Source organism: Centroberyx affinis, unplaced genomic scaffold (genome assembly GCF_046629955.1).
Source record: "Centroberyx affinis isolate AG114_WGS23_722 - 3 ecotype Tasmania unplaced genomic scaffold, CSIRO-AGI_Caff_v1 ptg003396l_1, whole genome shotgun sequence".
NCBI classification, from domain to species: Eukaryota; Metazoa; Chordata; class Actinopteri; order Beryciformes; family Berycidae; genus Centroberyx; species Centroberyx affinis.
The window spans coordinates 36,305-180,483 of NW_027281379.1; the positions used below are offsets into that span (position 1 = coordinate 36,305).

At 40.2% G+C, this 144,179-nt stretch overlaps 4 protein-coding genes across 8 annotated transcripts; 2 read left to right on the top strand and 2 right to left on the bottom strand.

Annotated features, from left to right (window-relative positions):
* Positions 1-15,900: 15,900 nt before the first annotated feature.
* On the top strand, positions 15,901-34,543 carry LOC139660851 (major histocompatibility complex class I-related gene protein-like). 4 transcript variants are annotated; one of them, XM_071539106.1, is made up of 9 exons: positions 15,901-16,345; positions 16,858-17,024; positions 17,555-17,818; positions 26,368-26,646; positions 26,822-27,127; positions 27,727-27,831; positions 27,996-28,013; positions 28,208-28,253; positions 28,669-29,535. In XM_071539106.1, the coding sequence occupies exons 2-8, from the start codon at positions 16,976-16,978 to the stop codon at positions 28,246-28,248; spliced, it is 1,062 nt and encodes a 353-aa protein (XP_071395207.1). In that variant the 5' UTR covers positions 15,901-16,345; positions 16,858-16,975; the 3' UTR covers positions 28,249-28,253; positions 28,669-29,535. The 4 variants fall into 4 exon arrangements, with proteins under 4 accessions (XP_071395207.1, XP_071395208.1, XP_071395206.1 ...); XM_071539107.1 differs by lacking the exons at positions 15,901-16,345; positions 28,669-29,535 and adding an exon at positions 34,120-34,543 and having other exon boundaries at positions 16,788-17,024; XM_071539105.1 differs by lacking the exon at positions 15,901-16,345 and having other exon boundaries at positions 16,788-17,024.
* An 8,746-nt stretch (positions 34,544-43,289) lies between these two features.
* taf4b (TAF4B RNA polymerase II, TATA box binding protein (TBP)-associated factor) lies at positions 43,290-68,710 on the top strand. The gene is made up of 15 exons (XM_071539103.1): positions 43,290-43,707; positions 44,397-44,518; positions 45,072-45,179; positions 45,705-45,839; positions 47,159-47,281; positions 47,679-47,768; positions 48,287-48,436; positions 51,872-52,004; positions 52,803-52,887; positions 53,033-53,193; positions 54,115-54,245; positions 54,566-54,691; positions 55,133-55,189; positions 61,794-61,923; positions 68,592-68,710. The coding sequence occupies exons 1-15, from the start codon at positions 43,290-43,292 to the stop codon at positions 68,708-68,710; spliced, it is 2,088 nt and encodes a 695-aa protein (XP_071395204.1).
* A 10,694-nt stretch (positions 68,711-79,404) lies between these two features.
* On the bottom strand, positions 79,405-93,730 carry LOC139660850 (uncharacterized). The gene is made up of 5 exons (XM_071539104.1): positions 92,120-93,730; positions 88,795-88,985; positions 86,896-87,040; positions 82,735-83,040; positions 79,405-79,563 (listed from the first exon to the last, which is right to left on the bottom strand). The coding sequence occupies exons 1-5, from the start codon at positions 93,728-93,730 to the stop codon at positions 79,405-79,407; spliced, it is 2,412 nt and encodes an 803-aa protein (XP_071395205.1).
* Positions 93,731-122,691: 28,961 nt separating this feature from the next.
* On the bottom strand, positions 122,692-127,054 carry LOC139660847 (aquaporin-4-like). 2 transcript variants are annotated; one of them, XM_071539100.1, is made up of 5 exons: positions 126,671-127,054; positions 125,237-125,401; positions 123,667-123,747; positions 122,767-122,958; positions 122,692-122,733 (listed from the first exon to the last, which is right to left on the bottom strand). In XM_071539100.1, the coding sequence occupies exons 1-5, from the start codon at positions 127,052-127,054 to the stop codon at positions 122,692-122,694; spliced, it is 864 nt and encodes a 287-aa protein (XP_071395201.1). The 2 variants fall into 2 exon arrangements, with proteins under 2 accessions (XP_071395201.1, XP_071395200.1); XM_071539099.1 differs by having other exon boundaries at positions 122,692-122,958.
* Between the last annotated feature and the right edge of the window lie 17,125 nt (positions 127,055-144,179).

A 144,179-nucleotide genomic window follows, 5' to 3' on the forward strand; every position in this document is an offset into this window, starting at 1 on the left:
TTGTGTTGGGGTGCTTTGGAGTTCGTACCAGTTGTCTTTGTCCTCTTCAGCCTCATTTGTTGGTGCACAGCACTGCAGGATGGTTAGGTTGCAGTACTTTGAACTGAGATGTACTCTGATCAGCCTCTCTCTCACTGGTTCCCATTCCAGCAAGGTTTAGTCTTTCTCCTTTGACAGAATGATGGCAGAGATAGCAGAGGTGTGGCCAGGTCAACTTTGCTTGAGTTTCAAGTCAAGTCTCAAGTCTAAATGTAGATTACCAAGTCAAGTAAGAACAAATCAAGAGTCCAGTTCTTAAAGGATAAGGCCGGTGTTTTTTAATGCATTGCTTACCGTCAACAAATCCTATGAAAATAACAAAATCAACAATGTGTTTGCTCCATGGCCGTAGCCAGCTATGAGGTCACCGAGGTCCGGACCTCGGTAATTATTTCCTAAAACAAGACTAGGTCAAAACCTAGTATATGGCTTGAAAGTGTATGAAACGCTAGAGGGCTTTTAATTTGAAACGATGGATACAGGAAGTGCATCGACCAGGCAGCCTACTGTGTGCGGTAAGCAGGGCTGCCAACTCTCACTCATTGACCGTGAGACTCACGCAACTGACACTTTTCACACGCTCTCACGCCACAAGTCCATTTTCTCATGCAGTGAAAAACTATTTGATAACGTCGCGACGCGAAAAGACACTGACAGCAGGACAGACAAGACAGAGCAGCACTGTGCAGCAGAGAGTTATTCAGACCATAAAAATACACAAATCTATTATCTATGTCTATTATATTGTAATTTATTCCCAAGCATGGTGCTCAGAGTAATCTCTGGGTCTCTCTCTTTCCTCTCGCGCTGTGCGCACCAGGCAGGAGTGAGAGTGAGTTGCTATGGTTACGGGGACGCTCTGTGTCTGTCGCTCTGAAACTTTATCGCGGTTCCCAATAATAGGTTTTTTTAGCTTAGTATGCCTATGCAAAATCATAAATGTAAGTACCTCAGTGCTGAAATCTAGTAATATAACATAATTTTACATTTTTGGTTAACATTATACAGGGTTGCTGTTTCTTGACTTAATCCAAGAAGTTAGGTGGTGTAGAAATGCAGGAAATTTGTTTTAAATGACTATCTTTTTTTCTGGGGGGGGACCACCAGACCACCCGCTAATTATGTATCTTACTTTTGCCAATAGGTCCCTCTGTATCTACTTAATTATAGAAAATGGGTTTGTGTGTATAGCTTGGGTTGTGTTTGTAGGTGTCATTTTGGTCTAAATTTTGCTCGTCCAGAAATGCAGTAAATAAGCTCCATTAAAAGAAAAAATTCTGGACCTCACTAATTTCTAAACCCTGGCTACGGCCCTGGTTTGCTCTACTCCTGTTACTTTCTGACTTCCCACGTTCCGTTTTTAGCCGTCAACCCGGAAGTCATTGGCTCCAATTGTAAGCTAAAAACCTTAACCATAGTTATCAATGGTGAATGAAATTTACTGTATTTGTATATTAAGTAGTGAAATTCTTTCATGTGATTCTCAAGAGAGATTAATGCAATAGACGTCTGCACTCATATTCCCATTGGGAACATGATGTAGATTTTATGAATATAAAATCTTTTCACAGCCTCAATGTGATGATACAATATTGTATAAGTGAGAAGAATAAACGGTGTGTTTTAATGAAGGGGCAGAGATAAGCCTGATTACAATTATTCAGTCTGTTGATTTTATTTTTGGATTATTTTCTACTATTTTTATACTCAAGTTGTGTGCTTATACTCTACTCCCTTTTCCCCACTGAATCATGTTACTTTTCCTTTCATCTTATCTCATAAAATACGCTGCTCTTAATCTGTCCATGTTGCATGTGATTGGTTATTCGTCACAAATCCCGCCTCTTTCATGTGAGCTCATAGATGGATTGGTAAATCCTGGGTTGACAGAGCCAGTTGACGACCTTCTTCTTGAGACCGGTTAGATAGAATTGCTGTTTGGTTTTGTGAAGCCGGCTATCACAGAGATACTCTGACTATGTTGAACTGAGAATATATTCATCATGAGGGGCTGACAGAGGAGCATCATGGGTATAGAGGCCATCAAGAAGGAAGGTGGACAGGCTATGATGCTGGGAGTAATCTACGCTCTGAACTTAACATACCCAAAGAGCTCAGATATTATTATGAATTTATTCAGAAGGTCCTTATGCAAATGGTATGTGAGAGTTCTTGGACTGAAGAACAAAATCAGTGTTGGTCTTTAAGTTTAGCCGGATCACATTTAGCGGACTAAACCACTCAATAAGGCTCAGTATTAACATCGACTGACATTTGTGTATAATTTAGACATTTGCAACCCTATTAACACGTCTTGAACAAAGCACAGTGTCTTTGTCTGGTATAAAAAATGATATGTGACACATTGAACAAACCTAAGTTGACCAGAGAATCACTGAAGAACTTGTATCTGCATTGTGCATCTCTAATCCTGTGTACAAGGACATTGGGAAGGCTGTCATCATGTCACTGCTTTTAAGGGTAAAAACTACTACAAAGAACATTTCAAAGTTGTGGAGCCAACAGAATTGATCTTGGATGCTGAAGAAAGAAGGAAGCTGCAGTATGTTCCACTGTTAAAGTTTTGCAGCAGCTTTTAAGTCAAACACATTCTTGACAAGGCTTTAGATACTCAGCTCATATCAGAGATGGGAGAAGAACAGCTGATATACAAATGCTTTCAGGTCGGTGTGTATTTCAAGGACAACAGTTTTGTGCTGAACCCAGACTGAGAACCAAAGTCTTAGTGGAATATTTAAGTTGAACTTAAAATTTTGCAGTCAAGTTGCACATTAAGTTTTCAATATCATTCTTGGTGAAGTGAAAAACTCTAATGGCAGTATCAGTTTGTCTGGCAGTATCTTCTAGGAGTGTAAGAAAATATTGATAAGCTTGTACTGATTTTGTTTTACAATACAACCTTTGACTTTTTATTCCTTTGAGTTCTATAGTTCAATAGTATAGAGTAGCAATTAGGAGAGTAACATTGACTTGTTTCAGTCTTGTCTATCAAAACAACAATATGATGTACTGTCAAATTTTGTAATTGATAAACAGAATCAAAGTAAACTAGACAAATGGGAAAATAATTGTGCAAACACAGCAAATAAAAGGCTAGGACAAAAAAGCTTTTTTAGTTAAGGAAAACTAATTTATTGCTTAAGTGCCTAGGTTAAAGGTGCACGTGAAAAAAGAACTATGTACAAAAGAAAGTACGGTGGCCTGTTAAGAGTTCGAGTCGGACCCAAGCGCAGGACACAGACAAGAGGATGAGGGTAAAGAAGCGGTTTATTAAACAATGGATGAAATGTAGCGTGAGCGTGGAGCGAGGCAGGCTGGATGTCTGGGGAGGCCGGAGGCAGACGGTGGAACAGGCACAAAGTCAGGCTGGAGGGGGATGATTCTGGACACAGGAGATTCAGGTTAAATGCAAGAAACACACACGGAGAAAATCACCAGGTAAGCTAGAACGGCCTTGAGCTATCTACCACGGTAGTGTAGAAAACAATCTGGCGAAGAGCGGATGAGGGACCGGGGTAGATATACCGAGGCTGATGAGATGATCGATAGCAGGTGCGCTGACCGGAGATGAGCCGCTGAGCCGGGAGCCAGGAGGACAGGGAGACCACGCCCACGCCAGGACACATACAAAACACAGAGAGAGACAGACAGAGGGAAACACTGGAAACACAAGGGAAGGGAGACACAAGGAAACACTAGGAACAACAAGGAGTACGACCACAGCCGTAACAGTTCCACTGTTAAAGTTTTGCAGCAGCTTTTAAGTCAAACACATTCTTGACAAGGCTTTAGATACTCAGCTCATATCAGAGATGGGAGAAGAACAGCTGATATACAAATGCTTTCAGGTTGGTGTGTATTTCAAGGACAACAGTTTTGTGCTGAACCCAGACTGAGAACCAAAGTCTTAGTGGAATATTTAAGTTGAACTTAAAATTTTGCAATCAAGTTGCACATTAAGTTTTCACTTTCATTCTTGGTGAAGTGAAAAACTCTAATGGCAGTATCAGTTTGTCTGGCAGTATCTTCTAGGAGTGTAAGAAAATATTGATAAGCTTGTACTGATTCTGTTTTACAATACAAATTTTGACTTTTTATTCCTTTAGAGTTCTATAGTTAAATCCATGCACTATATTGTAGAGTTTATATAGTAGCAATTAGGAGAGTAACATTGACTTGTTTCAGTCTTGTCTATCAAAACAACAATATGATGTACTGTCAAATTTTGTAATTGATAAACAGAATCGAAGTAAACTAGACAAATGGGAAAATAATTGTGCAAACACAGCAAATATAAGGCTAGGACAAAAAAGCTTTTTTAGTTAAGGAAAACTAATTTATTGCTTAAGTGCCTATCTTAAAGGTGCACGTGAAAAAAGAACTATGTACAAAAGAAAGTACGGTGGCCATTTTAGGACATCCTCAGCTGCCTTTGTCATTCGTAGATCTACTTTGTCAAATTTAGGTGGACTTGTGTCGGGTTTAGCTCAAGTCTCAGCTAAACCTGACACAAGTCCACCTAAATCTGAGAAGACAGCTAAACCTGACACAAGTCCACCTAAATCTGAGAAGACAGCTAAACCTGACACAAGTCCACCTAAATCTGACAAAACCTGACACAAATCCACCTAAATATGAGAAAAGACACCTAAACCTGACACAAATCCACCTAAATCTGACAAAAGATAGCTAAACCTGACACAAGTCCACCTAAATCTGAGAAAAGACACCTAAACCTGACACAAATCCACCTAAATCTGACAAAACACAGCAAAACCTGACACAAGTCCACCTAAATCTGACAAAGTAGATCTACGAATGACAAAGGCGGCTGAGGATGTCCTAAAATGGCCACCGTACTACGGAGCAAAAAGCTGGTGGTGGTGCAAACAGCTCCTGACTCCTGTTCCTGCTACAGAGGTGCAGGGTCCCCCTCACCTGCACCACTAGAGGAAAAGAGGACAAAGAAGACGGGGCATTAACTCAATAGTCTCTCACTTACAAGTTTGCTTGAAGACTTAAACAGGAACAGTTCATTGATTCCTCCTAAGCAGTGAGGGCAAAGTCTTACCTGAGGACATAGAACAGGAGGTACGCGGTGTCCTCTCTGTCCTTCAGGACCACGGCCTCGTCCGTCCTCGTCACCCGGGAGTCATCTAGGGTCAGCCATTCCCCGCCGGGTCCCTCTGTGACGTCACTGATGTAGTGGCCTGAGTGGGGCACAGGAAACACAATGCAGATTAAACTTTATTTGGTGTGTTTGTTTATATGTGTGTCTGTGTGTGTCCCAGATCCATATTGATGTCTGATGTGTGTGACATTAATTACCGCAGTTGATGCTCCTCCCGAGGTGAGAGACGACTGCAGAGAGGCGGTAGCTGCTCTGGACACCGTGATCCTGCTGTAAAGAAACATGGTGAGTGATGAGGGGTTCATTTCCTTTTTAATAAGGCTCTTAAACTACTCTATCCATGAGTAACTATTCAGTACATTTTCTCTCAACAGTTCATTGAAAAATGACTGTTTTCTCTCTCTTATACATGTATTTTCTTTCTCCATCTCTGCTGTCTCTCCCTATGTCTCTCTCACCACAGGAGCTCCGTGCTGAGATCTGTCTCTGTCTCCAGAGCTCTCCAGCTGATCGACTGATGCTGAGAGACACACCACAGAATCTTGTTTTACTTGGAAACTTACAAACTCTAGTTGGGTGTTTCTAGTTAGATTAGCACTGAACAGGTTTAAAATTGCACATTTTCTCTTACCTGTGCTTGGGAGGGGTTTTGCCTGGGCTGACACCTTCCTGCCTCCTGGGGAGCTTTGAATGAAAGAGCATCCATTTTGATCAATGTGATATTCAAGACAAATATACTGTGTATAGGAAACTGTTTTCAAACATGACATACGTGTACAGTAATAGGCAGGTGCTCATTCATGCTAGACTATAGTTTCTTAAATCTATAAGTCATGTATAAGCCAGTTTGACAGACAGTCAAGCTGGCTCATTCAAATGAGATTCAACCAGAGAAGTGAGAATAATCAAAATAACTCCATTACATTGTTTAGAGTTGTTTTGGATGGTATAACATGCATTTAATGTACATTAAATCATTTCATGGTGGTATTTCTGGTAGGTGAAATTACTCAGTAAATATATGTATATAGTATGTTTGAGGTCATTATGCAGTTGTTCCAATATGGAGTGTAATGAGTGTAAGTTTACCTCAGTACATCCTGCTGCTCCTCCAACAGGGAGGCCAGAGACAGGACTGGAGGGATGCAGACAGCATCATTCACTCTCCTCAGCTGTTTCCCATCGTAGCAGAAACGCTTCATGTGAAGCACTAGCACTCTATTAAAAGAGAGAGTACCATTAACACATACTATAGAAAGACAGTGTAGTTTACAACATCATGGGCAGGTTCATGTCTGGGACTTACCTGGGTAGAGTGAGGAAAGCTCTGGACACTGTCGCCTGGTGGCCGAGGCACTGCCGGCAGGTACACTCTAGTTCTGATGCCTAAGGAACAAGACACAGAGTCACTAACATAGGTGTGTGTGTGTGTGTGTGTGTGTATGGAGAACTGAACTGATCCGCTGTATACTGACTTTGAAGTAGAGTGCCAGGCTGTCGGCCAGGCAGGAGGAGAGGTCCAGAGAGAGGTTGTTGAGCCCCTCCTCCTGGAAGACTTTGTCACCACAGCTTTAAAAACAAACATGGAGGAGAAAAATACTTGAACTCAGATCACCAGACAGTTATGTGAACCTCAGTGATAAGTGATGTGCTTTGTTGTTTCATGTTTTATTCTGTGATTGTTCAGATAAAACATCATGAATATAGTAAATGCAGTTTGCTGTTGAGTTACCTGGAGCAGGTGCGGACACTCTGCAGCTTGAACTCAAAGTTCAGAGTGGGACAGGTGTAGTCCGGTGTTGTGGACGTCCCCTGCTGTGTCTCGCCCTGCATTTTCATGCCCATGAGGAAAAGCATGAGGAACTCATGGGCATCCTGTAAGAGATCAGGAAGCCATTCAAATATGTTTATGACACAAATACTGCAGTAAAAAAGAAATCATGAATGCCAGACTCATTTTTGTACCTGCTGAAAGTCACCCTCGTACTCCTCATTGAACATGGCCAAGCTGCTCTTGACCGACCTCAGGAGGGTGCTCTTGCTGTGGAAGGAGCTGTGACCCTGCCTCGCCTTGTACAGCTCTCCAAAGTAGCTGGAGAACAGGAGATTGACAGCATAAGTATTTATGATTTACTTTTAATATCAAGGTAACAATCAGTAAAGCAATGAATCGGTGAAGATCTCTTGCTCTACTGTACCTCTGCAGCTTCAGGCTGGTTTTCTTGGGGCTCCACAGCGCCTCCTGCCCCATGATGTCAGCACAGAAGCTTGGGATGCTGTACAGGGCCTGGAGAGTGGCGTTCAGGAAGCAGGTGTTCCCAATGTTTGGAAACCTGGTAGGAAAAGCACATCAATAAAAACAGAATAACTTTCTAATGTGTTCTGTTGCCCAAGGTGCTTTTAATGAACCTTGAAACCATGAAAATTCATGGTTTGTAATGGCAGTGATATGACTGACTTATCTGAACCTCAGATATCCAAACTGTCCAGTCTACCAAATGGGCATAATGAACTAAATAGGCAGTGATGAGAAAATGAACTCTGCCAAGTCTTAGAGATGACCTCAGTCTAAAACATTTTGCTTTTCCAATATGCTAATACTGTCAACTGCAATTAGAATAATTACAATTTTCCTGCTTGGATTTCGCTTGCCTTGTACTAATTAAACAGGAATTGAATGAAGAGTCAAGGTAGATCAATTTATTTTTTGTTTCATACCCCAGCTTCTGCCTCTGGCCTCTCTGGGTCTCCCTGGACCTGAAGGAGGATTTGCTGCCCTCTGCCTGCACTGGCCTGAAAGATGGAGAGACAGAGAGAGAGAGAGAGAGAGAGAGAAAGAGAGAGAAGGAGAAAGAGAGGGGCTGGGTAAGAGAGAGGCAGACTAGCAGGGATGTGATCTGAGCAACACAAAAAAGAATGGAGCCAAAGGCAGGAAAACAGGAATATTCAGTGGAAATGTATCTCTAAGCAACATATGTGATCTCTAAACTGTCCTAGGTTTCCACTGCTGTATGAGAAACCTGTTTCATAGAGAAAAACAGTAATACCTCTCCAGAGATCCAGAGCAAGGCAGCTCCAAGGAGACTTATGAGGAGAAAAACATGAACTAATGAGAGAGCAGTTTTGGAGTGGCACATGGACAATACATCTATATATATATCATACATACATACATATCATAACATATCTGTCATTTAATGTACCTGCTGTGGCAGCGATGCCAGGAGACTCAGTCCGTGCTTCCTGGCCAAGCACCTCAGGAACTGCTGGAATCCTACAAAACAGTTTACCTTCATTTAGGACAAAACAGCTACACAGGCACACTGACCATGATACTGAGGCATACAGGATGTTTACAGTTTCATCTCAAAATGTTAATATCACCCCACAACATTTCTCAGCATTGCAGGAATCACTTTCATTCACTTAGAACAAGCCACTTAAAGGGAAACCTTGACTTTTTGACTTGAAGGGTTATTTTTCTTCTTCAGCCAATGGACACAAAACAGGGAATCAACTAAACGCGTCAGTCAACTAAACAATGGCATGCTAGTATTGGCAGCATCATTCATGGAAAGTCATGGATACTGATGTGTCAACAGCTACCTCATTGGCTACCCATGGCAACCTATTCCATAATGAATGAATGAAAGCAATGCCAACAAGCAGTATTTAGTGGGAATTCAAACCATCACAGTGTCCCTTTAAGTTGGTTTGACCAGACAAATTGAATAATGGAAGGGAATGGAGCTCTCAGTGATGGTCGGATTCCTGCTGGACAGCCACAGTAAAAATATATCATTAGCCTTAATTAGCCTGTGTCATATTCTACCTGTCGATGGAGCTGTTCTCCACACTCAGAGTGGTGGAGGGAGAGGTGGAGGGGGGAGAGGAGGAGAGAGAAACAGTGGGGGAGGGGGGAGAGGAGGAGGGAGAAACAGTGGGGGAGGGGGAAGAGGAGGAGGAAGAAACAGTGGTGGAGGAGAGAGGAGAAAGGCGGCGTCTCTTCCTCGGGGGAGAGGAGGAGGGAGAAAAAGTGGAGGAGGGGGAAGAGGAAGGAGAGGAGAGGGGAGAAAGGCGGCGTCTCTTCCTAGGGGGAGAGGAGGAGGGAGAAAAAGTGGAGTAGGGGGAAGAGGAAGGAGAGGAGAGGGGAGAAAGGCGGCGTCTCTTCCTAGGGGGAGAGGAGGAGGGAGAAAAAGTGGAGGAGGGGGAAGAGGAAGGAGAGGAGAGGGGAGAAAGGCGGCGTCTCTTTCCCACGGTGGATGAGGCACGGCTAGGAGTCGGCCACGTGCCATCATCAACAGCCTGTTAGAAACAACAAGGTGAATTTCAACATACTGTAAATTACCTGGGTATGATTATATGTAAAGATGTCAGAAGTCATTTGAATTTTAATCCTATTTTTGTTCAATTGAATGGCTAATTGGCCCTTTTCACAAACATCTGCGCAAGTAACTGTGATGGAGGCTGACAAAATGCTAACTGCCTAACGCTAATTTCTGTGCTGTTAGCATTTTGTGACCCTCAGTTTTTTGTAGTTGCCAGTCGTCTGACAACAGAAACAGAAACATGTCAGTGACAACACCTGTATTGTATTATACATTGTGTTGAAACACAAAATAAGTCATCATAGACAGAGTTACAGGCGGCAGAAAGTTTGCTTTTTAACATTGCTGCCAAAGGTGAGATCCAAGTTATACCTTGCGGAAGTATGGAGGCCATGTTTGTGAAAAGGGCCTCGTAGGCTAATGAGAGACTTATTTGTTTGGTCTGGTATCGTTGTCTAAAGCAGACTGAATATGTAAATCTGTTTATGTCTCATTGGCCCAATGAATATTATCAAGGATTTAAACAAAGTTCTTTCTAATGTTATTTGGAAGATTTTAGCTCTCTTAAACGAACAGATCACCCATTTTTTTTTATTTTGCTATTATCTAATGACCCTGAAACACTGAAGTTTGTATTTATAACACACGTCAAGCTAGCTAGGGCAGCTCCATATAGCAACTTTTTCCAAAACAACTGGAGTGAATAGAGATAGTTTATTTAGTTCCAAAAAGGTAAAAAAAATACCATAAATTAATCCAAACAGCATAATAGAAATGTTTTGAAGCCAAACCATTGCACTGTGGTCCAAAAGTCCAATATTCAGGCCTAGTTTACCTTCTCTCCCAGATTTTCCGCACTTCTTCTGCACCGCGCCAACCGTCACAACAGTAGCGAGCAGATGTTGCCTTCAAATACGGTCAGAAAATGTTTAATAACGGGAAGAGCGCGCTTGAACGACCCAATAAAATGGTAAATACCAATGGGAAAGTCAAATTTTACATGATAACCAAGAAGCCAAGATGTGACTTTCTCACTTTTTGTTTAACTTCTGGCACCATGCATAACAACTATAGCTAATACACGTATTAAAAAATCAATTACAAAACTGTTGTGAATATTCTCCTCTTCATTCTGCTGTTGTAGCACAAAGTAGCTCTGTACCGTTTGGTTTCTAAAACAGTCACCAAAAAAGCTACTTTTGTTGCAGTGCCAATTTAGTTATTTCTGACTGAAAAAGCACCTGAAGGCAGCAAGACTCTTCCACCAGATTGCTGAGAGTGAGAGTGGTAGCACACTTATAATGGGATCAACATCTAATAATTTACTGAGCCAAAGTTTACACCATGGTTTCGACACTATATGTCTTCATCAGGGCATAATGTATGAATACAAATAAATGTGATACAGTTTCCCTGTTTCCCAGTTTTCCTGCAGGTACACTAATTGGACGACTGAACAGAGGAAATGAATCCTGAAGCATTAAATTGTTATTCATTTTTAATTTAATTATTTAATTGGTAATAAAGTAACCTTTGCAACACAAAGTATTTACTAATTTGGAGTATGAGTACTTCAGGACAAAATTAATAACAACAACAACAACAACAACAATAATAATAATAATAAAAATAATAACAATTTCTCCACAGGAAAGATATTTTTTTGTTTAGGAATAGCCCCTGTTCAATAATAATGTCCAATTTTATGTCCTGTTTTATCCCTGTTGTATTTTTTTCTATTTGTTTTTGTTTCCTTTTTATCCAGTTTTACTGTGGGCTATTTATTTAATATCTTATTAGCTTTGTAAAGAACTTTGAAACGATTGTTTGGAAAAGCGCTGTCTAAATAAATTTCTTATTTATTTATTATCTAACCAGATAATATCGCTAGTCGTGGCTCATGCTGCAGAAACCATTTTTTCCTCTAAACATTGAAACATCACGTGTGTGTGTGTGTGTGTGTGTGTGTGTGTGTGTGTGTGTGTGTGTGTGTGTGTGTGTTCGCTGAGGTCAAAAGCATTCTGAAGTCAGAACAGCGGCTCGAGCTAAAGCGCGTGCTTCATTCAAACAATAACAAGTCCAGTGTCCGCGCGCAGTCGAGAAGCTTAGAGCGAGGCTCCGTGAACTAACAACGTTAGCAACACTTTGACCCATAAAAATCCACAATAATTCATAATTAATGACGCAATTACTGTGTTTTACTCGGAACCGTCACATCTCAGTTGACACACGAATTTTTTCTGAGCTGCATTTCACATCCTTCACAAAGTTTCTTACTTGTAGCTCAAGTTACACCGTGAAAACGCACAAGAAAGACAATTTTTTTCCACTACAAAGATGAAAATGAGTCAGTCTTACCGGTTTGGAGAGGTCGCTGCCCATGGTGCCAAGTCCTAACCAGGTCCGGCTTTTGCTGTGAAAATTTAACAAAAAAAAAAGACAGAAAGAAAAAAACTCGCGACAAAAAACAAAACAAAAAGTCACCCAAAAACGAAAAAAATTAACGAATAAACGAATGAATTAACGAAAAATGTATAAATGAAAAAATAAATGAATTAAAAAGTGCCTAAATGAATGAAGAAATGAATGCAGTCAATCGATGCCAAAATGTCTCTTGAGTCGGAGCGTGCTCTCGGGTCAAGTCTGTGGGGACAAGTGATGATTCTCATTCCAAACAGCATTTAAACAGGGAATGTTGCGCTGTGGCATCACAGCTGTTCTCTGACTCTAAGAACTAGCAGCTAGCAACATAGAACCATAAAGTAACTACTGGACCTTTTTACAGCAATGTCTCTTTTTTTAACATCTTTCAGTAATGCGCATTTGGCCTCTGGACTCATATCTATAGGAGAGTAAACCACCTCAAGCCCGTTTGACCAACATTATATTTGTGGAGGAGTGTAACCATTTTTTAAGATGACAAAAATCTTTTTGATATAAATTCATAGTTGGCCTGTAAGTTGTATCAAACGTGTATGATAGGGGGGAAAACGATTTTCTATTCGTTTTTCGATTTTTTGTTTGCATCACTGCTTTACCTCCATCTATATATTTTACATGCTGATGATGTGACAGCATTTTCTTCATCACATTTTCTACACTTGGTCACAAATCATTCATTCATTGTACTTTTGAAAATAGCTCTTTGCAAATAATAAGACATCTCTCATGCTCAAAATCATTCATTTTCATGCTCAAATAATCATGATAGGGAAATATCATCTTTGCTCCTCTGTCCCTCCCTCTTCCATTCTTCTTCCTTTTACATGACATAGTGCTTCATTGTGTTTTACATGTGCCGCCTTTTGTCTTATCAAAGCAGTCGGACAATTATAAAAATATACATTTCCATTTGGAGCCACACTTTTGAGCTTGTTTACATGTGTTTTTTTCCTTCTTTTCCAGACGCTGATCCATTCTTCTCTACTGGTCAGCCAAAGATTCCTCTCCTCTTTCCTGTTGAAGAGACACACACACACATTAGCACCTAGCACAAAGCATCATCATCAGCATCCTCTCCATCTCTCTCCCAGTCCAACTCTCTGTCTCTCTATCTGTGTCTTTCATAATGTAACACCCACACACACACACACACACACACACACACACACAGTCCCTCACCCTTTTCAGTCACAGTATACACAGTCTCCATGCCAGCTTTGATGTGGTCAGTGACGTGACAGTGGAGCAGCCAAGTTCCAGCGTACTGAGGACGCATCTTCACCGTCTGAGAACACAGTTTGATTCATTACAAGGTGATTTTTGAGATGTTTTGTGTTTATTTGCCGTTAAGATGCTGAAGATCGGCAATAAATTCCATCACAAACTGTGTGGATCTGCTGAGATGAAGAGGCTTTACCTGGAAGGTGGCTGGAAACAGCTCAAACACATCAGTACGATGAGGACCTCCACCCAGCTAGAGAGACAGAGGGGATTAGCATGCATGTGTGTGTGTGTGTGTGTGTGTGTGTGTGTGTGTGTGTGTATGTGTGTTCATCTCACCGTGCATCCTGTTACTCTCTATAAAGGCTTCGTCTTCTTTCAGGTTTCTGGCCGGGTTCCTGATGTGGGTCCTGATGTTTTCATCCAGGTACTTGGAGGAATAACAAGAAGAAGAATTTTCCCCAAGTGCAATAAATGTACAGCAATCACACCTGACAGTGAAGAGTGTGTGTGTGTCTGTGTGTGTGTCTGTGTAGCCACAAATGTGTTCTTAGCTGTTCAAATGGTGTGGAAATGATCTCCAATATAGCATTTTGAATGGGTATGAGAGCAAAAGTTTTCATTTACAATTTGAATTGGCGTGTGTGTGTGTATATGTTTGTGTGTGTGTGTGTGTGTGTGTGTATGTTTGTGTGTGTGTGTGTGTGTATGTTGGGGGAGATTTTGAAGGAGGTTAAGGAGTATGGTTCCCCTTGTTTAACTTGCACAGAAAATGGTTTACATTGTTGAATGAATAAAGTGTTTCTGAAAACTGAAAACCTAATTAAGAGTTTTTTTCTGCTTATTTCTCTGCAAAACCAAGGTCCACCTTGGTGTGTGAAATGTCCGAACCAAGTTGGAGCCTCAAAGACGGAACAAGTCCTCAGTGGGATGAAGAAGCATCACCTGGACACAGAGGTGGGGACTCATGACTTGGACTTGAGTCAAACTCAAGTCACAATCACTTGAGACTTGACTTGATGCATTAAGAAAATACTTAAGACTTGACTTGCCTTGGGTTCTGACTTGACTTTGACTTGTACTTTGATGACTTGAAAAGGTTTCTAAAGTCTTGACAAAAGATCTTGTGTTTGTGTAAATGACTTAGATTGAAAGTGATGAGATTTGACGACTGAAATTTAAATTCTGTTTTCTGAATTTGTATGGAATGATTGAATTTATTGAAGTTGAAACTGATTATAGAAATCAAACTCATGATGCTCTTACCAAGTTTATATCCTATTAAAACCATATTGGATTGAAAAGTCCTAGATATTTAGTTTTCTTTGAAGGATAAGGCTGGTGTTTTTTAATGCATTGTTTACCGTCAACAAATCCTATGAAAATAACAAAATCAGTAATGATTTTGTTTTGCCAACAAATCTCGTCCATGTAGCCAGTGCCCAATGCAGCCATGTCCCAACAGCCTGACTTTTCATGGTAACAGTTAGCGATTTTTAAAATGTAAACTATGTCTTTGTGAGCTGCATTTAAAGGTTTTTAGCTTACAATTGGAGCCAATGACTTCCGGGTTGACGGCTAAAAACGGAACGTGGGAAGTCAGAAAGTAACAGGAGTAGAGCATCAGGGCCGTAGCCAGGGTTTAGAAATTAGTGAGGTCCAGAATTTTTTCTTTTAATGGAGCTTATTTACTGCATTTCTGGACGAGCAAAATTCAGACCAAAATGACACCTACAAACACAACCCAAGCTATACACTACACACAAACCCATTTTCTATAATTAAGTAAATACAGAGGGACCTATTGGCAAAAGTAAGATACATAATTGGCGGGGGGTCTGGGGGTCCTCCCCCAGAAAAAAAAATAGTCATTTAAAACAAATTTCTACACCACCTAACTTCTTGGATTAAGTCAAGAAACAGCAACCCTGTATAATGTTAACCAAAAATGTAAAATTATGTTATATTACTAGATTTCAGCATTGAGGTACTTACATTTATGATTTTGCGTAGGCATACTAACCTAAAAACCTATTATTGGGAACCACGATAAAGTTTCACAGAGACACAGAGCGTCTTCGTAACCATAGCAACTCACTCTCACTCCTGCCTGGTGCGCATGGCACGAGAGGAGAGAGAGAGATGCAGAAGAGCTGACTGAGATTACTCTGAGCAGCATGCATGGGAATAAATTACAATATAATAGACATAGATAATAGATTTGTGTATTTTTATGGTCTGAATAACTCTCTGCTGCACAGTGCTGCTCTGTCTTGTCTGTCCTGCTGTCAGTGTCTTTTCGCGTCGCGACGTTATCAAATAGTTTTTCACTGCATGAGAAAATGGACTTGTGGCGTGAGAGTGTGTGAAAAGTGTCAATTGTCAATGAGTGAGAGTTGGCAGCCCTGCTTACCGCACACAGTAGGCTGCCTGGTCGATGCACTTCCTGTATCCGTCGTTTCAAATTAAAAGCCCTCTAGCGTTTCGTACACTTTCAAGCCATATACTAGGTTTTGACCTAGTCTTGTTTTAGGAAATAATTACCGAGGTCCGGACCTCGGTGACCTCATAGCTGGCTACGGCCATGGAGCAAACACATTGTTGATTTTGTTATTTTCATAGGATTTGTTGACGGTAAGCAATGCATTAAAAAACACCGGCCTTATCCTTTAAGAACTGGACTCTTGATTTGTTCTGACTTGACTTGGTAATCTACATTTAGACTTGAGACTTGACTTGAAACTTGGGACTCAAGCAAAGTTGACCTGGCCACACCTCTGCTATCTCTGCCATCATTCTGTCAAAGGAGAAAGACTAAACCTTGCTGGAATGGGAACCAGTGAGAGAGAGGCTGATCAGAGTACATCTCAGTTCAAAGTACTGCAAACTAACCATCCTGCAGTGCTGTGCACCAACAAATGAGGCTGAAGAGGACAAAGACAACTGGTACGAACTCCAAAGCACCCCAACACAACATGCTTCAGATAACTGGAGACTTGAGAGCCACAGTGGGCTCTGACAGTACCAACTACCAGAGAGCAACGGGCACCCAGGGGTGCAGAGAAAGAAACAACAATGGAGAACGGCTGATTGACCTGAGCATGAACAACAACCTCGTCATCAGCAGAAACATTTTCCCACACAAGGACATCCATAAGCTCAGGTGGAAGTCACACATATAAATAAATGGGTTTTTTTTAAGACCCCTCTGAAGTTTGTTGCTTTCATAAACTAAATCGTTCTATTCCAAATCCTTGAAAAAAGTTAAAAGCAAAAATGCCCTAAAGCTATGCAATATAATGACGATATATGAAGATATTTCTCCCCTCGTATGCACTTTATGTTAGACTTTGGTCTGTTATATAGATTTATTGTAGGCTATTGGCCCAAGTTCAGGGCTGCAGCCTGTAACATTTTCATTCATCTCAGTCAAAAATTCATAAAATAAAAAATGACTAAAAAAAATTAAATACAAAGACTTCAGCTCTCAAGAAAATGAATAACGAATTAGGCTATAAGAGAAGAGAGGGTTAGGATGGTATTTAAGGAATGCCGGAAGAGGCGCGGTTGAGGTGTGGTCCTGCTCCTGAAACTCACTACGTAAGCTTCAACTAAAGAAGTCTCCTCCCTGGTAACCTATGATGTAACAGTCTTTTCTGAATTTCTATTGGCTAGAATTGGATCTTTCACTGTGAAGCTGACTGTAACGATCTGTGGACCAGAGACAAAGTTTTAACCAGCAGAAGATTTATTCATTACTTTAAACTGTAGTCTACTTCTTTATCAAAACAAGATGAAGGAGATTATTTTGTTGCTGCTCTTCTGTCATGTTGCATCTCCAGGTAAGATCACATTTAAAATCTTTCCTTTGTAGTTGTTGTAACTACCACCAGCATATTGAGACTATTTTGTGATTACAGATATTAATGTCAGCTTTGTCAACTTTCCTTCTATACTGATACTTATTGATATGATGTATTTAATATGATGAAATATTTTAATTAAATAACAGTTGTCAAAATAGCATGATGTGTTGACAATAATGACTCATGCATTCCAGGTCGTAAGATTTTCAGAAAATTGATATATTTGACAGTGTTTTGGAGTGAAATAACCTTAAATTTCTGGCAAATTATAAATCCCTTTTGAGTCTGTGTTAATGAATACCAAGCCTTTACAAAATGAATGAAAACTCTCTGTACATTACTCAAGACACTGTTGCTTTATTTATTTGTCCCATAGTCATCAAACAGAAATGTAAATTCTCTGTCGTGCTCGGGGAATTTTCAACCGATCATACATTGTTATTATAAAGATTCATTCAAAAAAGTATAAATAAAAACCTTCCTTCTGTTAACTGTTTGTTCCACAGTGACTCACTCCCTGAAGTATTTCTACACTGCATCCTCTGGAGTCCCAAACTTCCCAGAGTGTGTGGTTATTGGGTTGGTTGATGGAGTTCAGATCGGTCACTATGACAGCAACACCAAGAGAGCAGTACCCAAACACTGGATGAACAAAGTCATAGCAGATGATCCACAGCACTTTGAGTGGTACACTATGAGATGTTTGGATGACCATCAGTTCTTAAAAGCCGAACTTCAGACTCTGAAGCAGCGCTTCAACCAAACTGGAGGTTTGTTTGTTTCACTTTATTCTGCTGAAATGTTTTTCATCCTGGTTTGTTGTAAAGTAACAGAGAGATGTAGCTTCCATCATACACACACACACGCAGATACGATGACTGGATGCTAATCTGCTGTACTCATACAGTGTTTCTGTCCATCCCATAATAACCAACAGAGATTTTAACAGTTTATCTTCACTAGATTAGATTAGAATAATTTATAATATAAAAAAACATAATAACTCTACTGAACTGCCCACAGTGAGTCGCTCCATAACAACTCTACTGTAGAAACCTGTTTATCACAACAGTTTCACAACACACAGCTGATAGAATAACATTACTACCTGGTTTCTCAAACTACGGAGCAGGACTGTAACCTGGACACAGGCTGCTTCTGCTGGGTCCCATATGACAGTTAACAGTATGTTTTAATAAACCTGCTGACAGGACAAGATGTTAAATGTATCCAGGTCACAAGTTGAAAAAGTTCAACACTCAACTCTGCTGTGTCTATCCCATAATAAATATATAGTAGAACAGATTACAGATTAGATTAGATTAACTCTTCTGTACTGACCACAGTGTGTTGGTCCATCCCATAATAAATCTCCAGCAGTAGAAACACATTAGATGATAATAACTCTGTATCGGCTTTTTTTGTTTTCCATTCCATTTTGTTTTCCATTATTGGTGGGACTAGGTACACTTTGATACGCACATCCAAGAAGAATCCAGTGAGTCCACGTTATATTGAAAAAATAACAAGTATTTATTAAATACTTCCAAAAATGATCAGGGCAGTTCAAAAGATGCAAATCAGTCTTTTTCGCTTTGTCCTTTTCAGGAAAAAATAAAGAAGGATCAAGAAGATAAATCAGGATTCAAAACTAATGTGGTTCAAAGAAAATGTATGCCCTTCCTAGTTCCTCACCAAACATTTTTCCAACCCATTTTCTACTTCCTGTCTATCTTACCTGACACACCTGAACATAGCCCCTACCCTCCCCATGCAATTCTCAGGACTAAAGCAAGGTGGGGTACTCTGGACTAAAGGATACACATGTAACATTAGTATATGTAAACAATCCAAAATAGCAACAAATCTCAATAGTAAAATAAAGAATAAAGAGAATACTCCAAAGAAAGGCATAATGGCTCCAACACGCCAGCCCCTAATTGCTAAATGCTATAAACATGGCAATTACAACCAAAAAAAAAACATATGGAGCCCCGACTATACAATAAATAATTTTACCATTAAACTACAGTGTCCCTTTTTTTTTTTAAGAACTTGCTGTTGTCCATTTACTTGTAGCTAGCTCTTTTTGTGTACATTATCTATTCATTTAGTGATAAACAAGGTACGTATTGAGTCAGAAGGGTTAGACATCTCAACATCTTAATAAGGTGTAGTGCTTCCAGCAGCAAACACAGCTTGGTGATGGGTCTTTCAAGTTCTCCAAACTTTGTCTTGATACGTGGTTTGTTGGTTCAAGACCGATTGTAGGACACTCTTTACCTGACGAATAAACTGCTCCCAGACACCGCCGTGGTGGGCTCCATAAGGTGGGTTGAAAGTCCACTTTATGCTGTCCTGCAGAAGCACCTTTTGAATTTTTTCTTGGTTAAGTTGCTTCAAGGCGTCTTTTAGTTCACGGTTGGAACTTACAAAATTTGTTCCGTTGTCTGACCTTATTTCCACTACTTGTCCTCTTCTGCATATGAATCGCCATAGGGCACTGATGCATGAGTCTGTGTTGAGAGAATGAGCTATTTCGAGATGAACAGCTCTGCAGGTTAGACATGTAAATATTACTCCATATCTCTTCACAGAAGATCTACCTCTCTTTACTTCAAAGGGTCCAAAGTAATCTATTCCTACATAACTGAAAGGAGGTAGATCTGGAGAGATTCTTTCAGTAGGAAGGTCAGCCATCTTCTGCTCTCCTACTTTTCCACGCTTGCGTCGACCGGTTACACACTTCCGGATGACGGCTCTTGATGCAGAATTGGCACTAAGAATCCAGTATTTACGTTGCAATCTTGATATGATTGCATATGATTTCTCCCTCCATGGCCGACAAGCTCATATATGTGACAGAGGATCAAACTTGAAACATTATTGTTTTTGGGAAGGATGACTGGGTGTTTTACTTCCTCCGGCATGGCAGACCTGCCAAGCCTTCCACCTACTCTCAGGACTCCATCAACCAAAACTGGATTCAATTTATACAATGGGCTGGATTTTTTACTGTGCCTTTTTTCAGTGCAGCAATCTCCTCAGGAAAACTCTGTTCTTGGATGAAGCGTATGATCGCAGTCTCTGCTTGGACCACATCATCAACTGACAGACTAGGGAACTTAGGCTTTACCTTGCCATGCTGGTTGTGGTATCGATTGGTTGGATGTTGTCCAAGTAGTATTTGAGCCCCTTTCAGAAGTTTCCACGTGAGGTTTTCTTCTTTGTTAATAACTGTGATGCAAACAGATATCTTTTCTAACCTCAGGATCATCACTGGAGACTGTAGCTGACTCACTAGGAGCCTTTGGCCATTCTGATTCGGGACCTGAGAGAAATCCTGGGCCTTTGATCCACCTATTGGACTTCAGGAAAGTGTCAATATGAAGACCACGAGAGGCATCATCAGCAGGGTTGAGTTTTGAGCTAATGTACCTCCACTGTGATGACCTTGACAGTTCTCTGATGGTGGAGACTCTGTTTGCCACAAAGATCTTGAATCTTGTAGAACTGTTGCAGATGTATTTTAGGACAGTCATGCTGTCAGACCAGAACACTGAGTCGTCCAGTTGAAACTGTAGTTCATTCCTTAGCATTCTGTCCATACGAACAGCTAAAACGGCAGCTGTGAGCTCGAGCCTTGGTATTGTTGTCTGCTTTAATGGTGCCACTCTTGCTTTTCCTATAACAAAGGTAACATGATGGTCATTTTCATTACTTGTGAAGCAAAGATAAGTCACTGCCCCATAACCTGCTTCACTGGCATCACAGAAGTGATGCAACTGGGCTGTCTTTATTTTAAAGTCTTTAGGTAAGAAGCATCTGTCAACATGAAATGCATCCAACTGGTGTAATTCTGATAGCCATTTGTACCACTTCTGAGCAATTACCTCTGGAACTTCGTCATCCCAGCTACACTTTGTCCTACACAAATCCTGTAGAATTCTTCTGGCAGAAAGAATAACTGGAGAGAGAAATCCCAGGGGGTCATATACAGAGCTGACAACAGAGTATGCTACGCCTTGTAGTGGGCTGCTTTTTAACTGTAATGTTGAAGTTGAATTGGTCCAGTTCGATGTTCCATTGAGCTCCCAAAGCTCTTTCCACGGGGAGACTTTCCCTATCCAAGTCAAGATTTTTGACTTCTTTGGCTTTATCTTCTTCGGGAATCTGAGCAAGAATGGACCGAATATTGCTTGTCCATTTGGTAAGTTTGAAACCCCCCTTGGCACAAACTTCTTTCAGTTCTCTGTACAAAGACAAAGCTTGGCCCTCTGTGTTGACAGACTTTAATAGATTATCCACATAAAAGTTCTCTTTGATGGTATTGATGACCTCTTGCAGATAGTCCTCTTGATTATCATCTGCAGTCTTCTTTAGCGCAAATGTAGCACAGCTTGGTGATGATACAGCACCGAAGAGGTGTACAGTCATTCTGTACTGGGCAAGGTCTTTGCTGATGTCGCCGTTGGGCCACCAAAGGAACCGTAGGAAGTCAACATCTTCATCAGCCACTTTTACCTGATGGAGCATTCCTTCCACGTCAGCCATGAGAGCAATCTGACGCTGGCGAAATCGGAGGAGCACCCCGATAAGACTGTTTGTGAGGTCAGGACCCTGGAGAAGCTCCTTATTCAGGGATACACCATGAAAAGATGAGGCACAATCAAACACAACATGAATAGTTTTCTTTCTTGGGTGGTAAACTCCATGATACGGTATGTACCACACTTTGCCGTCATCACGTTTCACTTGCTCTTGAGGGACCATTTCAGCGTATCCTTTGTTGATTACTTCCTGAATAAATCCTTTATATTCATCAAAAAAGGCTTTATTTCTCTTAAATTTCTCCAAGAGGTGTAGTGCTCGCTGCTTAGCTAGGTGGCGATTGTTTGGCATATTTATATCCTCCTTACGAAAAGGCAGTTTTATGTGATAGTGCCCTTCTTTTAGTGTTGCAGAGCTGGATACAATTTGCATGAACTGTTGATCCTCCATGGACATCTCACACTTATCACTGTCATGTTGCTCCACAAAGTCTTGATTGTATTGCTTAATGAGCAACTCCTCCACATTTTCAATGGATATACGATTGACACTAATGCAGTGGCGGTCATCTTTCATGCTGGTGTCATCATGCAGTGGTCCGTTGATCACCCATCCAAGGACAGTTTTAGTAGCATATGGTCCATTAGCTACACTATTGATGACTCTCCATGGTTCTAAGGCCTTTGGTGTGTTGACACCAATCAAAAGCTCAACATCAGCATCAATTTGCATCAATTCCACATCCTTCAGATATGGCCACTGTTGGATGTCATCCTCTGTTGGAATGTTTTCTTTTGTGGCAGGGATGGCCTGTTGAGTGTAAACATCTGGCAATTCAAGGAAAGAGTCACCCTTGAGAGCAGCAACCTCTAAACCATTGACCTTGAAACTGGGAACCACCCTTGACTGCTTTGCTCCTTGACCCATTGTAGTCAACAGAATCTCTACTCTTTTCCCTTTTGCATTCATCTTTGTCATCAGTGCTTCGGTACAAAACGTACCTGTACTCCCATTATCAAGAAAGGCATAAGTGTTCACAGTCTTGTTTCCTTTTGAGAGTTTTACTTTAACTGGTACAATAGCAAGTGCACACTCTTTTTTACCAGCCCCGGTAGAACTGCTGATGTCAAATGAGACCATTGCACTTGTTACTGGGGCTTCCTCTTCAGTAGCTTCTTTAGCAACCTCTTCCTTAGTCTGCTTGCTTCTTTTGTTTCCAGTTTCTATGTGCAACAAACTAGGGTGCTTTTTCTGGCATTGTTGACAGGTCATGCGTTTCTGGTTTTGCTCATATGTCCCTTTGTCAGACATCCAAAACACAGTCCTTTACTTTTAAGGAATTCAACCTTTTCTTTGGTTAGGTCTGAGCTTCAACTTCCATTCCAATTACCATCACAAAAAATGCAGTGTATTTGTGAAGCACTTTTTTCTCCCTAGGGCCTGATTCCAGGACCTTTTCTGATACAGCTGCTACTGTTGTTGCAAAACTACTCCCCCTGCTGGATGGCTTAGTCTTTTGCTTTAAATCTATTAATCTGGACTTGACTTTTTGAGCTGTACTGTCTTGAATGTCACCAAAAACAGGGTCTAGGACTATTCTGGCCTGCTTCTCCACAAACTCTATTAGATCTTTAAATTTTACTCTTTGCTGTTGTCTGTCCTGAAAGTCACAAACAACTGTTCTCCATTTATCACGGAATTTGAATGGCAGTTTTGAGACTATGGTTCTAAGATGGGCTGCGTTTTCCAACTCTCTCATATCCTGCATATCTTGCATTGTATTATAACAGCTTCTCAGAAATAGTGCATAGGAACGCAATCCATTTCCATCTTCTGTTTTAAGGATGGGCCAATTCAAAGCCTTTTCCATATAGGCAGAAGTTATCTTTACTTAGTTTCCAAAGTTAATCTGGAGCTGTTTTCTTTCCTCATTGTATCCTCTTGCAGGATCCATGTGCAAACAACTGCAAACGAGTTCATTTGTTTGGCCACTTGTGTACTGCTACAAATAATAAAGCCTGTCTTGCATGCTATCGGTTTTGTTTTCAATACCATGTTGGAAGGCTTTAATAAATGACCTATACTGGAGAGGGTCACCATTGAATACTGGTATGTTCCTTGCTGGCAGGAGAGAGAGCTGCTGTTGTTTGATCAGATATTCAGTAATTTCATTTTGTATTTCAATTGCACTGGCTAGTGTGTCTTGGTTGTTGTTCTGTGTATTACCTGCAGCTTGTGCATATACTCTAGCACCTCCTCCTCCTATAGTTGTGGTGGCGGGGGGTGCTTGTCTCATACTTGTGTAAAGAGCAGATGAGTGAGTTCTTGCTTCCACATGACTTGGCCTCCCTTTTGGTATCATGTATTCAGTTGGAGCAGGTGAATCTTGTGATGTTGTAGGATGTGTATTTGGTGGTGTGGGTTGTTTGAGTTCCTGAAAAGCCATTTTGTCTGTTTCAGTCCAACTTATTTTGTCGTCCAGTGATGACTTGATTTTTGCTTGAGCAAGGGAAGATTTTTCAGCTTCTTCTAGAACTTTGATCTTTGCAAGAGAAGCAGCCAGCTCAGCTCCCATTTCCAGAGATTCCCGTGCCAACTTTAACTTTGCCTCTTCCATGTCAAGGGCATGTTTTCTTTGCAAAGTTGCAGCTCTAGCCTCCAAAGCAGCATATTCAGCTTCTGCTTTCACTCTGGCTGAGGATGTTCTTGATACTGCAGATATACACAACCTTTTGTTTGAGTCATGCAATGTTTTTGAAGTAGCAGAGACACTGTCACGTGGATGAATGGTGTCCTGTAATCTTGAATCCATTTTCTCCTTTGCAGCATCCTTTTTTGTTGCAGAAACATGAGAGCCAGGATTACTTTGCAACAGATAATCATCATCAGCATTATCAGTATCGCTGGGTTTCAGTTCACCATGCAACCAGTTGTTGACTTGTCCAAGAAACTCCTTGAAATATAGCAGTTTTGGTTCATACCAGTTAACATGATCAAATTCTCTTTCCTCTACAGGTAACATGTTCTGCACAGCCACTTGCAACTCCATGAATGCAGACAATAAATCATTGAACACTCCAACATGATAATCCATATCATCCTTATTGTTATCGTTCATCAACACACTAATTTCATTCTTCTTCTTTGTCAGCATTCCAAGCCTCCAACGATGACTGCCGATCAACTTGTGTAACTTTTGCTCATCAAAAGCTCCATCAACATCTGCCATTTTAATGTTCAGTGAATGTTCTTTAATCCAAACATAAACTCCCTCAAAGCATTTCCAGTAGAGAATGACTTTTACTCTCTCAAACTTAAATCATGCTTGCTTTCCTTTAACACTTTAACTTGGTGCACTCACATTGTTCTTTGTTGATGCCTTGTCCAGTCCAACTTTTATCCATGGCATTTTCTTGTAACTTAAATGTATCGGCTTTTTTTGTTTTCCATTCCATTTTGTTTTCCATTATTGGTGGGACTAGGTACACTTTGATACGCACATCCAAGAAGAATCCAGTGAGTCCACGTTATATTGAAAAAATAACAAGTAATAATAAGTATATATTAATTTAAAAAATGATCAGGGCAGTTCAAAAAATGCAAATCAGTCTTTTTCGCTTTGTCCTTTTCAGGAAAAAATAAAGAAGGATCAAGAAGATAAATCAGGATTCAAAACTAATGTGGTTCAAAATGTATGCCCTTCCTAGTTCCTCACCAAACATTTTTCCAACCCATTTCCTACTTCCTGTCTATCTTACCTGACACACCTGAACATAGCCCCTCCCCTCCCCATGCAATTCTCAGGACTAAAGCAAGGTGGGGTACTCTGGACTAAAGGATACACATGTAACATTAGTATATGTAAACAATCCAAAATAGCAACAAATCTCAATAGTAAAATAAAGAATAAAGAGAATACTCCAAAGAAAGGCATAATGGCTCCAACAAACTCTACTGACAGTGTGTTGGTCTATCCCATAATAAATCTCCAGCAGTAGAAACACATTAGATGATAATAACTCTACTGACCACAGTGTGTTGGTCCGTCCCAGTAGGCGGCACCAAGCCAACATCTGCAGGTGGAAATAGTTGTTGGTTGTATGGAATGATTGATGGATGGATGGATGGACCAATCAGGACAGACAGATTGCCCCCCAGTCTCCATAATGGTCCTGCTGGTCTCTGCCTTATTCTGACCAGTTGTAGTAACACACTACTGAACAGACTCACTGTCCTGGCTGACCAGGTCTAGCCTAGTGACTAATCCTAGGCTGAAACTCTCCTTCAGTGGAAGCTTCTAGACCAGCCTCAGGACAGTTTAGTGAGCTTCTGTAGTTTCTCCTAGGAAGAGGATATTGTGGGACTGATCCACTGGCTGCAGGGTTTCAGTGGATGTGATGTTAACTCCAGGATCAGGTTCAGTGTGTGTCTGCTAGTTAGGACTCCACCTCAGTGTGTGTGTGTGTGTGTGTGTGTGTCTGTTGGTCTCTGTGGTAAAGAGAGGATACTGACTGTGTTAGGATCTCACTTTGTTTTACAGCAGTCTCTGCCTCTCTGTCTCTCTCTGAGCCGTCCACACTGTCCACATTATGTTTGGCTGTGAGCGGCTTCCATCCAGCCAGTAACAGCAGTAGGTGTAGATCCTCTGTTTTGGTGTCTGTGGATCAATGTGTCTCTGTGGTAAAGATGTGATATCAACCACTGATAGTTGACTGTGCTAGGATCTCACTCTGGTTTACTTCAGTCTCTGTCTCTCTCTCTCTCTCAGGTGTCCACACCTACCAGAGGATGCTTGGCTGTGAATGGGATGATGAGACTGGAGATTATGATGGTTATGATCAGTATGGTTATGATGGAGAAGACTGGATGGTATTGGACCTGAAGACACTGACATGGATTGCTCCAACACCGCAGGCTGTCATCACCAAACAGAACTGGAGCAATGACAAAGCTAGATTAACATACATTAAGTACTTCTTGACCCAGGTTTGCATTGACTTTCTGAAGAAGTATGTGGACTATGGGAAGAGCACTCTGCAGAGAACAGGTAGAGTCACATGACCTGATGTAGTTTCATGGACACAACAATGTTCATCTGTCTCTTCTGTTTCTAATGTACAGAAACATTACAGTGAATATGAACCAACATATAGCAGCCCACTGTACATATAACTGTAATGATTTTTGAGTTTCTCTCTCTCTCTCTCTCTCTCTCTCTCTAGTGTTTCCCTCTGTGTCTCTCCTCCAGAAGTCTCCCTCCTCTCCAGTCAGCTGCCACGCTACAGGTTTCTACCCTGACAAAGGCATGTTGTTCTGGACTAGAGATGGAGAGGAGCTTCAGGACCTTATGGACCAGGGAGAGATCCTCCCCAACCACGATGGAACCTTCCAGACGAGCGTTCAGCTGGACGTTTCATCAGTCAAACCTGAAGACTGGGGGAAGTACGAGTGTGTGTTTCAGCTCTCTGGTGTCAAGGAGGACATCGTCACCAAACTGGACCCAGCTGTGATCAAGACCAACAACCGGGGTAAGACTGGGATCAGAGCTGATGGAGGAGGAGAGACATTTAGTTTACTTCTTACACCTGACTTGCAATTTATGAATGAATGAATGAATGAATGAATGTATTGGACAATTTCATAAAATTACAGCTCTGCAAAGAAAAAGACACTCAAGCAAAGAGTGCCGTTCTTGTTCAACATCAATTATATGTAAATACAAAAATACATTGATTTAAAAAAACAAAAAAACATTTTTTTTTTATATTTACAAAAAGATTTTATATATAGTATCTATTGCAAGTTCCAGCCTATGTTTTCTCATGCAGAGTAGCTTCTATGTACTGTATGGTGTTCCCAGATAGCTACATAGTTTATTCCTCCTTGTTAGCAAATTTGGGCTCAGTCTTGTTTACCATTTGGGCAACCAGACAGTTTTTAACTCCATGAGAATATTGAAGGAAACCAAACCTGTCGGTCGGTTCACTAAAACACATTAGGTGTCTCTCTTGTTTGTCTGATTCACATGACCTCCTCTCTATACTTAAAATACTGAAGTGGAACAAAAACATAATGTGATCCATCCAGTGTTATGTGACAAATTCTGAATGCTCTGTTTTGGTTCCAGATCCTCCACAGTTCCCTACTGCTCTTGTCATTGGAGTCGTTGGACTGCTGCTCCTCCTGGTGATCTGCATCGCTGGAGTCTTCATCTGGAGAAGGAACAATAATGGTGTCCATAAAATATAAATATTATCTTAATAGAAACATTTAGTTGACATATCTAGTAATAGTAATGCATATATTTAACTTAATTTTCTCTTTATGTTTCCTTTCATGAATCTTAAATCATAATCTGTCATTGAGTAATAATGTAACCTCTTGTCTGTATTTCAGGGTTCAGACCTGCTAACAGTAAGTTTTCTTCCTTAAAAAATATGGTAATGTACTATTAATGTGTAATATTATAATATCTGTTGCTTCCATGGTTTGTACTTAAAAGACAAGGCAGACAGCCAGGCATTAGTAATCAATCACTAATCTCTCATGTATAGTTCTGTTCCTTATAATATTGCTGTTCATTCTTTTTTTTTGTCGTCTTTTTGTAGCTTTGGAGACTTCATCTGCCAAAGCTGCATCTCCTACCTGATCACAGTGAGTACTTCATCATGTAAACTATTCTGTGCAGATGTGCATAACTGCTGTACTGGCATAATACTCACAGATATATAAGCAGATACTCTATCTTTACTAAATCATTGATTCCCTTTAGAAGAAAACACAATTTAGAGTTGTAATTCACATCTACCTGCTGGTGAGGATTCAAAAAGTCATTCTGATAAAACATTTTCTCACTTAGTGTTACAATGTAATTATACAGAAAACACTCAGCATTGATTTTTTATCCTTATTCTGATGTACAAAAATGCAGATTGCATCACTCTATATCTAAATGTTATCTTTTGATCCAGAAATTAATATCCCATACAATATGAAAGCAAATAGACTGCACAGTGTGAACAATAAGTTCAATATTTCACCTTGTCTGTCTGTTAATCTGTCTTGACAGGCGATGAGTGGAGATAAGAAGAGGATGGTGAAGTCATAGGATCTGTCAGAAAATCAAATTGTTAAAATTTGCATTGATTTACTTGCCAAAGATGAATATTTCTGGTTGTTTCTGGGATAATTTTTCTGCATTTGTGCTTCACCCTTGCCTCCATACTGTATTGGTGCTACTATTAAATGCAGGTTGTTTTCTCTTAACTGAGTGACAGTCAGAACTGGCAGCAGCATCACTGTACAGGTAAATCCTCCTCTGTAGGAGTAACAACATCAGCAGAGTACTGATGCTGCTGTACAGCTGTTTCTGCAGAGCTTTTGTGGAGAGGGATTACTACAGCAGCTACCAGAGACCAAACACATGATGAGAGAACAAACAGAGAGGACACTGGCGTAAATATCCACGGGGCCCAGAAGCTGTCAGGGGCCCATGTAGGAAGGTGATTTTTTGCTGCTTTACTGCCCTCACGCACATTGACCGTTTCACGCTGTCTTCCAAGTAACCGTTCAAAGATATCACTACTGGTGATTGTGATAGCTATATATACCACCTTCCCACCTTGTGTATAACACTTACGGTTTTGAGTCATAACCTATTTTTATATGTTTTTATTTGCCCTTATTGGGACTTTAGGGGCTCCGTAGTTTTATTTCTTTTACAGAAATATGTATTATTATTTATTGATTGTTATCTTCTGCACCATTTTTATGCTCTGTGTCACTTGTATCTATCTATTTGTCTATTTGTTTTTTTTTCGTATTTGGTGAATTGGATTTTGGTCTTCATTAGGGAATTACAACAGTCAGATATTGTGTGTAGATGTTCTACTCTTTACAGTTTGAATTGAGGTGTGTGTGTGTGTGTGTGTGTGTGTGTTAGTGTGTGTGTGTGTGTGTGGGGGGTGGGGGGGTCTGTGTTGGGGGAAATTTTGGATTTGCAGTATGGCATCTTCCTTGTTAGTGTAACAAAAAAGGGTTTGTTAACATAATAAAATGTTTCTGAAAACTTAATTTAGAGTTGTTTTTGTGTTGATATGTGTGTTGTGTATTTGTGGATCATAGTTGTTTTATAACCTATAAAAGATTGTTCAGGCATTCATATGACAAAGAATATTGTGCAAAAGGTCTTTTTATATATTACAGTCGATAGTGAGCCCGTTAATTGACACCAAATGAACCTTCTGGTACCTTGATGAAAACACAAACACTTCCAGAGAGCAGAGTCACAGATTCTAATGATCATTTATCAGGTTGATAATTTAGAGACCAACAGAAAGTCACGTGACATCCTCTTCTGGTCATTTCTCAGTTCAGAGGGAGATACATAATCTGTCCAGAGGGGGCGCTGTGACACTGCTGATTCCTCTGTAATGGTAAACTGAATGATAAACTTTTATTATTAACATTTATACAACATTCAGACATTGTAGATTTACAGTTTAAAAATTGGAAAGGTAAAAAAAAAACAATACAGACTAACTTAAATTTTAAAAAATAAATGAAATTAAAATAAGGTCATCACTAAACCAAATTATACATTCTGAAATAGTTTGTTGTAATAATTAACAGGGGACACACTTCACCATTTACCTTCCAGAGACTGTATTAATCATAATAATTGATAATGATAATTGGGGAGGATGTAGAAAATTTGTGGATATGAAACTAACTAACCCAACTAACTCAGTATAAACAGACTCTTAACAACACTTACAGTTACAGAAAAGAGAATTTCCCTACAGAGATTAGTGAGATTATTATCACATTACTATCACATTAATGCTCATCCCTCCCTGTGAAGAGAACCGCTGCAGTTTGAGAACAATATCGTCTGTAGACAACGCCGGTCAGGTTAAGGGGATTTTCATTCATAAATATTGTTCCTCTGGTTGGAGGCTGGTGAGGTTTTGCTGCCGTACAAACCAGAACAGACTGGGAGAGAATATTTCAGCACATGGTTTAACTCAGAGAGAGAGGAGAAGAGTTTAATAACAGAGGAGACCATGGTGGATTCCTGACATGTTCCATATCACAGTCAAGCTCTGCTGCCACTAACAGCCTCTGTTTGTGCTGAACAATTAGACAAATATATGTTGAGCTGCAGTTAAGATTCCCATATCAGTGTCATTGACTGATTAACTTCATGTTGCAGTGCTGTGAGCCTCCAGCCTCTTTCCCAATGTTGAAAATATACCAACTTGGAAAAAGGCTTCATTTCTTCCCCTACATATGTGAGGTGGATACTTTGTCTGTTCACGTGGTTTAGCTTGGAGTGACTTTATTTAGTGTTTTTGCATAACTTGTTATCCTAATTCGGGGGCCAAGCACGTAGTGCGGGGAACCCTATTGTTTTTGTTTGGATTATTAGTTGGGCTTGCTTCAGCAGGCTCAACTAATTGTTCTCCTGCTTACTTATTATTTTTCTTCTGGACGCTTTTTGAAACTTTAATGCGGCTCGAACCGTTTGAGCTATCGACGTGGTTCAAACTCTCACACGTTTAGCATGTTCGGGAATAGCGTGCTGTTACTTTTCTAAGTGTTGGGATTTATAGTTTTTTCACAATTTATGTTTAAACATGATATTTTTCCCCATAGAAATGAATGGAGAATCTTCAGCCTGCTAGAGTGGTGATGTCATTACACACTCTAGGAACTCTAGAGGCTGTGATTTTTACTAAATATTCTAAGTTTTGAAACTGTGGTAGCTCCCACATTTTTCACCCTACATACACATTTTACACATCAAGCTGTTCTGCCTTGTTTCTGCCGATTTTTCATTCTACAAATACAATATTTGATCTGTTCCCACATTTTTCACACTACACGCACATATTATACATCAAAATGTTGACATACTTCTTATCTGTCCCAATATATAAATATCTAAGTGATGGGATATGAATTTTGTGAGCTATGATGGTTTGTTCAACACTAGGGAATAGTATTTGTGTCGATTTTCAACAGATTGTTTCTTTTTAACTGTAGTCATTTCCACACGTTTAACAGCAGACATACATGTTACATATCAAATTGTTCTGCTACTCCTCCTCTCTCTGACAATGTAAATATCTAAGTGATAGCATTTGTAGTTTTTGACTTATGGACGTTTGTTTCAGAGTTTTCCACATCCCACTGCCTTTTTTTCCTTCAGTAGAAAATGTGTGATTAAAGGATTCAAAACACCTGGTGACAGGTGGTAGACAGGGAGAGAGGCAGAGAGACAGAGAGCATAATGCCTTCCACTGGACTCTGTAGCCTAGTGGTCAGTGTAAAGGTTTGCAATGCAGAAGATTGTGGATTCAAATCCAGTGGGTAACATTATCTTCTGACACCACCAAGCTTGAAGCTTTTTAATACTGATAGTCCAATCACTACTACTACTGCTAATTGTATTACTTCTACTCCTGATATTACAACTGCTGCTTTTACTACAACCCATAATACTACAACCTTTAAAAAGGCACACACACACACACACACACACACACACACACACACACACGCACACACACACACACACAGGTGTAATTACCATTAAATGACTGATTCTACTTCCATTACAACTACTGCTGCTACTACTACTACTTTCAGCACAGCTCCACCTGGTGGCCTATTCACGACACTGTTGATTCTGCCTGTACTGTAGTATCATGTTTATGGCAGCAGGGGGAGCCCCAAAGGCACTTTCAGCACAGCTCCACCTGGTGGCCTATTCATGACACTGTTGATTCTTCCTGTACAGTTGGATTTAATTATAAATATTCATCATGGACTGATGTATAGTCTTAATCCCTTTGATGTTTTTCCATTTTAACTTAAAATGTTAACATTTGAATTGTGCTTCCTCAAGTAAAATAAACATTGTTGCTGTTCATGTCAGTGCTTCTATACAGCCAGCAGATGGCGACAAAGACCATGAATTCCCCACATAGGCTTGTTGTCTTTGTGATGCGTTTGGCCACGTTGGAAAGCTGGGAATCTCTAGTTTCGTTCGATATTGTTGTTGTAGAGTGATGAGAAAAGTATCCCAGTGCCTTTGAATGCAACTGGCTCTTATATTTACTACGTCTATATTTTTACCACATTATTATTAAAACTCTTTGTAATCAGACATGCAGTTGGTTTACAGATTCTGAAAGCTCAAGCTCTGAAAGCTTCCCCCTGTTTTCAAAACAGTACAACACTCATTTCATTTATAAGAATAATTCAACTTTTCACAGCGACTTTTCCCCCCTACGCCATTGGGATCCCAGTACAGGGAGCTTTGGGTAGATGCAGTTCAAGTAAAATAAATAATCACTTTTATGAATAGTAGGCTATGCCTCTGTGGGAGCACTGTTGTTGCTGAATCCTGGACAATGTTTACTCAAGTATTGAATGACGTTTGTGTTACAGCTTGATTGCATTTTGTGCATGGAATTAACTGGATAAACAGTGTCTTAGGTTTTCAAATGTTTTTATTTTCTGTAGTCAATATGACCACCTACAGTGTATTTTCACTGTGTAAGATACACACACAACTCTATCTCTCTATTTGGCTCTCTGTGACCTAGTGCCAGTGATAGTGCTACTAATACTACTACTACTTCTAATACTGCTACTACTACTACTACTATTTCTAATACTGCTACTACTACTACTACTACTTCTAATACTACTACTACTACTACTAGTGGTATGGTCTAGTAGTAGTGTTCCTACTACTGTTCAGTTACACATTTTAACTACTTCAAACAGTGAAATTTCTAGTACTATAGTACTACTTCTACTACTACTGCAGCTACTACAGTGTCAGCAGTCTCTCTACTACACTGTAGCTGGTTTACACTTGCACTGGCTTTCAGTCCTTTGCTGTTTCTACTGCTACTACTACTATAGCTATGAGCTACTACGGCAAACAGCAGATCAAAATACTCAAAATGTACAGACATTTAAACACTTTGTCATCAATTCAACTGTCTTCAACCTGTCTTGCTGAAGCAAGCCCACAAATTTTCTTCAGAAAATTTAACCTTTTCTAGTTTTACTTTGTCGTCTTTTTGTCGCTGTGGAGATTTCATCCAGTGAAGTTGTATCTCCTACCTGATCACAGTGAGTACTTCATCATGTAAACTATTCTGTGCAGATGTGCATAACTGCTGTACCGGCATAATACTCACAGTTATAGATACTCTATCTTTACTAAATCATCGATATCCTTGAGGTGAAAACACAATTTAGAGTTGTAATTCACATCCACCTGCTGGTGAGGATTCAACAAGCCTTTCTGATAAAGCATTTTCTCACTCAGTGTTACAGTATAATGAATTCTAAAAAGCAGATTGCATCATTCTATAGCTAAATGTTATCTTTTGATCCAGAAATGAATATCCCATACAATATGAAAGCAAATAGACTGCACAGTGTGAACAATAAGTTCAATATTTCACCTTGTCTGTCTGTTAATCTGTCTTGACAGGCGATGAGTGGAGATAAGAAGAGGATGGTGAACTCCAATAAATTACAGAGGCATCAAGATAAATTGCAGCAGTTGTTTCTAATTTGCAACAAAAGTGCACATTAACAAAACTTGTTGAGATTTGAAGTCATAGGATCTGTCAGAAAGTTGTTGGACAAATCAAATTGTTAAAATTTGCATTGATTTACTTGCCAAAGATGAATATTTCTGGTTGTTTCTTGGATCCTCACTAATACATGCTATGTCTGTCTACTCGCTCTGTGTCTCGGAGACGGGCTGTGGGAACTAGAAACTACTACCGCTCTCTGGAGTGGATTCTCGTCTCCGCCCGGCGGCGGGCAGTCCGAGTGCGACCAGGAAGAGAGCGGTTGTAGTTGTAGTCATAATATTATTTCAACCGACAATGTGTGTCCACTTACCACCATTTACAGCATTATTTTTAAAATGTATTTAATGTATTTATTATTATTGTTGTATTTTAAACTAAATGAACTAAAGCCATTTGAGGGCGCTGTGTTCATAGATATTAATGTCAAACCAAACCTTTCTATACTGATTATACCGATACTGATGTATTTGATATGATTAAATATTTTAATTAAATAACAGTTGTCAAAAGTACATATGTTGACATTATTTAGAACAAGTTGCCAACTCAGATTTTATATTGATATATAAAACTATCACCTCAATGTTGGGCCTCTGTTTGGCCCTGTTAGATCACACTGATAGTTATTGGATTTATGTACAATAAAATGCAATATATTTAGCTCAGTATCAAGTCTTGAGGCACAAGTCTCAAGTCAAGACCCAAGTCTAAATGTAGATTACCAAGTCAAGTCCATGTCATTAATGTCAAGTCTCAAGTCTAAATGTAGAAGAGCAAGTCAAGTCAGAACAAATCAAGAGTCCAGTATCAATTTAATATCTTACAGAAAACGAAACATCTAGGACTTTTCAGTGCAATATGGTTTTAATAGGATAAAAAACTTGAGATTGAGAGCATCATAAGTTTTATTTCTCAAATCAGTTTCAACTTCAATACATTCAATCATTCCATACAAATTCAGAAAACAGAATTTAAATACAGTCGTCTGTTGGAACAAATCTCATCACTTTCAATCTAAGTCATTTACACAAACACAAGATCTCAAGTCAAGACTTTAGAAACCTTTTCAAGTCAAAGTCAAGTCCCAAGTCATCAGAACCCAAGTCAAGTTTCAAGTATTCTTTTCATGCATCGAGTCAAGTCTCAAGCAATTCAAATTGACTTATCCAAGTCATGTGACTCGAGTCCCCACCTCTGGTATGTTACATGAGTTCAGATTTCAGGCTAATACCTACCTTAATGAGGAGTGAGACTTACTGATGACTGTTGTTATGTATGCAGGAAAGATTTAGCTGTAAATATCTAGAGCAAACTAAAGTTGATGAGTTTCACTTCATAATGAGATATTCACCATTTGAAAAAAGGTAAGGACAGAATCAGCTGTTTTATTTTGTTTTTAAATAATGACTCAGGAATTTCAGGTGGTAAAACTTTCAGAAAATGGATATATTTTACAGTGTTTTGGAGTGAAATAACCTCAAATTTCTGGCAAATTATAAATCCCTTCTGAGTCCGTTAATGAATACCAACACTTTGCAAAATTAATGAAAACTGTATATAAACATCGAACAAAAAGTTCGGAAATTTGTGTTTGGTAGATTATTTCTCTGTTGTAACAATGCTTCTTGGCAATACATTTTATACCGTTGGAAAGCCTGTTTATTTCCATTTTAAATGGTGCCCCATTTGTAAGGAACATGCATTTGTGGGATGAGCAGCACAGCTGAGTATGAGCACCATAGCTCCTGCATCACATTGCTAGCTTGCCTGGGAAGCTAAGCAGGTTTGGCTGTGGTCAGTCCTTGGATGGGAGACCACCTGGTGCTGGAAGTGGTGTTGGAGGACCAGTAGGAGGTGCTCTTCCCTCTGGTCTCATGCATAATATCCCCAGTGCCCCAGGGCAGAGACAGGGACTCTGTCTTGTGAGTGAGCACCGTCCTTCGGATGAGACATTAAACCGAGGTCCTGACTCTGTGGTCAATAAAGATCCCATCGGCACTCATCGCAAGAGTAGGGGTGTAACCCCGGTGCCCTGGCAAAATTCCCAAACAGGCCTTCCTTCCATCATGGCCACCTAATCATCCCTTGTTACCTAATTGGCTCTTTCAGTCCTCTACTCTCCACTGTGATAGCTGATGTGTGGTGAGCGTTCTGGTGCAAACTGGCTGCTGTGCATCACCCAGGTGGGTGCTACACATCGGTGGTGGATGAGTTGAGTTCCCCCCCCCCTATGTGAAGCGCTTTGAGTACCTAGAAAAGCGCTATATAAATGTAATCAATTATTATTATTATGTGGGTTGCCCTCATGAAAAATTTGCCAAATCTTTTCTGCCAATGCCAAACAGCTTATTCTGCTGTTGCTATTGACTCTTGTTTTGAGCTTCCGGTACCCCCAGGTGCTGACAATCAGGTACCTGATTGGCACCTGATTGGCAGCACCTGTGAGCATGGGCCCTGCTACAGTGGTCAATTGGTGTCTGCTCCAAGAATCGGCATGCCACGTTTGTCTGATCTCGATAAGGCCTGTGCGATAGGGCGACTTCAAGCTGGTGTTCCACAAAAGTTGCGGCATTATTCTGAGTGAGCCATAGTACCATCTCCAAACTGAAGGCCAAGTTCCATGAAACGGGGGATGTCAGAGACAGACCGCGAAGTGGGCGTCCCAAGAAGACGACACCCCAAGAAGACCGGTTCCTCACCCTTTCAGCACTTAGGAACCGTAGGCTGTCTTCTACAGATTTGCAGTCAAGGTTTGCAGGACGATATGGCACACGGCTCTCGGCCCAGACGATCCGGAACAGACCGCACGCAGCCGATCTCCGGGCTCATGGGGCTGCCAGGAGGCCTGCCATGACTGCCCTTCACCGTCAGGCCCGTTTGCGCTGGTGTCGGCAACACCTGCACTGGAACCTGAACATGTGGAGGAACATTATGTTCAGCGATGAGTCCAGATTCTGCCTACGGAAGTTGGATCGTAGGGTCAAAGTGTGGAGAAGACGGGGAGAACACTATGCTGATTGATGCACCGATAGAGTAACACCTTTTGGTGGAGGCAGTGTGATGGTGTGGGGCAGCATCTCCATCACTGGAAAAACGAGGCTTGTCATCATTGGAGGCAATCTCAATGCAGAGAGATATCGAGATGAGATTCCGAAACAAGTGGCGATCCCATATCTCCACAGTCTGGGACCGAACTCCATCCTCCAAGATGACAACGCTCGCCCCCACAGAGCGGGGTTTATCAGAGACTACCTCCAGAATTTGGGAGTAGAGAGAATGGAATGGCCTGCCAACAGTCCTGACCTCAACCCAATTGAACACTTATGGGATCAGCTTGGGCGTGCTGTTCGTGCTAGAGTGACCGACACAACCACGTCGGCTGACTTGCGACAAATCCTGGTTGAGGAGTGGAATGCCATCCCACAGCAGTGTGTGACCAGGCTGGTGACCAGCATGAGGAGGAGGTGCCAGGCTGTTGTGGCTGTGTATGGTTCTTCCACACGCTACTGAGGCTCCTGACTGTTTGTTAAATGAATAAATTGTAAAATTGCCAATATGTCTTGTTTCTTCCTTGTTACTGATAGACTTCAATCATCCAATCCACCAAACAACACCAAACAAGAGTCAATAGCAACAGCAGAATAAACTGTTTGGCATTGGCAGAGAAGATTTGGCAAATTTTACATGAGCGCAACCCATATACTCAGCTGTGCTGCTCATCCCACAAATGCATGTTCCTTACAAATGAGGCACCATTTAAAAGGGAAATAAACAGGCTTTCCAACGGTATAAAATGTATTGCCAAGAAGCATTGTTACAACAGAGAAATAATCTACCAAACACAAATTTCCGAACTTTTTGTTCGATGTTTATATATATATTTATTGAGTAATTTAACAAACCAGAAATAGCACCATGAAATGATTTAATCATAAATGCATGCTATACCATCCAAAACAACTCTAAACAATGTAATGGAGTTCTATTGGTTATACTCACCTCTCTGATTGAAAAGCTGTTCTTTTTAATTAGCTCATGACTGTCTGTCAAACTGTGATTGAGTACCTGCCTATTACTGTACACTTAGGTCATGTCTGAAAACAATTTCTATGCATTATGTCTTGAATATCACATTGATCAACATGGATGCTCTTTCCTTCAAAGCTCCCCAGGAGGTTTGAGCAAGGTGTCACCCCAGGCAAAACCCCTCCCAAGCACAGGTAAGAGAAATTGTGCAAATTTAAACCTGTTCAGTGCTAATCTAACTAGAAACAGCCAACTTCAGTTTGTAAGTTTCCAAGTAAAACAAGATTCTGTGGTGTGTCTCTCAGCATCAGTCGATCAGCTGGAGAGCTCTGGAGACAGAGACAGATCTCAGCACGGAGCTCCTGTGGTGAGAGAGACATAGGGAGAGACAGCAGAGATGGAGAAAGAAAGTTACTCATGGATAGAGTAGTTTAAGAGCCTTATTAAAAAGGAAATGAACCCCTCATCACTCACCATGTTTCTTTACAGCAGGATCACGGTGTCCAGAGCAGCTACCGCCTCTCTGCAGTCGTCTCTCACCTCGGGAGGAGCATCAACTGCGGTAATTAATGTCACACACATCAGACATCCATATGGATCTGGGACACACACACACATATACACTACCACACCAAGTAAAGCTTAATCTGCATTGTGTTTCCTGTGCCCCACACAGGCCACTACATCAGTGACGTCACAGAGGGACCCGGCGGGGAATGGCTGACCCTAGATGACTCCCGGGTGACGAGGACGGACGAGGCCGCGGTCCTGAAGGACAGAGAGGACACCGCTTACCTCCTGTTCTATGTCCTCAGGTAAGACTTTGCCCTCACTGCTTAGGAGGAATCAATGAACTGTTCCTGTTTGAGTCTTCAAGCAAACTTGTAAGTGAGAGACTATTGAGTTAATGCCCCGTCTTCTTTGTCCTCTTTTCCTCTAGTGGTGCAGGTGAGGGGGACCCTGCACCTCTGTAGCAGGAACAGGAGTCAGGAGCTGTTTGCACCACCACCAGCTGTTTGCTCCTTACTTCTTTTGTGAATATACTTCTTTTTTCACTTGTGCCTTGAAAGGAATAGTTTGCTGTTTTGAACCCTGGGCCCAAATAACATGTTTTCGGTCATGATCCCTTTTAGTAGAAACCAGAACTTCACTAGCTGTCTGCTCCACCTGTCCAGTACTGCAATAGAAACCAAGGGGTGCAAAAACACGACGCACACAGTATAATCATACCGGTGTCAGTATGTTATCTGACAGCTTTCTGTCAATAGTTGTGTTCTATTTGGATAGGAACTATTTTTTCTCAAAGACGCACTACCTTCTAAGCCGGTGTAAGCTCCATGAGAGCCAGAAGAATCTAAAAATAACTGCTGACAGAAAGCTTTTTCAAGATAACATACTGATGTTATACTGTGAGCATCGTGTTTTGCAAAACAACGTTTATCATAGTTTTCAAAGACTGTGGCGTATGCCCCTTGGTTTCTATTGCAGTAGAGTAGGAGGGGGCCGCCCGGTGTTACCGGACAGTCGGAGCAGGCGGCTAGTGAAGTTCTGGTTTCTACTAATAGGGATCATGACGGAAAACATGTCATTTGAGCTCAGGGTTCAAAATACTTAACTATTCCTTTAAGTTAGGCACTTTAAGCAATAAATTAGTTCTTCTGAACTAAAAAAAGTTTTTTTGTCCTAGCCTTTTATTTTCAGTGTGCAGAATTATTTTCCCATTTTTCTAGTTAACAATACTTTGATTCTTGCACCTGCGATACAGTTGACCTTCATCTGAGCGCGACCAGCATCTTTACTTTTTTTCTGTTTATCAATTACAAGATTTGAAACATTACTCCCCTTATTGCTACTCTATAAACTCTACAGTATAGTTCATGGATTTAACTATACAATTCAAAGAAATAAAAAGTCAAAGGTTGTATTGTAAAACAGAATCAGTACAAGCTTATCAATATTTTCTTACACTCCTAGGAGATACTGCCAGACAAACTGATACTGCCATTAGAGTTTTTCACTTCACCAAGAATGAAAGTTAAATTTAAAGTGCAGCTTAATTGCAAAATTTAAAGTTCAACTAAGACTAAGACTAAGACTTTGGTTCTCAGTCTGGGTTCAGCACAAAACTGTTGTGCTTGAAATACACATCAACCTGAATATCTGAGTATCTAAAGCCTTGTCAAGAATGTGTTTGACTTAAAAGCTGCTGCAAAACTTTAACAGTGGAACATACTGCAGCTTCCTTCTTTCTTCAGCATCCAAGATCAGTTCTGTTGGCTCCTCAACTTTGAAATGTTCTTTGTAGTAGTTTTTACCCTTAAAAGCAGTGACATGATGACAGCCTTCCCAATGTCCTTGTGCACAGGATTAGAGGTGATGACAAAGATGCTGTGCTTTGTTCAAGATGTGTCAATAGGGTTGCAAATGTCTGAATTATACACATACAAATGTCAGTCGATGTTTATATTGAGCCTTATTGAGTGGTATAGTTTGCCAAATGTGATCCGGCTAAACTTAAAGACCATCACTGATTTTGTTCTTCAGTCCAAGCATTCTCACTGTCCATTTGTATCTCACTGACCTCACCATGTACATTGATGGATAAATACATAGATAATGAACTACAAATCCCAGAATGGATACAAGCAAGAATCTTCTGCTATAGAGCTGCTAGTCACAAGGTAATCATCGAGGCTCCAGAAATGTGTTGGCCGTTCATTTGTAGCGCTCAGATTTCAAAATAGCTGGACCCACATGGTTTCACTCATTCAATTGCTCAGAGGATTTATAGTGAAAGAGTAATGGTTAACTAAATTGGATTTGCATTTTGAAATTTGAGAAAAGCGAGAAAAAAACTGATAAAGAAGCTGATTTTTCAACACAGAGGTTGAAACATTCACAATCACTGACGATAGCAATTACATAATGGAGGGGTGGGAGGTGGTGGGTAGGGTGTGTGTGTGTGTGTGTGTGGGTGGGAGGGAGGAAGTGGGCAATCAACTTTGTCTCTAACATTTGCAAAGACCTAATAAGTTTTGGCCTAATTTTGACTCTTTTACTCCTATTCAGTCTCCATACACTTAACCGGGTCAAATTGATCCAAACATTATCTCTGAGACTTTTTTTCCTTTTAACATGTTCATTACAGTCATTGAGGCAAACAGAGAGAGCATTAAACTGGAAGAAATGTCTACTTTTCCAGTTTGTTAAAAAATTGAAACAGGTCAATTTGACCCGCAATAATACAGGGCATCTCATTACAAACAGAAAACATTCAACCTAATTGAATTTGTTTGGTCTTAGAATGGGTATAGGTAAATGTGACATGAAGCTCCCTACATACTGTAGCAGCAGTAGGTATTCCTGACAGCACCCCTGCACTCCCATATTACTTGTGTCTTGAACACAGCTCATATTAAACTGGTATATTAAATGGTATATATACAAATGATTGCACATTAGGCATGTTTTCACAAAAAAGCCATTTGTGTATTTGCAATGCTAGCGCAGATCTCCATAGACCATAAATCCATAGATACAGGGGCTTGGTATGAGTAGACAAAGGAGTATTCTGACTTCCAATAAATTCTGATAAACTTCTGATATATTCCAAATATTGAACAGCATGGTGGTGAGTGAGGAATTTCTTCTTTGGAGGATCAAAGAGTATCACAAAAAAACACAATGTTGTGTTTAATTTATAACTGACTGATGTAGTTCATATTTTTAAAGCATTAATATTGGAGTTTAGTCCATACAAATTTTTAAAAGGTGTCCCACGTCACTTTTGTCCCATTGGAAAAACCCCTCAGTACAAAACACGCTCCAATTGCGGGGTCCAAGGACAATTTGAAACTATTTTAAATGACTTTACAGACATCATCTTGTAGAGTACAGACATAATTTGTCTTTAGTTAAACATATCACATTGTCAATTTGTCAAACTATTTGCAGCTGCACAAATTGAGTGTATGGTACATTGAAATGTACCATACACTCAATTTTAATCAAATCGTCTTTGGATATATCAGATCACTTTTAGTATTCCATCTTTGCAATTCACATGCATTTTCATCGCTGTTGCGTTCAATTCGCAAGTATTTTTTTTTATCACATCATTCTGCTACTTCCACCCCTCTTATTTTCAAGAAGGAAGCTCACATTTCCCAGCTTTCCCATGTCGCGAATGCAGCACCGGCACCGGGTCCAATCAACCCAATCAGCGTTACTGCAACACCGCCAGGGAAGCACCTTCCACCACAAGTTAACCTAACTTCTTTCAAAAAGAAGAAGAAGAAGAACCTAACTCATTCCGCTCATCGTTTTCATTGTTTAGGTTGTTTCGGATGTTTTCTCGGCAGTCACGGTAAGGTTTTGCACCAATTTATATCGTCATTCGTTACTTTGGCGTTAAAGTTTGTCACGTACAGATCCCATTCGTTTTACGGTTCACCTGTAACTTAGGTTAGCCTCAATACGTGTGGTTGTCTTGTATGGCGACAGGGCCACGCCAAACTCCATTCTAAAATCTGCCAGTTTAATGACGCCTTTCCTACCGAAAAGGTACATACTCCAAAAAATATTATTCGACATTTGTTGAATCGTTGGGAGACACGTTTGAATTCGGCATGCAGGTGAATCCAACAACAAGAACTTGTTTAACCCCCCCCCAACTTTTGGAATCGGTTCACGCGCAATCTTCCACCAAAATAGCTACACTGTGGTAGGCGGTGGCGAGCAACCTAAATAATTATTAAAATTGCGATTTTATTTAAGTAAACTGTTGCTTTGTGGGTTACATGTATGCCGAGTTGAAAAATGTCTCCTAAAGATTCAACAGTCTTGATTCACCCTTTATGATACATGTGTCTTTGCCGATAAGCCAGGGAAGTTTAAATTGACAGATTTTTGAATGGAGTTCGGCGTGACGGTCCCTACACAAGACGGAACGAAACGTATTTCGATTGCAATTGTAGGCTCCTCTCATTAGCATGTCAAAATATCAAGTTTTTTCTTCCTTCTAGAAATAATAAGAATGTCCACCAGCAAAGGGGTCGGTGAAACCCAAAGGCAGGAGGCCTGGGGGTCACCGGGTGATGAAGACTCCCCACCCACTGTGTCTGGAGTATCTATGGGTGACACCGTCCGCGCCCAGCCAAAAATCACCCCCGCCGGCCAGGCTCTCCACCCGGCCTCGTCGACAGTGACCATCCCGGCTACAGCTCAGAGCAATGCCGGCAACACACTTCCAAAAACGAGCTCTCCTCCTGTTCTGGTGGTAGCTAAGGTGGCCCCCCCGCCTCTGACCCAGGTGGCCCACATGACCCCAGCTCCAGGGAGGACCGTGGTGATAACTGTGCCGAGGACGACGGCTCCCCAGCCGGTTGCTGTGGCCCCGCGACCGCCACAAACTGCTTCCCCGCAGCTCCCAGCCAATATTCAGATCCCGCCAGGTGAGGCTTAACGGGCCAGTTTCTTCTTCTCTAGTCCTGATATGTCACGTTCTGTTCTCTCTTGTATGGAGAGAACGCCTTGCCCATTCAAAAATCTGGGAATTTAATGTAAGGATTAATAAAGGTACATACCCCATAAAATATGATTAAAGACCTTTTCTGAATCGTTAGGAGCCACTCTTCAATTCGGCATGCATACAATCCACAAAGCAGATAATCCTCTTCCACCAAAATACACTGTGGTGGGCGGAAGCAAGGAGTGTGAACCACTTCTAACAGATGATTGTGATGAAACACTTTGTTTCTAATGTAATGTAATGGTGGCCAAATCTTGCCATGTGGGGTTTCCAGTGGATTTCCAGTCTTACATGTTTTGGAAAAGTGTCCTTTCTTTTCATTTCCTGATTTCTGGGTATTGAAATTCAAATTTTTCACTTGCCTCTCGCTGACATTTGGAGCTGCCAACATGCGAAGTTGCCTAGTGAAGCTTGAAATTGTTTCTTGATTTGGTCGCTGTTAGATTTGTATTGATACTGAGCGTGCATGTGTAATATTCTGTTTAAACATAATTTTAAAAAATGTGGTTTAGTACTGTTTCCTTGTTCCTTGTTGTCTTGGTTGTTACAGGACAAATTTGTCATCCATGTACTGTATGTACTTTGCATTAGAGTGATTCTGTATTGTGGCAGGTATGGTGCTGATCCGCAGTGACAGTGGTCAGCTGATGCTGGTGTCCCAGCAGGCTTTGGCTCAGGCCCAGCAGGGACCAAGAGCCACCAGTGGTCAAACGCCCAGACTGCTGGCCTCACAGGTATGTGTCTGCTGCCATGTTCACTGGACTGGAAAGCTAAAAATATTTAAATGCCAATAATGATTTTAACTGTCCCACATAATTCGTATACAGTTTTCATAGAAATATGTCAAGGTTTGCAGAAGTTTAAACACTAGCATTTTGTGTAGAGCAGCGTAACAGGCAGCCAATCAGATCCGGTTAATTGTTCAACTTTGATTTGATTGGCTCACGGTCAGAGAGAGTGTACAGAGACTACAAAGAAATCCCATGTTCTTTTTTGGTCTATATTGTGGAACCTAACTTTAAAGACTGCAATCTTATAGAATAACTCTCTGCCACAAAGCTCATTCTACATATTATTTACAAAGCGTTTTAGTATTCAAACCAAGAGCAACTTTATTTCCAGTAAATGGATTCCATGAATGGAAATGAATATGTTCATGACATGCAGTGAGAATACACAAATTCTTTCATAGGCAGTACAGGCTTCCACACCCGTTGTCTGTTCATGTCCAGTGTTTCAGACTCTCTGTGGTCTTAAACTGCTGTCATGTATGTAATTGCTCAGCAGGCGTCTGCAGCGACTGCCAGTAAAAAACCTGAGAAGCTGACAGTGATCAGAATGGCCGCCCCCCCCAGCTTCCAGCCAGCGCCGGTCCAGAAGACAGCTGTGGTGAAGGTACCAGACCAGGCTTCACTTAGTGCAGGTGTCACATGAAAGACTATAGTATGTCTGAGCGGTTACATCATGTCCATTCACTTGCCACTACTTACTGTATTTCTCTATTCTTTTTTTTTTCTTTTGGGAGTAGTTTAAATTATTTAGGTATCGGCCAATCAGCATGTGTCCACAAAGTATTTAGTTCATTAGTAATTCAGTCATGGTTGTAATATGAGCCCAAAAAAAATGTGTTTGTTTGGTTGATTCCACTCTAACAAGTCAATTGACACTTGATACATGCGAAGTATAAGCACTCATTTAGTTGAGATGTGTAAAAAATAAACAAAGCTTACAACTTCACCCTCAGAACCACTAACAGATCTTTTCCATATTATTACCAGTCACTAAAGGCTTTCATGGCTGCTTCCGGCTATATTTGACCTTTCTTCTGCACTATGATTTTTTTCATCTCTATTGTGCAGCCTGAGCAGTAGGTGTGCCTTGTGACTAGTGTGATGTTCAGTTACATTGTGTGTTGTTCAGGTGATTGGTGTAGCTTCCAAACCAGCAGTAGTCCAGACAGTCAACTCTGTGGCTGATCGGGGGAGCCAGCCTTGCTCTCAGACAGGCGGTACAGAAGGCAGCACACACACCGACCCTCCACCTTCATTTACTCAGGTGAGTCACACCAGGCCCAGCTCTGACCTCCACTCTCAATTTGCATTTCACTAATAGAAAGAAAACAGAATTCCTCTCTTAACACATAATGTTATTCCTATGATCGATCATTCCTGTCATCTTAAAGGGGTATTAAGTAATCTATGTTATTCATTCTATGATCAGTTATGTCACCCTCTATCAGTGACTAGTAGGAATTGCAAAATCATCAACAGAACTATTGAACTATTACTGCTATGGGGCAGTAAAAACCTTATTTGTGGCTCCTTTTTAAATTTGTCTCTTGATTTATTTGTAAAGTGCTTTGTAGCATGGAAAAGGCAAAGTGCAAAATACAAGTGAATAAAAAAAAAAATCATAGTAGATAAAAATGTAAAACAAAAATAAACAAATACAAGGGGCCTAGCGTGTATATGTGCAGAAATCGGAAAACGTTACCAATGTAAGGCCAAATTATTGGGCAAAATACAGGACAAAAAAGAATATTATCTAGATCAGTGATTCTCAACCTTTTGCATATCAAGGACCCTAATTTAGTCCACATTAGGGCCACGGACCCCATTTGATGAGATTTTGTCTCTCAAACTCAAATCTGAGAATATTTTTGTTTGATTTTGTCCAGAATATCATCACTATCTGTATTGTAGGTAGAGAGATAACAGTGAAACTATGACCAAAACAGCCATTCTTCTACATTCTCTAATTGTGTTAACTTCTTGTAAACGAAATAACGGTGAAGTTTAAAAATTCATCAATTTGCTGGGGACCCCCTGGAACCCCCTCAAGGACCCCTGGTGGTCCCTGGACCCCATGTTGAGAACCACTGATCTAGATGGCACTTAATAGAGTGCATACTTCCACCAACACTGTGCAAATGTCAATATGCCAGTTCACTTTCAGTGAGTTTTCTTGGTCAGTATAGATGCTTTTCAACATGTGCACATCAGACCATGTTCTTTGTGCTATGTTCCACTTAAACTTAAACTTCTTTTTTGAAGATTCATAGAATCAGATCTAAAATGGCTCCTCTGCTTATATACAGATACTGTATTATATGAGACTGTGTCCTGGACATTGTTCCCTCTAAAGGTTAAGCTTGGCCCCAGCTTGTTCTCAATGGAGAATTCTATCTCCACTGGTTGTGTTCAGTCTTTCCGTTGAAACCCTTCCTTGATTCATCAATCACTAACTATAGACCCTTTTCTAAGTGACCTCTATCTCCAAAATATGTGTGCTCTCCCTTGATTGTTTTTGTTTCTCCACAGGGATCCAAGTTTCATCTTATCTTATTGATTGTCCCTTTACACCCCCCCCCATAGGAAACCCTGGAGAATGTGAAGAAGTGCAAGAACTTCCTGGTGACTCTGATCAAACTGGCGTCCAGCGACTCCCAGTCTACTGCCATGGCCACTAACGTCAGAGGTCTGGTCAGGAGTCTGCTGGTACGTCTCCCTCCTCCAGTCCTTGACATCATGACCGAGAAACAGTCAAGGACTTTCTTGTCCCTCTACGAACATTTAGGAAGACTAAGGGTGCATTCAGGTGTCCCCTTTTTGTACGCATTTAAGCACGCTCCTTTTCATTGTTTTCTATGGATAAATTATCGATTTCTTAGTACTGCATGTCCATTCTTGGACATGTACAGAACATGGTTAGTAGCACAGTTGGACTTAATTTCCGGGTGTCCTTTTTCTTATTCGTCCCATTTATACTTTCACAACCTTCACCAGCTGTCAGAAATCGGTTGGTTTTACCAGCTTTGTCTCTCTGTTATGGTCTTAACTACCATGTAGTCAGACCCACCATTAATTTTCATAAGTGTGCCTCTTTTCCCTCCAGGAAGGGAAACTCGAGCCGGAGCAGTTTACAGAACAACTGTACCGCGAGTTGAAGTCGACTCCACAGCCCTGCTTGGTGCCTTTCCTCAAGGTGACCAGAGATCCAACAGCACATTCAGACAAAGGGCAGCTTTTATTATCGTTACATCCTCAGGGTGTCTGCTGGAAAACTCCTAAAATGTCTTAAATTATCCTATCCAAAGTCGAAGCCTTAAAAGATCTTGATTACAGTTAAATAAAGCATTTTAAGTCTTAAAGCTGGGCTGTTCGCGCAATGATAATACAGTTATTAGAGGTTATTTTTGGAAATTGGATAGTAGTATTGACAGATTCTTTACATTTGGTCATATCTGGGAAAATAAGGCCAACTTATCTTCATTTTGGTGGTTAAATTGGTCTGAAATTCAATTCAAGGCCAAATTTAAAAAGGTCTTAAAAAGTCTGAGATCTGTAGATACCTTTTGCTTAAGATAGAGCCAGGAAGGTTGCAGTCCTCCCACCCTGTTTACTCGCTCTATTCAGGTTTCATCCTGCGCAGATCTTGTCAGGCTTGCTGAGGTGTCGACCTAACCTCTTTCTCCCTTCCCACTCGTCTCCCGCGGGTGCTAGAAAAGCCTCCCCGCGGTGCGCCACCTCACCGCAGACGCCCAGTTCTTCATCCAGCAGGCGTCCACCTCCACCCGCAGCTCTACCGCCCCGCCCGCCCCCATGAAGCACTCCACCCCAAACGCAGGCCAGACCCTCAAGCCCACCCAGCTGGTAAACAAATCTCTTTGCTTATTTGATCTCCTGTCAAAATACTTGTTTGCATTGCATTAATTAAAATTAATTAAAAGGCCCAGTGGTGTTGCATGTCTATTTTGGTGTGCAATGTATATTTTATAATCTAAAAACATATAATGATCAATTCAGACTACATTATATGACTCAGATCTCCTCTCTTTATTTAGTCATAGGTTTGTTTTTTTTATGAATAATTGAAATTTAAGTAGATATTTCAGCATTTAATTATTCTGAAATCGCAAGCAGAAAACCTGCATGGAAACACATTTTTAGTTAAATTTCCCAGCATTGGTATGACTGTTTTACAGTTTTTTTTCAATTGCTAAGAAGCATCGGTCAATACTGAAGCCACTTTTTCAAAACTCTTCATACAGTCTGCATTACCAACATGCATCTTGGCCAAACAGTTCATCTCACCTCCAAAACTCACTCAAACCACCAAAACACTTCATACATATCTCAAAATAAGCTCGTTCCACCATAACACTGCAACAATTCTCACTCAGAAAACATACATTGTCACTCATAACACACTGACCTAAAAAACACTAACAACAGGGAGCATTACATAAATGATGAACTTTTATCTTTGAAGTTTGAATGATTTTCCACATAAATCATTATTTCATTATAGAATAAGAATAACACCTTTTCACTTTATTGACTGTACTAAAGTATATGTAACAAGGATGAATCAGAAATGCATTCAATATCCTTTATTTTTTCTATATCTTTGCATATAGTAATTTACTTGTGAAAAATAAAAAGTTGAAACAAAAAAAAAAATCAATTTCCTGAAATTCCAGGGCTGCAATAATACAGTGATTGCAAAAAAAACCAACATGTATAGTTTTGTCTGTGTTTTTGCGTTTGGAATGATTATTATTTCATTTTATTGTAAATATTCTGCTAAGATTTTCTATATACGCTAAGATATATATATGTATATATATATATATGTATATATACATATACAATGCATTTGAAAAATGTGCTGCAAATATATAGTGTTTTGCAGGTGGTGGAGTATGAATGAGAAAAGAGTTCATGGATTTTGGAAAATGTGCTCATTGAATGCATTTTGTGTGAAAGCAATGAAAAATGATTCAGTTTGGTCCACATAGACTTCTGTTTCGCTGACTATGTGAAGAGTTTTGACAATGTGACTTCAGTTTTGACCAATGCATGTTAGCAATCGAAAAAAACTCTAATGTCATTTTCATCATCTGGCCTAATAATGTTTACATTGTAACCCAGTGAAACAGAGGCTGTAATGTTGCAGCTCACTAGCTTGTACTGTGTCTTCATTCTGTGCCAGCATGCCATGGCCCAACGTAAAGCATAATTCACTTAGAGCTCAAACTGAGAACTAATCACATTTTAAATACTGGTCTTTAAATGAGTATTCTCATCAATTTAAATGCTCCCTTCTCAAGATACATGTTAACATAGAAAGAAATACTGTATATCCATTTTTAGAGACACGGTAGCTGATATTCATGACTCGATATCTTAAAAAAACCCAACTAATGATCCCTTACTAAAAAGTATTTTGCAATAGTGTTAGTACTTTATTATTGTAGTTTCTCACATTTTTATTCCAAAGCGAGTCAGTCAAAAACATCCAGTGAACTCGGTACCAGTGCTACAGGTGGACAGCGCACATTAAAAAAAATATCTTGTGCCATACTTCCTCCCAATACTAAACACTTTATGGCCAATGTTTAGGAGTGGTGCAAGTGAGAACAGATTTAGCTGTTGGTATTCTCTCTCAACACAGCCCTTGTTAAAGAATCGGTACCTTGGACTAGTCGCATAAAGACAGCTTGTGGTTTGACTTAAGGCATAACTTTGACATTTTCAACCTGGACCCTATTTTTCCATCATAGAGCTTGATTCTGATGAAAATCTTGACAATTGCATTACTACAGAAAACGGATGGAAAATGGGGTCCAGGGAAAAAATGAACAGAGTTGTGCTTTAAATCCAACTTGTAGTCCGACTATAGACATCTAGGTGTTCCTTTTGCGTGAAACAACAGACTGTTTATTAAGTCAGGACTAATGAAACTTCAAGATTTAGTTGAGTTACAGACATTACCAGAAAATGTATAAAAGTTGTCTGTTTTTAGTTGAGAGGACGAGGACCATAGAAGGAAATTTAATTTGAAGCATCAGTATGCACGGACCACTTTAAAGCAGATGTGTATTTCAGTTGTTGGCATCAAACTGTGGAATTCTCTACAGAATGATTTAAAGGGTTGTATAAATATCTTTCAGTTCAAGAAAATGTATAAAGAAAGAATAATTAGACTATATGAAGTTGTAGTGAAGTTGTTGTGAAGGTAATGGGTTTCCTTAGTTGATGGTGAATTATTGTGTATGGCTTTTGATTCTTTTTTATTTCTCATGTTACTGTAAGTATTGGTTGTTAAGTAACTGTAATTGACAGACCATCTATTTCTATTGTTTATTTATGTTTTGAGTAAGGGGCAAAATAAGATTTTCTTCTCCCTGCTCCTTTTCGGTCATGGAATGTGTAAATTGAGTTGTGTTTTGATTGTGAATTGCTTTGCATTACCATGAGCGGAACAAATAAATAAATAAATAAATAAATTGACTAACTACTGGCTAATCAGGACTTATGTAGTTAGATTTGCTCTGAATGGTGGATAAAATAAATCAAATCAAATTGCTATTTTCCTCTCCGTCAAGGGGAAAGTCATTCTCCAGCTTGAATTTACTATGTGACCAAATGGAGGCAGTCAACATCCTGAATGTGAAACTGAGGGGTAAAAATAAATGATCATGAATATGCATACTGCACTGAAAACTTATACACAAGCAACAAATTATTCCACGTCCCACCTGACACACACCTTATATCCATTGTGAAAGTGGCATCAAAGAAAAGCTGTAAATAAGTCATTATCTGTCATCTCTACAGGGCTATGACTAACTACCATGCAACCATTGATATGCAATATTAGGCCTGTGAGGAAGACTATGTTAGATGCTAATAGGCAGGCTACATGTAAGTTCAAGCATAACCATAATTAATTATTTTGCTTGGCTAAATACTGTGCAGGCTTTAGGTAAAGCAGCCTACATGTGATTTGGCAATATGTGACATATAAAAACATGGCCAAAGATTATTAATTTGGATTGTTCTAGGAAGTACAGGTGCCATTTCATGGGGTCTTCAAGTTACAACTTAACCTCAAACTTCATACGTGTGCCAACCACTAGAGGGAGCAGTAGGCCTAGATTTTCACAGGTAAATATCCAAAACAGCATATAAGGAATGCAAGGTGACCAGAATGGGTGTCTTTGCACTTTAGAAGGGCCTTAAACATTGATGGCCAGCTGGAAAAAAGTTAATTTAGTGTTTCACCCTCTTCTTAAACTCCAGTTGATCCAGCAGCCCAGAGGATTGACTCTAAGACCTGCTGTGACGACCTCAGCCCAGTCCAGAACATACATATCCAAGACCAACAGAACCACACCCAAACACATGGTTATCCAGTCAGGACAACACTACACAGGTAACCAGGCATGAAACTAACTGTCAGACTTTCACAGTGGCTTGTAGTTTCAGACTTAAAGCAGTATTCCACTTAGTTTTAACATGGGGGTTACTCACCAAGATCAGATGCAGCTGGATGAGTTCGTAGCATTTGGATTTTTACTTCCCATTCATTTGAATGAGGCCGCAAAAATAGACTGAAAACTGACATTTAACATGTTTGTGAAAAATTGATTCAACAACAGATCCTGCTAGTGACTGTGGGTCTGACGTTTTAGAACATAATGTCACCAAATAACATTTTTATTGATAGAAGAGAAGCATAGGGATACCATTTAGGAGAAATAGTTCCTGTTTGGGAGACCGGATCTACTTTTATTTTCAAATTCTACTTTTAGTGTAAACCAAGAATAAAAAAGCAAAATGAGGATGGACCCAGGAGTGCTTTGTTGTCTTAAAAGCGGGATATGCTGTTTACATGCTATGTTCACAAACAACGTGTTAAATGTCAGTTTTTAGGCTGTTTTTCGTGGCTTCATTCAAATGAATGGGAAGTAAAAAAACGCTACAAACTCGTCCGGCCGCATCTGATCTTGGGGATTAGTTTATATTCTGGTTTTCATGGCGGTCAAGTGCCGAATAACCCCCCATGTTAAAACTAAGTGGAATATTGCTTTAAATGTCCAACCTCTGCCGACAATTGATTGATTAAATCCCCACTATCAATATCACCAATTTAAATCATGTGAAACCTAACATTGCTAAACCAAAACACTACAGTCCAGATAACCTATTTTGTGTGTCACTCCGTTCCTAGGAAATCTTGCTTGGAAGCGGCCTCTTGTTCCGGACCCGCCCTCTTCCACCAAATTTGCATTCAAGGGCAGTTCAGGATCCTACAGGTAAGACACCGTGCCATTTATCAACAGTTTAAGACACAATTTTTTTTTTTTTACGCTTGAGAGGTTCTGAACATTCCGGCGACCCTCCCGCTAACTTCCACATAGCTCGAGTAGGTCAGCGGTCGAATTGTGTGTCTTGTCACAGAGAAGACGACGACATTAACGACGTGGCCTCCATGGCCGGAGTCAACCTAAGAGAGGAGACCGCGCGGATCTTGACCACCGCGGTCGGCTCGGTGGTGCAGTCGTGCCAGGATCAGCCCTTCCTGTCGCCCGGCCCGCTGCTCGCCCGGGTTCTTCACACAGGTACGCAGAAGTGGGATTTGAGCCGACACCTCCATTAGAAAGCCAGAAACCCCCCCCCTGGAGTTAAGCCACTGGCAATCTTGGCAGTTAGAGTGTGTGGGGGAAAGCGAGTTCATCAAGAATTAATACATGGTGTTGCTGTTATCCCCCTGATTCCAGACTTTTCAGACACCTAGTAGATAAGGGGGCATCGGTGTTTGTGTTAACATAGTACAATAGAGGGAAACTGTAGCTCTGGTACCAGGGTTTCCCCTTCTTACCTTCCTGTGCATTATAACTCTGCAAACAGGTGGCTAAAATATGATTTTTGAAAATGTTGAAGTGTTGAAGAAAAGATTCTAAACTGATAGTATAGTGGTAGTCTGCATATTGAGTATGCTTTCTGCCAATCTGACAATTAGGCTTAAATGGTGAATTTTAAACCTGATTGGAATTGTAATAGGGGTGAAATCTAATGAATGTGTGTTTGTAGATGACTGTGTCACCTTGATCTCTGAGCCGGTTCCATAGACATCATGATTTCCCACCACTGTCCCTACTGACATCAGAATTAATCTGGGCCAGTAGGGTGTATCTGCAACATGTCAGTTAGCTTTTCTCCGTTGCAGCCCCATTTTGTGATTTAGAGTGATAAGACGGCTGGATTTTTACATAAAAAAATCTTGCCTAGTGCAGCTTTTAAGTAATTTGCTGAGGGCTTGTTGTCCACTTCAGTAAAATGTAACTGAAGTTAACGGTGCTTCTGCTTGACTGAAATATTTCAGTCAGGAGCTGCGGTGGAAGCCCACGTTAGAACGCTTTCCTTTTGCACTTAAAGAGGTATCCCGCTCAATATGAGGAGTCATTTATGTTATTCCTGTGTCAAAGGGATTGATTGTCTGGTGTGTGTGTGTGTGTGTGTGTGTGTGTGTCTCGTGTCAGGAGAAGCCCTGGGAGTGACTGAAGTTGGTCCAGAGGTGGTCGCTCTGGTTTCTCACGCCACTCAGGAGTGCCTCCGAGGGCTTCTGGAGAAGCTCACTGTGATGGCAGAGCACCGCAAGATAGCTCTGAAGGTACAACACACACACACACACACACACACAATGTAATAAGATAATGTTGGTGCATCTTCAGACTGATATTGTAATAAAGTTACCCTACTTGTAATGTAATGATTGCCAGTTAATGTACAGTAATAAGGTATCACACTATCAGGAAAATGTACATTATTTGACATTTATTACTTTATCAGTTGCTACATGCCATATTCCTCAATATTCTCAAAATGCTGTACACCTCAGTGCTGCACTTTCATATTTGATAAAACTTAATTCTTGATAAAAAATTACATTTCAGACTCTGTGTATGTGTGTGTGTGTGTGTGTGTGAACAGGAGGACCTGTGGCATGCCAAAGTGAGTGAAGTGCGCTCCCAGCTTCGCTTCCTGGAGGAAGTGGAGTGTTTGAAAAAGAGGAGGAAAGATGAAGAGGAGAGAGAGAGACTGCTGCGTTTGGCCCGGGTAAACCAGCATCATGTTAGGAAAACCAGACGACTGTTCTTAGTTAGACTGAAATGAGACTTTAACCACCATTATTCTTGGTAGAAACAATGTTATTTTCTAAACTCAAACACTATTTTTTGGAATTTCTTGAGCGTCCATTAACATGATGGTTGATTTACCTGTTGAATAATACATTTTTTCCTGTTTGGATGTCATTCCCATTTTAAGCCTTGTAATGTGTATGAAACTAAAAACCTGACCATTGGTCCTGGCACCTCGTTTAATACATTTAGCTTGTCAGCTGTTGGAGAAATTTGCCTAACAATGAGTGTTTCAGACAGCATTTGATCTGAAACCCTGACCTTGATTATCTCTTCACATTTCGGTTCCCTAGTTTTCTGCCTCTATTTGCATGTGAAGATGCACCATGCTAACTCTTTGTTTATTTTGGCATCACAGAGTCGCTCAAACACTGAGGATCCACAGCAGCAGCAGCTGAAGCAGCGAGCCAAAGAGGTGTGGATGTGTTTTTATTCTGTGCACCAGGTTTTTCTCAGGTTGGAACAGCCTCTGAAACAGCATTTACAAGACGTGACACTAAAACTTTACATTGGAACCAATACGAATGAAAGTCTTTGTAGGTGGGGTGGCAGCCCCACTTGGAGGGCTGGACCCCTCGATAGTCCATTAGGGGGAAAGTGGTGGGAAGACTACCCATTGATGAGATGATGAAGAGTGTGTTTTAGTTTCTGTCCGGTCAAACTTCTTATCATTTTAAGTGGCATTAAAGCTCCAAACTGTAGAATTTGATATCTTTGGCGACCCTTAGTGGTAGTGTTTTGCGACAGCTGTCATAGAAAGACAGTATATAGGAAGGATGAAGCTGTCATACAGGATCTCTGTTGAGGCTGCTTTATCATCAGCCACCTCTGTAATAGTAGAGCAAATATCAATGGTGAATAAACAGGCACTCCTACACAATGCTCTCTGTGCCTGTTGAACACCAACAGTAACACTAAGAACCTCACAGTGACCAACATGTTCTCAACACTGCACCCACGCGCTTGCCAGCTATACAGCAGCCTCTGCATGCACATGCCTCGGCGGACTCTACTCATATTAAAGAAGTTTGTGCATGAAAATAAATTGAAATGCCTGTGAGGATTGTAGCTTTCTATCAAGAATTAATTACATACCAATGATGGCAAGCAAACAAATGCTATTTACATAGTAATTACAACAGGTGTGGCTGCCACAACATTTTCTCACTTAACATGAAATATTCACTTTTCATCATCATCAAAATGTACGAAGAAGAAAATAAATACAGAATAGTCATCTTGATGATTAAAAATAATTGCACATATATAAAAATGGAAGTGTTGATCAGTGAATTGCAACACCTAAGCCATAAAACTAATTTACATTATGAACAGATTTTACTCTAGATTTTAAACAGCAATATGTATGTAGTAGCCTACACATAACTCATAATGACAACAAAATAGACAGCTAAATTCTGTTTTTCAGATCATTGGAATTATATGTTAAATTTGGAATACCAAATATAAAATAAAAGCAGATAAGTGTAATCTCATTACCGTGTAGGTGACGGGTGGCAACCTTACTTACTATTGTTTGACAACTGAAACAACAATATCTTATATCTTGGGTAATAACTGTGGGTGGAGGTAATAACAGAATAATGAATATTTCCAATAATAATAGAAATTAACACACAGTTCTGTGGGAGAGAATGAATCAATTTCATTTCATCATGCAGGGAAAAATATTGTCTGCTTGCGGATGTGTTCAGAATACTCGGTGAGACTGAGTCATGCTTTATTTTAAATGACCTTTTAAACTGTGGCGTGTGTTAGAGTTAGAGTCGGCAATGAGTACATGAGCAAGTGTGTGAGGGGACGAGAGCGGGCAAAGCGGAGAGCAGCTGAGACAGTTGGGCCAAGAAGAGAAATGCTTGCCTGGGTCCAGAGCTTTGAATCCGCCCACTCCACTGAGTTGACTGATTCTGGTCTGGCATCGTGACATGAAACAGCGGTTTCTCGGTTGAAAAATGATCGGTCCAATGAGGGGACTAACGATTAGCCGATCAGAGCCACGGGCGGGACTAACGCCGTTGTCGAGCTGTGTGCCGGAACCAAGGAGGAGTAATAACAACAATGGCGACCGCTATAGACAAGACAGACGCTGCTATCGAGGCTGTTCTGAATCCATTAAAAGTCGTCGTACTTTGTTTTTACTTTGCTCCGTGTTGTCAAAGATGCTCTATACTTTCTGAACCGTCTCTGGTGTTGTCATGACTACACATCAGTGTCGACTTATTCAGGCGGATACGTCGGTCTCTAGTGATTGGTTAGGGAAAATCGAATCCCCCCTCCCCCACGGAAATCGGTTAGAGTGGAGGCAATGTCAGACTGAAGATGGAAATGGGAGTGTAACGAGTTGACAATTCTGTCTGATATCAGGCAAGAGAAATGCCAGAAACATTGTAGCACCTGCCTGTGCTTCAGACACACGTGAAGCAACTATGCCAAACAACTTTTTTTTGCTTGACCCGGGCAGTCGGGCAACTGGGCAACTGTTGGTTGGTGATTAGACGGCCGACCGCCTAACCACCCCACCAAGGACGGACTCTGCTCCCTCTTCATCCCCACTGGTCCCGGGACTCCTAGCCCACACGCACCACACACTTACCTGATCGCACAAACACTAATAAAATTGCCTATGGACCCACCGTTTTCAAACCTGGCCTGGCCTCTGCCTCTCATCCTGCCACACTAGTGGAGAATGTGGGCTTTCTGAGGATCTTGCGTCTACTCAGAAAGACGCAGCACTCCCATCCGTCCGCCCCTGCCTACTCCCAGCCGAGGCTCACGACTACGCCAGGCTGAAGTGGGAAATCCGTGGACCGTTTCCTGAGGACATTGCTGGAAGAGGAAACGAAGAGCATTGGTCTGGCCGCACCCCGGTAACTCCCGGGAGATGACGGAGGCTGTCGAGCCGGCACAGGCCGCACCTCTCCATGACCGGACCAATCCAGAGGGAGGGAGAGAGGGTCCTTGCCACCCCTGGAGAGGACCCTGGGAGGGCTGAGATCCAGAACCGCCCCGACTGGAGGGTGCCTCATGGTCGGCATACCAGACATACCAGGCATAAAGGAAAACTTTAATTATGCTGCACAGGCTTTTTGGAATAATTTTATGGTGCTTTTGGAACCCTAAAGAGCCAGCTGCTGTTCACTTCAGTTGTTTTGGGCAAGGCTGACATGGATCTGCTCTAGCTAACTCGCTGTGTGTTATGTGCACATACAAGCTCGACTGGTGTTTCGACTGACATGAGGTAAAGTAAATGGTGACAAAATTCAAATTTTTGGGCGAACTATTCCTTAATTTTTACCATCACCGCAACCATCAACATAATTTTCAATATCAACATAACATATCCAGTATCTTTGCTGTTGCTGCAGTGATGTTGCTTTCAAGAGCCAATTTCTTTCTTGCTTGTATTTTATCTTCGGCCCTCAAGAGCATGCTTTTGTTTAAGAGCCTTCAACCTTTCTGTGGGTGGATGAGGCAGTAGAGGACTTGCTACTGGTTGAACTGGTTCATTGGTGGAAGTCCTGCTTTTATGACTCATCGTTCTCCGAGGCACTGATTTTTATCATCTTGTTGTTCAGTGTCTTGAAAAACATAAGGGCTTGAGAAACAACCATATATACATTTACTTGAGCGCTCACTTTTTTAACTGCACCTTCAAACTATTTTTCAACTGAAACTTTGGCAGATACCACACTGTGGACTTAGTTAGTTCAGAATGTCAAGAAATTAGTTCAACTGCTGGACTTTGTCAGGATTACTCAATCATGAGTGGTTCAGTACCATTCCATTTACTTGATGGCTGTGAAAGCTTTGCTTTTCTTCCATTTATCAATGTAGTATGGTTCATCTCCAAAGCCTTACCTTGGCTTTTTGCTTGAAGACTGAGACAACGGATGCATATTTTCACTTTGGGAAGGAGCTTGCTCAGCTATTCCAGTTACATTTTTCACAGAAACACAATATCCAACATCAACAATTGTGTACGATTCTACTGCGTTGCGTCTTGTGTACGTCACCCCCCTTGGATCGGCATCCAAAATTGTGATTGGACTGTCCACTTTGTGGCTGGACCCAGCATATTTAGAACCTTCTATCTGGGAGAGAGGGGTAATGCGCTAAGAACCCCCTGAATCCCTGTCCTCCTCTGTATTATGGAAACCCTAACACAATCCATGAAGTGCTTCAAGTGGTCACCCTTCAAAATCCCCTAAAAATCCCCTCTGAATGAACATTACTACCTAAATGAACAAAAAATTTTACAAGGATGCAGACAATTCTTACTTTTAAACTTTGCCTATGGCTCAACCCATCGTCTATCAGTCTGACGACGATTATGGAGTTGGCGCAAGAATGGAGAGAGAATTCTCGTGAGAATTGATGCAAGAATGGAGTTGAGAGACGACGTCTCATATGCAGATATCTGTTTATAGAGTTTAGCCGAAATGTTGCCTGGACCTAAAACACCTACAAAAAGTATTGATGTTTGTGTATTGTGTGGAGAAACGTTCGACTCTCGCGTCTCAAGTTGCTAATCGGACTGTAAACAATGACCGGCGCATGGAAGAGGAAGTCTTGGCCCGGATGTCCTCTGGCTACACCGGAAACCCCAAAATATTGGCCGTCGCCCCCAGAGTCTAATCGTCATCAGACCGATAGCTGATGGGTTCCGAGATTGTGGCTTCATAAACTGACATTATGGGATAGAGTCATGGGCAGTATCGTACTCTTGCATGTATTGTAATCCGCCTAGGAGGCCGGTCCTTGTCTGGCATTGATACCAGAGTCCTGTACATTCACTGCAGTTGGGACTGGTCCAGCTTGATCACCAGTTCTTCGGATGCTTCGTCCCACACAGTATGTCGGTTTTTATGTTTGTAGCATTCCGGATAGCTGTCTCCATCTCCTCACACTTTATGGCATTTATATCTGCTGTTAGACGGAGACTCTTGGCATCAAGTTGGTAAATTTAATTCTCAGCTTCATCCAACCTTGTCAAAATCCCATCGACTTTCGAGCATAATCCTGCGTTGGTGTCCTTAATACCTGCCTGCGGAATTGTCAGTAGTCTGCTCGCTTGACTCATTTCCTCCACGGCTTTCCCGGAGATTCCTGCACGGTTGACGTAATGCTCGCTTCACCTAGCTCCCTGGCTGCCATACTTATGGCCACAGAGGTTCTGCTGCTAGCCTTTCATACCGCTGCATTTCACCAGCCACGCTCGCATAGTTAACGTTTTGCTCGGCAGTTCGTGCTTTGGAGTTGGAATTATACCCAGACTGCCTTCGAGGTAAAGGTTGGTGTTCATTTTAGCGAGTCATCTTAATTTCCTGTCAGGTCAGTCTATATTTTTCTTTATTATTATATTATTTAATTTGATTTTTTTTATATCAGGCCCACAAGCTTCATCTTCTGCAGCAGTAGAAGCTTGAGATTTGTCTGCTCTCTTGGCCAACGCATACTCCTGAGAAGTTTTGTTTGGGAATTCTTTTAATCCCTGCTATTTTTCATGCTAATTGTTCGTTTAGTAATCCAATAGTGTGTGTAATGTTTTGCGCCGGCAGGTTGGGGAGAAGGGGCGAGGGAGATGAAAGGCACTGGGTAGCGGCACGGCTATTTAAGGAGGCGGGCGACACCACACGGGGCTTGTTTTTCCTCTCGGCTGGCTCATCGCTCCCAGCGATCACGCTCCCAGAGGTTTCTCCACAGCAACCAAATCTGTTCATTTACATGCCCCAGTGCCACCGCCCCCACACAAACACTCCACCGCTGCACCGTAGCTGGCGCTCCGGCCCCCGCCAAGTCTGTATGCACACACACACACACACACACACACACACACGCACAGCTCTGGAGTAGGTGCACTGCTAATTGAAACTGATCTTAATTGAGCCTCCCTTTCTGACACTGGAGCCGCAGCCTGCAGCGACAGGAATGTGAGATGACAGTTTTCGTGTGAGAGATCCGGCTTGAACAGAGTTTGCGTGATTATCAAATATAAACAATATTGATTTGTTTATTTATTAACTGAGATAACCCCCATGCCAAGGAAAACAGGGACATTTTGAAGATTAGATTTCTCACGAATGCATGATTACATCTGTTCAGCAAATATTAGATGAATGTGGTTTCTCCTACCTTTGGTTGGATCAGAGGGGTGATAATATTAAATGGCTGAGGCTGGCAGTTGAGCAGAGGCTAAAAGATCAGTTTTTGCAGAATTGGCGTTATGAGCCTCAGAGTATGTCATCATGTGATTTATATTGTGAATTTAAAGAGGACTTTGAGTTTGAAAAGTATCTACTTTGTGAGAACAGGAGGTACGGCCAGGCTATTTGTAATTTTCGAGTTTCTAATAGCAGAATTCCGAAAATAACAGGAAGATACAAAGGTCTGGAAAGGAATAAAAGGTTTTGTAATTTATGTAATGACAACTGTCTGAGGGATGAATCTCTCGTTTTGTTTGAATGTAAAAACACAAGCATTGTTGAGAATAGAAAGAAGTCCCTGCCAAAAAACTTTGTAAACCATCCGTCTATGTTTAAACTTGCAGACAGATAAACCAAAGATAGTATGTAAACTGGGTGCATTTTTCAGTAATGTTCTGCCTCTCTTTAAATGACTTAATTTGTGCTAAAGATCTATTCTGGTTGTTTACCATTGTACTGCTGTTTTGTTTTATGTTTGTACTCCATACCACGATGTGTGGTCTAGAGGAAATAAAATCTGAATCTGAATCTGAAAAAGGTCTTGTGCACATGCTATACCGTCACATGCCCTCGTTATAGTAAATCGTGGCCTTTTGAGGTCATATATCCTTGTCCAGTTAGATCGAATGATGAATGTCCTGGAAAATAATGTCCTAAAAAAAATTGTAGGAACCCTATATTGCTGTACACTTGTTTGACTCTTTCAGTCTCTTTTTCCTGCATCTTTTTCACTGCTCCCACCGCCCCCCCCCCCCTCCGCTCTCTCTCTTTCTGTCGCTCTCTCTCTGTCTGCAGTTACAGCAAATAGAAGAAGCTCAGCTGCAGCACAGAGAGGCCAACCTCACTGCTCTGGCTGCCATCGGGCCCCGCAAGAAGAGACTCCAGGACCTAGCGGGAAGCCAGGTCTGTCTGGGTGTCGGGGAGGGTTTTGTGTTTAAAAAACAAAAGGTGTGAGGGTTTGACCAATATGTTTTGCTCAAAATGTATTTATTTGTTAGGCTAAACCCCTTGAGATGTACCATCTCATTTTCAAGGAGGTCCCAGCATATATCCCAATCACTACATAACAACAGAGGAGTGTCAAAATAAATAAAAAGATATCAATACAATTATCGATACGGCCGGACGGATGACAGAGAAACAAAACAAAACAACAACAAAAAAAAACACACATTAATTCATGAAAACATTGAAAACATTACAACCACAAGGTGGCTAAAGTAGCCAATAATAGATAAACAGTAGAGTGTGAGTGGATCACCAACAGTGGTGGAAGAAGTACTGAGATCTTTTACTTCAGTAAAAGTAACAATACAACAATGTACTGATACTCCATTACAAGTAAAAGTCCTGCATTCAAAATTTTACTTAAGTAAAAGTACATAAGTATTGGCAGCAAAATGTACTTAGAGTATCAAAGTAAACATACTCATTATGCAAACTGTCCCCCTTTAGAGAGTTATATTTTTCATAAATTATTGGAATATTAATACTGATTTATTGACATACATGTACATGTAAGCAGCATTTTAAAGTTGTCAACGTGAAGCTAATCTTAACAATTTAGCTATACTTTTGGGTAGTCTAATCTATAACAATGCTATTTTATAGTTATTTTATAAAGATGATCATATGTTTTAAATATAAAATATTGATCTGAAAAGTAACTATAGCTGTGAAATAAATGTAATGGAGTAAAAAGTACAATATTTCCCTCTAAAATGTAGTGGAGTATAAGTACAAAGTAGCATAAAATGGAAATACTTAAGTAAAGTACAAGTACCTAAAAATTGTACTTAAGTACAGTACTTGAGTAAATGTACTTAGTTACTTTCCACCACTGATCACCAAATACAATCAGGTATAAACATCAGGTATAAACTGTGACAGCTTCATTGATAACAAGATCAGTCCATCTCAAAGTAAGAAGACAGGGCATGCTTAAACATATCAAATGATGAAATGGATCTAATATCAACAGGTAAATTATTCCAATACGCTGAGGCTTTAAACATAAAAGCTCTTTTGCCAATTGTTTTCTTAGCATGAGGGACGGAGAAATAGAGCTGAGCAGAGTGCCTAACTTGATAATTTGAAGTAAAAGGTACAAGATGCTGTTGTAAATAAGGAGGATAATTGAAATGAATACATTTAAACATAAGTCGAAGCCAGTGAATGTGTCTTCTTGCATTTAGAGATGGCAATTTAAGTACATCATACATTGTACAGTGATGAATGAAAAAAGGACATCCAAGGACAAATCTGCAGAGTCTATTATATGCTGTGTTAAGCGGAACAAGGTCTGATTTTGATAGACAATCAAGCATCGGAAGTATAAGTTGAGAGACAAGTTTCTTTCTTTTGAAGGCTGATACCTTATTAAAAGCAGAAAAATGCTATAACCGCACACTCAAGACCCAAGGACAGTGGACTTGATGCCACAGGATCGTCATAATACCTCATCACAGTACCTGAATTTAACGCTCAGCTCATTATGATTATTCTCTCTGATACTTCAAGAACTGGCCTCTTATGTCATCCATAAATGAACGATATATCCCATACTCTGCTTAAGTATTCTGGTAGACAGTCCATCCTACACCCTAAAATTCCACTGAGTCCCATTAAGGAACATGGTCTCAGCTTTGTTAGCAAGAAAGACAAAGTTAAGAAATAGTTTAGACTGAAAACATTGTTCAGAACAACTGAATACAATCTAAATATTACATCTGAGTAACAGAGCAAAGGAGGTGAATACACATTTGTTTTCACTTTGATATAACAGATTGCTTTGCATAAAAGAAAAAAAAAACCCTGAAATAACTTCATAGCACTTAATTAACAAAATGTGGGAAAAGTCAAGGGGGGTGAATACTTTGGCAAGGCGCTGTATTTCAGTGACAGTTGATCATAAGTTTTGTTTCAGTTTTCCATGGATTGCTTGGAATACAGTTTTACATACAAACTCAATGTGACATCTAGCCTTAATTGTCTCTCCAATCCACATCCTGCTTCAAGCTGCTGTCCAGCTGTTGACTGAGTCAAACATGGGAAATCAGCATGAGAATGTTATATGAAAGCACTAAACTTTTACACATCCTCTGTCTAATAAAGTCAAATGATAGTCTGATGAGGATGAAATAAGCAGAGCACCCACGTCATTCATCCTCGCATAATTCACAGTTACCTTTTGACCACACATCCCCATAAAAATACACATGAAGGCATGAAATAACACTTGTCTACATAGGAAGGGCAAGAAATATTTTTTTTCCACAAATACATGGATTACGTTGAGGAATTGAATCAATGACTGTAACAGATCTAGTCTCTTGCTGTTACGTTACTTTCTGTGAATTAACATTACATTTAAATATGATGTGCAAACATCATCACAGGGTTCCTACACATTTTCAATTAACAAATTCCATACTTTTTCCAGACCTTGATTTGTTTTGAAGATTTTGTCTGGTGTTCAATATGATTTACGCAGATAGACATCTTGCCCCTGCTAACTAGGTCATATCACTGTATAGATGAAGATTGGGTTAGGGTTAGGGTTAGGGTTAGCGACAAATATCAGAATATGTGAGATGATTGGCAGGGTTCCTACACGGTTTCCATTTTAAAATTCCATATTTTTCCCAGACCCTATGTTCTTGACCGGATTTGATTTTGGTGGGTATTTGATATAATGCATGCTGACAGCGGCTGGGTAATAAGAGCGTCCCTCTATCTGAACATTATTCTTCACATCAACAAAAACCGTGGACTCAAAGTGGCTCTACAACAACATAAAAGCTAGAATTATGTGTGTATCGGACCTGAACCGCAACATTTTCCATACTTTTCCAGGCATTTTTTCAAATTCCCAAACTATTCAAGACCTGGAAATGATCAAATTCATTTTTAATACTTTTCCAGACTTTCCAGACCTGCGTAGGAACCCTGTCATCAACAAAGGGGCTCAATTTCATGCTTATAAAAGCTTACAAGTCCATTACATCTATCAAAAATACAATCACTGCATTGAGAATTAAAGTAATAATCCGTGACATTTTCATATATAAAAAAAGTTTTGCTACTCTCTATGACTGATTGATATAACATAATAGTGATTCAACCTATAGCCGGTTCATGAAAGCTTTTACATTTTGGGGGAAAATCCTCTGACGCACAGAAAGTGATGCGTTGTTACATTTGTAGTTTATTTGCGATAAATAGAAGAACTGGGTAGTTAGCATGAGCAGTGATTGCCAGACAGAGAAAAGAGCGCCACCTACAGAAACTCAAACTTCAGCAAGGTACTCTTGTCAGCTCAGGGTTTTTTATCGTCAAACCGGGGCGGGACTCCTACCCCGGTCCTCCCAGCATCACCCGGGTTCACGTCAAGTACGAGCTCAGACGCATAGGAGGTCTACAGCTTGCCGGAGCGAGCATGTGCGAGACTGTTAGTTTAGTTTAATGAGTCTCTAATTCTGTTTATTTTAATTCCTGGCCCCGCAGGCGGTAGGTTTAAAGATGAGGAGGCTTGGTAAACTGCAGACATTTCCCCACTGCCTTTGAACTCCATTACCCAGCGGAGCCGGCTGCCTGCCTTGCCTCGCCTCGCCTCCCTCCTCTCTCTTTCCTCTGGTTGCCACGAGGCTTCCTTTACCTCTTCACAGGCCTCGCCTCAGTCGGTGCAGGAGAAACGCATGAGAGGAAGTTTGGTGTAGTCATGTCAAAAGTTTGGAGTGTAAGCTCTTTTTTTAATATCTGTCTCTGTAGTGTGTTTCATTTTCACTCTTTAGCATGCGTTATTGTACATTTTTAGCACAGGGATAGGCTGAGAACCGTCCAAAAGGCTCATTGGGCCATTTTCATATTTCACCATTTAGTCTAGGCCTGTAGAATTGCACAACAATAATAATAATCTTTATTCATATAGCATGTTTAAAAACTCAGAGCAAAAAAACCCAAGGCAAGGTAAGAAACATAAAAGTAAACCATATAAGGGTCAAAACAAAAGATCATTACATAAAAGCAAGTCTATAAAAATGTGTTTTAAGAAGTGATTTAAAAGATGATACAGATTTTGCAGCCTAAGCTCCACATGCAGGACGATCCAAAGCCCTAGTACAGTACCTGAATTCTTATTAGTTAGCCTAAGGTCAACAAAGTTTTTAGAGGGCCATTATCCTCTCTCTGTCTGTTTGTCTCTCTCTCAATCCAATGCAGTTACTTTATTGGCATGAGCGTTTATCATAAACAATGTTTCCAAAACCAACAAACAAGTTTATACATTTATATTGAGGTGATTGTTTGGCTTGAAAACATACTATAAACTGGCACATAATCATCAATACCTAGAATAACATAAAACGGTTCCATATGTGGTCGAAATGACTTCAGACCAACCTTTTTTGACCAGCAGTCACTGACGTGTGTGTTGTGCTGTGTTTAAAGTAATGGCTGGATTTTGTGCAAATAAAATTCAGTAATATGTTAGTAAATGGCTAACCTCAAAAATTAGGTTATGGCAAAAGGAGAACTTTATTATGAACCACGTGTAATTGAAGTATCTGCATTAGTCAGTAGCTTAATACATGTGAATAACTTTATTCAGGCCTTAGTCAAGTGTTAGTACAACATTAGTTCATGCGTTAACTAACATTAGTTAAGACAACCTTATTACACAGCTTTGTTAAATACTCAATTCTAATTGGCTTATGAAGGCATTCTGAGGTATGTTAATTCTGAATAACAGACAATTTTGTGTAGAGATAAAAAAGTACAGGGGACATGTCATAGAGAACTCCTATTCTGGAATGGGACCATATGGCAGCCATCTTACCTGTGTCCACTTCTCAACTGGCTGTAATTGGAACCAATGGTGAAAGTGGCTTATGCTGCCATTATAATGCCAATTTTTTTTTTTTTACTGAAACATCACTATGACTTTTTATTTAGTGCATTGTGTGCAAGACAACTGTGACTGTCTAAAATGGTACCAAACATGAGGCATTTTTGTAGTTTTAGTTAAACTGGACCCAGGCAAGATGGCGGACAATTATCCCATGGTTAATGACGTCATGTCCCCTCTACTGTTTTATCTCTATGCTTTTTCACATTTAGTATCACTCCACAGTCAAGCAGTCCACTCCATTTTGTTGATTTCTAATCAAATTGACTGGCGCCACCTTGTGGCCAAATGATGTTCATCCACGGTTACTGCAGACAGACACTTGGCTAAGATTTTTCCAATATTACATTGTTTATTCTACTGATCAAAAAGCAGAAAATCTCAGCAGATATGTTTATGTTGCTATGGTTACAGTTCTGCTACAGTGTAGCCAATAGATGCTTGCTACAGAAGTTGCTATGGTTACAGTCCTGCTGAACAATTTTTTGTAAGTTGTAGCTTGTAAACAAATCATTTAAAAATCAGTATTTTGTGTCAAATGATTAATGTCTTTGGTAAGTAGCAGAGCACCAACCTGTGCTCAAATACAGACTTCCGGATCAAAGGAAATTTCTCTATAGAGAAAATCAATGGTGTTTTACGTTTCTTTCACAGTCAGTGATTTAAGCTGATTTTTTTTAATATTTAGCTTTTTATCAACACATTTCTATTTCAAATGGCACTGGATCCACTGAATTCAGATGCCGCTTTTAAATCGAAACAATTATTGTGCTATTTTAACAGCAAGCTAACACTGCTTTGTCTGGTTCCTTTACTGGCTAAGTAGTTCGCATAGCATAGACTATCAACATGTCTATTTCTCTGGCTGATCTGCCATCTTTTTTCAAAGATGACAACAAACATATTAAGAGGGGTAAGACTACAGCTCCAGTCATGTCGGTAACAGCAAAGGTATTTTTTTTAGCGAGGACGTAGCTCGAAAAACAGCCATGTGTGACGTTGTGGTTGTGCGACTGGTAGCTAACCACTTAGCTGTTAGCAAATTGCTCTATAAAACTACACCAAAATTTTGTCAATTATAAAAAAAAAAAAAAAAATGAAAAGCTATTTTTTTCATATACAAACATACAAATGTCATATAGTTTTGTAAAAGACTTAAGAAAACCCAATTCATTTCTCCCATACGCTATCAAACATGAAGGAAATGATGACATGACTTCTGAGGCCACTGTACATCCTAGGGCTGGGCGATATGGTTGAAATCAATATCACGATAATCATAAGGATTTTTCTCGATATCAATATATATCACGATATGGTTCATGTATGCAAAATCACGTTAAATAATCAAATGAATGTTCATCTCATTGAACCGAATGGTGATGTTAGGTGTGATGTCAAACAAAACAGAAATATTCAAATAATATTCCTACCATACCTCATTTTCTGAGTTTTTAAGTAAAATTTGCTTGTCATCATCAATTTAGACAGCAGAAATGTGTGTCACGATATTAAAATATCTTCATATCATCACGATATGATTCCACTGAAAGACGATAAACGATAATATTGATTATCACCCAGCCCTAGTACATCCGTTGCTTATTATAAAGTGTTACTGGAGAGCGTTTGCTTATTAATACAAATGCACTTACTTTCATTGTGTGTGTCTCTCTCTCAGGTGTCAGTGTTGCCCAGGCTGGGTATTAAGAGGGCGACTCGGGTCACGCTGAGGGACCTGTTGTTGTGTATGGAGCAGGACCGCTTTCTACGCCACTCCCTCACTCTGTACAAAGCCATGCTGTGATAACCTCAACTCACCGCTCCTGCCATCAATATGATTGAATGAGCCCAATCATAACCCTTTCTTTTCTGTGTATGTTTACAAGATCCAGAGTGCCTTAGTGTTTTCTGAGAATAATTTAATTTTTTTATTTAATTTATTTATTTGATTGCACTTTTTGTTATCTAGTAGCTATTCAGTGTGTCGTTTGGAAGACAGTGGCGGATCAGTAATGGTCACCCGGTCACTGGAATAGCACTCATTGTGTTTTTGGTTTGGATCTTCGTTATGTTCCTTTCAAAAGAGAAAGATTCTCAGGTTGTTGGAGTAATGAACCTGTGAATTTAATAAAACACGATAAGAAGCACCCTTATTGACTATCTCTGTCTCCATCTCAGCTTCACAATCAAGTCATCAGTTTCATGTCTTTCTAGGAGAACACTCTACTGTTCAACTTAAAGTGAGAAAAGGAAAAAGTCTGGAAAAATTGCCAAATTTAAAAGTTGACTGCGATGCTCCTGATTACTCAGTAATAATTGATTACTGAGATGCATGCCTGGTGTCTTGGATCATTGGAGCCTTGTGTATACTCGGAGGTGAGTTTTTTATTTTTATTTTTTTTAACCTTTATTTAACCAGGAATGGAGTCTCATTGAGATTAAAAATCTCTTTTTCAAGAGTGTCCTGGGCAAGACAGGCAGCAGCACAGTTACACGGTTGCAGACATAAAACATAACAATTCAATTTTGTACACCAGAATCGGGATCAATAAAGTATTTATCTGTCTAAAACGAAAACAAAGAACAAATTACAGAATCATAAGATATCAAAAAACATTAATCAACATTCAAAACATCTACAGCCAGATGTGTTTGCTTCCAAGTCATTTAGGAACACTTTAAATGCATCCAGTGAGACCAGCTCCCGAAGATTCAGGTAATTTTGCAACTGATTCCAAGCAGAGGGAGCAGCAAAGCTAAACGCCCTTTTTCCCAGTTCAGTACGGACTTTAGGGACAGTTAGTAGGAATAAGTCCTGGGAGCGAAGACAATAACTTCCCATACTTTTTTGAAGGATGTAGATCCGTAGGTAAGATGGAAGCAGACCAAGAATAGCCTTATAAATAAGGATATGCCAAGGATATGCCAGTATCCTTAGATCAGTAGACAGGACATGCTGGTTTTGCTTGTAATATGCTCTGCATGTTACATTTCATGCACACCGCAATCTTGGACCAGCAACCCTCTGGTCTTTGGCGAGGCTGAGTTGGCAATGTCACCATTAAAGTGGGTTTTGCTTGGAGATGGAGAGATTCAAGATGCTCTAAGACCACACAACAATCATTTAGAACAATGTTTCTCAACCTTTTTCATATCATGGACCCCTAATTTAGTCCACATTAGGGACACAGACCCTGATTTGGTGAGATTTTGTCTCTCTGACCCAAATCTGAGAATATTTTTATTGTTAGATATGATTTTGTCCGGAATTCCATGACTATCTGTATTGAGATAGAGAGATAACAGTGAAACTATGATCAAAACAGTCATTCTTCTACATTTCTAATTGTGTTAACCTCTTGTAAATGAAACAGTGCTGAAGTTTAACAATTCATCCATTTGCTGGGGACCCCCTGGAACCCCCTCAAGGACCCCTGGTGGTCCCCGGACCCCAGGTTGAGAACCACTGTATTAGAACAACTTGGGCAGTTGGAGCCCTTTTAGAAGCTCTTTTAAATGCATTATTCAAGGGAAAGGACACATTTTCACTCTTGAAGGAAAAAGCATTTTTGTATGTATGCTACTGGATGCAAATCTGCGTAATTGTCCTTCAGGGAGAATATAGTCAGCATTACAGCATTCAGAAATCTCAGTACCAAACCTGAAAATGTACTCTTGGCTTCCTCTGGGCCATCCATGCTAAAGATGCACTCATGGTACTGTAAAGCACTTGGACAAAAAAAAAAGGCATGTGTTAAGTTGAAGTGTTAACATGAGTTGGAAGGGTGAGGAGAGAAAGAAACGGGGATGAATTTTGGACAAATGCCATGGTAATAGGGGGAATTAAAGCAGTTTCATCGTCTCAGCTGCTTCCTGGCTAAGATCAAACGCCCCGTCTGTCCTGTGACTGCCTGTCAGATCCAGGAAGACAAAGCCAATTTAGCCTTATTAATATGGATGAATTTCACATGTATATTTATATTCTCCGTGTAGTCCGCGAGGATCTAACAGAATAGGGGAGGAAGCATTAAGGTAATTGACCCACCTTGCACTCCACATCTCATGTTGCTTTATGCGCTCCTGTCAGACTGATGGACTGCATTTCCACAGGCACAAAAGATCAGATTTTTTTTTATTTATTTTTTTTTATCTTATGTGAAAGATTTCATCTTTCTCATTGGTGTCTAAATGGGAAGAAGTCACGTGACATAATTTTCCCTGTTGTTTTCCTGTCATCTGATTTACTGTAAATACGTTGGTAACACTACAATAACGGTACATTAATTAACACTTAACTAATGTGTCTGGTAATCATTTACTAATGGTGTTCATGTTAACTAAGGTAATAATTTATACATTATTTAATAGTCATCTTTATAAACTTAAATAATGTATAAATTAATACCTTAGTTATCATGAATACCATTAGTAAATTACACATTAGTTAACTGTTAATTAAGGGTTAGTTAATGCTTATTAAGCATTAACTAACCCTTAACTTAGTGACCCTTATTGTAAAGTGTTACCAATACGTTCTGCCTGCTGGGACAAAGCGTTTAGAAAAACTCTTCTTAATTATTATTCATTTAAAAAGTAATCCCATTACTTTACTAATTACTCAGCAGGAGCAGTAATTAGTTACATTCCTCGTTCCATTACTTTCCGTTTCGTTGGCAGTAGGCTCCTTGTTTTTCCCCCAGAGTTTCACATTGCTGTGTTTTGCGTATCAGATGCTTTGATAAACTGGATGTTTTGTTTTTTCGCTGTGGAAAGAGTTTTGTTGCCCACACAAAGTTCCATAATGTTCTTTTCATCCTTGACTGAGATAAAAATCAAAGTAATGGGAAAACTTCCAGCTGCTGAAAGTCTGCGTCTCACCCTCACCCTCCAGCTTTTGTTTTGCTTTTTTAGCCAGTAGCCGACGTAAACCTGCTGCATGTCCTTAAGATGCATATGAGAAAAACACCAAACAAGGATTTGGAAAAAAAAACTTCGCAAATTTCAAAGGAGAGAAAAGAAGTTTTACGTTTAAACCTGCAATAAGCGATTTCAGACCCTATAATCAATCCTGAAACTAATGTGTGCACTGAGACATTGAGATTTCATTGTGTTGCTGTTTTCACCTCTTTTCTAAAGCTTGTTGTCAAAACCCGGACCAACTCGAAGCTCCTCCCGGCCCATTCAGTAGCTTTAATTTTTTTAAAACTAGCTTGTCTTCTCCCTCGCTGTTTAAAAGCGGCGCTCTCCCCCTCCCATTCCTGAAAAAAGTTCTGGTCATGGCGAATCGATGAAGCAAGCGAGTAAACTTGTTCAAGTAGTAAACTTGCTACCTACCTCTTCACTTGTCATTGTGGGACATGTGACCTTCAGCAGGAGAAAAATCTGGCAAAGCAAGTCTGATAACCGGCGACACTTTTCCGTAGGTATGTTTAGTTTAGCAATTAGCCTTTATGTATGGTCCCTCGCAAGGTTTGTCTTTTGGGGCTTCCGTAGTCCAGCAGCTTTGCTGTGGTTTATTTGTGGTTTATTTACAAATGTGTTGTGGTTTCTGTCACCCTCTAGTGGTCGGAAAATCGCTTAGTGCAGCTTTAAGTAACGCAGTAACGTACTGTTACTGGGATTGGTAACTGTAATGTAATGACTGAATTTGAAATTGTAATAATTACTGAAAAAAGTAATCACATTAGTAACATATTACAACATGTTACTGAGTTACGCATTACTCCCCAACACTGGTCACCATGAGCGTCAAACATAGCAGTGAATCCACAGGTGTCGGTAGTCCAAGGTAATAAAAATCCAAATGATATTCACATGAATACAATCAGCATCTGCCAATATCTATCAATATCTGCTGGAGTTTGTTTATGGCTGACTTTAAAGAGATCCCGTTCTTCTGCTTTCTCTGATATGACATGAACGCGGCATAAAGGTTAAAAATCAGATTTTCTGATCCAGTGTATATACAGTCACAGTATGAAGAAATCGGGGCGAGGAGGGGGATACTCAAACTGGGCAGTTTTCATTATTGAGCAGCCACAGTGAAACATGGATTGGCTTCCTTCCAGTATGGCCAGCAGTAATCCCGGATTTCAGGTGTTCTTGGACACAACACAAGTCATTTCCAATGGAGGTTCTCCATTATTACTTTGCATTTCCCCTATAATGCTGATGGTGGCGTAATGACCAGAATACACCAAACCCACATGTGGCATACATTATTATTTTTAACACTATTACTCTGAAACAGCCATAGATATTACACAAATTGTATGAAACATTTATTGATATAATTTCAGCATGTCGACACATTCACACATTTCTGAATGGTTTCAGCAGAAAGAGAGAGGCCGTTTTAAAAACAAGACACTAATGCTCAACATAAGGCATGCATTTTCTATTCTGAACATTCTCCCTTTAAAAAATATTTGGGGTGAGAGGGAGCATGTGCTTTCCATCAGCCTTCACCCCCTAATGGGCAACCCCACAATCAGATGTGCAATTCCTCCATATCAAAGCTGGAGTTACAAGCATTTTATACAATGTACAGGTATTTACAGAAATGGGAGGATCAGTCCACAAATGGCTTGCAATCTCGTAAAATGCATCACGCTGAGATTCGTCTTAAAATGACAATGAGACAGAGTGGGGGGAAACCAGGCTCCCATGTAATGACTTTTCACATCCACACAATCCTCAACATTATTAGGACATGTGGAAACTATTCTCCTAACAACAATCGTATGTTTCCTGAGGTTAATTCTTCTGTTTTTATTTTTTAGCAACTTCAGACTCATTCACTCACCATATTTTCAAATCCCAAAGCAGTGGGTAAAAAGCAAAAGGGGGTGTTAATACCACAGCATGTTCTACTGTCTTGATGTTTGAATGTATTTTTTGCATGTGTTTTTAAAGGAAAGTTATAATGCAAAGTTAATGAGTAGGCTACTTTTGTTTTGTTTTTTATGTGTATGTATTTTATCTGTCTGGACTGTGGAGTCAGGTTACATAATACCAACTGGCAGTACCATGGTTGAAGACACTCTCTATAGACTGCTATTGAAATCTTTGACCAGGTAGAGTGAAAGTCTATCCAACTAACATTAGCCAACACACCTGCGCTGGGTAGCTGAGTCCCACTACCTAGTTAGCATACTAGCTAACCCAAAGAGCTTTTGTTGAACATTTTTTTGGCCCACCTGTCCCACTAGCTAGTTAGCATACTAGCTAACCCAAAGAGCTTTTGTTGAAAATTTTTGGCCAACCTGTCAAGTCACAATATTTACACCATCATAAGTGATGTTATTACCTAATTTCATTACAAAAGTTACAATAATTTAAAGTCAAATTGCCAAAAAGCCATTTTTGCTAGAACTGTGGGAACTGTTTACTGTTGAGCTGATGGCACACAAGATGAGCGACACTGGCTGCTACACCTTCTTTCATGATATAATACGTTGTTTGGTTGTAGCAGAGATAATTAAAAGTCTCTGGTTATAGTCTAAACATAATTTTAAATACTTTTCAACGCCAGATGGGGAGACAAAGCGGGGAAATTTCCCATAAACCCCTGTTGCGTCCTGACCCCCCTGCCCCTCCCTGAAGAGGATCAACATGTTGGACGTGATATTTCCATCAGCCTTTCACTCGAAACTCTGAAACCATTTGTGCTGGAAGAACAGCGCCCTCTTGCTGTTTTGTGCCGTAAAGCAATACAACAATGCCAATCCTCTCGGCGATGGTCTTGTTGGTTTACGGTAATTACACTAATGTCTCAAAATGTATGTGGTAATGATTTATAGATGCTAAAATTATACACATAGCACCATTAATCAAAAAGCATATTAAGGTGGGTCATACACTTTTCCTTCTATTCTTTCCAAGGGTCCCAAAATGTGTTTGGTATTAGTTTTGTAGACATCTTTAGATCGTTTAGACATTATTAGATCATGATTATTAGATCACTGTTTTTAGAAATACTTTTGTGTGTGGCAACTGCATCCACTATGTGGTGACTATGATATGATGGCATGGTACAAAGTCATATTAAAACAGCTGTGTGAATTGTTTTGAACTGATATGAGAAACATATTTATATAACTATATTCACACGTTTTCAATGTTTGTGCAGGCCGTCCTATTCAACATCAAAATGTTTGCTGGGATATTCTGTTCAGTCCCATTATGTATTCCTGGCCAGTGTGAAGGCAGATGGATGGCGGATGCTGACAACTGACTTAGTGACAGAGCTGCAACTGGTACAGATCAAGTGTGATTCAGTGGTACATCATCAGACTTGCACAGTGATGAAAGACAGGTACGGTGAGCTAATGCTGCATTCATGTTACCTGGGAATTGACAGTCGAAACAAATTAAAAGCAACAGCTTGGAAGTGTTCACGTGTTTGAACCTGTCAATATGCCATGATTGAAGTTATCTGTAGACTTTGGTTGCTTCTGATCTGATTTTTCACATTTTACAAAAATGCAAAAATCTGTTCATTCTCTTCATTTTATTGAAATGAATATATAATTTTCTATAATTCATTCAATTTAAACTTGACTGATGAAGATGCAATTGCATAGTCCTTGCAACAAATAAAATGTAAACTTGACTACAGTTATTTCCATGTTGGTGATGTCAGAATTCAGGATGTTCCATCACCAATTTTTACCATGTGAAAGCTGAGTGAACAGTGTTTTCTAGTAGAATTTACCATCTGAAAGCTGAGTGAACAGTATTTTCTAGTAGAATTTACCATCTGAAAGCTGAGTGAACAGTATTTTCTAGTAGAATTTACCATCTGAAAGCTGAGTAAACAGTGTTTTCTAGTAGAATTTACCATGTGAAAGCTGAGTGAACAGCGTTTTCTAGTAGTATTTACAATCTGAAAGCTGAGTGGAATTTTCAAGTAGGCATTTTCAATTATTTTCAAAGCTGACAGGCAACAGTTGGACACCAGATGAATGTCTTTCTAACAAAGACCTTGTTGGAAAAGTGACTCTAGTCTGAGAAAATGACCTCAAACCATCTCAAGCTGCCACTCTGTCAAACTTTTATCTCTTGGTAAATCTGGATGTCCCTTGGCATCATGTTTAGTGAACCATTAGCCCTTCCACCTGTCTCTCATACCCATTTCCACTTAGCCACTTCATGCTCAAAAAAGCCTAGTGTAAATGCAACCAAGACGCACTGGAGACGGTTTGCTATCTGATTGCTCAAACCACCGTTGGAGGTGGTTTGAGACGCATTGTATCCTCAAGTTAGCCAAGTGTAAACACATCGGTCTTGTCAAGCCGCGTACGTCAACCGTCAACTCCTCCCAAACGGAACAACGTCTTTCAACGTGCAGCGTAACTCCTCCTCAAAAGCAAAGCAAGATGCAATCAGATTTCTATCTGGCCAATCTTGGAACCCATTGTCTATCGGTCTGACAACGATTAGACTCTGGGGGTGACGGCCAATATTTCGGGGTTTCCGGTGTAGCCAGCGGACATCCGGGCCAAGACTTCCTCTTCCGTGTGCCAGTCATCGTTCACAGTCCGATTAGCAACTTGAGACGCAAGAATGGAGTCGGAGTTGAGTACAATACACAAACATCGATTTTTTGTAGGTGTTTTAGGTCCAGACAACATTTCGGCTAATCTCTATAAACCCTGAAATATTGGCTGTCGCCCCCAGAGTCTAATCGTCGTCAGACCGATAGATGATGGGTTCAGAGATTGCTACCTGGCTAACAGAGACACATTGATGTGGCCCGGTGTAAATGGAACCGGATAAGAGATGCACGAAATGACCAGTGTAAATGGGGCCTAAATCCTTAGTAATCGGGCAAGATGTTCAGCTACTAATCCAGTCTCAGGACCAATTCTAACTGAAAGAGAAAACCTTTATTTATGGCATCGGACATTTGGCTCTCAGCAACATTCACTATCAGGACTCTTCTGATGTAACCCGGAGCAGAATAGGGCACAAACGCATTTTCAAACCTACAGTATCCTTCATTGTTCGGAAACCTGCTGCTAGAAAGAACTTTTGTCCGGGGTAAAACTCATTAACACAATTCATGGCGTGTCTAACCCAAAATGCACAGTGCTTTCTATAGTTGGGTGGGATCATGGTCAGAATACGTTATCAGTCCAAACTAACCGGGTTGGGAGATGAAGTGAGAAACCTTCCTCTCCAGGTCTTGGTCTGTTTGTGTGACAAATGAACTGGTTATTTGTGTATGTCAGTCTGACATCAATTCTGACTGTCACACAACTTCATTTATAGAAAGATGAAAGATCTACAAATGATTTTTACAAATGGAGGTACATGTCGCATTCTGCATTGGGCACAAAGCATTGCAATATATAAATGCCTTGGGACCTTATTCATATAAATGTATATATTTGATCTTCAACTCGATCCTAATTTTTCTAATTGTTGGTCCAATGTATAAAATAACTACAACCAAATAAAGCTGTACATGTAACTTCCATCTATAAATATAAAGTGCCATGGCAATTTGAACACACATGAGCAACCTTCAGTACCTTTGTTATTGGCATTCAGACATTCATTCTGTTTGTAGGCTGGTGCAGGAATTCTATTATAATGTATAGACGAAGTTCAAGGTTTATCAGTAATAACTTTGATGTGGATTTATACTTTAACACATTTCTAAGATTCAATTTCTATTTATAAGGCCCCTTGATCCATTTCAAATATAGGGGAGCTGAATTTCTCTCATTTGCAACTTGAAATTTATATAAAGTAGATGCATGCAAAACCTTATTTCCCCTTATAGTTTGTTATAAATCAGGCTTACTTTGGCTATGAACTGAAAATGATTTTTCATGCATGCGTCACCGGCAACATTTAGCGGACTTGCAAACCATTTCAACATGTCTGTCTGGACACAACCTGAAATACAGAATACAGAATGATGTGAACAAGATGTGGACAATGGTCATGATTAATGAATTGCCCCCTAACCTCTGAGTTTTGTTAAACGCATTCACATGGGATATTGAACTAGGCTGAAATCATTGGTGCCATGGATACACTCCCTTTCTGATTTAGAAAAGCAAAACTTGAATTTTGTTGCTTGAAAGTGCATTCAAAACCTTCCTCTGTAGATTCCACTACTGTCTCCATTTTTCATCACAAGCGGAAGATAGAAATCGCTGGTAAAGATATTGTGTGCCAACAACAAATTACGGCTGAAATTGCCAAGAGTTTGAGAATTATCAGAGGACCTCTGTCTTCACCAGAATATGGTAATTTGCACTATATTATAAAATCACAGATGATCTCTGCAATTATTATGAATCACTGGATGTTCCAGGTATTAGTCCTGTGCAAATATGGTTTAAGCCTCATATGTACCTTGAGTTACAGTCGGTGAACATATACAATACATATACAACATGTACATTGGGAGCAATAGCCTTGCCTGTAACGTTTTTTTTTTTCAGCATTGTTTTTTCCCTGGAAGGCAAATAGTTTTAGTTTTTTATGTGCAACCTGTTCACATCATGGTTGTCCCTAAAAGTCACAGAGATGTTAAGCAGTCATACAGACACGGATATTGTATTATGTAACCAACTCAATAGGACCAGTGGAACTATCGCATATGGGAAGCTGGAAATGTAGCCTCCCCCACCCATGACCCTGAATAGGAATAAGTGGGTATAAAAAAAACTCCCAATAAATTAACAATGAATTCTGAAACAATAAATTACCACTAACAGCTTTTGAACAGCATTTGTGAAAGCCATGCAGTCTGATTATGAACTGTTGCCGTTGGCCAGTTCCCTAAAGTAGCATCATTTTTGTTCTTGTTAGGAAAATAATTCTGTTTTGGCACTCTGTCATACAGTAAATATCAGCGTGACGTGAAAGATGCAAAATCTCCATGCATTTAAATGTGGACGTTAGGAATTTGGTCAATGTTTTTAAACCACTCAAGTTAAATGTGCTATGTGTAGCATTTTAACAATTGGTAGCCTCTATCTCAACCCAGTGGTAGTGTTTCTCCAATTTAAGACCACATTTCCCATAAATCCCATTGCTTGATTTTTTACTCTGGAAGAACAGCGCCCCCTTCCTGTTTTGTGCTGTAAAGCAATCCAGCAGATTTCCCGCCAAATCTGACCTCATGGCACACTGTAAAATGCAGTGTAGAGGCCAGTAGAGTTTGACAATCTTCTCAGTGCTGGTCTTGTTTGTTTACGGTAATCATACTAATGTCAAAAATTTATGTGGCAACTTTGAAGTAGCAAAATAGATGCACTAACTTGTCAGTCAACTATCTAGCTGATATTCACTACCGCTTTTTGAGATTTTAGATTTTGATGTCTCTGGACGGTTCATTGACTTCCATTCATTCCAGTGGGGATTCTGGTCTCCTTTAGAAGAATTCCTCCACATAATTGCAGACAATAGTTAGTGGGACACACGGCAACGGTTGACTGCTTCCTCGATTTCCGCTCCCAGGGTTTTCTGACCAGCTCAGTCCAGCAGTTCCTGTTTGATTCGTATGAGGGTGGGGGGGCGCCAGCCGCCTCTCCCCTCCCTTCGCAGAATGTACTCGCTAAACTGGGAAGAGTCGACTCCACCACCGCACGAACCCGTGATCCGAAAGCCTCTCTGTTGTAGCCGCTCCAGCACCTGCAATCACACACACACACACACACACACACACACACACACACACACACACACACACACACACACACACACACAGTGGCCAATAGTAGAAGACAGTGTGAATGTGTGGAACTGTATGAAATTGAAGCTGGAAAAAACAAGAGCATGGATCTCGGTCAACTTCTCCTGGATAAATAAAAGTAAAAGCAAAATGACATGTAATTGGTCCAGTCTGCAGTCCTTTTGTGTGTATGTGGAAATGTGTTACTAACAATAGCTGAGCCACAGGCCCCAGGGCTGAGGTTCACTCATGTCCTTCTGAAGACAAAATCCATCTCACACTCAGCTTCTCTGGCCTGAAACACACACTCCACCAGCAGTAGTCTCTTACAATCTCTCTCTCTCTCCCTCTCTCTCTCTCTCCCTCTCTCTCTGTCTCCCTCCTCCCTACTGAAGCGAACACGGTGACATTATCTCAGCATTTGCCCCGAGGAGTCTTCTGTTCTTCTATCCTACATCTCTCTCTCTGTACTGTCTGAGACTTCCCTCGAGACAAAGAGAGACAGGACATGAGACATACAATGACACAGACAGAGAGACACAGACATACAATGACACAGACAGAGAGACACAGACATACAATGACACAGACAGAGAGACAGTCAATGGAATGTCTTAGCCATGAGGTCAATTTATCTCCACACAAATTATTGGTTGATTATTGATTATGATTATCGTTTTCAGTATTTTACACCAGTGATTCTCAACCTTTTTCATATCAAGGACCCTAATTTAGTCCACATTAAGGCCATGGACCCCCATTTGATGAGATTTTGTCTCTCAGGCCCAAATCTGAGGATATTTGTATTGTCAGATATGATTTTGTCCAGAATTCTATGACTATCTGTATTGTAGGTAGAGAGATAACAGAGAAACTATGATCAAAACAGTCATTCTTCTACATTCTCTAACTTCTTGTAAATGGTGAAGTTTAAGAATTCATCAATTCGCTGGGGACCCCCTGGAACCCCCCTCAAGGACCCCTGGTGGTCCCCGGACCCCAGGTTGAGAACCACTGTTTTACACCACCTGTTTCGCTCAATCTTGACTCTTTCTGAGAAAAATGTTTGAAGGAAGAAAGACATTTACCATGGATGGATGGTGACATGCAGCAGGTGGCCAAGTTTAACATCAACCAAAAAGAGCACCAAATTTTCACGAAATGGGTAAAAAACCATTAAAACAGCTTTGGAGACTGTTTTGAATTGATATCAGAAAGATATTTACGTCCTGATTTCACAAAACGATGCAATGGACGATTACAAACATCATCTTTCATTTTGGTATTATATTTACACAGGTGTTCAACATCGGTGCAGTCCATCGTATCAACACTTAGTCAATGTAAAAATGTTGCAGGGTTAGATTGTCATATTCTAGACACTGACATAATTTTACACATATACACAAATAATGTTTGCAAATGATAATACTGTTCAAATTACAGTCAGTGATTTGAATAATAATAGTAACTGTAGTTGTTTAGCTACATATTCCATTTATTTTGGAGGCCAAGTAACCCAAAAGTAACTAAAGCCCCATTCAGACGGGCTTAGTTTCTCCAGGGTAGGGTAATTATTACGTGAGCTATTCATTACATTTAATCCCATCTGGAGCGACTATGTCTGTGATTTTCCCCCTTGACCTCTGGTATTAATTTCAGCTCCATTAACATACTGTTTCATTGCACTGGTAGGTGGTCTGATAATTTGCATGTATTGTGCAGAGATACTCCACTGGGTTATAACTCATTTGCAGATTTCTCATCACTAATGAGAACAAAATTTAATTTTTGTGCAGTTTTGTGCATGAGGACCAACAGGGCCAACATGAAAACATTCAAGGCTAATTTAACTGGTACGTAGTCACCGACACCTAGACCACACACTCCTCCTTGGGAGCCAATATGGCAAAGGAAGAAGTTCAACTCCATCAGGAGAGCTAGAACCTGCTATGGAAAGGTATTCTATCTGCAGGCTAAAAGGATAACATTTGTGGACCACAGTGGAAGTCCATGTTGGACTTTCAAGCACTGTTTGTATTGCAAGCAACTAGCAGGCTTTACGTACAGTGGTGTTTGTAATTTGTAGTCTGTAATCTGTAATTCAGCATTGGCTACCTGGTATTTCACATTCCTAAATGAGAAAGAGTCTCAGCCCACAACAACATGCTAAACCTGCCAGTTTTATGAATAACCTCTTAGGCCGGATAGGAGGCATTTTTCCCCATCTTAAAACACAAAATGGACAAGAGAAAGTTAATGATTGCTTTGCTTGCTCATGAAGAAGAGGATGTGAAGCCGATTCTGAAGCGGAGGATGTAGCTAACGCTAATGTTAGTCTCCAGCAACCTGAGGCTGCTTACTTCCTTCCAAAATAAAGTGTCCAATGTGATCATGGACTAAAGGATTACATTTTGAGAGTGAATTGTGAGGTGTACCGTCTAGAGCCAGTGTTGTAGTAAAGACCGTCAATCTCAATCGTCAACCGTCAGTCAAGACCAAGACCCATACCAATCAAGACCAAGACAAGACCAAGACCCATACCAGTCAAGACCAAGACTTTTTATGGTCAAGACCGAGACTGAAAGAGTACGAGACCAAGATCGAGACTGCTCGTAATTTACAATTGTAAAAGTAACACCAGGCAAAATTGGCACACAGCCGATTTGTTTTGTTTTTACGCCGTTCACAAACTGCTTATGGTTAGTAAATCCAAGCCGGATTACCAAAGAGACATTGCTGGCTGCTATGGATACCGCCTTCCCGACAGTAAACGTGTGTGGAGTGATCAAGCCGCAGCCCGCAGCAGCAGGTACAGGAGGTCAGGTGACCAGGTGACCGGGTAAAGTCATCGTTAAAGAATCAAAATTGGTCTCGACCATAAGACCTGTGGTCAAGACCAAGACAAGACCAAGATCAGGCCCTGCTGGTCTCGAGACCGGTCTCGAGACTTAACTCTGTCTAGAGCAGGTCGTATTTTGTGCTTTAATGAACTGCTTACAGAACATGGAAATTATCAAAAGGGGGTGGCGGTGCTGCAAAAATACAAAATTCCGCAATTCAGATTTCTGATTAAGAAAACACTCCTAGCCCTAACTAACTTCGTCGGTGAGTTTTATGAAATACTCTACCTGGACAGAGTTCAGGTGGCAGTATCCGTTGAGCGGGAAGCGGATGACGTGCGTGGAGTCGTGGTTCCAGCTGGCGTTGAGGGAGTTGCACATGACGTCTCCGACCTCGGGGAAGACCTCCTCGATCACGGCTCGGTCGGCGCTCACGGCGATCCGCTCGCCGAGCTCCGGGGCCACGCGGACCGCGACGCACTCGCACTCCCGGCACGCGCTCCGGGCTTCATGCTCGGTCCGCCAGTGGTCCAGCTCGGCCTGCAGAGGAGCCAGCTGGAAGAACCTGGCCTCCTCGTACAGCAGGGAGTACTCCTGCAAACACGCACGCACGCACACACACACACACAAAGACACGCACACATGTATAAAAGCTCGTACGCATACACCACCCAAACGCACAAGCTCACACACACAAGTACAAAAGCGCAGACACACATAAGGACACACACTTGTACACATACACACATACATGTACGCATCCACATGTAGAGACACACACAGGTACACATACACACACACACACATACAGACAAAACACACGCATACACAAACGAAAGCACAAAAGCATTAGTTAACATAGTTACAAAGCACAATGGGTTACAATCAACCAACCCAGCAGATGTAGTTACATAGCATTGCTACCAGTCTATATTGCTGTTAGCATGACAGTTAGGTTATGAGTTCTTAGCAGTTTACAGCTTTTGAAGATAGCCAAACTGTTGATATTGAGTTGATATAGCTAACACCCTGACAGGCAACAAAAACCCACTGTACAAGACTGAATGGCAACAAATGGCTTCTGAAGGAGAGAAAACGGGTTCTGACATCTCCTGCTGTGTTGACTGTGTGCAGACTCCACCAGGAAGAATGGAAAGGCGAGAGGCAATGTCGACCACAAAACAAAAACAGTATCCTTTAAGTGAACTGCTAACCAACCTACTGAAGGAACGAATCACTTGCATTTGTACCGTGCCTTCTAACCAAAAGGTAGCACTACCCATCCACCTGAAACAAAGTCTGATTCAGTAAATGAATAGCTAATGCTGACCTTACACTAGACGATTGGATTCACACTGAATACAGTGGAGCCCTTAAGAAGGCTTAAATGAAGAACTGAGTTTGTCATGTTTCCTCTAATTTAGCACACTTGACGGATGTTTGTACTTGGTACTTTTTGTACTTTTATCTTTGTAACTTTAAGAGAGGTTTGTGTTCTTTTGTTCTTTTGTTCCTGACATGATGTTAGCCTTTTGGCATAAATAAAGAACTGAATATGTCATGTTTCCTCTAATTTGTCATATTTGACGGATATTAGAGAGGTCTATGTTCTTTTGTTTCTGACATATTGTTAGGGGTGTGGCACTTGGACATTGACTCTGGCAACTCCCACCCTTGGATTCATTATCCAATAGATTTGAAACCCTGTTCAACCAATTATCCAATGACAATTGTACACCTGGTCTAGGTTGACTATATATGTTGTTTGCCTCATGTCTTTGTCCACTTTGAATCTGATGAAGACACAGTAGTGTCGAAACGTTAGTCTGTTTGCACAATTAAAGGCTGTGAAACAATCGGTGTGCTCCAGTCCCTTTTGTTTTCTGGAAGTTCAATTCAATTCAACTTTATTTATATAGCACTTTACACACAACACAGTTGATTCAAGGTGCTTTACAACACACACAGAGGAAAAATAAAAACAAAAGAAGAACAAACACAATAATAGAGGAGAAAAATCAGAGTGATGATAAATAATAATAATAATAATAATAATAATTTGCTGTCCTCGAGCTGAGAAGCACCTGATTCAGCCGCATTTTGCTGGAACATGCGCGGAGAACCCTGTTTCAACTTACACTAGACGATATTTGAAGCGATTTCACAGCTTTAGACTAATTTTCGATGTCGGAGTACAATCACAGCAGTTGCTGTGTGCTCAGCTGGAGCTGTCTTAATGCAGTCTTTTGCAATGTCTTTTGCGCATCTTGACTGTTACGTCAAAATCCAACATGTTCAATGTTATCGACGCAATTTATAATGTTATACTGTCAACAGCCAATAGGTGCGCTGTCTTTGGCTGACATCATCACCTGTAGTGACAGGTGACAAGGCTCTGCAGACATACAGAGTAGTAAACATGGCGATGCCGGCGGGGAAGAGCAAGTCCCGGTTCCTTTGGACCGCCAAACCGGAGGAGAAACTGGTGGAGCTGTGGAGAGCTACCTAGTTACATTTATCCTTCTCTTTACATCTCTCTAGGTGTTGTGTATGGGTGGCTTGTTGTATGTGTGTGTGTGTGTGTGTGTAGATGGTGGAGGGGGATGCTGTAGCTTCATTCACACTCAAACATTAGAGTCCATTATCAGTGTTTTGAGTCTGTATAATCCTTCACCTGTTAACCTGCCTGATTCAAGCAAGGATCTACTACCAAATCTGTGAAAAATCCTGTTTTTTAATGTGTGATGCTGCATGATTCTCAGTCTTAACAGAATCTTGTAAGTAATCTTGAAAATGTAAGAAGCTCTAGGACTAAAAACTCATGACTTGACAGAACTATTTTTCTCTGCCACAGCGACTGCTGTGGGGTGACAGTGCGTTACTGGCGGGGTGATCTTTGTGGACGGTCAGGTCAAACTGTACACAATTGCACATGGAGCCAGGTAGAATTTGGTAGAAGTCTGTCCACTGAGTTGAAGTAGTGTGGTGCTGCTGCTTTCCTAGCTGTGGATATAAATACGTTAGTTGGTCGTCATGTTGTTTTCACAGACTGGCTTTTTGGGGTCTTGACAAACCCCATTTCGTTTCAGCAAGAGGCCTAGCAACAGAGCTCGCCGTTTCAACTGACTCTGAAATCAATATTCTAAGAGACAAATTATACAAAGGTCCAAAATCTCCAAACTTATCCTTTAAGTAGTTTGCTGTTTGGGTGTCATGTAATGACGACAATGAATGAATGAACAAGGAAGTTTGAGAATTGCAATGGCTGGAGTCATTCCTATGTTCCCAGGGTCCTATGTTCCCCAGATTATATGGCACATATGGGAACATGACAAAGGGTCCTATGTTCCCAGGGTCCTATGTTCCTCAGTTCTACATATGTGCTCTCCCAGGGTCCTATGTTCCCAGGGTCATATGTTCCCAGGGTCCTATGTTCCCAAGGTCCTATGTTACCAGGGTCCTGTGTTCCCCAGCTCTATATAGCACATAATGGGAACCTGAAAAAGATGTTCCCCAGCTCTGTATTCGCTTAATATGGTTAGTTAGGGGTAGGGTTTAGGGTTTAGGGTTAGGGTTAAACATAGGACCCTGGGAGCATAGGACCCTGGGAGAGCACATACAGTATGTAGAACTGGGGAACATAGGACCCTGGGAACATAGGACCCTTTGTCATGTTCCCATTATGTGCCATATAAATCTGGGGAACATAGGACCCTGGGAACATAGATACGCTCCCCAATGGCTCGCCTAGAACTGTACGGAGCACAGTCCAACCTGAACAATTAGAAATTTCAGTTCACTTCCATATTCAAACCGATTCAACTGGTTCACTTCAAAGTATCGCTCAAATGAACAATTGATTTGTGAAATGACCAATCTCTACTCTGCATACAATAATGCAACACAATGCAAGTTAAATGTAACATCCTAGGTCTGAAACTGGCTGTGTCAGGCTCTTATATTTTATCATTTTCATAGGTTTGGTTAATTCGGTCAGGTTACAATAACTGCAGATATTTTTAAAGACAGGAAGCCAGTCACTGTGTAAATTGGTCTTAAGCAGATTACAGTTTAGGGGAAATATATATGCTTACATATACAACAATAACTGACTGCAAAAGCCACATGTTAGAACTATTGTCATTGCACCCCAACTGCTCAGTGGCTGACAGTACAATATTGTGATTGTACAGGGTGTCTGAAAAGTATTAAATCATAGGGATAACAGCAACACACATATATTTTTCTTGTTGCACTTGATTCTCCCAAACACACTAGTTGTCTGTAGGGTTTCTGGTCACTGAACGGTAGCAAGGGTTCCAATCCCACCTCTGACACACAGTTTTGATATTCATTTGTTGGTGGTTTCCCTCTGATTCCAGACTTTTCAGACACCCTGTAGTGATATATTGTGGTAGTACCTGATCAAAGCTCTAGACAGACACTCACTTTGAAGTCGTCTGGGATGAGGAGTTTTGTGGTGCGGAGGAAGTTAAGGATGTAGCGGAACATGGGACCGTCCCGATCGATGAAGTAGTGCTGCTTTAGACTGTCCAACACTATGGGCTCCGTTCCGTCAAACAGCCGACCGATCCTAACAGAGAGAACGGAGAAACCAACAGAGGTGAAACATGAAACATGACACACTACCCACATGTTGGTAACACTGTCACGTCTACTACTAGGCTACATTAGCAGATGTGCGGCATCAGGGAGTCATTCCTATGTTCCCAGGGTCCTGTGTTCCCCAGATTTATATGGCACATAATGGAAACATGACAAAGGGTCCTATATTCCCAGGGTCCTATGTTCCCCAGTTCTAGGGTTAGGGTTAGTAGGGTTAGGGTTAGGGTTAGGTTGGTTGTAGATTTTTACTCAGAGCCCTGACCACAACTGTTTCAAAGAACAGAAGGGCTTTTTATCAGAGCTATCCAGGTTAGGCACAGGCCATCCACCGTAATTTGATTGCACTTCTGCTCCTTCTGACTTTGGGTTAGAGACCTTTGAAATCAAATAAAATGATAACCATTGGTTTTGTTGTTTTTATGTAGCTGTTTTGAAGCCTTGTTCCAATTAAAAAAAAAAAAAGAAATTAAATATTTTAAATTGAAACGGGTCAAATTTGACCCGAACACAACAGGAGGGTTAATGTGTGTTAACAGAATATTGAACTGGGGAACATAGGACCTTGGGAAAATAGATACGCTCCCCTGTGTCAGTCTTTATGTTCTAAAAACTATGTCGGCAGCTAGGAATGTAAATTAGCAGGTGAAATTCTGAATTGATCTGCCATTGTTGACAGGGAAGTGGACAAAAAAACAATTGTCCCAAGTTCTACGCTACATTAGGTTAGCTGTCATTAAGTATCATAGTAGCCTGTTAGCCAAAATGTTTCATTAGCTGCCCAGACTTTACATCTGTAAGGCTTTGCTAGCTCAATGTAGTTGTCACTAAAATATTCGCCAGCAAAATATCTTACAAACACACATTGTGATACAAATGCTGGACGAACAAGCTTTACCGATATGAGATGGGCGAATCTAATTGCGCTAGCTGACGTAAAATAGTACCACAAAGAGATTCAGGGTGTCGCCAAAGTCTACAAGTTTCAAATTCTACTCGCTTACCTTTAAGCTGTCACTTAGCAGTATGTCAGTTTTAAGAGGTCTGACAATCACCACTTTTATACCGTTTTCAAAGCAACATGAGGACGCTAATAGAGATCCAGGGAGGCCAAACAGTCAGTGCTTGAATCGCAGAAGCATCGGGGGACAAAAACTGAACAATATATGCCAAACACAGACAAACACAGACAAACTGCAGTCACTCACTGACAGGGATAGACAGACAACATCAAAAGAACCCTGTTGTTTTTTCACCTAAATGATGAAAATAAATTGCTGCCGAGACGTAAAGCTGGAATGATGCGTAATGTCAATTTATTCCAGCAGCCAACTCTTTCTCTGAAGTTGGCAGGTCTGTTAATAGGTTGATATTCATACAGTGAGATGTTTCTGTTATTTTGTCCACCTCCTGTAGTTTAATGACCCACTCTTTACTGTTGTTCAGTATTAATAGGTGTGGGACGATACATCGAAATTCAATATATCGCAGTACATAATTCTGCACAGTCAGACTTTGTTGTCATTAAACTTTTATTTATTACATCGTATCATGGTTGTATTGAATCGTGAACCACATATTGCGTATGGAATCATATTGTGAGATAAGAATATCGTCCCATTCCTAGTTATTAGCATTGGTGGATTTGTGTGTGTGTGTGTGTGTGTGTGCTCTTTCTCTCTCTCTCTCTCTCTCTCTCTCTCTCTCTCTCTCTCTCTCCCTCACCGTGACTCAGGGTACTTGGTGAGGGTGGCCAGGCTGCTGGTGTACATGTGTCCTCCCACGTCTATGTGGACCGGTGCGTTGGTTTTGGTGAGCTGGGCCGGTGTGGGGATGCCGGCCGAGCCCAGCGGAGATACAGGAGACACAGAGACCAGCGGCTGGCTATTCATACTGCTGTTGCTGCCACGGCTGTCCTGGGACACAAAACAAACACACCCGTCACCACCACACCTGTACTTCCTAATAATAATAAGCATTAGTAGTAACAATGAGCAGTAGTAGTAGTAACAGTAGTAGCAGTAGTAGTAGCAGTAGTAGTAGTAGCAGTAATAGTAGTAGCAGCAGTAGTAATAGTAGTAGCAGTAGTAGTAGTAGTAGTAATAGTAATAGTAATAGTAATAGTAGTAGTAGTAGCAGTAATAGTAGTAGTAGTAGTAACAGTAGTAGCAGCAGTAGTAATAGTAGTAGCAGTAGCAGTAGTAGTAGTAATAGTAATAGTAGTAGTAGTAGTAGTAGTAGTAGTAGTAGTAGTAGTAGGCCTAATAGTAGTAGTCTAGTAGTAGCAGTAGTAGTAGTAGTAGTAGTAGTAGGCCTAATAGTAGTAGTCTAGTAGTAGTAGTAGTAATAGTAGTAGCAGTAGTAGTAATAGTAGCAGTAGTAATAGTAGTAGTAGCAGTAGTAGTAGTAGTAGTAGTAGTAGTGGTAGTAATAGTAGTAGCCTAGTAGTAGCAGTAGTAGTAATAGAAGTAGCAGTAGTAGTAGCAGTATTAGTAATAGTAGTAGCAGCAGTAGTAGTAATAGTAGTAGCAGTATTAGTAACAGTAATAGTAGTAGCAGTAAAAGTAATAGCAGTAGTAGCAGTAATAGTAATAGTAGTAGCTGCAATAATAATAGTAGCCTAGTAGCAGTAGTACCAGCAGCAGTAGTTGCCCCTAGCTCATTATCTGTTTTGAAAAGTGCATTATATTATTACAACTAGAAAAGTACACTTCCTGGAGGAAATATGTGGGCTATCTGAAAGACATTTGAAAATCTCCCATTTACTCCCATTCATTTTTCAGAAATTCTTCAAAGTTTTATAATTCAAGAAGTGTAAGTAGTATCCCAAAGTTCAACACAAGCCTTAAGTAGTATGAAGTGAAAGCTGAATGAAAGTTCTAACATAAAATATGTGGGGGTAGTTAGTGCACACATGACAATTTAATGTTTTTAGGGGAATATACCTTTAACAAATATAAACAATATCAAAAAAGCAACTGAGTTAGAAATACAATGGAAGTCTATGGAGTGCATTAGTCACTATGTATTCCATAGATTCAATTGAAGATATCACGATTCACTCTAGCAAATCTGAACAATCCACCATTCATTTCTACGGGGCAGAATAATGGGTACAGCACTTCCCTTGGGCTTTCAGATAGCCCACTGATTATTATTCTAACATATTGTACTCATTATGTTGAGGTGATGTGACAGAGCTTCCACTGGACAACACAGTCATGTTCTGCCTTTTCATTTGATTTGGATTTTTTCTATTCACTTCTGTCCTGTTCTGTTCTGTGCTGTTCTAAACTACTCCATTCTCTCTTGTTCTGTTCTGTTCTAAACTGTTGTGTTCGGTTTTATCTAATTCCGTCCTGAACTGTTCTGCATTTACTGTACACAATATAGTGGAGGCTGTTTAAATCACTAAACAGCGAGAGATCAACAGAGACAGAGCAGATCCAGCTGATAAAGCAGTTAGAGTGCTGGAAATGCTGCAGCATCCATGAGCATCTCCCCTGAGGGCCACAGCAGTCACTTCTGTGTGTGCGTGAGTGTGTGTGGGTGTGTGTGTGTGTGTGTGTGTACGCAAACATGCATGCAAACACTCATAAACGTGCACAAACACACACACAAACACAGTAGAGAGGCACACAAAGGATCATATCCGCTACATCGGCATACACGCTCAGATCTGTGTGTGTGTGTGTGTGAGTGTGTGTGTGTGTGGGAGAGAGAGAGAGAGAGAGAGAATATGTGGGGACACACACAAATGCACACATACTCACACAAACATGCAAACACACACAAACAGTAGGGATACACAAAAAGTGTCATATCCGCCACATCTGCATACACACTTAGATCTGTGTGTGTGTGTGTGTGTGTGTGTGTGGTGGGGGGGAAAGGGGGTGGGGAGGGGTGCCTGACAGCACAACAAGTGCTCTTTACCCCGCGGCCATCGGCGTGGTGCATGGTGGGTAAATTCATCACCAGGTACGGTTACCCATGGCAACAGACAGACAGTCCCGCTGAGAATTCACTCCAGCTTGCCCTGCTCTTGATACCGAGTCCCTTGTGTGTATTTACACCATGCATTTTAATCATTATTATTTAAGCATGCCACACTAATGTATGTTTTTATGGAGCCTTACACTATATGACAAAGATTAATTTCCACTCTGCTTGCTGGCATTAATGGACAATAAAGTTTCCAATTATATTCCTACATTAGATCCAATTTGGCTCCGTTACTGATTCAGGTAGAGAGGGAGATCTCTTTTTTAAGATCAAAAACACTCATGAAAACGACCAAGAAAATACACAATACAATTCAGCCCAAAGGTCAGCAACATGCAGGGACATACTGTATATTATAAAAATCAACCAAACATCATAGAAAATGTGAGATGCCATTGCTTTAAAATCATCCAGGAGGACAAAAAAGTGTTTTGCAGTCTGTTCATTGACATGGTGCATAGTGGCAGAAAGCAGCCATGCCAAGTTCACAGTTTGTGTGTTGAGTATTTCAAACTGACCTGGTCGCATCATGACTGAAGTGAAGCCTTTCAGATACATACTGTATAATGCAATGCATTTCCCAAATCCTGAACAAACAACCACCAATAGGCTACATACAAAATATATTTCTTTCAGAAAATCATTAACTATGCTTTTTCCCTTTATTAAAAGACCCTACACCACCTTGATGCTACTTACTGTGGTGTATATGAATTTGTATCATAAAGAATTATGCCACCTTGTAAATGTGGGTAAAGTGAGTTTAGTTGGGCTGAACTTCCACTACAGTCTTGATTATGGATAAATATAACAACATCTTTACAAGCCTATCTCACTAACTCTATACTTGTACACAAAAATGTATGAGTGCATTCTGTATCTCTATGTTAACTCATACACACTCAAGCACGGTGCCGTTGGACAAACCGGGCACATCTTGCCTTGCCGGTGGCGCATTTTACGCACGGCTTGTTAACGCACGGACTGTGTTGGAAGATGATAAGCTACCGCTCCGGGTCATATTATATCAGCTGTACTGTATTACCTGCGTGGAGACGGTGACCGGCGACCGGTCGGCGGGCTGCGCGTGACTGTGCGACTCGCTGGGTCTCGCCGGCACGGGGTCGCTCTCGTTCCGCTCCGCGGGGGACTCCGCGCGCGGTCCGGGACGCACGCACAGCTTCTTGGGGAACGGAGCCCCCGGGTCCTCGGCGCTGTCTCTCCTCGCTGTAACAGTTGTTGTTTTTGTTGTTGTTGTGTTTGTTGTTGTTGTTGTTGTTGTTCTCCGCTGCGGCTTCAGATCCACGGCGTCGGTGACCCGGCGGAGGTACGGGATCACGAGCTGGAGGTGGGACTGCGCGTGACCGTTGACCGTTTCCGAGGCAACGTAGAGCGTCGTCGCCGGCTTGGAGCCCGCGGTGCCCACGATGCTGTTGAGCGTTGCTATGGAGACGGCGCCGATGCAGTGGTTGGTGTAGGTCTTGGAGAGCTTTGCGGCGCGCGACAACATCTGCATCCTCGTGCCCAACAGGTTCTTACCGATGGCTTTGTTCTCGTACCACGTCACGTCGCTCGCGCAACAGTGGTCCCGGGGCCGCTGGAAGAACGCCCTGCAGAGCGGGTTCCGCTTGGACACGTACCGGACGAAGCTGGCGTACGGACACGACTCCGTGCCCGTCTCGTACATCCGCGGCAGAGTGTCCTCGTCTGCGTCCGGTCGTTTTTTGGTCCAGGACGCGGAGCGGGACTTGTGGTACGGTCCGAGAGCTTTGAAATAGACGAACTTTCTCCCGTCCTCGTCGACGGCCAGACCGAAGGAGTCCTCCTCCAACTCCCGCTGGTTCTCCCGGCCCCTGGTGCAGAAATACATGCACGTCTCGAACCAGACTTTGTTGAGCAGCCCGAACGGCGTGTCGGTGTTGAACACCGAGGAGCCGTACAGTTTCCGCAGGTCCGAGCGGGTGATCGCCTGCTTCTGCACCACGGGACCGGCGCCCTGCTCCTCCAGCCTCCGTATGACCGCGGCCAGAGTCAGGTTGGCGCTGCGCAGCTCCGGGTCCTTGGTGAGGTCCAACGTGCGGCAGTAGGGCGGCTCGTTCAGGTACCGGTTCAGCGAGCTCCGGATGCTGATGAGGGACGACTTGCTGTACAACTGGCCACTTTTGGAGCGCGCCTCCGCGTAAAAGGAGCGCAGCACCACGCACAGCGCCTCCTTGTCCAGAGTTTCAAAGTCGGGACTTTGGGCTTTCTCACTCAGGTACTCCCTGAAGATCCTCACCGCGTAGCGCGTGGCCAGGCGGGTGTTCTCGCTCAGCCTGGTCCGGTCTGACCGCTGGAGCTCTCCCTCCAGGTCAGACTCCAGCCCGGAGGGGAGGCTGCCGCTGAAGGGGTCCGCCTCCCCCTCCTCCTCTCCCCGGTCCCTACTCCGCATAACGACCGCTTCTGTCTCCGCGGCGGAACCGCTGGGGTCCAGCACCGTGCTCCCTGACTCCCACTCCAGCTCCACAGCATCTTCATCGGACTCCTCCTCCTCCTCCTCCCCGGTGATCTGGACCTCCTGGATCTCCTCTTCCTCCTCCTCCTCCTCATCCCTGCTCCTCTCCGGGCAGCTCATCTGCTCCTGCTCCGTGTCTCCGCTGCCAGGCATTCTCGCCATATTGCGGTCTGTGAAGCAGTCCTCCGGCAGCGCGCATGCGCTATATTGGACCGCAGCGCTGAAAGCCTTTTGTGTTTAAGTGACCTTCAGCCGTGCACGCGCTTTTTAAGGTGCAGGGAGCGAGCGCTGCGGGAGGGGAAATTTGGAAGCGCGCCCCCCCCTCTCCTAAAAAGGCTGCAGTATTGGACCGCATATTGGACCAGCAGCCATACACTGCATTGGATGATACCAGTGATGTAGTGGCGAATAGCAAGACTGCTAAACTATGACCTCCAGTATTATCATAAGGCATACAACCACAAATAGAAGCAAATATCAATTATATTATAAGAAAGGCATTATGTTTATGTTCATTTTTAAGACCCTATCTTATAACTTACATCAGTTTGATACTACTTACTATGGTGTTCACATGTCTGTATGAGGTTAATTTACACATAGCCTACATCATAGTAAATAGTATCACACTGATGTAAGTTACATAAAGATGGGGTCTTTTAGGCTAAGAGGAAATAAATTAATATTAATAATATTAATATTCATAAACGCTTTTTTGAATTGATTTTGCTTATACTGGTGGTTGTTTGCCTTATGATGATCCCCGACTGGAGGTCATATTTACCCACCTTTTATTTTCCACAACATCATTGATCATACCAATAGCCAATATTGTATAGCATCACATTGTGAATCAGAATTACTTTATTGGCAGAGTATAACACAGGGATTATATGTTACATAGTACATAGTAACATAGTAGTACAGTACATACTGACACACACGGTACAGCACAACACACCTCTAGCAGACTGACACAGTAGTACAGTATATACTGACATATTTGGTACAGGACAACAGGACCCATTACATTCATGCCTTTGTACAAATACCAGTATTTATTCCCTAACCCAGTGCTGGAATAAAGCTGCATTGATCCTTTGTGTCTAAAAAAAATGACTTGGATGTGCAATCCAATTATATTAGCAGTTTCTTAATATAGTATCCCATCATGCTCTATGCTAGCTCCCAGCTAAGAGCACTGGTTCCTCCCCTGGGCAAACATGACCTTGATATGCTGTCTGCCCCCCATGCACTGCTCTCATTGCTTTTTGGACTACATTAACTTACTATACACTACTGTGACTACAATGAGTGCTACTAATGATGATGATAATGGTAATAATCATCATCAGAAAAAGTAATAAGTCCACATTCCATAGTCTAGGGCCCTGATGGTGATGGTACTACTACTACTACTACTACTATTACTATAACTAGGCCTACTAGTACTGCTGCTAATACTATTACTAATACTACTTCTAGTACTGCTGCTAATACTACTACTACTATAACTACTGCTGCTACAGTATAACTACTACTGCTGCTGCTGCTGCTACTACTATAACTACTAGTACTGCTGCTACTACTACTACCACTGTTACTACGAATACTACAAGTGCAACTACTACTATTACTACTACCAATACTGCTACTACTGTTACTATTGCTACTACTGCTGTTATTATTACCAGTACCACTACTACTACTATGACATTAACACCCACGGGTCAGTAGGGCCAGCACAATTCAGAGAAGACACAGAATGCCCTGCAAATTCACAAAACTACGATAGCGTATTGAGAGCAAGAATATGTTTTTTTCATAAAATATCAGTTCCTTAAATGAAAATACAGCAATCAAATATATTTTCTAACCCTTGATTTCAAGTGGTTGATCACCTTTTGTCTTTAATCTAGACTTCAGTTTCATCAAAAAAGAGTTTTACCCACATATCTAAGACAATAGTCCCATTTGATAAGATTTTGTCCCAAGGAAGCCCATCTGAGAAGATTTTTGTTGTTAGAAACCTCTGCGAAACCTCTGATCGCAACAGTCATCCTTTTACACTCTTAACTGTAATTGTGCTATATGTGCATATAGTGAGTGAAATGAAAGTGAAATTAAACTTTTCCTTATTTTGCTGGGAACCTCCAGGAACCCCCTCAAAGACCCCACAGAGGTCCCAAAGACCCCACTTTGGGAAACAGTGGACAAGCTGAAAGGTAGCGTACTTATGTTATTTCCTGGAGAAATGTGTAGGCCAGCTGAGAGCATCTGAAGGAAATGAGCTCGACGAGTCTGAGAAGTTGGAAAGTGAAACAGTCTGCAGTTCCACACCACAGGCACCGTTTAAAATGCCAACTGCTGAGGCTGATGACCTAATCTCAGGCAGATGAAGCTCATTGCAAGCTGAGGCAAGCACACGTCTAGTTGTTTTCAGCTGGCCAACACATTTTCTCCAGGAAATGAACTTTTCTACTTATTAATCTTTCCAAAACTCTGGACTCTAATTACTTCAACATACTTTCAGCTAGAGACTCTGTTCCCACTTAGAAATGACCAACTTTTAACTGAGTTGCCGGTGGGTTAGGGTTAGCTCATTTGGTACTAAACAAGCTTTTTTCTATTTGGCCACCAGAAGGCGCAGTGATGCCTCATCACGTCACTATCTGGTCGTAAAATGTTAGCCCTAGTGCTGATGAGCCATGTTTACAGCATTGGAAAACAGATGAATATGTTCCGATGCAAATCAGTTCTCCGTAATGAAATCTGGGGAGGGACTAGTGATGGGCCTCGGTCCATCCCTCCATCCATCATGCATAGTATCTTGGATGCCACTGATTGCTGTTTGATGAAACTTCGGAGAATAATGCGTGTTGGAACAATTCAAATTGCACTGATTGGCCTAAGGGGGGCGCTACAACGTTTGTTACCTCCGCCAAGGAGGTTATGTTTTCGGTGCCGTTTGTCTGTTAGCTGGATTACGGAAAAACTACTGGGCCGATTTTCATGAAACTTCGTGGAAGGGTGTAGCATGGGCCAAGGAAGAACCCATTCAATTTTGGAGCGGATCCGGATCCGACTCACGAACACGCAATAATATCATGAACCTCGGTGGAGGTCTGCGCTCTGTGATGCCCTTCTAGTTTACTTGTTGGATTTAGCTAAAACTCGGGGGAATGATGCATCTCACCACTGCGTTCTCATATTTTCAAAATTACACTGATCAGCCTTGGGGTGGGGGGGGATTAGGGGGATAGTTCTATATTATTTGTTTGCTCATCTATGTGTCATGCGCAATATCTCAAACTGATCCAATTTTGACAGAAATTGGGGAAATGATGCATCTCACCGCCACATTCCAGCATTCAAACTGACACTGGCCAAATGGGATCTACAATTAAAGCTCAAAACAAGGTGATATATTTGTTCCCATTTGGCCCATACCGGACTTCATCATTCGTGGAGGAAAACATGTTTACTGTTGCCTTGTAATTTTCGTACATTAGCACAACTGGACATTTAAGAGTCTGTCTGTATAAAATTGCTGTACTTTGAATGAAATAGCGATGCACTCTCCAAAGCCTACAGTACTCTACTAATGGTACCATTTTGACCCAGTGATGACTCAGTGTTGCTGATAAATTTGAAGAAAAACATCAGACTATTAGTGGTTTTCTGCAGGGTTCCATGCAGACAGAAATTCAAATTCGGGCCAGACAGAGTGAGATAGGTGGAATCTGTTTTGTTCTCATACAGGAAAGTTGATAACGAAGGAAGGAGATGGAGAGAAATTTACTGGATCACATAGTGTAATCTCAACCTGAAGCGTTGCTGTTCTCTTAATTAGACAGTGTATTGCGTGTCTCGTTGAATATTTGTGTGTATTGCTTCAAGTTCATTTTGTAAGATTGGTTTCAGGTTTAAGGTGTGAATATATTAATTGTTTTCACATTGTTTCAAATGTTTTTAAATTTTGCATTTTGTAAACAGCTTTTATATTTTACGAACCACTACTCTGGTGATGAGGATTGATTTGATAAATGTTGATAATGTTGATGTTCGATAATGTAAAACAGAGACATTTATTTACTCTATCCATTGATTCCTATTCAGGATCATGGAGTCACGATCCACATGACATAAATATTGTTTTATTGTTGGGAAAAATATTGGTTTAAATACGTAAACTCGACTGGTGCTGAATCCTGGAGAAGACTTTTTGCCACTGTGTGATCATTGTTCCCGATGCAATGGAGTTCTCCTCCGATTCGTTCATATCAACACTGGAAGGCTAATTGCTGTAATGAAAGCCCATTGGAGATGCTCATCAGCAGTTTCAATTGCACTCACACAAACAGTGTACATGCTGCAGAAAAAAAAACAGCACTGAAAATAAAATACAGTTCTGTATATGATGGGGAATTATAAAGATTCAGGACACCAATAAGATATTTAATTCCTATAAAGCCATAACAGAGACACCAATATCTGCCCAATTTGGCCCCCTGCCTTTTTCACAGGCATTGCATTACTTTATACTGTAATATGTGCTTGGATGCTTTAGCCTGGTAAACTATTTTGACACCAACAGGGAGAAAACAGCATTTATTGTACAATTATTATCTATTGTAGCACATCCTTTCAGCTAGAGACTCCGGTCCAACTTAAAAATATTCAACCACTTTATAAGATGTGTATATGTTTTTAACTGTATATTATTTTTAACTTGCGGAGTTGCTTTTGAATGATGTTTTTTGGGAGTCTGTTTACATTTTAAAGGTATATTCCGCAAAAAAATAAAGCTATTGAAGTCAATGCCCATCTGTGTACTAGCTATTCCTACTTATTCTATCTGAAAACTTTTATTCCTTTTTAATTTTATGCTATACTTTTGCCTACTTTATGATTGTGTTCAACCTTTTGACAGTACTTAAGAAACTGAAAAACTGAAAAATGAATGGGGGTCAAGTGGAAGAATTTTCAAATTTTATGCAATTTTGTATCACTCTGTATGTTAAGCATAGTTGGATTATAAAAATATTCTATCATCAATTACATGCTGAGTTCTAGACCATACAACATCCATAGGCTTCCCAACTCAACTGTTACACTCCAACATATGAACTGAACTACTCAGGTTGATGACATAATCTCAGGCTGATTAAACTCATTTCAAGAAGAGGCTAACATCCTAAAAATGTAAACATAGCAAAGGCTTGCTAACATCTCCAATCTCTTTTCCTTCCACCATTCATCAGTCTCTTCCGCTCTTCATCCCTGGCCCGTATCCTTTGCTTGCCTCCAAATTCAGTGATCTGATTGTATGGCGTTGTGTCCAATTAAACTGTAACACAAACTGAGGTAAATTGACAGATTAGCATGCTGCTGGATATATGATACATGGTCTATACAGTAATTTGTACTGATCAAAATTCACCCCAGCATCATGTCTTGACTGTGGCCCTTGGAAGTTGCAACTGTCACCTGTATGGATCATACTGACAGACAGGCTGACTGTGGTGTGACATCAGAGTTTAATGTGTAATGACAAAGTATGACATTTTTTAGGAGCCACATTTTGCTCAAGGTTGCTAAGCTTTAGCTAGTGATAAAAAATAATATGAAAGTTAGCCTATCTACAGTATTTTAAGCTTATTCTACTTATTACACTTACCGTAAATTGCTTTGATAAGTGTGTGTTCTAAATGTGTGTTGTATACTACACTATACTATGCTATGCTACTATGCTGTGCTATGCTGCGCTACACTATACAATACAATACTATACTATTCTATACTCTACTATACTATACTATACTATACTATGCTATGCTATACTACACTATACTACTGTACACTATACAGTACTATACTATGCCATACTATACTATACTATGGTACGCTATACTGTACTATATTATACTATGGTACGCTATACTGTACTGTACTATACTATACTATGGTACGCTATACTGTACTGTACTATACTATACTATGCTATACTATACTGTACTATGGTATGCTATACTATACTATACTATGGTACGCTATACTGTACTATACTATACTATACTATACTATACTAACTGTGGTATGCTATAATTTACTATACTAAACTATACTATACTATACTATACAATGGTATGCTATACTATACTATACTATACTATACTATACTATACTATGGTATACTATACTATACAATACTATGATATGGTATGCTATACTATACTATACTATACTATACTATACAATGGTATGCTATACTATACTATACTATACTATACTATACTATACTATGGTATACTATACTATACTATACTATACTATACTATACTGTACTATACTATACTATACTATACTACACTACACTATACTATGGTATGCTATACTAGACTAGACTAGACTAGACTAGGCTAGACTAGAAAAAGGCCCTGGCCCTTATTTACTGTATAGCTGAGGAGAAGCTGTTCTACAGAAATGTCACACAAATGTGTGTTGAACTGATCTTAGTAGGTCAGCAGAAATGTTGACAACTTCCATTAAGGGCATGAATTAAGCTCTTTTAGGAACATGTGGCACAAAACAATCCTGTACAAATGCTCAGACTAAAGGGGAAGAGAGAGCATCTTGACTGGGCTGTATTTAGCAGCCAGTATGTGATTTGCAGGCTGAACCACCTGTAATGTGACAGATACATAAGTAACATAATGACAAAGCGTGAACACAGACATCTGATGGCAGCAGATGTTTTAGCAATGTGTCTATAGCTGTGTTTCTAAACCAGTGGGCTGTTTGAACGTGGGTCGCAGTACTGTTGTGAGTGGGTAGAAAAAAAAAAATACTGCTGTACATTTGAACCAACATTTTCTGGACTTGGACATTTCTGGACCTGTATGAATATCTCTATATATATGTTGTGTTTATTGGATAGAAAAGCTTTTGACCATACCTTAGATTTCAGTAAAATTAACACACAGCTTACTGGAACTTTTGAACGTGTCTATGTCTATCCTATGTCTTTCCAAATCATTCATTCTCTCCAGGTTTCCAGTGGCCTCTGGTAATGTCACACATAAAACAATTCAACTGTGGGGAACTTCTAGGCCTCTAAGGGTTCACATCAGGTGCAAGTGGACCATGAAGTTTCATTGAAAAAGAAGGCGTTCCAAGGCAGTCTACAGGCCAAAAATGTTAAATAATTTTTTTCTTTTTTTTGCATGGCTAGTTCGAAAGAACATATTCTGCATGTGTACCAACCAAATATGTTTTTATTGTTATTTTGAAGTAGTCAAGCAAAAAAGCATACCATTTACGCTGCATTTTATTGGTTAAAAACACGTCTTGTTTTGGTGACTGGTGAAAGTAGCATTGCATGGATCAAATCTTTGTGATTTTTGCTTGTTTGCAATTGTCAGCTCTATAGTATGCACCAACAATGGAAACGTTGTGGTAGGATCTCATCAGAGCCGCCCTTCTTCTTCTTCTTCTGTGATAAGATCTTCTTATTGCAGAGCATCTTCCTTGAAATGCCTGTATTATTAAATTATTTGTAATAGTATTTATAATACCTGCATTCTTGACAGACGTTGATATAGGGGTCCCAGTGTTTGCTGATATGCCTCCAAATTACATCATGTGTTCCATGATGTAAGATGTAGTACAGGCAGAAATTGCAAGGGTTTTGTTGTGTTTTTACCCGCCAACTGTCTAAACAATAATCCAACATTTACAACCACATGGCTTTGTTTACAAGTTCTGGATTGTTTGATTTTTGCCTTTGTGAAAGCGAACCGGAAAAACCCTAAACAACACATTGTGGATAATATATTACGTATTGAATACAGTGGTTCACAATTTCATTGGCAAGTTCAGACAAAGCAAAATAATCTGAAAACCACTGATCTTTAGAACCATTGATGCTTCAGGCATCAACCAAAAGTCTCTTTCACCTCTCCAGCTTGTTCAAAATGCAGGAGTTGGTACAAACAGGTGAAATGTCTTCCCTGGTTACGTGTTATGTCTTAGGATTCATTTTAAGATTTTTCTGATCACTTTTAAAGCACAGTGATGCCTGAATCTAAGCTATATCATAGACCTTTTAACCCCATATGAGCCAAAGTCTAGGCTTAAGACCAAAGGTGACCAGGCTTTTGGCTTTCTTCTTAGTTCTTATTTTTTTTTATCATGTGCTTTCTTGTTTTTACTTGTTTCAAATTATTCCTTGAGTATGAGTATTTTCTTGTAAGGATGCAACCCCTGGTGATTGTTCAGTTTCCCTTGGTAGATACTCCAGATGTACAGTAGGTTGTTCAGGTAAGATACTACTTCCAGATCTCCTCAGCTGTAGTAGAGAGAGGTTCTGTTCTGTCTGCATTTCCTTTTCACACTAACACTGTTGTGGTATCTTACACTTGTAAAATAATAAAGTACTTGCCAGAGAGACGTACGCTGTGCTTCACTTCATCTTTATTTTCTGCTTCTCCCCTTCACATTGCAACATAGTGGTACATAACACTACCATGTCCTAGTGCGCCCTCAGGCTGTTTCTCACTGCAACAACATGACACAACAACTGTTTCTCTTTAATCCTACACTGCAGGATCCTGTCTGGAACCTGTCTGGTTCAACACAAACTTTTCCGCTAGACCATTTCTAGCAGGTTTGAGGTTACATGCATGATACTGTTGTTCCTGAGGAAAGTTTGAAACTCTCCAATGTGAAATGTGTCCCAGTATCAATGACTAACTGTACTGCAAGCAACTGGTTGCTGGATCACTCTATTCTGATGATTGTGTGACAGGCTTTGATTGCATGGCTGCATCTTCGAAGAGACAAATCATCTTGCTATTGACTTTCATGACTTTACATCGTTTTGATGGTTTAAGATAGCTAGCTAACAAGTGCTAATTAGGTAGCATTAATTGAAAATAAGCAGAAAAATAGTAAAAATGACTTCAGAGCTTACCATCGAACCCAACGGCAAGCTCTGAAGTACTTGCCATGTTTGTTCACAAAGCATTGCTTTTGAGACGTTTATTCCTCTGGTCTTTCAAATAAAACTTATAGAGAACTGGGAAGCGTTGAATGGATGTAATCAACTCCTTGTCCATTTTACACTTGCCAGGCAGAACTATTGTGCTTGAAAGTAAATCACATTGGTAGGTAAACAAGGAAGTGTGGAAATCCGAAAAGTGAAATAAAAAGTTCAGCCATGGCTAACTTTTCGCGGCTGACAAGCTTGTTGACTGTCCACACTTTGGCCAAGTTTTCCACACTTCTATAAGAAATTGATGGACTTCTGGTGACTTGTTGTGATGTGCTGTTCACACTGTGAACCTATGGCAAACGCTATGGAACACCAGTTTGAGCAAAAAGTATGGTGGCCGAGAACAACGTTTCACTCACTTCTCAAACGGGCAAGAACTTTCCTCTCTCACATGTGCAGGCAATAATAGTCCGCCGGCAATAATAATCGGCCCGTTTCATTGTCAACATCCGCTGTTGCTCACTGTTGTGGCTTTTACATTTGTGTTGTGATTTTTGCATTTGTGTTTTCCGTTAATGCCCTTGTGTTTTTCGAATTTGCAAAGCGTTTTGGATATGCAGTTCGTTCGACACGTCTCGGCCACCGTAAAAAAAAAAAGCCCTCTGGGGAAAATCTGTGGTGCGAGCAGATGTTGAGGAATTCATGGTTACGGTCATGCCTGTGAAAGGTCCCACAGAGCTGTGATGTATCCTCTACCATAGCTGTGTTGGCTATTCCCACTGATGAAGAGGTGCAGGTTTTGGCATGTCTCCTGGTCAAAGGCTGGCCACCAGACAAAGTTTCTCCTCCAACATCCTGGGTTCTATGTTGAGAAGGCATGATGACCCTGAGTTACCACATGATGCATCCATCCCCACCTGTAGTATTGAGATAGCTGCTCTCCTGATCTTTCCTGACATAGAGTAGTGTCAGGTCTGGTCGCCTGCTGAATCATTTCAGAAGTATCTATGAGACTATCATCTTAAAGTAACAATCTGTGACATTTTCATATAATGTTAATTTTGATCTCCCTATCACCAATTGATATAACACAACGACACAGTGACATAGTGATTCAACCTAGAGCCATTTCATGAAAACTTTTACTTTTGCTGTTTCCCAAGAAAACACAGGAAGCATTTTATGTTTCAAGTTTGTTTTGAATAAATAGAAGAAGAACTGGGTAGTTATCATGAGCAGTGATGGCCACCATGGCTGAACAGAGAAACTCAAACTGCATCAACAGAAAATGGAAACAGACGTCACAGTACTGGACACACTGTTTGATTGACAGGTGATCTCTGGGAAGTGCAGTGCAGAAACACCACAGCAGTGTATGCTTAGCACCAAAGATGGTGATGTAATTAAAAAAGATGAGGAACTCCTAATTGCCACTTTAACAACAGTGGAAAACCTTTATCTTCCTTCCTAAATTCACCCTGTGTGTTAAATGAGCCACCTCCCTTTTCAAGGTAACCATTCACAAAATAATTTGTTTCCCTGAAATTATAAAAGAATTTACTATGTCAGATGATTTCATCATTGTAAATGATTCTTGTATCTAAATGGAAATAGATAGGTATGCAGCTTTACCTATAGGCCTATATATTTATATATATGACACACACACATACAGTACTGTGCAAAAGTCTTAGGCATATGTAAAAGAAAAAAAGTAAAGCGAAGATGCTTTCAAAAATAATTAAATGAAAAGTTTCTAAATATAAAAAAAATGTACTATAAAGAGCAATCTACTGACACACTAATGCAGGAAAAAAATGAATAAACATCTAAGACACAATTTATATAAAAACTCTTGCCTAAGACTTTTGCACAGTACTGTATATATAATATATATATATATATATATATATATAGTAGTTTAAGGCTTTATAGGTTACAATATGAGGTCCTAAACTTTGCATAACTGTGGGCCTGAGTTGCTGTGTGAAGCAGTTTTATCAAAATAGCTGTGGAGTAAAATGTGCCACTAGCCCTGGAGCAAGTTGAGCCATCTAATTACATTTACATTCTATTAAAATGTAGTTAATTTAAACACATGTATGTGTTCATGTGGTATTCTCTAATATTACAGAGCAGATATCATTATGCCACAAGTCTAAGTTCAGCCCTCTGGAGGATGTAGAAAGCAGTCAAGGAAGAGTCAGACTGGAAGTCAGTTTGATCTTGACACTGAAGAGATACAGTATATTGAGAAAATTGCCAAAGGAGATGTACCAAGAACAGGCTATGAATGAATCACTGACTGACTGACTGACAGATATGTTAGGCCCTTGTGAATAGACAAAAATAAAGGTTTTAATTTGTGTAACATTTTACCCCAGTAGGGCTCGACTTGCCCCATTCTTATGCTATTTTGAATGCGTCATAAAAGAAAATGTTTTATTTTCCATGGATGCCCAACAACCTAAAGCAGTGTTTCCCAACATGGGGTCTGGGGACCACCAGGGGTCCATGGGGGGGTTCCAGGGGGTCCCCAGCAAATTGATGAATTGTGAAACTTCAGCATTATTTCATTTACAAGAAGTTAACACAATTAGAGAATGTAGAAGAATTAGTTTCTCTGTTATCTCTCTATCTCCAGTACAGATCGTCATGGAATTCTGGACAAAATCATATCGAACAATAAAAATATTCTCAGATTTGGGTCAAATGGGGGTCCATGGCTCTAATGTGGACTAAATTAGGGGTCCTTGGTATGAAAAAGGTTGAGAATCACTAGGGCATAAGCAACGTTTATCATTGACTGTAAACAACAGCACTTTATACCCCAGTGCTTGTGGTTGTGTTATGTTATACAAAATGATTTCTGTATTGGCTCTCTGATTGGTTTGTGTATGCAGCGCTGTTTGGAAGGGAGGTGAAGGCCTGGGGGGTGAGGGGTGGAGACAGGTTTTGTCTTTGTTTTTATTTAGATTCCTTATCTGTCCTCATGCCTACAGGGGGTGAATACATAGGATAACTTTAAAGTTACTGGTCATCTAATATATAATTGCTTTTGACAGAGGGAGATATTTTGGTAAGCATGGTCTCAGATAGAGGAACAACATTCAATCCCCTTTGACATCACTCTACTGGGAAACAAGATGGCAGGTTGGTTAGAGAGGCTGCCAAGTACTCAAAAGGTTGTTGGTTAGTGTCCAGTAGGGGTGCCGGGGTAAAACGAGCCACTTTTTGCATTTATGTGCTACTACAAATGTTTAATCATGCTATGTATACCGGTGGTTCTCAACGTGGGGTCCGGGGACCACCAGGGGTCCTTGAGGGGGTTCCAGGGGGTCCCCAGCAAACTGATGAATTGTTAAACTTCACCATTATTTCATTGACTAGAAGTTAACACATTTAGAGAATGTAGAAGAATGACTGTTTTGATTATAGCTTCACAGTTATCTCTCTGCCTACAATACAGAAAGTCATGGAATTCTGGACAAAATTGTATCCAACAATAAACATATTCTCAGATTTGGGTTTGAGAGACAAAATCTCAATGAAAAAGGTTGAGAATCACTAGAACTGGCTTATTTCACATGCGCTACCCATGTTATTACACTGCCGATGAGGAGGTGCTGTACTGAACTGTACTCATAACTAGACAGGGAGCAAGTGGACCCAGTGTCACTTGATCATGGCGACATATGGGATAAGAAGATAGACGCGTACGACCCAGAGTTGGATGTCTGGCAATATAGAATATATGAGCAACCCACGTTATTACAGAAGTTTGTAGCTGTTTTACTTGAGATTGTGTACTGTGTCATTTGTACATTTGTATGTATTCCTTGTAATTTTATATTGTGGTTTTGTGCTGTATTTTTGTAACATCTGTTTGCTGCTCTCTTGGCCAGGGCGCCCTTGCAAAAGAGATGAACATCTCACTGGGACTCACCTGGTTAAATAAAGAAGAAATACAATACAAATAAATAAAATAAAATATACTGTATATGAGAGTCAATAAGAATCCTCTCCTCCCTACCAATTATACCTACCTACCTATCATTATCAGCATCACATCAGTGCATCACTATTTCAGTGGAGCTGTACAGAATCTGGGAGCCTTATACTAAGATCCTCTTTGTTCAAGTAAGATGATGTTAGGACAATGGAAGCATTTAGACAGATACAAAAAAAAGATCAAATTTTTAACTCACTGAAACATAAATCTGACCTTCTTATGGCCATGTAAAGTATTAGACAGACAGGAAAATATCATATCCATGTACAGTGACAGAGTTCAAATTTGATTTTGTACCTGTACATGCAGCCTAAGACCTTATCTATTACATCCATCCAGACTGAACACATCACATTTCAGCGAGAAGGGAGTGCATTTTAGAAAAAAAAACATGTTTTGACGTACTGTAACATGTTTAGCCGTTAAGTAGTGTTACAACCAGCTGTGTCGACATAGCCAAAACAAGCACGAGCCTCTGAAACTCGGGTCGAGAGAAGTCCTACTGACGGCAGCCGCTTTTTGTCTGTGTGCTTCCGCTCCTGGGCATGTCACCGAGAAGGCTGAGACATTTCAGAGGCATGAAGCGCCCCCGTATTTTAATTCTCGTTAGCCGAGCCCGCTTCAAAACCTCCGCTACCCAATTAGCAATTAGCCAGCCTTTTAAGTGGAGACCTTTGCTGTGGCGTCTGATCCTGGCCTGATTTGTATGCGGTTTGTGCAGATACTGATAAGAGCAGCCAGAGTACATGTGGAGTTTTAAATTTAATTTTATGATGATTTGCATGCCAGGAGCGCTGCGGGGCTTTGGGAAATAACATGGCCCCTCTTCAAAAGGAAGAGATCTGTACGCCGAGCACAGCAAAATGTGTAGGACTGCGCTTTTTTTTTTGTGCAGGCAGGTAATTTGCTCCCCGACTAATCTGCAGAGATAGGGAGAAGTTCTGAAAAAGCACTTACACAAAGAACAAGCTTTGGCTCGGAGGCTTGTCAAAAAACCTGAGGAAATTAACACCAAGGTGTAATAGCTGGAGCAGGCCAGGTTCAGCGTGAGACTCCGAGGGGATGTGGGGATATGTGTGTGTGTGTGTATGCGATTGCATGTGAGCATGGTTAATTTTGTGGAACCTATTTTGCTAGTATATAGGCTATGTGTATGGGTGTGTGTGTGTGCGTGCGTGCGTGTGTGTGTGTGTCAGAGCATATTTAATTCGGTGGAGCCTATTCTGCTGGCGGTATGCAAGAGTGTATGTTGTGTGTGTGTGTGTGTGTGTGTGTGTGGGGGGGGGGGGGTGGTTGCATGAGGTTAAAATGAAAGTATATTTATGCTAATGAACTGCACTTGCAAAATAAACCAAGCACTAGAAGTGAAAGTGTGACGCTAACATGCTAGTCACACTTTCCACAATAATCAGACAACACGACCAACAAATACGTTTTCTAGCAAGCTCGGAGGCAGAGCTGCTCTGGAGGCAGAGACAAATCTCATTGGTCAAGTTAAACCTCAGTGGGCGGAGCCAAAGAACCACAGGTTTTTCGGAGCACAAGTTACTCTTAACTGGCAAACTTGAATAGATAAATAATTGAATAAATCAAAAAATCAAAATGACAATGGTATTTCTTTTCATTCATTCATGACCATGGCATTCATGCAGTGGTCTAGGCTAGTGATTCTCAGCCTTTTTTATTTCAAGGACCCCTAATTTAGTCCACATTAGAGTCACGGACCCCCATTTGATGAGATTTTGCCTCTTGGACCCAAATCTGAGAATATTTTTATTTTTAGATATGATTTTGTCCAGAATTCCATGACTATTTGTATTGTAGGTAGAGAGATAGCAGAGAAGCTATGATCAAAATAGTCATTCTTCTACATTCATAATGATGAATTTTAATAATTCAATAATTTGCTGGGGACCCCCTGGAACCCCCTCAAGGACCCCAGGTGGTCCCCGGACGCCACATTGAGAACCACTGGTCTAGGCTAGCTAATAGCTTACCTAGGCTAGTATGGCTAGTTTGAACTTGGAAGGTCAGCTAGGCTAGCTTAGCAACTGATAGATAGATAGATAGATAGATAGATAGATAGATAGATAGATGACCAAGCCATCCACACATTGTGTGAGTTCTATGGTGTCAAAGAGGAGTTGTTGAGGTGAAGGTCTTCCATTCCACCTTTCCATCCACCAGCAGCATGAAGGAGAAGTTTGACACACTGGAAGCGAACAATGGCCATCTGGTATTTCCAAATCTGGTTGAGATGATTAGTTTTTCTCGATTGTTCAGATGCATTTCTGGTAACTGGGGTTACAAACTGCAAATGCGTTGCATGCACTTTAAATTTGACGACTGTTTTGAAAAAAAAAAAAAGGCCGTTTTTCATTTTGTCAATGTTAGTGAAGATTTTTTGCATTTGGCTTTTAAACATCAGTCTGTGATCATTTTTGTCAGTTGTTCTTAAAATCTGCACTATTATGTCTAGAAATGCGTCTGAACCATCTAGAAAAAGTGTAAAACCTATGCCACACCTCGTGTTTCTACTGCCACAGTGGAGAGAAGATCATAAAAATAGACTCAGAAACCTCTGTGGAGAGAGGAGGCTGTATGACATTTTCCTGCTAACCGATTAAAATGACATTCAACTGAATCACAGCGAGGTAATCACAACACAATCTCATATTAGATTATGTGGCAACAGTACGAATTGGACACTCTATTTTCACCTGTTTGTCACAGGAAAAGGTTAACTGACAGTTAAATTTAGGCAAGTAAATCAACTTTGGTTAAGGTTTATGGTTAGGCAACTAAAACAACTTTATTTAAGGTTAAGGTTATGATGATTAGGGTTAGGCAAAGCTACTGGACTACAGAAGCCCCAAAAGGCAAACCTAGTGAAGGACATAAAGGCATAAAGTGCATATGTGCATAAAGGCTAATAGCTAAGCTGAATGTACCTACGGGTTACCAGACTCGCTTTGACAGATCTTTCTCCCACTGAAGGTTACATGCAGGCCCGGATTAACACAGTGTGGGGCCCTAGGGTGACGTCACTTGAAGTGCCCCCCTCCGTCCATTTGACACGCAAAAAAGTGAAATTTACTATGCCAATAAAGATCATAGATTTACATGAACTTAAACAGTACAGGCTCAACACACATACTGCAGACAAATGTAAGACAATTGTAAGACAGACTAGGATGAATGCTCGAATGAAAAAGTTTATTCATGACATGAAACAAGATGTAAACTTTGGTATAAGCTCCATGGAGGAACTCCTGCCATTCATGAAGTTAGGAGTACATCTGGGATAGACGTAGGAATTAGGACGTCCCCCTGGGGAGTTCCTCTGGAGCCTGGACATTGGTGGTGATGGGGTGGAGGAGGGATGGAGGTAAGCACAGCGACTGGAATGACAGCAGCATACGGCATAGATCTGAGAGAAGGACAATAGCATAGAAGGTGACGTGTATATACTCCCGTCACTTAGACGATTGGCTCTTTGAAAAAGAGAGGGAAGTGACGGCTAACTCTGATTGGTTCTCTGGAAAAAGAGGGAAAGTGTTCACCAGCTCTGTTTGGGTAAAGAGAAAGCATGAATGAATGATAAGTAGTCTTCCTGATTGAAATTGCGTAATACTTCGCAAAGAAAATATGACGTGACCCCGGGCACTCGCCGATGCGATATATGGATAATCCAGCCCAGGTCACATGTCCCACAATGACAAGTGAAGAGGCAGGTAGCAAGTTTACTAGTTCAACAAGTTTACTCGCTCGCTTCATCGATTCCACCATTACAAGAATTATTTTCAGGGATGGGAGGGGGAGGAGACAAGCTAGCTTTAAAAAAATGAAAAGCTACTGAATAGGCCGAGGGGAGCGTCCATTCGGTCCGAGCTTGACAACAAGCTTTAGGACAGAGGTGAAAACGGCAACACAGCTGGTCCGTGTGTGTGGATATTTGTTTATATCATTATGTCTCAAATCTCCACGTCGCACACGTTAGCTTCAGGATTGGTTATAAGGTCTGAAATCGCTTATTGTGGGTTTAAGGTTAGGGAAAGGCTTTGATCATGGTTAAATAAGAAAAAGCTAAAAATGAAAAGTTCACTCACAGTAGAAATCTTCCTGAGTCGGGAATCAAACCCAGGCCATCGGAGTTGAAGGCAAATGTTTATGCCAATCCACCCCCCCCCCCCCAACCTCCACAGAACTTACTTTCCAACCTGATATTTCAATGTCAGACCTGTTTCTAGTTGTGCCTCCTTCACATAATCCTTTTGTGGTGGAAAAACATACTTCTCTCACTTTTCGTGCACGGAGCATTTTAAGACATTGTGCTCATTTCACCACATTGCAGGAGATCAGGCTGGGTGATCAGCATATTCAGAGATATGGCTCCAAGAAGAACAGTTAATAACAGTCAGCTAATCAAAAGAAATATAGCTTATGTTTATTTTTGTAAAACTGATTTATTCATTTATTTATTTATTATGATATATCATATTTTTTGTAATTAGGAATGTTGAGTGTTAACGTTTTATTATTGTTCCTTTAATCAATATTAACAGTCCTGAAGGCTGAATGTGTTAGCTGTGTAATTTATTTTTTCATTTTGAAAGTGATAAAATCTCTGCACATCGAGCGATAGCATATATGTGTTTTTTTGTTCAGGGGGGGTCAAAATGGAGGCATAGGGTGCCCTTTTTTCACTTGAGCCCCTACCCCCCTCAATGCCTGCGCACGGCCCTGAGGAGCTCCCATCTATTTTTTCACAGGTATATGTAATGGGAGTGTATCTATGTTCCCAGGGTCCTATGTTCCCCAGACTTATATGGCACATAATGGGAACATGACGAAGGGTCCTATGTTCCCAGGGTCCTATGTTCTCCAGTTCTACATATGTGCTCTCCCAGGGTCCTATGTTCCCAAGGTCCTATGTTTAACCCTAACCCTAACACTAACCCTAACCCTAACCCTAACTAACCATATTAAGCTAATACAGAGCTGGGGAACATCTTTTTCAGGTTCCCATTATGTGCTATATAGAGCTGGGGAACATAGGACCCTGGGAACATAGGGCCGTGGGAACATAGGACCCTGGGATCATAGGATCCTGGAAACATAGGACCCTGGGAGAGCACATATGTAGAACTGGGGAACATAGGACCCTAGGAACATAGGACCCTTTGTCATGTTCCCATTATGTGCCATATAAATCTGGGGAACATAGGACCCTGGGAACATAGGAATGACTCCATATGTAATTACTGTGCATTAAAAAAAAAATCAGTGAGGTGACCTGATCATATGACCTCTATGTATCTTCTGTTTAGTGATTCAAAGTTATTCCGATGTGGTAGAGTAGTGTCAGAGGCCTCAGAAAGCTTTATAGGATAATATGCTATTTTGGTGGATCATTGATCTGTAAGAGTTTTGTGCTCAGAAGGGAAATTTAAAAATGCAGAGACTCATCAGAGAGGAACGACCTTGCGATATCAAGAGGGCCCTGAAAAATTGATTACTTGTTTTATATTAACTGTTATGAGCACATTCTGCTAAGCCCTTATTTCAAATGACAGCCTTTGGGAGAAGATCTGGATGTGGATTGAACGCATTATATGATATTATATGTCAGCAAGATATAAAATATCAATGTCCTCCATAGAGATTAAATTGGTGAGGATAGTAAAGATGACTATGAGAGCACCAAGGAAGATGTATGTGGGCTTTATGGTGGATTAATGGTTTAGAACTGATAATAAGACCATAGAATAAAGCTCACTGTAGAGTCAACCATTGAAGATCATAAATTGACAGTAATTAACACACCACGCTTTTATACATTTACATCATAACAGCACATATTACATTACAGCCCACGGTGAGCACCATAATTATTCAGACAGTGACACAAGGCCATATGCTTTGGCTCTGTGATCTTTACCTTTGATGTGAAATGTAACAATGAATGGGCAGATTAAATGCAGAGTGTGTGCCTTTTAGTATTCATTTATCTCAACAGGCAAAGTGATAGGGAGAAAAAAGCTCAAGCTGTTAATTCCACTGGAGCTGAATTAACATATTAGACCCTGTTTACTTGCTCCCATTCTCCCCGACCATGTCCTCCATAGTGCCCCAGAGTCATGCGGAGCCAAGCTGTGCGGCAACAACTCAACTCTCATTAAGTGTAAATGTGAAATACAAAAAAAAAGGCTAGAGAGAGAAGTGGTGCTGTTAATCCCCCCCATATTGCATCCTGTTCCTGTGTAAAAAGTTCTCCATGAAGAGGTAAAAAAACCAGCAGGAACTCACTCTGTGGCTGAAGGAATGTGCATCTATAAGCATATATTTCTATCGGTGGAAAGAGTAAGCCGTCACTTTGGCTTTAATGAATTCTATGATACATTATTAATAACCTGCCAAACAACTGGATGGCTCGGAGCAGCGCACAGTCAAAATCTGTGCTCTGCCAACACAAACCACACAAAGAGAGGTGTTCGGGTGGGGTTGTGTGTGTGTGTGATGTGTGTGCGGGGGGGGGGGGGGGTGCGTAGACATAAACATGTTTAAACTCTCTTACTCACTGCGAATCTGCAAGTGGTGATAGTTTAACCTTTTGAGCTGTTCATATTAGGGGAGATTTTGTGCTACTACTGCAAAATAAATGTGTATTTAACTGAAACAATAATTGCTGAATTTACTGAAATAACCTTAAATACAAAGGTTGTTGGGAATACATGGAAATCAAAGCATTTTATGCTAATATAGTTTTAGAAGTCCAACACATTAAAAAAAATCTTGGTCTTTTGGCTCAACTTGCCCCAAGGAGGGGGTAAAGCCCCTTGCACACATATAGACAGTGGTGGAAGAAGTACTCTGATCCTTTACTCAAGTAAAAGTACCAATACAGCAATGTAAAAATACTCCATTACAAGTAAAAGTCCTGCATGAAAAGTACATAAGTATTAGCAGCAAAATGTAGTTAAAGTATTAAAGTAAAAGTAGTGGTTTGGTCCCTCTGACTGATATTTTATTATATATGACATCATTAGATTATTAATACTGAAGCATCAGTGTGTAAGCAGCATGTTACTGTTGTAGCTGCTGGAGGTGGAGCTAGTTTGAACTACTTTATATACAGTTAGCTAGTTTAGTCCAGTGGTTCCCAACCTAGGGGTCGGGCCCCTTCAAAGGGTCACCAGATAAATCTGAGGGGTCGTGAGATGATTAATGGGAGAGGAAAGAAGAAAAAACAAAGTTCTGATACATAAATCTGTTTTCAGTTTTTGGACTTTTTCTCTAATCTTTGATTTTTGCTGAAATATTGGATCATTTGAACATTTATTGAAATGAAACCATGTGAGGTTTAGAGGGAAAAATCACTATTTGGTGGAGCTGTTAACAACTCATAGACATCTGAAATGTGACCCGACTACACACTGCTTTTTGTAAGACGTCAAAAGCCAAAAAGGTTGGAAACCACTGGTTTCATCTTTAACAATGTGTTGTATTTTAAAAGCTTGTTATATTATCCATTGTGTCAAATCTCCATCTGAAAAGTAACTAAAGCTGTCAAATAAATGTAGTGGAGTAGAAAGTACAATATTTCCCTCTGAAATGTAGTGGAGTGGAAGTATAAAATAGCATCAAATGGAAATACTCAAGTAAAGTACAAGTATCTCAAAATTATACTTAAGTACAGTACTTGAGTAAATGTACTTAGTTACTTTCCACCACTGCATATAGAACCCATAGGATTGCTATGCCCTGTTCACACTATTAGCTACTATCTGTGAAATTCCCTTGTTGACTGTGTTCACACATGACATGACAGTCCCTTTCGTGTTTCAGCATGACGATGCCCACAGGCACAAAGCGAAGTCCAGACAGAAATGGTTTGTGGAGATTGGTGTGGAAGAACTTGACCGGCCTGCACAGAGTCCTGACCTCAACCCCATCCAACACCTTTGAGATGAATTGGAACACCCACTGCGAGTCAGGCCTCATCACCCAACATCAGTGCCCGACCTCACTAATGCTCTTGGGGGCTGAACGGAAGCAAATCCCTGCAGCAATGATCCAACATCTAGTGGAAAGCCTTCCCAGAAGAGCGGAGGCTGTGATAGCAGCAAAGAGGGACCGACTCCATATGAATGCCCATGATTTTGGAATGAGATATTCGACGAGCAGGTGTCCACATACTTTTGGCCATGTAGTGTACGTGATGGAAGACGTCACTTGCTATTGTTCTAGCAAAATGGTGGATGAGGATTTTACGGAAGAGGATTAGGGCCACACGTGAAAATTTTTTTTGAGTTAGGGTTAGGGTTAGGGTTAGGGTTAGGGTTATGGTTAGTTTAAAGCCTAAATATTCTTGAATAAAAAACGGATGGGTCTAACCAATAAGTGTCGTTGTTGTTGATGTTGTTGTCATTGTTGCTGCTGTTTTCTTTTTGTTGCTGTTGCTGCTGTTTTTCTGCTGAACATTTCATTTTTGCTTTAGAGGTATTTTCTCCAGGTTCTTATTTGAGCTGCCTCCTTTTTGTGCCATAAATTGGATTGTGTTGGCTAATGGCTGTTTACTTTTATAGTGTGAACCCCTGGGAGACTAGCGAGCGTCATCCAGAACCTAATGGGGAGCCAAATAAAAAATGAAGCATAAAGAATGAAGAAAAATTGTCATTTCCATTTTATGGCGTATTTTACATGGAAAATCATTTAAAAAACGAGAACTGTATAAATACCTCATCATCAGAATGAAACAGGAAAATGCACACTTTATCCTCTGTCAATCCACTATCCACACACACACACACACACACACACTTTTATTGCTGTATAATGCTATGTTGTTAATCTCTGTAAAGTTGCATTGCACACTAGTCATTTTTACAGAAGTTTTACTGCTGTAAATTAACTTTAAACTGAAATAAAGTTGAAACTTGATTAGGTTGGATATGATAATAAACTGATAATAGTACCACAGAATAAAGGTCATTTTAGCATTTTGGATTTGGACTTTTGATTTTACATCTTGGTAACATTACAGGTTAATTCCTATTCAGAGTCAAGGAAGGAGGAAAGGAAACACCGCAGACAGGGGACAGGGGTCCAATAACTTGTCCTTGAACTAGGGCTGGGCGATATGGTTGAAATCAATATCATGATAATCATAAGGATTTTTCTCGATATCGATATATATCACGATATGGTTCATGTATGCAAAATCACGTTAAATAATCAAATTCATCTTCATCTTATTGAACTGAATGGTAATGTTAGGTGTGATGTCAAACAAAACAGAAATATTCAAATAATATTCCTACCATACCTCATTTTATGAGAGTTTTATGTAAAATTTGCTTGTCATCATCAATTCAGACAGCAGAAATGTGTGTCACGATATTAAAATATCTTCATATCATCACGATACGATTCCACTGAAAGACGATAAACGATAATATTGAATTATCGCCCAGCCCTACTTTGAACCACTTGATTTTGAAACTCTATAAACATCGGTCTATACAGAAGGTTGGTTTGGTTGGAGTCATGGAGGGACATTTGCTGTGAGATATTTCATAATTCAATTCAATAAAATTCCAAACAGCAGCCAGCTTACAGTGGCTTGGCCTTCGCTAGTGTTCAGGCAGAAACGGTAGAGTCCTGTGTGACGATGACCTATTTTGAACAAAGACCCTCTAGTGAAAAGTTGCAGTGGCGGGAGCAGATGATAAAATAAGCAAGTCCCCCGCTGTCCGCGACTGGCTCCGCTTGATGCCTCTGGACCCTGGACCCTCCAGCCATGCACAGCAGCTCTAGAGCCGCATCAGTCATTTGCTTCTCTGTTTTCTGATTTATCCCCCCCCCCCCCACGGTTCTGCCTCCCCGGCTTGTCAGAGAGGAGAGCGTGAATTCAGACCGAATCAAAGTCGGCGAATGGCACTCGGAGGCTCTGCGAACATCCTGTAGTACTCCGAGGGTTATTTCTTTCCTGTGGAACCAGAGGAGGAACGCTCGCACTGCATCTCACACTTTGGTTTTTGTGTCTCTCTAGCTTCTGTTAAAGGCCCCAGGATTTGGGGCCAGGGTAACAAAGTATAAATGACCTGAGAGAAACAGGTAACACAAGAGAAAACGAAGACAACGGGACAACAGCTGCCTTTTCCCAGAGTCGTCTTCTCAGGCTTTTTTTTTTTATTTAACATCTCAACATACCTAGCATTATTCATTTCTGCAAATAGTTCTTTTGTTTAGCTTATTTTGCTGGTATTTGTCTCATTTGACAATTATTTAACTCTGCGACACTGTACCCATTTCAATAATAATAAAAATATATATCAATTTCTTTACAGCATGTTCTGTCTCACTAACCTTGTCATCACATTTCTTACTTTCCATACATGTAAATTATACTTAAATGTAGTTTTCTTTCTCATATCAATCTCTGTGTAACACAGGCATATTAAATTCTATTCCAAAAATAGTGCAAATTAATAAAATAGACCATTGCAGTAGAGATCATGCTAACATTAACCTATGGTAAGTAAATTAAAACATTAGCAACAGGCCAACATAAGCTACATCTGTATTAATAAATGTAATTTCAATGTAACTTTCTAACTTTCCCAAATTATAAACTCATTCAAGTGTCATCAAACGTTGCCTTTGCATTAATGAATATGCAGTACATCTCTCCCGGTTATATGTATACAAACAATTGATTCCGATCACTATTACTATTTAAATATGTTGGTTGTTCAGAACAACATTAATAACTGGTCAACTCAGAAATAAACACAAAAGTGGTCGCACAGTTTTTGGTGTACCACACTTCAACCCGATGATGTAATGCCGTTTTGTAATGCGTTTGACGTTTCTGGTTTAAACAGAAGAAGAACTGGGTAGTTGGCTTGAGCAGCGATAGCCACCATGACTGAACAGACAAAGGAAAGAGAAACTCAAACTGCATCAACAGAAAATCCAAGGAAAAAGACTGGAATCTGTCCCCTAGCTGCTTCTCTGATCATTTAATCCTGGATCTAGCATGGAATCCAAGGACGCCAAGGCCATTCCAAAGGTCTACTTTAAAAACCCAAGGCGATCAGGTCTTTGCTTTATCTGCAGCTAAGGCTCTGAGCAGGGTTCCTATACATTTTCAATTAAAAAACTTCCATACTTTTTCCAGACCTTGATTTGTTGTGAAGATTCTGTCTGGTGTTCAATATGATTTACGCAGATAGACATCTTGCCCCTGCTAACTAGCTCATATCACTGTATAGATGAAGATTGTTCTTCAAATATCTACAAATATCAGAATATGTGAGATGATTGGCAGGGTTCCTACATGCTTTCCATTTTAAAATTCCATATTTTTCCCAGACCCTATGTTCTTGACTGGATTTGATTTTGGTGGGTATTTGATATAATGCATGCTGACAGCGGCTGGGTAATAAGAGCGTCCCTCTATCTGAACATTATTCTTCACATCAACAAAAACTGTGGACTCAAAGTGGCTCTAGAACATAAAAGCTAGAATTATGTGTGTATCGGACCTGAACCGCAACATTTTCCATACTTTTCCAGACATTTTTTTCCAATTCCCAAACTATTCAAGACCTGGAAATGATCAAATTAATTTTTAATACTTTTCCAGACTTTCCAGACCTGCGTAGGAACCCTGTCTGAGATAGTCTGCCTAAAGAGCTTAGGTTGATAAAATCAGTGTCATCTTTTAAATCACCTCTTATAACACATTTTTGTTGTTTTACCTATTTAATACTCCTCGTATTAACTGGTTTACTTTCATGTAGCCCTGCCTTGAATTCATATTCAGTATGCCGATTCACTGTTTATATTAATGGCTTTTTTCTTTTCTTTTTTTTTTTTTTAATTATTGTGCGTGTTATTCAAAGAAATTAAATGAAAGGAACCAAAGTCTCTGTGTCGCTGCTCTGGTCAGTTAACTTTTAATGAGACTGTTTTATTCATTCGCTCCAATTAATTTAAATGGAGCAATTAGGCTTTAAATTTTAATAAATAGCCAAAGGATGGTGGAGGCCCCACTGTGTGCAGTCACACTACGCTCTAGCCTGGGAAAGCAACACACACATGCGCACGCACACACACGCACACATAGAGAGGGAGAGAGAGAGAGAGAGAGAGAGAGAGAGAGAGAGAGAGAGAGAGAGAAAGCTGTTTTGCTCAGATCCCACTTGTTTTGCTCACAGTACAATGTAAGAGGACATGGATAGAAAACTACATTTACTTGGGCTGTTAGTGACATCTGCTGGTTGACAGAAGCAAATACAGCAACGTGGCAATATGACTCCTTCCTGTTCCTGACTCATTCCTACAATCAATCAATCAATCAATCAATCAATCAATCAATCCCTGGGGTTTCAATTCATTTAATTCAGTGCTATTTAATATTATTTACCACCAATTTGTGGCACCAAAACTCCCAAACCCACTTATACCCGCTACATTTCTGACTGATTACTGATTACAGGTCAATGTGATAAATTATAGGGACAGACAAGATATTATTATATGGTGAATATGATCAATTTTTACTTTTTTAGATATGGCTTCCAATCTATCAATTTATCTATCATTTTTCGCTTGATCTTTGAACAGCTAGTATGAAAGAGTATGAAAGTATGAAGATCCATTATAATGATAAAATATATAAGATCAAATATGGACACACTTAGGCTGAGGTGCCCTACTTGATACCCATGATCAATTTTCATAATAAAGTCAAATGTATTAGGAGAAATCCTGCAGCACAGCTGAAAGTCAAATGAAACAAATGTTTTGCGTACAAAAGGATTCAAAGCATTGTATGTATTTCAGTGACCAACAAATAACAATCTGTCTCGTCAATTAAAATTCACTCATTTATTTTCAAATACAACATTCAATGTGTGACTATACATTAGCCTGGAAAGAACTAAAATTTGTGAGTAATCATGAAAAAAAGTGATCATATACAGTAGACTCAACTCAACTTTTTCCATCAACTAGACACAAGCAGATTCAGGATTTTGACAGTTATTTAAAATAAACAATTAATTTATGCACAACCCTGTATGAGGCTCAGCAACCAGCAGGATTGGCTTATTATATCTGTTTAGCTGTATCAAATCATAATAAGGGTAAAATTGTCTATGAAGTACGTGTTTATAAGATGTAAGTGTAGCTATAAAAAACTATAAAAATGTTTAGAATGTCTTATGGCACTATCTTGAGCACCTAATGTTTTCTAAGTCTATAACGGCTTATACAATATGTTTCTGATGTTTATAATTACAGTGTTTATTGCAGTGTATACAATGTCTTTATGGCAAACTGTTCATGAGTTTTTTGTTTTGCTTTGCGAGATGCTTGCTTATAAAGCTTCATAAACCACTTTTTGTCTGCTTTAAGTTAAGTGATCCACTCAAAGCATTTACCAAATATTTATAAAAACATAAATTAGATTTATAAGCACTTATAAGTCACTACAGTTGCTGAAGATTAGTGTGTTATAAGACATCAACGTGTTCATACTTCGTTATAACTACATTTATAATGTCCTATAAACATGTACTTCATATAAAGTGTTGCCATAATAAATTAAACCAATAGAATACTCAGAACTCAGATACTCAATAATGTATTCAGATCTGATTCTTTATAGAAGTCATATTCTCAATTATGTAATCTGATTACTTATAGAACTCAGATACTCAATAATGTAATCTGATTATTTATAGAACTCATATTCTCAATAATGTATTCAGATTACTTATAGATCTCAGATACTCAATAATGTAATCTGATTCTTTATAGAAGTTATATTCTCAATACTGCATTCTGATTTTTTTTAATAGAATTTAGACAGATACTCAATAATGTAATCTGATTCTTTATAGAACTCATATTCTCAATTATGTAATCTGATTACTTATAGAACTCAGATACTCAATAATGTAATCTGATTTTTTATATAACTCAGATACTCAGTAAGGTAATCTGATTATATATATACTGTATATATAGTTACTCTGGAATCACTTAACCGTGCATAAATATAATGTTAAATAAACCAACCATTTAGTTAACTACAGTCTAATTTGAATGGTGTTATTAACACAGGATCATTATACACTACATCATGATCTACGTTTGTCTCAAGATATACAAAACTATTCATGAAAATCTACATGCCTTTTCTCCTCAGACATGTCGTATAGACTACAACTCCCTTTTTACAAAATTTCACAGCAATTACACAGTAACAAAATATGACCTGCTGGTTCTCTTGCTACCAATAGACTGGGTGTCTCTGACGAACTGGTCCCCACTGACTTCAGTTGTTTTGGAGAAGGCTGCTATGGAGTTGTGCTGGCAACCTCCCTGTGTGTTATATGGACAAACTTCACCTGTGTTTCACCTGGCATGAGGGGGAGGAGATGATGACAGAATTTTCATTTTTGGGTGAACTATTCCTTTAAGGAGTAATTAACACTAATCCTGTTTGGTGCTCCTACCATAGGATGCACTGAGGCAGTGTAGCCAGTACAGTGATTATAGTCAGGCAAGGTCAGTTCACAGTAGCTGTCTGGCTTGGACTGGGAGTACACAATATAGCAGGTTTCAGAAAGCCAAATGTGAGACTTTTTAATGGCAGGAATTGAATTTAAGTCATTTAATTTGCCTTATCTTACAACTCTGTCTTGACTAAATATCACTGAACATAAAGAATCTATCAATACCACTATCTAATGTAATAGCTGCATTCAAATGAAACTAAATGAAAAATACACCTGCATTAAACGGTGAAAGAATATCACATTAATTGCTGTATTTAAGAGGTAGGCCTAAACTTAAATTTGCATAATTTAATTTTCAGATTTTCTAAGGACCTGCAGTTGTCCTGTATAGCATTCATTCATGTATTCATATCTCTTTACTGGAGCTAGTGTGTGTTGCTATTGTAAGCCCACATGATTATATCAGTGGTATAGATATAATCACACAGCTGAATAGTTAAAATTTAAAGACCCAGTCTGTAATTTGCCGCCAAAACACAATAACTACACCACTGGCTTTGTTAACATAGCTATCCAATAAATTGAAATCATTTCTTTTCTCAGCAATTTCCTCTCTAAGCTTTTGAACCAAGGACTGGTGGTGCTGTATATGGCAGCTAAACCCAATTTTAAATTGTATTTTGAGGCCTTTAAAGCGTTTTAATTTGAATAATATAAATAATATATAATAAATTAGATTGAATGTAATTGTCTGATGTTTGTCTAATTATTATATTGTAACAAAAAAAACTGACACTAACACTTTACAATAAAGGTCACTAAGTTAAGGGTTAGTTAATGATTAATAAGCATTAACTAACCCTTAATTAACAGTTAACTAATGTGTCTGGTAATCATTTACTAATGGTGTTCATGTTAACTAAGGTATTAATGTATACATTATTTAATAGTCATCTTTATAAACTATTAAATAATGTATAAATGAATACCTTAGTTAACATGAACACTTACACATTACTTACACATTAGTTAACTGTTAATTAAGGGTTAGTTAACCCGTATTAAGCATTAACTAACCCTTAACTTAGTGACCCTTATTGTAAAGTGTTACCATTGAAATCATTTCTTTTCTCAGCAATTTCCTGTCTAAGCTTTTGAACCAAGGACTGGTGGTGCTGTATATGACAGCTAAACCCAATTTTAAATTGTATTTTGAGGCCTTTAAAGCGTTTTAATTTGAATAATATAAATAATATATAATAAATTCGATTGAATGTAATTGTCTGATGTTTGTCTAATTATTATATTGTAACAAAAAAAAAAGGAATCTATGTTTCTAATGGACTTATAATGCACCTCAGCACACTTCAACTAAAGTTTACAACTTGTGTTTTGTATCTTTAACAAGGAGAATGGTGACTGGGTAAATTCGGGCACATTTCCCCTAGAAATCCATATTTGACAAAGAGAATGCAGGTAAGAGAGGACACCGTTTCTTTTCCTTCTATAGCAGGTCAGTCTCCTTCAGAGTGGGCTGTCGGCCAGCGGTCTGGACCTTGGTCTGCTGTTTCCTCACTAGTCATACAGAGGACAACACCTCCCCTGATACCTCCCTCTCCCTCTCCCTCTCCCTCTCCCTCTCCTTCCTCTCGGCTCTCTCCACGTCCATGATGGTGAAGAGGGGCTCTTTGGCGGTAGCCTGGACCTCGCGGTACTTGGTGGAGGAGAAGGGCGTCTTGGAAAAGGCTTCGGAGTAGCGTTTCTTCAGCTCCGGGTCTGGACAGAACAGGTATTCATACAGGGCTGCAGCCAGAGCTCCGCCCAGAGATGGACCCACCCAGTACACCTGACCCACACGAAGGAAGCACACACACATGAGTTTGAGCATTCATACCTCATCTAGTTTTCCATTTTTAAGACATGGCACCATGGGTGAAAATGGTGAATTTGGCTGGGTTGGTCAGTTTTGAGATACTTCAATATTTTACTTCTATAACTGCTAATAACTATAAGTTTTCATACTAGCTGTTCAGTCGCAGCTATGATAGATGATAATGTACTGTGATAGTTTATGAACCATTAAAAATGCTAAAAGGTACTTATGTCTTCTTTCTTCTTTATTATCGTCCTCATTATTATTATTATTATTGTTACATATTAACTTATTTTTGGTTTTTATATGCACTGCTGTATCACCAAGCATATTCTTATTATTTTTTCTTACTGTTGTTATTATTATTTTAATTATTATTGCTATTGATTCTATTTATTTATTTTATTTTATTATTAGTTTATATATAGGCTATATTTATATATAGATACTACCATTTTATATGTTGAATTATTACTATATGTTTCTTCTTTTACTTCTCCTTTTCTGTATCCCCCTTCCCCTCACATAATGTTTACATGTTTGTCTTTTGTCTGCTTTTGTCAGTCTTAAAAAAGAGATGGTATCTGTAATGTCATAATTTGCATATTTACAAATGTTTATGTACCTCAGTCTCCATTCTCAGTAAAAAATGTTCAAACAAAAATACTAAAAGGTTGTTACCCAGTGGTTTTCCCAGCACCAGGTGACCATGGCTGGGCCGAAGGATCGGGCTGGGTTCATACTGGCTCCAGTATAGGGAATCTAAGGGAAAAGCACAACCATACCAACATTACCAACCTGGTGATCACAAACTGCATGGAGGATGGAGGACAAACCATGGCTAACTTTAAACCAAGTCACACAAGCATGAAAATGCATTCACCTGAGACAAAACAGAACTAGAAAACCCAGGGGTCTTTCTCAAAATGCATTCTTGTGTGTTCTTGTGTCTTCCATGACACATCTGACATAATATCTAATGGCTGAAAGTATGATTCCAAAATAAAAGAACGCCAAGGTGGATGGCTAAAGGTCCCGGAAGTTTACTCGCCAACCAAGGATGCATCGGATGTTGACTTGGCCGATAAGAATGAATGGGAAGCCCCAAGATTAATTGTAAGACAGTGTAAGACATTGTATGTCCAAACAGTGCTATAGTCTATAAGATAGGCTAGTCTGTAGTTTACAGTGCAGTCTACAGTATTGTAGTCTATAGTTTACAACAGTACCAACCATAAGGAACACACATAAGCACACACACGCCTACACTCAGCACCAGCCACTTTGTACAAAGGTTTAATACAAAAACTGCTGCTACTCCTCATCCCGTGGATGATTTATTATTACTTGCACATCCTTTTATGACTACTTGCACTACTGTTATTATTGCAGTTTTTTGTTCTTGATCTGTGCCTTGTTATTGTCCTCCCAGACCCCCAGCTTAACTTATAATTATTTAAATTCTTAGTTTTATCTTTTTATCCTAGTATTTTTTATGCCCTTGTTGTTTTGTTTTGTACTTGTATTTGCCTGCACTGTGATCTGAGAGAAACGGCATTTTGATCCTCTGTATGTCCTGTACATAGAAGGTAGGTAGGTAGAATTGACAATAAAGTTGACTTGACTTTGACTTTATAGCAAGATCTGGATGAAACAGATGGGACTGTTCCTCAGTCCATCTCAAACTGTAAAGATGTTTCTCTGTTCTTTCAGTCCACCTCAACGTTTTTTCTGTCCAAGACAACTTTGAGAAGAATGTTGTCCACAAGGACACAAGTATCAACTTGGCATTCTTAGACTGGATAATCACCTCAAATCACCTTTGACAAACATTGCCAAGTTCAAGTTAGGGAGTGAAATACAAACCATTCCATTGTGAGGGTTTATATGTAGAGACATACACAACAATGCCTGACACCACCCAGAGTGTTTTAGTGCTCAGGGCACTAAGCATAGAAGCAAAAAATAAATCAACTTTCTGTGTGTGTGTGTGTGTGTGTGTGTGTGTGTGTGTGTGTGTGTGTGTGTGTGTGTGTGTGTGTGTATGTGTGTGTATTGCATTACCATGTAGGAGAAGTGTTATTCTCACTGTGTGTGGTACTGCTACATGTACATTGACCCCTGATGCAGACATATCACTGTAGCCTATTTACAAATGACAACCTCTCTCCCCCCAAAAAAAAGCCATATTATAATTCAAACACTGTTGCAAAGAACCATCTCTATTGAAAACTTGTTTGTGGGTACTCACGGCAAACAGGTGGCCTATAGTCACAGACAGGCCGATAGCCAAAGCAGATGAACCATTCAGGTCGTTACGTTTGGGGTCACAGGTAGCAAACACAGTGAAGACCAGCTGGAAGGTGATGAAGAGTTCAACAACCAGGGCGTGACCCACAGAGATGCTAGTGTTCACCTGTATAGGGAACATAAGCTTGATATGAGCAACAGGAGTCAAGACACTTAAAATGCATTATAACGTTTTAAAATTATTACCACATTAATTTTGAGACATTAGTATAATTATCGTAAACAAACGAGACCATTGCCGAGAAATTGCAGTGTAGAAGAAGCCTCTACTGCAGTGATTCTCAAGAGAACCCCTAATTTAGTCCACATTAGAACCACGGACCCCCATTTGATGAGATTTTGTCTCTTGGACCCAAATCTGAGAATATTTTTATTGTTAGATATGATTTTGGCCAGAATTCCATGACTATCTGTAGAGAGATAACAGTGAAACTATGATCAAAACAGTCATTCTTCTACATTCTCTAATAGTTAACTTCTTGTAAATGAAATAATGGTGAAGTTTAACAATTCATCAATTTGTTGGGGGCCCCCTGGAACCCCCTCAAGGATCCCTGGTGGTCCCCGGACCCCACGTTGAGAACCACTGCTCTACTGTCTTCTACACTGCAATTTACATTGTGCACCACCGGGGTCAGATTTGGTGGGAAATCTGCTGTATTGCTGGCAGGAAGCAGTGGGGTTTATGGGAAATCTGGTCTTCATTTTGAGTAACACTAGCACTAACAATACCACTGGCATGAGGGTTTGATAGCCAGTCTGGGACAGCTTGATGTTAGCTTGGATCTGGCCCCATGCGTTGCTCATTTTGCTTCAATCATACTTTCATTATTATGGCCATGCAGTTAAAGAGCAAATATGAGATGTTTGGTTTCCTGATCATTCACTGACTAATCCTGATTTTAGGTAAGAGAGGATTCACTTTTGAGAATGTGAAGTAATATGATGAGTACTGTAGGGCAGTGGTTCTCAAAGTGGGGACCGGGGACCCCCAGGGGTCCTTGAGGGGGTTCCAGGGGGTCCCCAGCAAAAAGGGGAATCATTTATTTTCACTATAATTCCATCCATAAGTAACACAATGACAGAATGTATGACTGTTTTGGTCATGGGTTTCATACCCTTTCTGTAATAGAACATCAAAAAGTAAAAATCTTATCAGATGGGGGACCCTGGGACAAAATCTTATCAAATGGGGGTCCGTGGTCTAATTTGTGTCAGTTTAGGGGTCTTTGACATGGAAAAGTTTGAGAACCACTGCTGTAGGGAAGTACTGAAATATGTATGGTAATAACATGACTTTCAAAGGAATGAATTGCTTTTTAGTAGTGAGACCAACACTGACAAACACACATATGGTCCCCCATCCTCCTCTCACCGTGGTGACCCCCATGCCGCCCCTGACAGAGGTTGGGGTGACCCCGTAGAGGATGGCAGCCCCCACTACAGCCCCCAGGCACTGGGCCAGCAGGTAGAAGACCGCCTTGGCCAGACTGAGCTTCCTGGTCACCACCATGGCCGCCGTGACAGCCGGGTTGATGTGAGCGCCGCTGATGTGGCCGAAGCACTGCACCAGAGTGGCGATGCTCAGGCCGAAGCAGAGCGAGATGAGCACCAGGTCGGGGGGGCGGGGCCGCTCCTCGACCGCCCCCCAGTCGATGGTGGAACCGAGGCCGAGCAGGACGAAGACGAGCACGGCGAGGAACTCGGCGCCCACGCAGCGCCAAAACTCCTGGGTCCAGATGCCCTTGAAGGCGGTCATGGCTTTGTCTGGCCAGAGGCAGCAGCGCTTTACACGGCAGGGGAAGACACACTGGGACCAACACGTCCTGGACAGGATGAGGGAAAGGCAAGAGAGCAATGAAGAAGAGAACACAAGAGTAAGAGGTATGATAAGGGATTCCAACAATCTGAAAGCTTGAAGCCAAGTGTTTTGCATACTTTAAAGAGTAACTGAACCCCAAACCCAAATCTGTGGTGAAGCCTGACACCTAATGGTGAAAAGTAGGGTACTGCACTGCTATTGGCTGGTATTTGTGCCAGGTGATTTCACCACCTGTTGTACTCTATGGAAGGTGACATCACCTGGCACAAACACCAGCCAATAGCAGATGAGCAGTGCAATACCCTACTTTTCACCATTAGGTGTCAGGCTTCACCACAGATGATTTTGGTGGGGGTTTGGTTACTCTTTAAATAAAAAAATCTGTTTGTAATTCCAGTTTGAATAATTGTCAAATGCTTGTAACTTAATGTTTGTATTAGTCTGATTAACGGTGGTTGCGCCACCCAATTTGTACTGACATTCCCCTCTAGTGTCACCACCTGTTGTACTCTATAGAAGGTGACATCACCTGGCACCAATGACCAGCCAAAAGCAGAAGGCCAACCTACTTTTCACCATTAGGTGTCAGGCTTCACCAGAGATTTGGGTTTGGTTTAGTTACTCTTTAAGTGGTTATGGTTTCATCTGCAGTTAAGCTAATCCTTTGTTGAGGATGTAACATTAGCGTAGCAGGTCTTGTAACATTAGTTGTTAACGCCCCGTGTGTAGAATATTTGCCTCAATATACCATAGTGTAGTGGCTGTAGAAAAATGAAACCATCGCTGAGAAAATTGGTTCATTCTATGTGTTGCTCTCTGTGATTATTCTATTCCATGTTTATTCTATTACAAGTAGGATGTGGATTTTTTTGTGGGCTCCAATATCTCCCACTTAATAAATCAAATTCTCTAATGAACAAACAAATTCTCAACACAGGCAAACATTACAGTGAATCCACTGATGTTGGCAGTCCAAGATAACATTAAAATTATTCTATTCTATTCTATTCTATTCTATTCTATTCTATTATGTTATCTTCAAACTAATACAATCAGCTCTGCTTACAAAGAATAATGTCTGCTGCAGTTTGTTTATAATTGATTTTAAATTCATAAATAAAAATTATTTGGATGTGGGCAAGAACCAGTTTTTCTCTGAATAAAGAACTTAAAAAGGTTCTCCTATCCCTCTCCTAACCCTTAAGAACCACTTTTGGTTCTAACTTGAACCTTTATAAACCAAAACAGGAAGAGGACTCCCTCACTCTGAATGAATATCGTGAAGCTATACTCAAAATGGCAGATGGTGGAACCACTGGATAAATGTCACTCCCAACAGCTGTACCCACTCCAGTAAAATGCATAAAGAGTTGATGGAGGAGGCAAAAGGAGCGAAGGAGAGGGACAGAGCCTGGGGGAAGACCAGAGTGAACCTCAGAGAGAGCTCCACAAGCTGAAGGGGTTCAAGACTGACACTAAGCTGGCAAGTGGTGAGTCCTTATTGGACTCAAGGGGTCACCTAAGTCACTGGTTCCCAACCTGGGGGTCCAGACCCCCACTAGGGGTCGCCAAAGCTTCACGGGGGTCACAAGGCCTTCTTTTTTTTAAGGGGTGTAAGAAAACTTAAAAAAAAAAATATATACAGTATATCTCAGCATTTCATTAATTTCATTAAGAAAATAACTAAATGTAGTTGTTATTTTTAAAGTTTAGATGTTTTTTTAAGATATAAACGAGGATAAGGGCGCGGTGAAGACATGAACACAAGCTAGATTCACTCTCTGCTAAACAGCCTCGTCCTGCATTAGGAAAGTACACAGTTAAAACAACCAGAGAGCGTCAGGGAGAAGAAAACACTGAATTTGTCCAAAATAAGCATAATAAGTATGTATGATAGTTAAAAATAAATTGTATAAAACGTTCCGAAAAGTATCAGGAAAACTAATCCCTGATGCAATATTCACATAATCTGCTCAATATTCATCCGAAATGCTCGTTTTACACAAACTTCCCGCAGTTATTGCGTTCACTATTTGGGTTAATTGTACAGTTATCAGCTGTTCTGCGCTGTTATTGTTATGCATTGAATATAATATGGAATATCCATAAAATATGTCACTTCGCCAGGGGTCATCTGTTTACTCAGTGATAGAATAGGGCTCCCTAAAGGAAAAAGGTTGGGAAGCACTGATCTAAGTCATCAAATTTCTAATTGTACTGGTAGTTGTAGTAGTGACCTATCATTGTCAATTAGATTTAATTATGTCATTTGCCAACTCACAACTGCCAAGCATGTAACTAGCACTACGCTAGTTTTCACTTGTTAATACAGGTGTGTCTAATATGAATCTTTGCAGTATGAATTCATGGCATACATTTAAGTAAATAGTAATAGACTTGGTTGCTTTAATAAACATTGACTGGAGTCCATACTGTAATCAACCCACCTTTTCATTTACCATCACTGGTTTCAACTCTCTTCAGTCAACTCAACAGAGAGGCTTCACTGCATAATTATGGCAGACTAATTAAGATTCATCAAAATCTTTTGCATCTTTGCATTTTCGATCTTTTCAACAAATGATGAGGTATGGCAGGGTATGGCGAGGTCACCATAACTTAGTTGAAGTGAGTCCAACTTTGAGATTTGCTCTTCATTATAATGATAAAAGCTACAAGATGAAACAAAAATTACCAGAAATGTATTTGGAAGTTCTATCTAAAAAAAAAAAAAAAAAAAATCACGTCAGGGAGCAGACCAATGCTGAGCTGATAGTTTTGTGACATACATTTAATAATTGATCACATTGACATAATAATAATATATCATCAGACATTGCAAGAAATTAGTCTTTATAATCAGGTCTGGACGTTTTGGTGGTAATTGCTATTAGATGCAGGAACTTTGCCATAGCTTAGGGTTTATGTCTATATTTCCTATCCCCTGAAAACCTTGTGGCATACACGGTCCTATTTGTCTCTCTCATCAAGTATCGACAGCCTCTTAGTCAGTTTAGAGATTATAATGGCTTCTTTGTTCCTCATGATTCCCCGTGGCTGACAGTCCAACTAGACATTAGTTCCATCTGACCGGTGTGCTCTGCATAAACAGAACATGTTTTGCAGAGAAGCAGGAGTAAACAACATAAAACTTCATTCAAGGGTATTAAAAAATACCCTCAAGTCCATGTATTTGATACAATAACTACATGGGCTGTCTGTCACTTTTGTAGTCTGTGCATGGGAGTGCATAGGCAATACAACTATCATACTAAAAGGAGTATTGGTAACACTTTACAATAAGGGTACATTAATTAAGGGTTAGTTAATGCTTAATAAGCATTAACTAACCCTTAATTAACAGTTAACTAATGTGTCTGGTAATCATTTACTAATGGTGTTCATGTTAACTAAGGTATTAATTTATACATTATTCAATAGTCATCTTTATAAACTATTAAATAATGTATAAATTAATACCAGTTAACATGAACACCATTAGTACATTACACATTAGTTAACTGTTAATTAAGGGTTAGTTAATGATTATTAAGCATTAACTAACCCTTAATTCATGTACCCTTATTGTAAAGTGTTACTGGAGTATTAAATGTTCCCCTCGAAAAATAAACCTGTGAGATTGTTTATTTTGCCTCTGCGCTGGAAAATCAACCATGGCACTTTTATTTTGAAAATCCTCTCACGGCAGGGCATTCATACCTGTAGCTGAGTCTTTTTTCAATTTTCAAACTTCCGCCAGAGACCCTCAGTCACAGTGTAGTGTACAGATAAAGTAATTGACAAGCTTTGCCTCCGTCTTCTACATGCTTGTAAGTTTGTAATATCACCCTGATAATAGGCTATTACAACACCATATTTTCGTTCATTTCTTGAGTCCTTAGGTTGCTAAACCTCCTCTACTCTGTTAGCTAGCTAGCTACAACAGAGCTTGATAATAACGAACTTTATACAACAGTTAGTTCCGGTCGAGCAATTTGATTGGACAAGAGGCATTCCATGAGTGCTGATATACAGTATAACAGCACTGGGACGCTGTACTGTACGTATCAATCCGCTTCACAGGTGTTCTAATGTAACCTTGATTAATAACAAACGAATAGCTTTGTTTATAGACTGTTGTATAAAAGCAATATCACACTCGAGGTCGTGCTGTTGTACTGTATATCAGCACGGCTGTCTATACTATACTATTACTCTATTACTCTATACTATCTACAGTATATTATAGCCTACTATCACTATCTATACTATAACAAATTAACGCGGTCCCACCATTCCGAAAACTACAAAAAATATTTTAGAGATGGACCAGCAGGCACTGTAGTGGCTTTTTGTGTGTACTAATTAATATTGCTATAATTTTCATGCTAAAACCGGTGTTGTAGCGGGGCTTGGGGGCTCTGTAAGGGCCAGCACACCACCAAATGAAACCACAAGCCTATCAATGCAGTTAGTCGGAAGGAATACACAACTAAATAAAACATTGTAGCCTAATTCCAAGAAGGAAAACTGCACCGATTCACACAAATATTAGAGACCAAAAAATGTGGTTGCTGTTTCTGTTATTTTTAGTAGTAGGCCTATTAGTAGCCTATAGTGACTAAACTACTAAACAGACAGAAAACTGTGTTGTTGATACTCACTGTGCGGTGTAAGCTGGACAGAGCCTGGCTGAAAGCGGTGTGTGTTTGGACTGAGACTTGGATATTTAAGTCTCCTCTACAACCGCAGGTCTCCACCCCAATACCAGCCTACCCTCCTCGGCATTGTCCAGAAACATGAATAAATGTGTCCTATAGCCTACATACTGCAGCCATTCAGATGCAAGGACACTATAGGCTGCGGGACAGTCGGACGGAGGAAGGTTTTCAGCGTCTTCTTCACTCCGAATCCCGGGGAAAAAAAACACTCTTGTAGCCGTCTGTCAGCGCGTATTATCAAGGCTACCCCCCAAATAGGAATTTGAGCAAAAAAAAAACAAAAAACAAAAACAAAAACTACTACTACTTATAACCCTAAATTAGGACAGGTTCCTGCATCAAATATCATTTACCACCAAAACTTCCAAAACCCAATTAAAAGGGATATTCTGGGGACAATGACAGGATATTATTATTATTATTATTTGGTCAGTGTGATAAATAGTTGGCTTAGACATAGGGACTGACAAGATATTATTCGATCATTGTAATGTAAATTTGGACCACCCAGTTTTATCTAAAAAAAAAAATCAGCTTCCATCTCCAGTGCGTCTTTACGCATGTAGGCTACTCACCTCAGGCGCTCCAGAGCCCCGCCGCTCTCTGTCATGACTCCACCAGCCCGCCGGGGGTGTGTGTGGGGGTTTTTATAGGACTAGTGTGTGTGCGAGCGTGTGTGTGTGTGTTTGTGGTGGGGCGGGTTACCCGTCTGGTCTATCCCGGCTTGGCCTAGACGGGAAGAGAAGCAGCAGTGGACAGGCTGAGGAAGGAATGAAGCCTACGTATTAAAAAAAAAAAAAAAAAAAAAGTCTTAAAAAAAAGAGGGTTCCTTAAGGGTTTGGTTAGGGTAGTGGTTCTATATTGCAGTGATTCTCAACCTTTTTCATATCAAGGACCCCTAATTTAGTCCACATTAGAGCCACGGACCCCCATTTGATGAGATTTTGTCTCTCTGACCCAAATCTGAGAATATGTTTATTGTCAGATATGATTTTTGTCCAGAATTCCATGACTATCTGTATTGTAGGTAGAGAGATAACAGAGAAACTATGATCAAAACAGTCATTCTTCTACATTCTCTAATTGTGTTCACTTCTTGTAAATGAAATAATGGTGAAGTTTAACAATTCATCAATTTGCTGGGGACCCCCTGGAACCCCCTCAAGGACCCCTGGTGGTCCCCGGAGCCCCGAACCATTTACTGGTATTTTAAAGAACCCTTTTTGTTGAGAGTGTAGTTTTCTCATCGCACAATTATCAAAATCATACAGTGTGATACACAGGTCTGGAATCATGGTATAAATATTGTACAGTGGCCCACAATTCAAACAGTGGAAACCGTGCCTGTTCTATCAAATGTTGGTTCCAAAAGGCTGCAATTATTGGTTTATGTTTTATTTTACTATATGAACTCAAAAATATGGATCTCAAAGGGAGTTTAATGCTGTTTTTTATTTTGACCACTTTTAGTAGGATTCAGCTTTTTTGTCATATTCCAAAAAACAAGTGCTAATTTTAAACGTATAAAAGGAATATAAGCCATGAAATAATAAAATACTGCAAATATTTCCCCATTATTTTATTAAAGTTAAAATGTCTAGTAATATGTCATAATCTTTTCCATGATTACTGTATTTATTTGTATTATGTTTTACAGTTTTCTAATAATTCTACTTTAAAAAGGTCCAGTGCAAGGATAATCACATTTCCCAATCTCACGTTATTGTTTAATCAAAGATGGTATTGTTTAATATAACTTGCCTAGTTAGGTGACAGGGACACCTTCAATCTACTAAGCACTGACTGACAAATTAGATGAATCATCAAAAATACAAGAAATGGCACTCCTCTCATTAAAAATCCATGAAAAGCTTTTTTATGATTGAAGTGAAATCGTTACACTGGATCTTTTGGGAAAGCAGCCTGTTCTTGCAATGAGCTCACATTCAGGATGTCATTGTCAGTGACATGGTTCAATCTTCACCTGCAACATGGAAAAAAAAAGTGTTGTATAGTGTTATATCCCTGTGATTCCAGACTTTACTGACTCTCTGTCAGTGGCGGAAAGTACTGTACTTAAGTATAATTTTGAGATACTTGTACTTTACTTGAGTATTTCCATTTGATGCTACTTTATACTTCCACTCCACTACATTTCAGAGGGAAATATTGTACTTTCTACTCCACTACATTTATTTGACAGCTTTAGTTACTTTTCAGATGGAGATTTGACACAATGGATAATATAACAAGCTTTTAAAATACAACACATTGTTAAAGATGAAACCAGTGCTTTCCAACCTTTTTGGCTTTTGACGTCTTACAAAAAGCAGTGTGTAGTCGGGTCACATTTCAGATGTCTATGAGTTGTTAACAGCTCCACCAAATAGTGATTTTTCCCTCTAATCCTCACATGGTTTCATTTCAGTAAATGTACAAATGATCCAATATTTCAGCAAAAATCAGAAGATTAGAGAAAAAGTCCAAAAACTGAAAACAGCTTTGTGTATCAGAACTTTGTTTTTTCTTCTTTCCTCTCCCATTAATCATCTCACGACCCCTCAGATTTATCCGGTGACCCTTTTGGAGGGGCCCGACCCCTAGGTTGGGAACCACTGGACTAAAGTAGCTAACTGTATATAAAGTAGTTCAAACTAGCTCCACCTCCAGCAGCTACAACAGTAACATGCTGCTTACACACTGATGCTTCACTATTAATAATCTAATGATGTCATATATAATAAAATATCAGTCAGAGGGACCAAACCACTACTTTTACTTTAATACTTTAACTAGCCCTAGAGACCGGCAGGTTTAATGCCACTGCAGAGGAGGACAGACTTTGTTTGTTATGTGAGTTAGGTGAAATTGAGAACGAGGTTCATTTTTTGTTTTACTGTCCTGTCTACGAGGACATAAGGGATGTACTTTTTAATAAAATGTCCTCTATTTATGTTGATTTCTTTGGGTTGGATGATTATGAAAAACTTGAGTTGTGTTTCAAGAAGGGAACCTATTGTGTAGCAGATTTTATTTGTCAAGCTTGGGGAGAGAAGGCAGAATATTTTGTTTAAGACCGAGCTGTAAAATAAGCTGTATAATAAGCGGTAATCTTGTTATAAGAAATGTTTTGAAATGTATGGCCGCTGCAACGGTAACTTTGGTGTCTTGTAAACCCATGAGGGTTGGGCACTTTGTGTGCATGACACGAAAATAAAATTTAAAAAAAAATCATCATTAACTAAATTTGCTGCTAATACTTATGTACTTTTACTTAAGTAGGATTTTTCATGCTTGTAATGGAGTATTTTTACATTGATGTATTGGTACTTTTATTTAAATACGGTAAAGGATCAGAGTACTTCTTCCACCACTGCTCTCTGTACACACACACACACACACATGCAAATGTATAATGTAAATAGGGCTGTGTGGAGTGCACAGCTGATTGAAGTGGCTCACTTCAGAGACTCCAGATAACAAGGCTGTCTGAACTCAACCCCACTTTGTCACACTTACAGTAATAGACAGCGAAAACCCTGTCAGCGCTGGATGTACATGGATGTCAGTAGATCACAACAAAACAGCTTGTGCGCCTGCAGTCCTGCACTGCATGTAGTCAACATTTCTTGCCCCCCCCCCCCCTCTCCCCCTCCACACACACACACACACACACTCACACACCACCCACCCGAGACCCGAGCCTCTACAGGCTCAACACTAACACATTGCTAAAATACAAAGCTAGCAGTGTTCATGTTTCTTCATGCAAGTTGACAGACCGCCCCCCCCCCCCCCCCCCTCTCACATCGTACAAACACCCAGCGTACCCCGGCTGCACAAAACAATCAACCCCCGACACACACACACACACACACACACATCCCCGTTTATACACCCCCACATCTGAGGATCTGATCTATTATATAAGTATTATGCAATATCATTTTTCCAGACATACAGGCAGAAAGTTGATGAGAATGAAAAAAAAAAAAATAACAAGCAAGGTTGCAATGAGATTATTGTCCCGAACCGAGTTCCACCCATCCCGGTGGCTTATGTAAGCGGTCCCGTAACAGACCCGTCCTTGAAAGCGGGGTGGTACACACGTACATTTTTGAACCTTTATTTATCCAGGGGAAGTCGACAGAGGAGGCCCTCTCTTTTCGTCCTGCTCCACATTCACACAGTTCCGACACATTCAACACTGGGAGCTGCCCAGTACAGCCACCGTCTTGTACTGGTGGCCACTGAGCAAGGGTCTGGATCAGGGGGTACGATGACTAGACTGACCAAGTGTTTTGGAGATGTGGACAGTGTAGAAATACGCAGAGAGGTGTGGGCACATAGGAAAAGCTCACAGATTCCCATCCAAACTATATCAAACAATATCAAATGTCTAAACACTGAACAATGTTCTAATTTTTGAGCTAAAAACATGTTAAACAATCTTTTTCACTTTCATTTGGATATTGTTACCAGCAAAATCAAAGGGTAACACTTTCTATGACGCCCATGTCTATAAAGCATTATAAACATACTTATAATGCTTTATAATAAGACATACTGGATGGTGTTTAATGAGAGGTGGCTTCCATCTTGCCAGCAGTGTGCGAACTATACCATGGCTTTTGGGGGAGCTCACTTTTTTTTACCGGGGGGGGGGGGGTCATTAACTGATAATAATTAAACAACAGGGTTAGGGTTAGGGTTAGGGTTAGTGACCAACAGTTAATGACCACATCAAACCTCCACACGGGTATCAAAACCAAACATCACAGTATGATACAATACGTACTATATTCTATAGTTTATCAGCACAAATAAGACTCGGATAGGTCAAATAGCAAAACAGCCTATAAACACAAAAATGTATGAGCATTAAATCAAAAACAGCACAAAATTTCCAAAATCCAAAATTTGTGAGTAAGCTTCCTTGGTTTCTTTTTCACATGTCTGTAGTATGCTGAATAATGGTGATCTGGTGCGCAGACTGAGTGGGACTAAGAAAGTTTTTTTTTCTCTGATCTTTGAGTTAAAGTGAGTTAAGTTTGATATCGCTCCGCCACGCTTCAATCGTGATGGCAAGAATAGCATGCATGCCGGTATCTTTATTAAAGTGAATTAGTGATGAATCACCCTCATGCATGAATCATACATCAATAATAGCCTAACTTTACGCATGATCCATGATGATGAAGATACAGAAAAATAGAAATGCATGGCAAAAATAGCATATTGTCAATATTTTAGAGACCACCCGAAATTTCACAAATCATGTTTTCATGGGAACTCATGTCTTATTAAGGAAAGCCAAGCTCCCCCTGGCTCCCCTGTAGTTCGCACCCTGCTATCCAGAAGGTTTGCTATATTCATAGAGTGTCCAGACTCTACCATCCAGAGTCTGTTTCTGTCGGCCTCTTGGTAGCTTCCTAATGAACCTCCTTCTTGGGGTTTGGGTCATCCTGGTCCTGCTGCTTTCATGTTTCCTCCACTTCTTCATTATGGTCTTCACTATCCCAGGTTAGATTTAAGGTCTTTGAAATCTTTGTCTGCCAAAGTTTTTTTTTTTTGTCATTGTCAAATCCCAATGTGTTATTACATGCAAAGTCGCCAGCCTCTTCTTTTCACCTGACAGAGAGTGTAATGCGCTCAGAGGTTCATAATAGTTTTAGTTTTCCATCTTTTATACATTATCAGAAAACAGTAGCCTCTTGTTTCTACATTGATTTGCACTGAAGTCAGATTTCAGTTCAGGCCTCAAAGCAATAAAAACTAGAACATTTGGGATGGGACGATATGCTCACCTCATGATTTGATTCAATGTGTGATATGGGGTTCACAATTCGATACAACCATGATATGATGTAATAAATAAAAGTACAATGACAACATGACAGTATGACTGTGCAGAATTCTGTTTATTACTGAGCCACAAATCTTTCTAGTGATGGCATTGGCTTGCTAGAATGTAAACTACAATTTAACACTGACATTAAACTGTAAATGGAGTGTATAATACTTTATTATGTTATGTTCTTTTATGTAACTTTATACAATTTATTTATGTATAAGCTTATATGACTATACCTGCATTTGTTTATATCAGTTAGACTTTCTCTACCCTTTTTCTTCATAACTGGGCTGTGATCTCCATTCTGTCTAGTCTAGTTAATATACTTTGTTTTACATTTGTTATGTTTACAGTATTTTTCTTCTCTTTTCTGATGTCTCTACATGTGTTTTTTTCCTCTGTAATTTCTGTGTGTTTTGTGTTGTATTGTTATTTTTGTTAAGTAAATAAAAAAAATATAATTTGGATGGACAGCTTGTGAAACTGTGATGGTCGAGCCATCTCAGTCGTGATTACTACAGCAGAACGATACGTACTGTCACTGCAATACACTGAATTCCGATATATCGTCCCATCCCTAGTTGTTAATGTGTTTGTTAAGTCAACAAAATCTTTTGACTGTAACATGGTAAAAAGTGATAACATTGTAATTCCCAGCAGTTATAAGGCGAGACACTGTAAGTACCTGGATGGTAGTGTGGATTCATAGGGGAGGCTGTCTTTCCACAACAACATACAGCTTTGTTTTGGCCACAGCAACAACAAACTGATTGTATCACATCCACAATTGACCTAAGGCCATTACAACTGACCAGAACCAGCCTTTCATTTCTAAATGACCAGGGTTGAGGAGGAAAAACAGTATACATGTAAAGGCAATACAGTATTTTTTGATTGTAAATGAAATGGTCAAACTTAAAAGATGGTTTGATGAAAATAAGTTATCATTAAATTTGAACAAAACTAAGTTTATGGTTTTTGCTAATCAAAAAAAGGATGAAAAAGTTTTACTGTCTATAGATGGAGTTTATATTGAAAGAGTATTTGAATTTAGATTTTTGGGTGTAATAATGGATGACAAACTGACATGGAAATGTCATATAGCATATGTAAAAAAAAAAATAAAATTAAATGATTTTGACATATTTTAGTAATTTTAGCAACATAGATCCATTGTTTATATTACAGAAAAGAGCAGTAAGAATTATTCATAAAGTGGATTCAAGACAACACACCAACAGACTGTTTATTAAGTCAGGACTAATAAACTTAAAGATTTAGTTGGGTTACAGACATTATTAGTTATGTACAGGGCAAAAAGCAGAGTATTACCAGAAAATTTATAAAAGTTGTTTGTTTTTAGTTCAGAGGACAAGGACCATAGAAGGAAATGTAATTTGAAGCATCAGTATGCACAGACCACTTTAAAGCAGATGTGTATTTCAGTTGTTGGCGTCAGACTGTGGAATTCTCTACAGTGAATTCTCTAAAGTGTTGTATAAATATCTTTCAGTTCAAGAAAATGTATAAAGAAAGAATAATTAGACTATATGAAGTTGTCAGGTTGTTAAGTAACTGTAATTGACAGACCATCTATTTCTATTGTTTATTTATGTTTTGAGTAAGGGGCAAAATAAGATTTTCTTCTCCCTGCTCCTTTTCGGTCACGGGGAATGTGTAAATTGAGTTGTGTTTTGATTGTGAATTGCTTATTTTTTTTTTTTTTTTTTTTAAAAACAAAAATAAAGACAAGATAAAAAGAAGAAAAACTAAGAAACACATGATGCATATTTAGTCTCATTATTTTAGAAGCAAAGTGTAATCAGATCACATCATTGAGTTGGAGTAATTCAATGGATTTACATTCCTAATTCCCCAGTCACTATTCAAAGATGATGGTCCGCATTTTGGAGTCACCCTTCCCAACCCCGGGGCCGTTCCAGGACCTCGTTGTTTTGTACTGCTTGTAGGTGTCACCATCTCCTCTGGTATCTCTGCTGTTTGCAGTTGCAGCAAAGATGTTGTGTGAAGCCTTGTATGCTGATAACACTTCCAACAACACGACAACAAGCCGGTCATAGTGGAACCAAACCAGCTCCGCCTAACCCCGACCACAAGCAACGGGTGTTGGTGTAGCATGAAAAGATACAGCACAATAAAGACAAGCAGACTGTATATGTGCTTTTCTTACATTAAAGAGATTTAAAGTAATAATCTGCAACGTTTTCATATAAATAAACATCTGTTTTGCTGCTCTCTATGGCTGATGGATATAACACAACAGATTCAACCTATATCCAGTTCATGAAAGCATTTCCATTTGCTGGTCTAATCACCCAGGGTCTGGTAGCACTTTCAAGAGAAAAATCCTCTGCCACACAGGAAGTGATGCATTTTGCTTTTCTGGTTTGTTTGTAATAAATAGAAGAATTGAGTACTTAGCATATGTATTTATTAATTTATCTCTAATTATGGCCGATTCTGTCCTCCATACCTGAAAGAATGGCTGACAATGATTGTGGATAGTATTTCGTCTGTATGGGAATTGTTTGAATTGTTATGGGAAATGGACTTTTGAGGGAACTTGAACCAATAGTATCTCTAAATAATCACATTACATTACTGAGTATTCAAATGGACTATATTACAAATTACAATTTTAATCAGTAATATGCAGCTCCTCTGAACACAACAGGATCTACCATAAAAGTCAATCTGTTTTCCCCTGGTTTAAAGTCTCCAGATGTTTTCAAATCTTATCATCTAAATACTTTAAAAGGTCCAGTGCAATGAGAACTGCATTTCTCAATTTCATGGTATAATTTAACAAGGACCTGTTAATGTAGTTACTCAAATTATTATAACTGTCAGCACTGTGGAAATGTGACTAACTAAGCCCTTTGAAAAACTCTCCCTCTGGTTTTTGATCAAATTCCATGCAAGTATGCATGAATATTTTTTATTCTTAGTCTGGGTTTCAGTGGGGAGTTTTAGTGTCCCATGATGGTCTAAATGCTGTTTCAGAGGCTTTTCCACCCATGACAACCCAGTGAGCATTTTTCCGTTGAAAAGACATTTAAAAAATGACTATGGTGAAAAGACGTTCAAAACAGGTTCAAAAGTGAAAGTTTTTTCACCAACTATTTGAAGACGTTGATTGAACGTTCACATTTAGACCATATTTCACCGGGATATTACACCGGTGAAATATGGTCTAAATGTGAACGTTCAACGTTCAAAGACAGGAAAAATAAAGGGAGAGAGAGAGATGGGGGGCGACATGCAACAAAAGTCCACAGCTGGATTTGAACTGCAGACATTGCAGTTATGAGGTATGCGTCTTAACCAGTAGACTACCAGAGCACGCTGCATTTTGCATTAAATATTTTAGTATATAACCCTTACACCACTTAACTATGTCAGTGTCAGTTGTAGTCGAAGCTGTACCACCTGCGCATGCGCGTTACAGCAGTAAGCGCAATTTCTTATTTTACATTAATGTATAAAAGTGCTCCCATTACGATGTCCTGGAAGCTTCTTGTTGGCAGCACACAGCCTGTATAGTTCCATATTTATGACATTTTAAATGAAACATTAAATGCGTTGAAATTACGTCTTCGTGTAGACCACATTTCACCTACCAGTGCAATATGACTTTGGAGAAATACCTTCACACTAATCAATATCGTCTCTCTTTCAAGCTACAACTGAACAAATTATGAAATAATTAAACAAATGTGTGTTTTGTGACACGTTGTAACCGCATTTTAGCTGGTTGAAAAGAGGGCGAAAAGAGGTCTTAGACGTTCAGACCGAATATCACCCAGTTTTCAACAAAAAATCAACATTGAAATCCTGGTTGGTGCTCACTGGGCATGGTCAAATTTAAAGTACCAAAATATTGGTGCAAAATATCAGCAGCTTCAATCCAAAACTATCGGTATTGGCCTTCAAAACTCTAGCTGTGCACTTTAAGTGTAGAGAGGTGTAGAAGAGTGACTCTCCAAATGTTTTATATTGACTGCAACTGCAAGCGCTGTTTAAGAAATCGATTCGAACCTGAAGAAAACTCTGCTTTCCCATGGGGTTTCCTTCAGTTCAAGCCCTTCCTCCCCTCAACCTCTTCCACCTCCTCAGCTTCTCTCTCTCCTCCCCTCTCCCAGTGCTCCCGTCACAAAGGGAGATCAAGTGCGTACGTGCGAACACGCTCGTGGCTTTGTGTAGGTACAGGCGGCTGATCCGACTCCGACAAGACGGAGAATGGAAAGGTGAGAGAGGGGGGTACGAGAGGCGGCGGATAACCGGGAAAGGGAGGAGGAAGAGAGAGAGAAAGGAAAACAGGGGGGAGGGAGAAGGTGGAAGAGAGAGCAAGAGAGGGAGAAAGGGAAAGGAGAGAGATGGGAATTTTCGTATTAACCTTTAAAAGTCGACGGAGCTCCGTGCTCTTTTCCAGCGACACCCTGCTTCACATTCACGGTTGACGGTATGAAGTACAGGGTTCCCACACTCCTGGAAAACCTGGAAAAGTCAGGGAATTATAAAACAGTGTTTTCCAGTCCTGGAGAAGTGATGAAAAATGATAAAAGGGAGAAGAGTTTTGGAATAGTTCTTGAATTCTATAAAATGTTACAAGAAGCTGTGGCTGGCTCCGAAACAGTTGAGGAATATTCTAACAACCCTTGATTTTAAAGTGAAAAACAAACTAATGCTTAAGGTTAGTGTAGCTGATGGTTTGATGATTACTTTTTAATTCAGTCTCATTAAAATTTGGCCATGGGAACTTACAAAGGGGCATGGAGAAGTCATGGAAAAGTTTTGTAATTTCATCAGTGAAACGGTGTGGGAACCCTGGATGTAGGGCAAAACCAGAGCAGAGGCTCTGAACCGAGATCCATGAGTCTAAAGGTTTTTGCTCCAATCAAACACTACGGTAGATTAATATATCTTCAATCTCTGAACCCATCGTCTATCGGTCTGACGACGATTAGACTCTGAGGGCGACGACCAATATTTCAGGGTTTCCAGTATAGCCAGCGGACATCCGGGCATCTCTCAACTCCAACTCCATTCTCGCGTCTCAAGTTGCTAATCGGACTGTAAACAATGACCGGCGCACGGAAGAGGAAGTCTTGGCCCGGACGTCCGCTGGCTACACCGGAAACCCCGAAATATTGGCCCGCGCCCCCAGAGTCTAATAGACCGATAGACGATGGGTTCCGAGATTGATACATCTTTGACCAGAGAGGAGGAATGAATCAGTGACATCAGCTGCTGTAGTATTTGGTTGGAATTGGGAACCTGTAGACTCTTGGGCCTAAATGGCACATGGGCTGATTATCAAATCCAAGAACACCAAGTCGATCCTTGTGTCCTTGTGGAGAACGTTCTTCCCAAGTCGTCTTGGAGAGAATGATCTTCCCATGAAAGTCAGAACAGAGACGCTTCCTTCCAGTTCTAGATGGACTCTGTGCTTCATGTTGCGTGAGTGATTAATTAAGACACACAGCTGTTAATTTTCCCACCAGTTAACCATCTCTGTACTGTAGACTACTGCTCGGATATGATGTCGCAATGGATCTTGGGGCTTTGAATTTGTCCGTGACGATCCAGTCACCGTCCGATGCATCCTCGATATTTTGAGGTTGGCAAGGAAACTTCCGGGTTTTCTATCTGTCCTCCATCCTGTCGTTCTTTTGCTTTGGAATCGTGCTTCAGCGTTCGGCGACACAAGAACGCACAAGAACGCATATTGATAATCAGCCATGATGAAGAACCACTGATCGAGAGCAGTGGTTCTCAATCGTGGTTCATGGGGTGTAGAACCCTGCTGGTTTTCATTCTAGCCATCTAATCAGGGAGTGATTTACACCAGGGATGACAGGTGAATGCAGTTAACCGCAATTAACTAGCTGGTATGATAGAAACCAGCAGTACTCTTGGTCCCGAACACCAGAGGCCTGTACTACGAAGCAGGATTTGGGGTTAGCGAGGTCACTTCAGGTTTAATCCAGGGTTTTCGGTGTCACGAAGGTGGTTTACTTTTTACCGGAGTATGTCGCCATAGCAACTTATGCTGAACGGCTAACCTGCTCCGGAGCAGGTTATGTTCAGGATACCGGATCGAAACAGATAAAAAGCCTGCCTCCTCACCAATCAGCTCCCTGGACAATTTGGCGTCATCGTTTTAAACAATCTTTAACAAGATTAATAAAACCAGATATGCATAAAATCATTGCATTCAAATGAAAAAATAACTGTACAAAGGGATTCAATTGAAGTAAGGTAAGAAGTTAAGAAGGACTCTTCGCAGGGCAATGGTGTTTAGAGACCGGCAGAACACCTTCGCTTTCCATAAGGATTTATTATATTAGAGATATAATAATTCCAGGCGATTTGCCCACTCTGGCTATAAAAGAGGGCTTTTATCAAATAGCGGGTAGCTTACAATAGTTGGCTATAGTTATCAATAGTGAATTAAATTTACTAT

Excerpts from the sequence above, each read along its gene's own strand:
- taf4b (XM_071539103.1), top strand. The coding sequence starts at position 43,290 with ATGTCCACCAGCAAAGGGGTCGGTGAAACCCAAAGGCAGGAGGCCTGG. Across the intron at positions 45,180-45,704 it reads AGAAGACAGCTGTGGTGAAG|GTGATTGGTGTAGCTTCCAA; the intron begins GTACCAGACCAG and ends TGTGTTGTTCAG. Across the intron at positions 52,888-53,032 it reads GGCAGTTCAGGATCCTACAG|AGAAGACGACGACATTAACG; the intron begins GTAAGACACCGT and ends GTCTTGTCACAG.
- LOC139660850 (XM_071539104.1), bottom strand. The coding sequence starts at position 93,730 with ATGGCGAGAATGCCTGGCAGCGGAGACACGGAGCAGGAGCAGATGAGC. Across the intron at positions 87,041-88,794 it reads ACCAAGTACCCTGAGTCACG|GATCGGTCGGCTGTTTGACG; the intron begins GTGAGGGAGAGA and ends TCTCTCTGTTAG. Across the intron at positions 79,564-82,734 it reads GCCACCTGAACTCTGTCCAG|GTGCTGGAGCGGCTACAACA; the intron begins GTAGAGTATTTC and ends GTGTGATTGCAG.
- LOC139660847 (XM_071539099.1), bottom strand. The coding sequence starts at position 127,054 with ATGACCGCCTTCAAGGGCATCTGGACCCAGGAGTTTTGGCGCTGCGTG. Across the intron at positions 123,748-125,236 it reads CTATAGGCCACCTGTTTGCC|ATTCCCTATACTGGAGCCAG; the intron begins GTGAGTACCCAC and ends CTTTTCCCTTAG. Across the intron at positions 122,959-123,666 it reads GGTGCTGGGAAAACCACTGG|GTGTACTGGGTGGGTCCATC; the intron begins GTAACAACCTTT and ends CGTGTGGGTCAG.
- LOC139660851 (XM_071539106.1), top strand. The coding sequence starts at position 16,976 with ATGAAGGAGATTATTTTGTTGCTGCTCTTCTGTCATGTTGCATCTCCA. Across the intron at positions 17,819-26,367 it reads GCGCTTCAACCAAACTGGAG|GTGTCCACACCTACCAGAGG; the intron begins GTTTGTTTGTTT and ends TCTCTCTCTCAG. Across the intron at positions 26,647-26,821 it reads GAGCACTCTGCAGAGAACAG|TGTTTCCCTCTGTGTCTCTC; the intron begins GTAGAGTCACAT and ends CTCTCTCTCTAG.